The sequence below is a fragment of the Lepidochelys kempii genome, chromosome 2, assembly GCF_965140285.1.
Source record: "Lepidochelys kempii isolate rLepKem1 chromosome 2, rLepKem1.hap1, whole genome shotgun sequence".
In the NCBI taxonomy this organism is placed as follows: domain Eukaryota; kingdom Metazoa; phylum Chordata; order Testudines; family Cheloniidae; genus Lepidochelys; species Lepidochelys kempii.
The window spans coordinates 1,076,816-1,209,124 of NC_136381.1; the positions used below are offsets into that span (position 1 = coordinate 1,076,816).

Genomic DNA, 132,309 nt, shown 5'->3' on the forward strand with positions numbered 1-132,309 from the left:
GCCCTGCAGAAGGGACTCCTTGAACTTACAGAGGGAGTTCCATAAATTAAAGTTGTAACAGCCCAAGAGGGCCTGGTGATTTGCCACCTGTCACGGCGTGAGGGGGAGTCAGGACCCTGCACCCCCCCCCACTTTCTGCGATTCCCCATGACTCTCAGCCAGCCAGTAAAATGGAAGATTTATTAGGGACGACAGGAACATAGTCCAGACCAGAGCTTGCAGGTACAAACGGGACCCCTCAGTCAGGTCCTTCTGGGGGGCAGGGAGATTAAACCCCAGACTTGGGGGCTCCCTCCTCTTCCCCAGCCAACTCCAAACTGGACAAAACCCTCCAGCCATTTCACCCAGCCTCCCCTGAGCTCCTCCTCCAGCCTTTGTCCACTTTCCCTGGCAGAAGGTGTCACCAGGACCCAACTCTCCTCCCGGCTCAGGTGACAGGCTCAGGTATCATCCCAGCCAGTGAAGCCACCCCCTGCTACCCCATCACTGATCAGACAGTCCCAGTAAACTCCCCTGCCACATTCCTAGGTCAATCCGCCCCACTCAGTCCCTGCTCCATCCCAGCTCTCCCCCCTTCGAGACTGAACTGAGCGGGGTCACTCTGACCAGTGACCTGGGGAAGTTCGGGGCCCCCTCTCCGGGACAGCGCATCCGCTATCAGGTTGGCACTTCCCTTCACGTGGACCACGTCCATGTCGTAATCCTGCAGGAGCAGGCTCCATCTCAGGAGCTTGGCGTTGGCTCCTTTCATCTGGTGCAGCCAGGTCAGGGGAGAGTGGTCGGTGTAGACGGTGAAGTGTCGCCCGAAGAGATAGGGCTCTAGTTTCTTGAGGGCCCACACCATGGCCAGGCACTCCTTCTCGATGGCCACGTAGTGTTGCTCCCGGGGTAGCAACTTCTAGCTCAGGTACACGATGGGGTGTCTCTCCCCTTTTTCAACCTCCTGCATTAACACCGCCCCGCGTCCCGTGTCTGAGGCGTCGGTGAACACCACAAAGGGCTTGTCAAAGTCTGGGTTTCCAGGACTGGGCCACTGACCAGAGCCTCCTTCAGCGCCCAGAAAGCCTCCTGGCACTGTTCGGTCCAGACCACCTTGTCTGGCTTCCCCTTCTTGCATAGCTCGGCGATGGAGGCGGCTAGGGTGCTAAAACGGGGCACAAACCTTCGGTAGTATCCTGCCATCCCAATAAAGGCTTGGACCTGCTTTTTGGTGTGGGGAGCGGGCCAGTCTCTAATCACCTCCACCTTGGCTGGTTCCGGCTTTAGGCGGCCGCTCCCCACCCGATGGCCCAGGTAAGATACTTCCGCCATCCCCACCTTGCACTTCTCCGCTTTTACAGTCAGCCCAGCCCCCTGGAGTCGGTCCAGCACTTGTCTAACCTGGGACACGTGGTCCTCCCAGGTCTGGCTAAAGACACAGATGTCATCAATATACGCCACGGCAAAACTCTCCATCCCCCTCAGGAGCTGGTCCACTAGGCGCTGGAAGGTGGCCGGCGCTCCCTTGAGGCCGAAAGGCAGGGTCAGGAACTCATAGAGCCCCAGAGGGGTGATAAAGGCTGATTTCAGCCGGGCATCTGCATCCAGCAGCACTTGCCAGTAGCCCTTTGTAAGGTCCATGGTGGTAAGGTACCGAGCTCCTCCCAGCTTGTCTAGGAGCTCGTCCGGCCTGGGCATGGGGTAGGCATCAGATACAGTGATGGCATTGAGCTTCCGATAGTCCACACAGAACCGGACCGACCCGTCCTTTTTGGCGACCAGCACCACCGGCGAGGCCCAAGGGCTGGCAGAGGGCTGGATCACCCCCAAAGCCAGCATGTCCCGGACCTCTCTTTCCAGGTCCTGAGCAGTTTTCCCTGTGACTCGGAAGGGGGAGCATCTTATTGGCGGGTGCGACCCTGTCTGCACCCGGTGGACAGTCAGATTAGTGCGTCCAGGCTGGTTGGAAAACAGCTGTCGGTACGGATGCAGCACCCCCCGATCTCAGCTTGCTGGGCAGCGGTTAGCTGATCCGAGAGGGGAATTGTTTCCAGCGGGGAACCAGCTCTGGTCCCAGGGAATAGATCTACTAAAGGGTCATCTCCCTGCTCCTCCCACTGTCCACACACGGCCAACACCACATTCCCCCTGGCATAATATGGCTTCATCATATTCACATGGTACACCCGGCGGTGGTGCGCCCGGTTCGACAGCTCCACCACATAGTTTACCTCATTGAGCTGCTTGACAACCTTGAAAGGGCCCTCCCAGGTGGCCTGTAGTTTGTTCATCCTCATGGAAATGAGAACCATCACCTGATCCCCGGTGGCGTAGGCACGGGCCCGTGCCGTGCGGTCATACCAGACCTTCTGCTTCCTCTGGGCTCTGGCCAGATTCTCCCTGGCCAGGCCCATGAGTTCAGCCAGTCTCTCTCGGAAGATCAGGACATACTCCACCACTGTCTCTCCATCGGGAGTGGCCTTCCCCTCCAACTCGTCTCTCATCAGGTCCAGGGGGCCCCTCACCCTCCTGCCATATAACAGTTCAACAGGCGAAAATCCGGTCGACTCCTGGGGCACCTCCCTGTACGCGAACAGCAGGTGAGGTAAGTACTTGTCCCAATCCTGCGGGTGCTGGTCCATAAAGGTTTTCAGCATCATCTTTAGCGTCCCATTGAACCTCTCCACCAGCCCATTAGACTGGGGGTGATAAGCGGAGGCCCAGTCGTGCCGGACCCCACATTTCTCCCACAAGCACCGGAGCAGGGCCGACATGAAGTTGGAGCCTTGGTCTGTCAAGACTTCCTTGGGGAGCCCCACTCGGCTGAAAATGGTCAGGAGCGCATCGGCCACGGTGTCTGCTTCAATGGAAGCTAAGGGCACTGCCTCGGGGTAGCGGGTGGCAAAATCTACCACCACCAGAATGTATTTCTTCCCCGACCAGGTCGTCCTGCTGAGAGGCCCCACGATGTCCATGGCCACCTTCTGGAAAGGCTCCTCTATGATGGGCAAAGGTCTCAAATGCGCTTTCCCCTTGTCCCGGGCCTTCCCCACCCTCTGACAGGGGTCACAGGATCAGCAATACTGCCGGACCGTGGTAAAGACCCCGGGCCAGTAAAAGTTCTGTAGCAACCTCTGCCGGGTGCGCCGGATTCCCTGGTGCCCTGCGAGGGGGATGTCATGGGCCAGGGACAGGAGCCTGCGGCGATACTTCTGGGGGACCACCAGCTGCCTCCTGATCCCACAGGACTCTACTTCCCTTGTGGGAGCCCATTCTCGGTACAGGAACCCCTTCTCCCACAGGAACCTCTCCTGGCAGCCTCTCCTCATGGTCCGTACCACCCTGAGGTCGGCCAGGTCCCTGAGCTTCCGCAAGGAGGGATCTTTCCTCAACTCGGCCTGGAACTCAGCGGCTGGGGCAGGGACGGGGCCCGGTTCCCTCTCGCTGGCCAGGTCTGAGGCCTCCGCCTCTCTGAGCCGTGCCCCTCGGCCCTCCCTCCCCACCAGGGTAGGGTCCTGCGCCTCCGGTGTGGTACCCTCCCCGAGGTCAGGGCGCAGTGCCCCTCGCCGGCTCTGGCTACGCGTCACAACCAGGGCGGTCTGGGGCTTGCTTGGCCAGTCCTCTAGGTCTCCCCCCATCAAAACTTCAGTGGGCAAATGGTGGTGTACCCCCACATCCTTGGGGCCCTCCTTGGCCCCCCATTTCAGGTGTACCCTTGCCACGGGCACCTTAAATGGGGTCCCGCTCACCCCCGTCAGGGTCAGGTAGGTGTTGGGCACCATCCGATCTGGGGCCACCACCTCGGGCCGGGCCAGCGTCACCTCTGCGCCCGTATCCCAGTATCCATTGACCTTCCTCCCATCCACCTCCAGGGGAACAAGGCACTCTCTCCGGAGGGACAGCCCCGCGCCCACCCTGTAAACCGAGCACCCTGAGTCCAGAGCCTCCAGCCCTCTGGCGGAGCTGGCCTGGGGTACTCTTCCCTCCTGAGCAGGTGGTAAACTGGTAGGCCCCCTTTCCTGGGTCGTCTGCCCCTCGTCCAGCTGGGTCCCTACCCAGTTAACCCTGGGTAGGTTGGGTCTGCTCAGTTTGTCCCTGAGCCCGGTGCACTGGGACCGTACGTGGCCTCTCTGGCCACAGTGATAGCAGCTCAGGTCACGTTGGTCCCCTCGAGCAGGTCGGAGGGGCCCGACGCCAGGCGTTCCCCGTGGGAGGGGGTTCTCCCCATTTCCCCACTGGGAGGCCCCCTGGTGACTCTCTCTCTGCATCGGGGGGGGCCTGTCCTTTTGGGACTCCTCCCGGCTACCCCCGAATAACTGTTCACAAACTCGTCGGCCAGCTGCCCTGCGTGCTGGGGGTTCTCGAGCTTTTTGTCCACCAGCCACAGCCTCAGGTCGGAAGGGCACTGATCATACAGTTGCTCCAGTACGATTAGGTCAAGCAGGTCCTCTTTAGCTCGGGCCCCAGCTGTCCACTTGCGGGCATACCCCTGCATCCGGTTGACCAGTTGTAGGTAGGTGACCTCAGGCATTTTACGCTGACTCCGGAACCTTCTCCGGTACATCTCAGGGGTCAGCCCAAACTCACGGAGCAGGGCCTGTTTGAACAGTTCGTAGTCCCCTGTCATTTGGCTGTACACCTCCACGGCTTTGGGGTCCAGTAAGGGGGTGAGAAACTGGAGCCTGTCTGCAGGGTCAACCCTGTGCATCTCGCAGGCATTCTCAAAGGCCGTCAGGAAGCTATCTATGTCCTCCCCCTCCTTCCTCTGGGCCAGGAAGCACTTATCAAAGCTCCTTGCAGTCTTGGGTACCCCCTCACTCCCCGCAGCCGGAGCCCCACTGCTCCTCAGCCTGGACAGCTCCAGTTCATGCTGCCTCTGCTTTTCATGATCCTCCAGCTCTCTCAATTTATCTCTTTCTCCCATTCCAGCCGCCTCCGCTCCACGGATGGGGAGCTCTGCCGGGAGGATCCCCTGCTGGCTGCCGGGATCAGGGTGCCCTCAGTATTCGCTGGGCTTCCCCCAACCCCTCCCTCAGACATAGTAGGAAGGGTCTCGGGATGCCCTCGGCAGCAGTCTGGTCCCTCCCAGCCCGGTCAGGCACCAGGGCCCATGCTGCATCTGCCGGGCTGCTCCCCTCAGGGACAGGGATTGGTGCATCCGAGTGATCCTCCTCCTCCAGCTGGGCAATCAGCTGTTCCTTGGTGAGCCTCCCAGTGCGCAGCCCCCTCTGCCTGCACAGCTCCACCAGGTCGCTCTTCAGGCGCTTCGCATACGTCTTCCTGCTGGCCACTCGCAGGCCTGTGCGCTCTCAGCTCCCCACGGTTTCCAGGAGGACCCCTAGTGTACTAGCCCTTCTCCAGGTCACCACCTCTCTCCCAGGGTCGAGCCACAGACTCCTCCGCCCCTGAGCCTGCTCACCACAGTCCCCAGGGGGGTCCCCATTATTGCAACAGTCCTTCTCGCTGGTCTCACACACTCCCAAGGGTTAAGCATAGCTCCTCTGCCCCCCGAAACTGCTCCTCTCTGAATCTTCAACACACCTGGTCCTTGTCAATCCCCCTTCGTTTACTGCTCCCCCTGTAACTTACTGCAAGAAGCCCCGTCCACGGGGTGCAGTAGATCCCACCTCTGCCACCAGTTGTCCTGGAGTATGGGGGAGTCTGGGCCCTGCACCCCCACTTCCTGCGATTCCCCATGACTGTCAGCCAGACAGTAAAATGGAAGATTTATTAGGGATGACAGGAACACAGTCCAGACCAGAACTTGCAGGTACAAACAGGACCCCTCAGTCAGGTCCTTCTGGGGGGCAGGGAGATTAAACCCCAGACTTGGGGGCTCCCTCCTCTTCCCCAGCCAACTCCAAACTGGACAAACCCCTCCAGCCGTCTCACCCAGCCTCCCCCTGGCTCCTCCTCCAGCCTTTGTCCAGTTTCCTGGGCAGAAGGTGTCACCTGGATCCAACCCCCTCCTGGGCTCAGGTATCGTCCCAGCCAGTGAAGTCACCCCCTGCTATCTCATCACCGATCAGACAGTCCCAGTAAACTCCCCTGCCACAGTCCTAGGTCAATCTGCCCCACTCAGTCCCTGCTGTGTCACACCACCCAGAACTGTAGACTGGCAGTGGAATAAATTTTCCTCCCAAACAAGTCCAGTCATTTGGCCTCTTTATTTTTTGGGGTTGAGCTGGACTGACCCTGCTTTTCCTTTTTGTTGGCTGCCGGGACCACCAGTGAGCCGGGGGGAGGGTGGGTATATAGTGTGACAAAGTTCCTCCTCTACCTTGGTGGGTCCTGTGCTTATTGGCAGATTTGCTCGCCTCAGAGATTCACGGCAGCCCTCAGTTTGGCCACTTTCGTGGCTCAAATCTGCTGTTCTACTCAGATAACCTCATCACCGGCCAGCATGGGGAAAAGGAAGGAGAACAATCCCCACAGTCTCTGCTGATCCACCATGTGGGTCGGGGAACAGCTCAGAGACCTTCCCTTCTGGTGGAGCCCACAGTCCAGGTCAACTCCTCCTCTGTCTGACCAGGAGTTGGGAGGTTTGGGAGGAACCTGGGCCCGCCCTTTACTCCGGGTTCCAGCCCAGGGCCCTGTGGAATGCAGCTGTCTAGAGTGCCTCCTGGAACAGCTGTGTGACAGCTACAACTCCCTGGGCTACTTCCCCATGGCCTCCTCCCAACCCCTTCTTTATCCTCACCACAGGACCTTCCTTCTGGTGTCTGATAATGCTTGTACCCCTCAGTCCTCCAACAGTCCACATTCTCACTCTCAGCTCCTAGTGCCTCTTGCTCCCAGCTCTTCACACACACACCACAAACTGAAGGGAGCTCCTTTTTAAACCCAGGTGCCCTGATTAGCCAGCCTGTTCTAATTGATTCTAGCAGCTTCTTGATTGGCTCCAGGTGTCCTAATTAGCCTGCCTGCCTTAATTGGTTCCAGCAAGTTCCTGCTTGTTCTGGAACTGTCCCTGTTACCTTACCCAGGGAAAAGGGATCTACTTAATCTGGGACTAATGTATCTGCCTTCTAACACTCTCTCCTGTAGCCATCTGGCCCGACCCTGTCACATATCCCCCTCTCCCCACTCAACACCCCGGCATTGGGCAACTTGGGACATCAGGCAGTGTACCCTTGACAAGCCATCTGCATTGCCATGGTGGCTTCCAGCCCAGTGTTGTATAGTGAATTGAAAAGGTTGTAGGGACAGGAACCATCTGGTTACTCTTGCATTCTTCTCTTTATTTCGCTGCATCCACTGGAGGGGTGCATGGTCAGTCACAAGGATAAACCGTCGTCCCAGGAGGTAATAACGTAGTGTTTCCATGGCCCATTTCACAGCAAGGCACTCTCTCTCAGCCCCGGCATACTTCTGCTCTCAGGAGGAGTTTCCTGCTGAGGTAGAGGATTGGGTGTTCTTCATCTCCGACCATCTGCGATAGGACAGCTCCCAATCCTACTTCAGATGCACCTGTTTGTAAAATGAATTCTTTGTTGAAGTCTGGGGCTATAAGCACGGGGTTACTGCAGAGGGCTGTCTGTAGATCCAGGAATGCTTTCTCTGCGGCATCTGTCCACTTCACCATGTCTGGACCCCGGGCTTTTATCAGGTCTGTCACGGGACTTGCTCTGGTAGCAAAATGGGGAATAAATCGTCAGTAGTACCCCACCACACCCAGGAATGCCAGGACTTGCTTTTTCCGATTTGGCCGGGGCCAATTTTGGATAGCCTCTAATTTGTTCGGTTGGGGCTTGACCATGCCCCTTCCTACAATGTAGCCAAGGTCTTTAGCCTCGGCCAGCCCTATAGCACACTTGGCTGGGTTGGTTCTGAGGCCAGCCTGTCTTAGCGTGTCCAGAACCGCTTCCACCTTTCCTAATTGAGTTTCCCAGTCGGGGGTGTGACTAATCACATCATCCAGGTATGCCGCTGCATAACTGGTATGGGGCCGTAGGAGCTTGTCCATAAGACGCTGGAAGGTGGCAGGTGCCCCATGCAGTCCAAAAGGAAGAACAGTATATTGGAACAGACCCTCTGGGGTAGAGAATGCTGTCTTTTCTTTCCCATCTTTGGCAAGGGGAATCTGCCAGTATCCCTTCGTTAAATCAAGGGTGGTCAAAAATCAGGCATTGCCCAGGCGGTCAACTAACTCATCGATACGAGGTATGGGGTATGCATCAAATTTGGATCTCTCATTCAGGCGGCTAAAGTTATTACAAAACCTAGTGGTGCCATCGGGTTTGGGCACCAACACAATCGGGCTTGACCACTGACTGTGGGACTCTTCGATGACTCCCAGCTCCAACTTCCTTTTTACCTCTGCCTTGATCTCCTCCCTTTTTGCCGCTGGAACCCGGCAGGGCCTTAAAGCCACCTTTGCCCCAGGGTCTGTGATAATATGGTGATATGCGTCAGTGGTCCAGCCTGGTTTGGTTGAAAACATGTCCTGGTACCGGTTGATGATCTCAGTTAACTCCTCCTTCCGGTTTGGTGTTAGATCAGTGGATATCCTGATCTGCTCCTGCAGGTTATTTCCCTGGATTGGGGCTTCTTGGGTGCCAAGGCTTTAAGAGGTTAATGTGATAAATCTGTTCTTGTTTCCGGTGTCCTGGCTGCCACACCTTGTAGGTTACTTCCCCCACGGGTTCAACCACCTCATAGGGCCCCTGCCATTGGGCCAAAAGCTTGCTTTCTGCCATGGGTACCAACACCATCACCCGATCCCCTGGTTGGAACTGTCGGACTTTTGCCTGGCGATTGTAATGGGTTCGCTGGGCCTCCTGTGCCTTTTCCAAATGTTCTGTACAATAGGGGTGACCCGGGCTATCTGTTCTCGCATCTGCAACACATGGTCAGTTATATTTCTCCCCTCATTGGGTTCCTCTTCCCTTTTGTGATATCTAGTGTGCCACGGGGGGTGAAGTCCGTATAATAATTCAAAGGGGGGAAAACCCAGTTAAGTCCTGAGGTACCTCCAGGATGGCAAACATAAGGTAGGGTAGTAGGATGTCACAATCCTTCCCGTCCCGACTTACCACTTTCCTTATCATTGCCTTGAGGGTTTGGTTAAAACTTTCTACCAGCCCATCGGTCTGCGGATGTTAGACTGAAGTTCTCAGGGTATGTATATGGAGCAGCGTACCAAGGTCCTTCATTAGCTTTGACATAAATGGGGTACCTTGGTCTGTTAATATCTCCTTTGGTAGCCCCACTCAGGCAAAGATCCCCACCAGCTCTTTAGCTGTCGTTTTAAAGGCCGTGTTCCACAGGGGGACGGCTTCTGGGTAGCGAGTAGCATAGTCCAAAACAACAAGTATGTATTGGTGGCCTTGGGCTGTCTTCTCCAGGGGTCCCACCAGGTCCATGGCTGTTCGCTCGAAGGGCACCTCTATGATGGGACGGGGTGCTAAAGGTGTCCTCAAGTGGGGACGGGGACTGTGCAGCTGACACTCCGGGCAGGACGCACAGTACCTCCGCACTTCTCCGTGTACTCCGGGCCAGAAAAATAGTCGCAGGACCCATGCCAGGGTCTTCTCTACCCCTAAATGCCCCCCAAATAGATGACTATGGGCCAGACTTAATACAGCATTGTGACGCAGCAGGGAGGGGGGAGTGGTGACCTGGGAATGTGCCCTGGGGATGGGAGACCTGAGAGCCTGTCACCTGAGCCAGGAGGGGGAGGGGGAGGTGACACCTCTGCCCAGGAATGTGAACAGAGGCTGCAGGAGGGAGCCTGCTGGAGGGGGTTTAGGTTCAGTTTGGGGCTGGGTGTAGGAACACAGGGAACCCCAGGGCTGGGGTCTAAGCTCCCTGCTCCCCCAGAACGACTTGACTGAGGGGTCCTGGTTGTACCCACAAGCTCTGTTTTAGACTGTGTTCCTGTTGTCCAATAAGAAAAGGAGGACTTGTGGCACCTTAGAGACTAGCCAATTTATTTGAGCAGAAGCTGTAGCTCACGAAAGCTTCTGCTCAAATAAATTGGTTAGTCTCTAAGGTGCCTCAAGTCCTCCTGTTCTTTTTGCGAATACAGGCTAACACGGCTGTTACTCTGAAACCTGTTGTCCAATAAACCTTCTGTTTTACTGGCTGACTGAGAGTCACGGTGAATCCCAGGAAGAGGGGTGCAGGGCCTGGACTCCCCCACACTCCGGGACAAGCTTTCTGGTGTTTTTGAGGTACTAGGATCTGCTGTACCTTCTGCCCCTGTACTGCTGCAACCCAGTATAAGAGATTCTTCTTATTATGAAGTAGGGTCCTGGTCCCTGGGTTTTCCCTTCCCATCTATTTCGGTCACCTCTTTCCTAATGATGTCGTACCTTGGGTCTTCAGCCTGGTCCCATCCAAAATTTCCTCTCCCGGGGCTACTCTGCCCGAGATCTAGCGGGCCAGTCTCTGTTGCCTCTACTGGTTCAGAAGCGTTAGGGTGTGGGTCAGACTCGGGTGCTTCTCCCTCCTGGGCGGCCTCCTGTTCAGCGACCACCTCGTCCAGGGTCGAAGACGAGGACTGTACCGCAGGCGGGGGCCCTGGTCCTCCATCTCTGTGGGGGAGGGTGGCTAAGGAGTGAGCACAACCTCTTCAGCCTGGCTGGGAGGAACGGGGGCGGGACAGAGAACGCTCCCACAGTGTAGGCGACCTGGATCGGCGTCAAGACGGCAACCGGCAGGGAGGTGATTGGTACTGGTAATCAGGGGAACTACGTCTCCCTCTCGGTGATCCACGTCGAGACGACAGGGATCGTGATTGCGGTGCCGGTGACTGATGGCGAGCCCCGGAGGATCTCGGGGGCGGCTCCGGAGACTGGCAGCGTGGAGGTGGAGAGAGTGTCATTGTCTCAGGGGATCGGCGGTGCTCCACGGCTCCCTGAGGAGTCTGATAGGCTGGCTTGCTCTCTTGGGGAGCCTTTGCCAAAGCCTGCAGCCCCTGGCGGAGGCCTGTGCTCCCTCGGCGCTGGGGACCAAGTGAGGGCGTCGGTGCTGGCAGGGGAGCTGGTCGGAGACCGCTCCCCAGAGTCAGAGGAGGATCTTTCACAGGGCTAATGGCTCTGACCAGAGAAGGCCGACTGCGGGGCTCCGGGGTGGACGGGCGGCCCAAGGCAGGTCCTTTGTCTGATCCCACCTGGCCCTTCTTTCCCAGCGCCGGGGAGCCGTGCTTCTTGGCCTTCTTCTTAGGCCCTGGCGACGGGGAACGGTGCCAGGCAGAGCTTGGTGCCTGGGGTGCACTTTGCACTGGTGTGGAGGTGCTTGGCGAATCCCGTCAACACGTCTCGGAGCTCAGACTCCATCAGGAGGGCCCGAAGTGGAATGTCCCGCTCCTTCTGCATGTGGGGCCAAAGATTTTGACAGATACGGCACTTGTCTTTTACGTGAGTCTCCCCCAAGCTCTTCAGACAGCTGTCGTAGGGGTCACTAACCGGCATAGGCCTGTTACTGTCTGCGCAGGGCTTGAACCCCAGAGACTGGGGCCAAAGTCCCCGCTGGGACTCTACGAATAACTAAACACTTAACAGGTACTTCACACTAACTACTGAAGCATCAACTGTATACAAGGCCTTAAGGCACGAAGTCCAAAGATGAAAAACCACTAGCCCTTGCCAAGCAAGGAAGGTGCTCCAACTAACCGTGACCACGGGCGGTAAGAAGGAACTGAAAGCGCACAGGGCCAGCGGTGCCTGATATACCAGCGCATAGGCACGACACTCCAGGGGGCGCCACGGCTGGCCCTATGGATAGCGCCAAGGCAGAAGTCTCTGATGACCGTGCACCTGGGCTCACGCACACCTAGAATGGAATCGACATGAGCAAGCACTCGAAGAAGAATAGCCATTGATGGACCTATCCGCCATGAATGTATCTAGTTCTTTTTTGAACCCTGCCTTCACAACATCCTCTGGCAAGGAGTTCCACAGGTTGACTGTGTGTTGTGTGAAGAAATGCGTCCTTTTGTTTGTTTTAAACCTGCTGCCTGTTCATTTCATTGGGTGACCCCTAGTTCTTGTGTTATGAGAAGGAGTAAATAATACTTCCTTATTCACTTTCTCCACAGCAGTCCTGATTTTATAGACCTCTATCATATCCCCCCTTAGTCGTCTCTTTTCCAGGCTGAATAGTCCCAGTCTTATTAATCTCTCCTTATACGGAAGCTGTTCCAGACCCCGAATCATTTTTGTTGCCCTTTTCCAATTCCAATAGATCTTTTTTGAGATGGGGCGACCCCATCCGCAGGCAGTATTCAAGCTGTGGGTGTACCATGGATTTATATAGAGGCAATAGGATATTTTCTGTCTTATTCTCTACCCCTTTCCTTATGATTCCCAGCATTCTGTTTGCTTTTTTGACTGCCACTGCCCATTGAATGGATGTTTTCAGAGAACTCTCCACAGTGACTCCGAGATCTCTTTCTTGAGTGGTAACAGCTAATTTAGACCCTATCATTGTACATATGTAGTGGGGATGATGTTTTCCAATGTGCATTATTTTGCATTTATCAACACTGAATTTCATCTGCCATTTGGTTGCCCAGTCACCCAGTTTTGTGAGATGTTTTTGATGAGATCACAAGTTTGGGCGGTAAAGATAACTATGATGTAATAAGAACAGGAGGACTTGTGGCACCTTAGAGACTAACCCATTTATTAGAGCATAAGCTTTCGTGAGCTCCAGCTCACTGCCTCGGATGCATGCAGTGGAAACTGCAGCAGGCTTTATATATACACAGAGAATATGAACCAATACCTCCTCGCCGTTCTGATAAAACCAGCACTACTCACAAACGATGTAGCTCTTACTGCATGAATTTAACAATGGTTAATTGCTAGACTGCAAAAAGTAATTGTTAATGGTGAATCATCATCCCATGAGGGTGTTTCCCGTGACCTTTCAGAGGGAACTTTTCGTGGCCCAACGCTATTCAATAGCTTTATCAGTGAACTAGAAGAAAATATAAAATAATTCCTGGTAAAGTTTGCTGAAATTGGTGAGTGGTAAATAACAGTGGGAATGGGTGGGATATGCAGACTGAGCTGCATGGCTTGGTAAGGTGGGTTCTTTAAATGCAAAGTCATGCATCTAAGAACAAAGACTATAGGCCACACTTATAAGATTGGGCCCTGTATCCTAGCTAGCAGGGACGTTGGCAAAGCGATGGCAGACACAGGTTGAACATGAGCTCCCAGGGTGATGCTGTAGCTAAGAGAGTGAGCACAATCCTTGGCTGTGTAGGATGCTGAGAAGGAGAAGGGAAGTGATTCCCTCTGCATAGAACCTGTGTGAGCCCACCACTGAACACTGGGTCCAGGTCTGGTGTCTACACTTCACAGAGGGTTGGATGAATAGGAATGGGTCCAGAAACCCTGCCTTATGGTGTGAGAGAAAAGAAACTCAGTCGATTTACTGCAGGAAGAGACTTGGCCAGGACCACCACAGGGAGGAGATATGCAAGTATAGTGCTCTGTGGCTAACCGATCCTGGTTCTCAGGTAACATGCAGAGATGAGACGTTCTGACACAGCCATTTCTTCACTGCCAGTTACAGTCTCCACGGGCTCTGGAACATGCCCCGGCACGGGGGGGGGGGGGGGGCAGGTATAATAGGCCGGGGAGGCCCTAGCGCAGCGGCTGCCGCAGGACCCCAGTTGCACGTCTGGCGGGGGAAGTGTTTGATTTATCACGCCCCATGCAGCTCCGGGGCGGCCGAGGAGGCTGTATGTGCTGCTCAGCTTCCCGACGCTCTGGACTCCCAGGAGATGACCGAGGAACCCAGGAAGCTGAGTAGCAGAATCTGCCTCCGCAACCTGCCCGCAACCTGCATGGGGCAGAGCAAAAGTTCAGGTTCCTCTTCAGGAAGAGAGAAGAAGAGAAGAGCTTCTGAATTTTCGCGAGGCAGCTTTGGGTCTGTGGAGGGAAGGCACGGCTGTGGGGGGCTCTGGCCAGCCCGGGGCTCCTCCAAGTAGGTGCGGAGCGGGGCCGGGGAGGGTGCGCTCAGGGGTCCAACTGGCCCGGGGCTCCTCTGGCTGCAAGGGGAGGCAGGGGGTCTTGGGGGGCCGTCTACGAAGGGGGCTCAGGGGGGCTCGGGCCTCCAATCGCGGAGGGGGGGTCAGGGGGCTTGGGCCATGGAGGGGGCCAGGGGTTCTCGGGGCTCAGGCTGCAAGGGGGCAGGGGGGCTCGGGGCTCCGGCAGTGGATGGAGGCCAGGGGGGCTCGGGGCTCTGGCCGGGGGTGGGGCCAGAAGGGGTGGAACTGGGGGTATGTTAGCAACAAGAAGAAAGCCAAGGAAAGTGTGGGCCCCTTACTGAATGAGGGAGGCAACCTAGTGACAGAGGATGTGGAAAAAGCTAATGTACTCAATGCTTTTTTTGCCCCTGTCTTCACGAACAAGGTCAGCTCCCAGACTGCTGCACTGGGCAGCACAGCATGGGGAGGAGGTGACCAGCCCTCTGTGGAGAAAGAAGTGGTTCGGGACTATTTAGAAAAGCTGGACGAGCACAAGTCCATGGGGCTGGATGCGCTGCATCCGAGAGTGCTAAAGGAGTTGGCGGCTGTGATTGCAGAGCCATTGGCCATTATCTTTGAAAACTCATGGCAATCCGGGGAAGTCCCGGACGACTGGAAAAAGGCTAATGTAGTGCCCATCTTTAAAAAAGGGAGGAAGGAGGATCCTGGGAACTACAGGCCAGTCAGCCTCACCTCAGTCCCTGGAAAAATCATGGAGCAGGTCCTCAAAGAATCAATCCTGAAGCACATAGAGGAGAGGAAAGTGATCAGCAACAGTCAGCATGGATTCACCAAGGGCAAGTCATGCCTGACTAATCTAATTGCCTTCTATGAGATAACTGGCTCTGTGGATGAAGGGAAAGCAGTGGACGTGTTGTTCCTTGACTTTAGCAAAGCTTTTGACACGGTCTCCCACAGTATTCTTGCCGGCAAGTTAAAGAAGTATGGGCTGGATGAATGGACAATAAGGTGGAGAGAAAGTTGGCTAGATTGTCGGGCTCAACGGATAGAGATCAATGACTCCATGTCTAGTTGGCAGCCGGTATCAAGTGGAGTGCCCCAAGGGTCGGTCCTGGAGCCGGTTTTGTTCAATATCTTCATAAATGATCTGGAGGATGGTGTGGATTTTATCCTCAGCAAGTTTGCAGAGGACACTAATCTGGGAGGAGAGGTAGATACGCTGGAGGGCAGGGATAGGATACAGAGGGACCTAGACAAATTAGAGGATTGGGCCAAAAGAAATCTGATGAGGTTCAACAAGGACAAGTGCAGAGTCCTGCACTTAGGAAGGAAGAATCCAATGCACCGCTACAGACTAGGGACCGAATGGCTAGGCAGCAGTTCTGAAGAAAAGGACCTAGGGGTGACAGTGGACGAGAAGCTGGATATGAGTCAGCAGTGTGCCCTTGTTGCCAAGAAGGCCAATGGCATTTTGGGATGTATAAGTAGGGGCATTGCCAGCAGATCGAGGGACGTGATCGTTCCCCTCTATTCGACATTGGTGAGGCCTCATCTGGAGTACTGTGTCCAGTTTTGGGCCCCACACTACAAGAAGGATGTGGAAAAATTGGAGAGAGTCCAGCGGAGGGCAACAAAAATGATAAGGGGGATGGGGCACATGATTTATGAGGAGAGGCTGAGGGAACTGGGATTATTTCGTATGTGGAAGAGAAGAATGAGGGGGGATTTGATAGCTGCTTTCAACTACCTGAAAGGGGGTTCCAAAGAGGATGGCTCTAGACTGTTCTCAGTGGTAGCGGATGACAGAATAAGGAGTAATGGTCTCAAGTTGCCGTGGCGGAGGTTTAGGTTGGATATTAGGAAAAACTTTTTCACTAGGAAGGTGGTGAAGCACTGGAATGGGTTACCTAGGGAGGTGATGGAATCTCCTTCCCTAGAGGTTTTTAAGGTTGCGCTTGACAAAGCCCTGGCTGGGATGATTTAACTGGGAATTGGTCCTGCTTTGAGCAGGGGGTTGGACTAGATACCTCCTGAGGTGCCTTCCAACCTGATAGTCTATGACTCTATGTGCCCCAGCTTTCAAACAGTCTCTTGGCAGAACCCCTTTAGCATGCCAGACCCCCAGTGGGGCTCACTCTTCTCTCAGGGTAGGTCACACAGCCCCACCGCCTCCCAGACTGAGCTTCCGGGCTCTAGCCCCCCCGCCTCACCCCTTGTGCTCTGCTCAGCCCGTCCCACTGAGCCAGACGCCTGGTGGAGACCGGGAGACGGCAGGGACCCATGGGCCCAGCCAGTATTTGCAGTGACACTGCAAGCAGACCTGGAGTTGGAGTTATTCGCCCCGTGGAACACGGCCCTGGCAGGCCAGAGGGTAACACAGAGCCAGAAAGGTCGCAGCACAGTCCAGCCTGGTCCCGCCAAGCTGCCGTGAACTCCATGGTCAGGCTCTGTCTGGCTCTGACTTCCTTCCTCTCTTAGTCCCCAGGTGAGAGCCCCAAGCCTCTTCCGCAGCCCACAGCTCCCACCTCCCAGTGCTTCCTTCTCCCGCTGGGCTTCCTCCTCTGCCCCGCTGAGAGGTGGGGGATCCTCGGTGGCTGGGGGTCCAGCTCCCGGAAACCGGGCTGTCCATCCTCTCGGATTGCCCATCAAGAGAGCTTGGCCTCGGCCAGTCTTTTTAACGACCCATTCAGGCCACTCAGAGAGCTGGGCAGCACACGGTCGCACACACACAGACACACACAGACACACAGAGCCACAGAGACACAGCCACAGGCGCACACACACACACACACACAGACACACACACAACACACACAGACACACACACACAGACACAGAGACACAGCCACAGGCGCGCAGACGCACACACACAGACACACACACACACACAGACACACACACACAGACACAGAGACACAGCCACAGGCGCACACACACACACACACAGACACACACACAACACACACAGACACACACACACAGACACAGAGACACAGCCACAGGCGCGCACACGCACACACACAGACATAGACACACACACAGACACACACACACACATTGTCTTGGTCTGCCCCGAGCACAAACTTAATCCTTTCTCCCCCACTGGGTAGCAATACCAAGTATGGGGGAAACTGAGGCACACATAAGATTGATAAACCATATTACCAAAAATTGCCACTTCCTCACAGTGATTCCTCCAGCCTGAGGGGCCTGGTGCTCAAATGAAGGGTACGTACCCTAGAGACACACATCCCAGAGGCCATTTGTAGGCCCCCCAGGAAACATGAAAGCCTAATTCTCATTTCTCCAGCTCAGTGGCTGACCCAGCCGGTTTCAGGTCTCGTTGACGCTAACGTGCTGCCTAATGCCGACTCTCTGCGCGACTGGGCCCCAGGTCTGTGAAGGAGGCCGACACGTCCGACCTGCAGCAAGAGGCTGGCGTTGGAGCTTGGCTGTTGTCTATTCCTACCACCATCTGCTGAGGAAACTATTGGCACGCCCAGAGCAGGGAGCGCTCGAGGCCAGTCCCGCAGATTTGCAGACTGCGTCCTTGGCTTTGCTGCTGTTCTAGAGACCCAGGTGTAACGATGCTGCCTTTGGCAGGACACAACTGAGAGGATCAATTCAGGACAAACTGCTCAGAGCAGGACAGTCACAGTGCAAGGCTGGGGTCCTTTGCACACCAAACCAGCCAGCCAGAGAGGACTTCAGTCTCACCCCACTGGCTAACCACACGTCACACAAGCAATTCCCTTAGACACACCAGTTTCCAAGATCACCACCAGTGCCCCTCGTTATGGGGACAGATGGTTATGAAACCCAGTACCCCAGTAAAAGAAAAAAGGTTCCCTCGATCTCAAAGGACCAAGCCCCAGGCCCAAACTCTCTCTGTGACCTGGTTACCACATTAACGTGGCCAGGCATCTCCAGTAGGTTATTTCCTACCAAAACATCAGCTGCAATTTAATCCAGGACAGCTGCCTTCACATCCCTTCAGAGCCATCCCACTCCAGGTGGATTCTAGCTATCGGCAGGTCCGCAGAGTATTCAGATAGAGCCACTACCGTCACATACTCCCCTGGCAACAGGTCCTCTGGCTTCACCAGATGTGCCTTAGCTAGAGTCACATCAGAGCCAGAATCTCGCCATCCCGTGCATTCAACACCATTGACCTTTGCCTCCATAATAAACCTCTCACTCCCCTGCCATGCCTCAGTCCCGACATAACTGGTGAGCTCGTCACCTCCTCCCATGCTACTGGAGACTGGGGCTGGCGTTAGCCACTGCCGGGCTTGCCCCGGGACTCAAGGTGGTGCTGTTGTGGCTTGGGTCAGCCTGGGGGCTCAGAGTAATGGAGCTGGCATTCACCGTGGCTTTTGGGGTTGCTGGCTTTGGGCTGCTCTTCAGGGTCAGGCAATCTGGTCTCATGTGGCCAAGCACACCACAGTGATAAGGTCAGGCTTGACAAAGCCCTGGCTGGGATGATTTAGTTGGGGTGGGTGGGGGTTGCACTAGATGACCTCCTGAGGTCCCTTCCAAACCTGATATTCTATGATTCTATGATAGCATGTAACCGGTTTATTCTTGAGGTCAGAGCTCCTACCCTCTGGGCCCCCTTGGGCTCCTCTATAAGAATAAGGGCCAGGTTTACTTTTAAATCCTTCCCTCCTCTTGAACTGGGGAGGATGGTGATTAATTTTCCCCTGGGGTTTACACCCTTCCCGAGACCTGTTTTGAGTACGTTCCGCAATTTCCACAGCCCGTAGGACTGACTCAGGGTCCTAATCACACACAGCTGCTCTCACATGGTCAGGCAGGATGTCTAAGAACTGCTCCAAAGTTATTAACTCCAGCAGGTTTTCAAAACTCCCCTGCGCCTTTGCTCCCACAACCCATTTTTTAACAAAACCCATCAGCTTATGAGCACATTCTACAACAGTACCCTCATTGGAAATCTTAAACTTTCTAAACTTAACCCTGTAAGACTCAGGGGTGACCCTGAATCGCCTCAACACAGAATCTTTAAACAGCACATAATCTAAGGCTTCTTGTTCCCTTAATTCACTGAATACTTCCCTGGCTTTTCCAGTCAGCCTGGTCAGCAGGACAGGCATTTGCTGCTCATCTGGGATCCTGTGCAGAGCGCACAGACGTTGGAAGGTAGACAAAGCCTCCTCTAGGTCTTCAGTATCTTTGTCAAGGGGACAGATCCTTTCCCAGTTCCTTTCGTTATGGCGGTGAAGCGGAGCACCGGGTGGCGAGGACTTTCTCTGCTCTTCCAATACCTGGAGCTGAAGCTGGCAAGCCCTCTCCTCAGCAGCTAAACGCTCCGCGTGTCTTTCAGGAGCCCCTTCCTCTCTTTCAGCCACTCCTCTTTCTAATTCAGCCATTCTTTCTTTGGCTTCTTTCTCTGATTCAGCCGTTCTTTTGCTTTCCTGGCAATCGACCATCTGCTAGTTTCTGTTCATGCTCAAGCTGCAGTTTACTTGCTGCCTTTTGCACTCTAATTGCTTCTGCAGCTTCTGCAGCCTCAGCTAAGGGCTGTGCTCCTGCCTCCTGAGCACCGGCCACGAACAGATCTCTCAGTGCTTGACTTGTAGCTTTCTTTCTAACGCTTATCCCCTTTTCTGAACACAGATCTTCCAGGGCTTTTTTGCCAAGGCCCTCATATGTTCTTTGCTCACCCATTGCAACTGCTCTTTAACCAACCAAGCTCTCACTCCCAAAATTCAAATTTGGATAGCGTGGGGTTCTGACCCAAAGCTTAATTGACGCGGGTTCTGTGGATCCTAGCACGACTACGCCACTATGACAGTGCTGCCTTTGGTAGGACAAACCTGAGATATTAATTCAGGGCAAATTGATGAGAGCAGGGCACTCACAGCCCAAGGCTGAGTTTGCTTTATGATTAAGGCAAACCAGACCAGCCAGACAGGGAGGACTTTGGTTTCATCCCACTGGCTAACCACAAGTCACACAAGCGATTCCCTTCGACACTCCAGTTTCCCAGTATCCCCACCAGTGCCCCTCGTTATGGGGATGACTGGTTATGAAAACCCAGTAATAGAGAAAAGGTTCTCCTGACCCCAAAGGACCAAGCCCCGGACCCAGGTCAAATGATAACTCAGATCTTACCCAGAATACACGCTTATAGCCAATGCTTATTCACTAAACTAAAATTTATTGAAAAAGAAAAGAGAAAAAGTTGGTTGAAAGATCAATATACAGACAGATTGGAGTTCAATTTCTTGAGGTCCAGATACAGAGCAGAGATGGCGAGTTTGGAGCTGCCAAAAGTTATTTTAGAAATAGTCCAGAGGTTATAGTCCAATGTCCATCTTCAGGGTGACTCCAGTCAGTGACTGGGGATCTCAATCCTTATGGCTTAGGGTTTTCCCTTCTTGAAACCCAAAGCAGATCTGAGATGAAGAAGGATGGTGTCCCAGGGTTTTATACATTTCCAGCAGCCTTATGGCCTGAGAAAACAATCGGCTTGACTTTCCTTCTCCCAAACATCCTGGCAATTAGCCCAGGGTCATTTATCCATTAAACAGTTCAGAAACATATAGACAATAACACTATGTCACTCACATGTCTTCCTAAATGTTAATATTCCCTTTTTGATCTTTGAACCAAAGCCATAGCCATAGACAAGGCTTGTTTGCTGACATCACAAGACCTGAGCAAACATCTCCCCTTCTCTCTCTAACAAGCCGGCTGCAGTTCAAAGCTCTGTTCATTTACATCTCTTCCTAACCAGTCTCTACAGTTCGGCCATGGGTCAGGTCAGTCTGGGAGTTAATTAACTCTCTCTGGCCCTGTGTCACCTGTCAACGCCACATAAGGCTCCCGGGTGACAGTTGCTTGTTGTACAGCCGTGCCTGCAGAGGGTCCCAGGGCTTTGCGCACCGTCGCTCTGAGCGGTAACTCTGCAGAATATTGGTTTTTAGTCTGGAAAAGCGTGACCTCTGGCCTGGCTTCAGCAGCGAGTTAAGCTGTGCAGGAGGAAACGGATTTAATAGAGTTATCCATAAGAGTACCTCAGACTTATTAACAGGTTTCAGAGGAGCAGCCGTGTTAGTCTGTATCCGCAAAAAGAACAGGAGGACTTGTGGCACCTTAGAGACTAACACATTTATTTGAGCATGAGCTTTCGTGAGCTACAGCTCACTTCATCGGATGCATCAGACTTATTAGGAACTGGGGAAACTTTGGGGATAGGGGGAACCTATACAGGAAGGATGGGCTCCACCTAAACCAAAGTGGATCCAGACTGCTGACACTTCACATTAAAAAGGTTGCAGAGCAGTTTTTAAACTAAGAGATGGGGGAAAGCTGATTGCTGCGGAGGAGCACGTGAATCAGACAGAGACTTCTCTTAGAGGAGAGTCTATGGATAGAGATTCTCCAGGTTTTAGTCAGGAGGGGGGGATGGAAGAGGATGAAGTATTGGCCAGATCAGATGAGAAACATTCACATAAAAAAGAATCTGACATATCAGAAAAGGACAAATAAGCAGTGACAAGTTTTTAAAGTGCTTGTACACAAATGCTAGAAGTCTAAATAATAAGAGGGGTGAACTAGAGTGCCTCGTGGTAAAGGAGGATATTGATATAATAGACATCACAGAAATCTGGTGGAGTGAGGACAATCAATGGGACAAAATATATTGGAAGGACAGAACAGGTCCTGTGGGAGGGAGGGGGCGGGGGGGGGGAGTGGCACTATATGTGAAAGAAAATGTAGAATCAAATGAAGTAAAAATCTTAAATGAATCCACATGTTCTATAGAATCTCTATGGATAGTAATTCCATGCTCTAATAAGAATACAACAGTAGGGATCTATTATCGACCACCTGACCAGGACAGTGATAGTGACGATGAAATGCTCAGGGAGATCAGAGAGGCTATCAAAATAAAAAACTCAATAATAGTGGGGGATTTCAATTATCCCCATACCGACTGGGCACAGGTCACCTCAGGACGAAATGCAGAGACAAAATGTCTCGATACTTTAAATGACTGCTTCTTGGAGCAGCTGGTACGGGAACCCACAAGGGGAGAGGCAACTCTCGATCTAGTCCTGAGTGGGGCGCAGGATCTGGTCCAAGAGGTAACTGTAACAGGACTGCTTGGAAATAGTGACCATAATATAACAACATTTAACATTCCTGTGGTGGGAAGAACACTTCAACAGCCCGACACTGTGGTATTTAATTTCAGAAAGGGGAACTATGCAAAAATGAGGAGGTTAGTTAAACAGAAATTAAAAGGTACAGTGACTAGAGAGAAATCCCTGCAAGCTGCATGGACACTTTTCAAAGACACCATAATAGAGGCCCAACTTAAATGTATACCCCAAATTAAAAACCACAGTAAACGAACTAAAAAAGAGCCACCGTGGCTTAACAACCATGTAAAAGAAGCAGTGAGAGATAAAAGGCATCTTTTAAAAAGTGGAAGTCAAATCCTAGTGAGGTAAATAGAAAGGAGCATAAACACTGCCAAATTAAATGTAAAAATGTAGTAAGAAAAGCCAAAAAGGAGTTTGAAGAACAGCTAGCCAAAAACTCAAAAGGAAATAACAAAATGTTATTTAAGTATATCAGAAGCAGGAAGCCTGCTAACCAACCAGTGGGGCCCCTGGACGATCGAGATATAAAAGGAGCACTTCAAGACAATAAAGTCATTGCAGAGAAACTAAATGAATTCTTTGCTTCAGTCTTCATGGCTGAGGATGTGAGGGAGATTCCCAAACCTGAGCCGTCTTTTGTAGGTGACAGATCTGAGGAATTGTCACAGATTGAAGTGTCGTTAGAGGAGGTTTTGGAATTAATTGATAATCTTAACAGTAACAAGTCACCGGGACCAGATGGCATTCACCCACGAGTTCTGAAAGAACTCAAATGGGAAATTGCAGAACTATTAACTATGGTTTGTAAACTGTCCTTTAAATCAGCTTCTGTACCCAATGACTGGAAGATAGCAATGTCACGCCAATATTTAAGAAGGGCTCTAGAAGTGATCCTGGCAATTACAGACCGGTAAGTCTAACATCAGTACTGGGCAAATTAGTTGAAATAATAGTAAAGAATAAAATGGTCAGACACAGAGAAGAACATAAATTGTTGAGCAAAAGTCAACATGGTTTTTGTAAAGGGAGATCATGTCTTACTAATCTATTAGAGTTCTTTGAGGGGTCAACAAACATGTGGACAAGGGGAATCCAGTGGACACAGTGTACTTAGATTTCCAGAAAGCCTTTGACAAGGTCCCTCACCAAAGGCTCTTACGTAAATTAAGTTGTCATGGGATAAGAGGGAAGAACCTTTCATAGATTGAGAACTGGTTAAAAGACAGGGAACAAAGGGTAGGAATAAATGGTAAATTTTCAGAATGGAGAGGGGTAACTAGTGGTCCTAGGACCAATCCTATTCAACCTATTCATAAGTGATCTGGAGAAAGGGGTAACCAGTGAGGTGGCAAAGTTTGCAGATGATACTAAACTGCTCAAAATAGTTAAGACCAAAGCAGACTGTGAAGAACTTCAAAAAGATCTCACAAAACTAAGTGATTGGGCAACAAAATGGCAAATGAAATTTAATGTGGATAAATGTAAAGCAATGCACACTGGAGAAAATAACCCCAACTGTACGTACAATAGGATGGGGGCTAATTTAGCGACAACTGATCAGGAGAAAGATCTTGGAGTCATCGTGGACAGTTCTCTGAAGACATCTACGCAGTGTGCAGTCAAAAAAGCGAACAGGATGTTAGGAATCATTAAGAAAGCGATAGAGAATAAGATGGAGAATATCTTATTGCCCTTATATAAATCCATGGTGCGCCCACATCTTGAATACTGTGTACAGATGTGGTCCCCTCGTCTCAAACAAGATATACTGGCATTAGAAAAGGTTCAGAGAAGGGCAACTAAAATGATGAGGGGTTTGGAACAGGTCCCATATGAGGAGAGATTAAAGAGGCCAGGACTTTTCCGCTTGGAAAAGAGAAGACAAAGGGGGGATATGATCGAGGTCTATAAAATCATGAGTGGGGTGGAGAAAGCGAACAAGGAAAAAGAACAGGAGGACTTGTGGCTCCTTAGAAACGAACAAATTTATTTGAGCATTAGTCTCTAAGGTACCACAAGTCCTCCTTTTCTTTTTGCGGATACAGACTAACACGGCTGCTCCTCTGAAACCTGAATAAGGAAAAGTTATTTACTTGTTCCCATAATATAAGAACTAGGGGCTACCAAATGAAATTAATGGGTAGCAGGTTTAAAACAAATAAAAGGAAGTTCTTCACTCAGCACACAGTCAACCTGTGGAACTCCTTGCCTGAGGAGGTTGTGAAGGCTAGGACTATAACAGGGTTTAAAAGAGAACTGGATAAATTCATGGAGGTTAAGTCCATTAATGGCTATTGGCCAGGATGGGGAAGGAATGGTGTCCCTAGCCTCTGTTTGTCAGAGGGTGGAGATGGATGGCAGGAGAGAGATCACTAGATCATTACCCTTTAGGATCACTCCCTCTGGGGCACCTGGCATTGGCCACTGTCGGTAGACAGGACACTGGGCTGGATGGACCTTTGGTCTGACCCAGTAGGGCTGTTCTTATGTTCTTCTGATTCCACTCTCTGTAACCCAATTCTCAAGCCTGGCCCCCCGAGGGCGATGTGGGGACCCCGCAGCTCCAAGCCTGGCCCCCCGAGGGCGATGTGGGGACCCCGCAGCTCCAAGCCTGGCCCCCCGAGGGCGATGTGGGGACCCCCACAGTTCCAGGCTGGGCCCCCGAGCATGGTATGGGGATGCCACAGCTCCACGGCTGGCCCCCTGAAGGCAGTGTGGGGACCCCACATGGCCCCATTTCGACAAGCATATATTCAGTAAAAATCACAGACAGGTCACAGGTTTCCATGAATTTTTCTTTATTGCCCGTGACCTGGCTGTGACTTTTACTAAAAATATCTGTGACAAATCTTAGCCTTACCCATCACCCGTCCAGGGGAAAACAGAGACCGCCAGGCTCAGGGGAGGCCTAACAGTGTATGTGTGTGTGTGTGGCCTGATGAGACCAGCCTGCCCCAAGCCATGAGAACAGACTGGAGGCTGCCAGTGCCAGTCTGGAGGGTGCTGCCTAGCACCAGGGAACGTGGGGGAGGTTGCTGAGCTGTGACACCCTGTCCTCTGCCGTGCTAGCCATCCTGGGGGAGGTCTAATGGCACCTGGATGCCACCAGTGTCCAGCGGGTGCCATGGGTAACCTGGACATAGGGAACCCCGGAACTGCAGCTTGCTCCTCGCCAAGCCTACAGTAGGGGCTTGGTGCCACATGACATGCTAATTAACCCACTAAAATACTTTCGACGTCACCTGGCAGCAGTGACTGGCCAGGTCTCCGAATGTACCGGAAAATGGGGAGTCATCACTGAGTCGGCCTGTTTCTAGTGGGGCCCTGCAGGGAGCACGGCTTGGCCCTACACTAGTTGGCATCTTTAACAATGACCGTGAAGACAACATAAAATCATCACTGACAACGTATGTAGATGACACACAAATGGGCGGGGTGGCAAATAATGAAGAGGGCAGGTCACTGATCTCGCTCTGTAAGCATGAGGCCACTTCCTCCAGCCACATTGTGACGCCTGAGGCCTTTGTCTGCAGCCACCCTTGGGGCTGCAGCAGCCAGGAGCCAAGAAGCAGGAAGTCACAGCCCCACATCCCTTGTACATTACCTTAAACACTGTCCTATCCGGCTGTTCAGAAGGCTCCTGTCCCAGTGGCACCCACCACCAGATAAAGATGGTTAAAGAAAACTTAGTGTGACAGCATTCTGTCTGGCAAGCAATCATTTACCAATGGATGTGGGTGTGAAACCTTCATTTCTTTATTGTTTTATCTTGATGGTCCCCATTGCCCGATTGTTTGTCTGTATGCTCCCTGTCTGGTTCTTTGATTGTTTCCGTCTGTTACATAACTAATTTTGCTAAATGTAAATCAATTAAGGTGGTGGGGTATGATTGGTTAAAGAATTTTGTTACAATATGTTAGGATTGGTTAGTAAAATGACTGGTTACGGCACAGCTAAGCAAGACTCAAGTTTCACTATATAAACTGGGGTCCAATAAGGAGTCCAGCAGAAAGAACACAAGAAACAGAAGAAGGAAAGACTGGGAAGAAGGAAAGACTAGCACCAGCAGGAGAGTGAATTTGTGTGGGGGGGTGGAGGGTGAGAAAACCTGGATTTGTGCTGGAAATGGCCCACCTGTTGATCACTTTAGATAAGCTATTACCAGCAGGACAGTGGGGTGGGAGGAGGTATTGTTTCATGATTTCTGTGTGTATATAAAGTCTGCTGCAGTTTCCACGGTAAACATCTGATGAAGTGAGCTGTAGCTCACGAAAGCTCATGCTCAAATAAATTGGTTAGTCTCTAAGGTGCCACAAGTACTCCTTTTCTTTTTGCGAATACAGACTAACACGGCTGTTCCTCTGAAACCTGGGAAGAAGAAGAACTCACCTCTGAGACACAGCCTAAGATCAGAGCTGCTAAGAATCCTCTGCACGACTGTGACGGGCAGCAGCCGACCTTGCCTGGCCAACTGGGAAAGGCCGCCTGCCTGGCCAGGATTGCTGAGCAGAGCACTGTATGCTTAGGGTGTGTATTCTGCTTGGTGAGTGTTAATAAATAGAGGACAAGAATATTACTGGGTAAGGCTCTTTCACTGGGAAAAAGTCCTGCAAACCCAGAGAAGGTTACACCCTGAGCCCTAGGAATGGGGTAAGGGCGGGTGCCCTAGATTGTGCGGGTACCAGCTCTGGGTCGCTTGGTAAGCTGGGGCCATGCTTAGTGGCTGGGGGCTCTCTCCAGGGAAGCAGTGACTTTGAGAAGGGTTAAGGGGTCGTGGTGGATTATCATCAACACTGACCATGAACTATCTGACCATCAACTATCATCAAGCCCTGACCATGAGCTCCTTGTGCGACGCTGAGGCCAAAGGATCCTGATGCTGATGCGATCCTGGGGTGTATAAACTGGGGAACCAGGAGCGGGAGCAGAGAGGTTATCATACCTTTGTATTGGGCACCAGTGTGACCCCTGCTGGAATCCTGGGTCCAGTTCTGGAGCCCAAGTTCAGGAAGGATGTTCATGAAGGGTCAGGGATGACCCTCAAGAATGATTAAAGGGTTAGAAAACCTGCCATAGAGCGATAGACTCAAGGAGCTCAGTCCACTTAGCTTAACAAAGAGAAGGTTCGGGGTGGCTGAGAACCAGAGAGTTGGGGTCACCTAGTCTACCCCCCCTGCCAAGATGCAGAATTACATAGAGACCTGCAGTCTATAAGCACCTACATGGGGAAGAAATATTTGACAGTGGACTATCCGGTCTAGCAGAGGAAGGTCTAACACTAGCCAATGGCTGGAAGTTGAATCTAGACACCTTCAGACTGGAAATAAGGCCTAGGTTTGTACCAGCGAGGGTCACTAATCCATGGAACAATTTACGAGGGTGATGGTGGATTCTCCGTCACTGCCAAATCAGGATGGGCTTTTTTTCCTAAAGCTCTGGCCTAGGACTGATTTGGAGCAGTTCTCTGGCCTTTGTCACACAGGGGGTCAGACTGCATGATCACAATGGTCCCTTCTGGTCTCTAAATCTGTGACCACCCAGAGCCCTCTCTCCTCCCCCGGTCCATTCTCTGCCCTGTTGCACGCGCCTCCTTTCACTGAGGATGGAGCATGTTGACCCCCCACCTCCATTCCCTATTTTCTAACATCTCCTCCTCTGAATCCCAAAGCCCCCCTGCACTGTCACGTGCCTCATCTGAGCACCCCACCCACCTCGCCCCTCAGGGTATTGTCCAGTGACTGAGCCCTTGAGCACCTTGGCCCATGACTCTCAGCCCCTTGTCCAACCCTGGCCGCCCCCTCCAAAAGCTACATGTGAGCACAGGGCCTCATCCTGCCCAGTGTACTGACCAGCCAGGGGCCTGCAGGGAGGCCTCAACGGTCCACTGTGCGCACCACACTCCGATCCAGAACGCACTGGGGGTTGGCGTTCATTCCTCATCCCCTCGTCCCTCTGCCTGCCCGTCCAGTCTCACCTCTGCTCCAGCTCTCCTCTCGCCTCTGCCATTCCTGCAGCTTCCTTCTGCCCCAGTCTGGGATAGTATCTGTCTGACCACGTCACCTTATTGACTTGAATTGGGACCATATAGAACATGGTTGCAACCAAGATCCTGTTGTGGCACCAAATCTTGTATAAAGGGGGTCAAAGGAGGTGTCCCAGACAAGGTGATGGTTTGCTGGTTAGGATTATGCTGTCTGTGTGTGTGTATCATTTTTGTAGTTGAAGTTATGAATATTTGCTCTATACTGTCTGTAGTTCAAACTTCTGCTCTGCTTCTGGGTGACACCCCAGACAAGTTGGTGTCAGCTCTGCCTAGCCTGCTGGGTGGCCCATTAAGGACCATCAGTGACACAACTGACCCATTGAGAGAAGGGAGACAAGCCTGGGGACTCAGCCAGGTGTGCAGGGACCTGCCTATGGACAGAACTCTGAGGTTTTTCCAGGCCATGGGATGGGCAGCTTGTCTTTGGGACACAGAAAGCAGAGACCACATGGCATGAGACTGTAAAACGCTGCTGCAGCTCCTCCATCTGGTCTTCAATCCTGCTTCTTATCTCTGGAGGGACTTGGCTACAGACTGAAGCTTTGAACCAAGGACTGAAGGACCCATCCCAGCTGGGGATGTTCTCCAGAGACTGGATTTGAACCTGTCATTTATTCCCTCACTGCTACAAGCCTGAACCAAGAACTTGGCCATCACTGTCTGTCATTGATTCCATTGAACCCGTTCTAGCTCTCATCTCTATCCTTTTCCTTTTCTGGATAAACCTTTAGATTTTAGATTTGAAAAGATTGGCAACAGCGTGATTTGTGGGTAAGATCTGATTTGTACATTGACCTGGGTCTGGGGCTTGGTCCTTTGGGATCGAGGGAACCTTTGTTCTTTTGCTGGGGTATTGGTTTTCACAACCATCTGCCCCTATAACGAGGGGCAGTGGTGGGGATACTGGGAAACTGGGGTGTCTAAGGGAATTGCTTGTGTGACTTGTGGTTAGCCAGTGGGGTGAGACCGAAGTCCTCTGTCTGTCTGGTTCGGTTTGCCTTGGTGTGCACAGAAACCCCAGCCTGGGGCTGTGACTGCCCTGCTTGAAGCAGTTTGTCCTGAATTGGCACTCTCCGTTGGGCCCCGCCAGAACCAGCCTCGTTACACCCCAGCACCTCCCGCTGCCTTACCTCCCTGCCCCCAGCCGTCCTGACTCAGCCAGGCCCACAGGAATGCAGCAGTGCCTCCTCCTAGGACCTCTTCCCCTCCCCTTGCTCTTCCAGCTGGGCTCAGCTACTGGCCCTGTGGGCCGCCCCCTGCCCCTGGGTTGGGTCCCCCTGCTCCTTCACAAACTCTGCCTTGACCCTGCCCTCCCGCCCCGTCTGAGCAAAGTGCCTGAGAAAGTGGCCGCCTCTCAGCCCCCAAAGCCCCGTGCTCGGCCCAGCCTCGTCTGGCCCGTGAGCCCCTCACTTTCCTGCAGTTAATGGCTCCTCCCAGTGCCAGCTCAGTGCCCTGGGGCCAGGCCTGTCCCATGTTCCAGGCCAGAGCTGTCCACCCCTTCCCTTAGGCAAGCACCGACCATGCGAGTCCCTCGGAGTGGGCACATGCTCATCCCTCTCCCGCTGTGCTGGACTTGGAGCGTGCGGGGCGGCATTGCATGGGCAGCCAGACACGGCCCGGGGCGTCAGCTCAGCACCCTGTCAGCCGACTGGGCTCCTTGGTCCAGCAGGGAGCGTGGGCTAGCGAAGCCAGGCCTTTGGGGCTCACAGCCCTCTGACCGCTGCGGCTTGCTCTCTCCTCGCTGGGCCATGCGAAACATGCCCGTAACGCAGCCCCCTCCAGCCTCCGAGTCGTCCCCCTCCTGGTAATGTGGGGCCCCAAAACATCCCCCGACACCCCAGCTCCCAGAGGAGAAGGGCTGCCCAGCTCTGCTCCAGGAGGGCGGGCCAGAGCGGAGCACGCTTTTGGGGCGGGGGGTTTCCAGCGGCACCTTGCCCCGGCAGGAGGAGCCCCGCTCTGAGGCCAGAGACTGCCGTACATGCGGCTGCAACAATCACACCTAGTTCCCCGGCTAAATAGCGCTGGGAGCATAGCTCTCGCTGACCGTGAGTCAGGGCAGAGGCCGGGAGCCTCCCAGCGTCCTGCCTCCCAGCCCGCTGCCATCGCCCTCGTGTCCAGGGGCCCACAGGCTTTGCAACCGCGTCGTGCTGGATTGAAGCGTCAGGCCATTCCACGGCAGCGCGAGGCCTGGGTCTTGTGTCTCCACGCCAAGGTGGACGCGATGGCGCCTCCCACCGCCCACAGCCCCACTCTCTCACCCCGTCTCCACTGCCAGCTCCCTGACCTTACCCAGCACCCATCCCGCCCACACGCCATACCGCCCCGGGACACCCCCCGCAGCTGGGCTCTGGCCCTTGGCCCCGCCGCGCCTCAGGTCAGAACCGGGGCCAGCCACGCTTGTGGGGAGACGCAGAACAGAGTTGCCCGTGGTCCTGCTGTGGGGAGGGGGCTGCATGCCAGCGGCTTGTGGGTGGCTGTAAGTGCAGTCCCTGGGTTGGCCCTTGGCTAGCCCTTTACTGGCAGCAGCTTGCCCACCGACGGGGAACCGGCCCTGAGCCAGGCTGGGGGGGAAGGTGAAACCCTGGGGACGCGGCCCGAGGCGGGAGTTCTGGGACCCGACTCCCCAGCAAGGGGCAGGGTGGCCAGTGCTGCAGAACTGGGCTTGCTTGGACTGGCTCCTGCTGCCCGCTGGGGCCCCTCAGCCTGGCGTTTCTGGCACACGCTTGGCACCGAGCGGGCATGGGGCCATCGCACTTGGCCCTCGAGCCGGGCGGGTGTGGCTCCTGCTCTCCATAGCCCTGAGGGCCCAAGGCCGGGCTGCTGCAGCGTTTCCCTGGCCTGGCCACTGCAGTAGCCCCCGTGCCGCTGGCCACGGCCCTGCCCCGGGCTTCGCTGGCTGGGGGGAGCTCAGGGGAGCACAGACCCTCCCAGCAGCCGAGAGGAACCCCGGGTAAAGAGCCAGGCGCCAGCCTGGGGAGGGCCCTGGCCTGGCACCCCCAGCTGCAGGGGTTCAGCACCGGAGCCCTCCTGTGGGCTAACGTCTGGGGGTGGGGGAGTGGGGGCCGGCTGTGCTTGCGGGGAGGTTGGTTGAAGGGGTTCTCGGTGTCTGGGGGGAGTTTGGCCCTGAGGGGGTTTTCAGGGGGAAGCGTTTGGCCCGGAGGTGTCTGTGCGAGGGGGAAATGGCGCTGGGGCGGGTCTGGGCTGTAGGGGTTTCTCTGCATGGGGAGGCAGCGTTTGACCTGGAGGGGAATCAGGTGGGGACTGACCCTGAGGGGATGTGCGGGGAGGAGAGGTGGGCAGGACAAGGGGAGGAGTGTGGCCCTCAGAGATTTGTGGGGTGTGGGAAAAGGGGCTTGGCCCAGAGGGGTGTCTTGCAGGGCGGGGGGCTGATGCTGAGGGGAGCTCTGAGAGGGGCCTTGGAGTTGGGGGAACTGTGGGCCAAATGCCCCCTCCCCAGGCCCAGGCCCAAACCCATTCCCCAGAGGGGATTCTCAGGTGGGGCTGGGGGGCAGACGAGGGAGGGTACAATAGGGGCCAGAGAGGCCATGGAGGTTTCTCGGCGGCTGGGTGGATTAAGGCCCGAGGAGAAGATACAGCGCCGCGTGGTTTCCCCATGGGGGAGCCTGGGGGCTGGCTGGGGGGCTGCAGCGGGGCAGACCCACCCCGGGGAGCTCTGCTCCCCAGCTTGGCGGTTCCTGGAGCAGCCCTGCTCCCATCTCCCTCACCCCCTGCCCTTCGCGAAGAGGCCCAGCTGCTCCCTAGGGGACAGGCCTGAGGCAACCCCAGGCCCAAGCTCCTGCCCCCAGCACCCTGCCCCATAGTGTCGCAGGCTGGGGCTCCTGCAGGCCCAGGAACAGCACCAGCGACCCCCCGCCGCGAGGTCAGAGCAGCAGCCTTGGTTCACCTTGTTGCAGGAAGGGACTCCGCTTTGAACTGACGACCTGTAACATACAAGGGGCATCCAGGTGGATGCCCCCTGTCCAGGCTCCAGCTCAAGCCGGGCGGGATGCAGAAAAGAAGCTGGTCTTTCCTTGGGCCCGAGGGCTGAGCGGAGACAGGCCTGCTCGTGCTGGCCAGGCAGGGAAGAGGTGAGGCTGCAGGAATTGGTTCTTGCAGACACTCTTCAAAACATCCCTCTGCTGCTGAAGGGGGTGGCCCCATGTTTCAGGCCCCATGGGCATCTCACACAGCTGAGAGCTTTGCTTGGCCGTTCCCCGGCTGGCCATCCCCTTCTTACCCTAGGTGCTACCTCGGCGGCAGGTGGGTGCACGGCCCGCAGAGAAGGATTTAGTGAGGGCAGAGTGCCTGCCGCGTCCTCCCTCCCTTTGGGAAGATTCAGGGACTGACAAGGTGCGACTGATGCCTGAATTCTCTGCCGTTGCTCCTGCTGCAGCCTCCATGTTAGCTCCTTCCTGGGTCCCTTCTAAACAGCACGCAGTATTCCTGTCCCTCTCCGCGCTCCTCTTCCCACGGCTACTGCCCAGAACCCGGCGCCTCCAGGGCTGTCACTGCCGGCCCAGACCCAGCTCTTTCCACACTCGCTTGTTCCGCTCAGCCTAGCGAAGTGCGACCGTTCCTGTGCGCAGGCTGCAGAGCGCCCAGGAGGGACCAGCCCACGCGCCAGCAACGGAGGAAAGGAGCAGCCCCTCAGGGCACCAGCGTTATTATCATAGAATATCAGGGTTGGAAGGGACCCCAGAAGGTCATCTAGTCCAACCCCCTGCTCGAAGCAGGACCAATTCCCAGTTAAATCATCCCAGCCAGGGCTTTGTCAAGCCTGACCTTAAAAACCTCTAAGGAAGGAGATTCTACCACCTCCCTAGGTAACGCATTCCAGTGTTTCACCACCCTCCTAGTGAAAAAGTTTTTCCTAATATCCAACCTAAACCTCCCCCACTGCAACTTGAGACCATTACTCCTCGTTCTGTCATCTGCTACCACTGAGAACAGTCTAGAGCCATCCTCTTTGGAACCCCCTTTCAGGTAGTTGAAAGCAGCTATCAAATCCCCCCTCATTCTTCTCTTCTGCAGGCTAAACAATCCCAGCTCCCTCAGCCTCTCCTCATAACTCATGTGTTCCAGTCCCCTAATCATTTTTGCTGCCCTCCGCTGGACTCTTTCCAATTTATCCACATCCTTCTTGTAGTGTGGGGCCCAAAACTGGACACAGTACTCCAGATGAGGCCTCACCAATGTCGAATAGAGGGGAACGATCACGTCCCTCGATCTGCTCGCTATGCCCCTACTTATACATCCCAAAATGCCATTGGCCTTCTTGGCAACAAGGGCACACTGCTGACTCATATCCAGCTTCTCGTCCACTGTCACCCCTAGGTCCTTTTCCGCAGAAAATTGCTTGCTTTCTGCACCTCCGCCATGTCCCAGGAAACCGGGCCGCGGCCCCAGAATCCAATACGCACAAGGGCCTGTGGCCAGAGCAAGGCAGGTAGTAGGAAACATTGCAGCAGGGGCAACATCTGGGTTTCTCCCCACTGGAGAAATCACCCCCCTCTGTAGAAGAACCTATATGCCTCAGGGAATACAGGCCAGCTGAGCAGCAGGCCCAGAGGCTGGGATTCTAGCCGAGGCCTTGGGAGACCTGGGTTCAAGAGGGAAATCTGGGTTCACTCTGCCACAGACTTTGTGCGCGCTCTTGGCCCAGGTACTTAGCCTCCGTGGTGCGGTTCCCAGCTGTCCCATAAAAGAACAGCTCTGTCCTGCCTCTGTGGGTGGGTGAGAATTGGGAGGGGCTCAGCTACTGCAGGGCTGGGAGCCATGTGAGAATCAGAGTTGGAGGGCTTGGGGGGAGTTCTTTGGGACGAACACAGCTCACAACTCGGGCTGTACCTGGCAGCGGTGCCGGTATAACCATGTTTCGGAGGCCAGGGGAGTGGAAGCAGACTGAGCTGGCTGGGGGCTCTGCCTTGGCAGGGTTCCGGCGAGGCCAGGGCTGTGGAATCCCTGGGCACGAGAGTGAGAACACTGTGAACAGAGCACGCAGAGCTGCCGGCCAGTTTCCGATAATCTCCTTTACTGCCCTCCCTGTGGAGAGAGCCTGGGTCCATACTGCATGTTTTACAAACACTTCACGGTATATACAAGTCAGGTTTTAGTGTTTTGCCCCCCAAAAAGAGAGATGCATTTGGCTTGTTAATCAGCCCTTGCTGCCCTGAACAGAAACAAGCGGGAGCCAGGGGAGCCCAGCGTCCCAAGGGGAGGGAGCTGGGACCGGGCGCCCCGGCTCAGGCTGGAATATGTTACACAATCGCCCATGTTAGTACATCATGCAAAAGCAAAAACTGGATAATGAGAATAATATAGTGACAAATGCTGAGGGATAACATGACTTGATTTACATGTAGCCAATGAGAGCGGGCGGCGGAGGGGGGGAGGAGGAGGAGGCGAAATGGGTTTGGATGCACACGCGTGAGGGGTTGCTGCTGGAACATGACACATGCCGTTCTTTGCCCATTGCTGGTGATGGGGGAGGGGAAAGGCCGTACTAGTGCAAGGAGTCCGGAGGTGTCTGTGCCCTTGTCTGGGGAGCTGGGAAGGCCCTAGAAGCCAGGGCTCGCCCGAAGGGGGAGCCCCGCATGTACAATTACATCACAAGCCAGGGCTGAGCCCCAGGGTGCCTTCACGGCTCTTATTGCTGCAGACAGAGGGCGGAGCCCCTTCCGCCCCGGGGGCTGCTGAGAATGGGAGCGGGCGAGACAGGCTGGGGGTCACCGTGCAGGTCCTGCATCAGGCACACATGCGTGTGTGAGAGCAGGCAGCAACGCTCGCCCCGGCTCTGCACGGACGCCTCCCCCCAAGCACTCTGCTGCCATCTTCGCTGGGCTGCAGTTCTCCAGAGCAGCCCCCAGGCACGCCCCAGTCTTCAGGACCGGGGACAGAGGATCAGCTCTCAGTGCTGGCGGGGAAGGACAGCTCCAGCAGCTCCAAGTGGCTTTCCACGGGCTGCCTGGAGGGGTGCTGCCTCTCAGAGTCTCAGACTGGGCCCGCTGGACCAGTGCAAAGGGAGGGGGAGTCCTCAGTGCTGTCCCACTTCCCCCCAGCACGGGGGTACGGGCTCCACGGCAGCGGGGAGGACAGTTGGGATGGACATCCAGCAACGCTACAACAAAGTAAACAAAATAAAGAAAAGGGTGGGATGAGATCGGAGGGTTTGTTCATGAGATGACACCATCAAACAGAGCCGAGGACGCTGCACGGATACGTTCACCCCACCCCATCTGTCCCCATCTCTCGCCCTCCCCCCAGCAAGCTAGCACCCTCTAGCTGTTAGCCCCTTCGGAAGGTCACGCCGAAGATAGATGATATAAGACATCCCTGACGCTGTGGGCCACTGACTGGTACCACGACCGGAGAGCTCACGTCACTGCAGACAGCGGGAGCTGCAGGTGCTCAGAACCAATTCAGTGCGTAACTGTAAGTTATTTTACCCCAAGCCCACCTGAGAGCAAAGCAATGGCCACAAACTAGTCCATGTGGAACCAGCGCACCTTCAAACTGCTCCAAGGCATGTCGGCGCCCCAGTACTCCGACGTCTGGGGAACACAACTTCCAGGTGAGTGCAGCCAGAACTAGATTTGCAGAAAGCCCGGTCTCCAAACACAGAGACTCAAAAGCGGTTGGAGTTACCTGTGTGGAGGAGTGCAGCCGAGGAGCTGCTGAGTCCGGGGCTCCCCGGGAACTGATCCAGGACTTGCTAACGTCAGAGACCCAGCTAAGGAATTCTCCCAGTGGCAAGGGGACTTCTTTGGTGGGACTGGAAAAAGATGTCTGACAGAGAGAGAGAGCATCATTACAGGTGGGAAAACATGGCAGACAAATGAAGAGGGAAAGAAATCAAGGTGAGAAAGGAAAGTAAGAATCGGAGTTTTAACAAAGTCAGCACCTCCACGCTGCTGTGCTGGACTACGACCCCCTCCGAGCCAGGCAGACCTTGAAACGTACAGCTGCTACAAAGCCTCGCGCTTTGCATCCAAGGTAAGACATTCTGCAAGAACCCCATTTAGCAAAGGGTATGGGGGGGTGTCTGGCAGGCTTCCACCACAGCTGGCATGGGACCTGGGCACAGAAACCTTGCGTGCGTACAGGTGTGCGTGCAGGGACTGGGGCTGGTTTGTCAAGGTTCTGGTCAGCCGTGCTGCCAGGCTGGCAGAGGGGTTCTGATAAATACCTCTCAATTCATTAGTCTCATGATTCAGTCTAAACAATCAACCTTGTACAGGGCACTTCCCAGATACACAGAGAGAGACAGAGACAGACAGACAGACACACACATGCAGACATAGCCACTGGCCAACAGCAGCACACGGCAATGTAAGATTCCCCCGGGAACTTGGGCCGGAAAAGCAAAGCATGATGGAATGCGTCAGAGTGAACAAGCAGGCTGGAGGAGGAGGTGCAGATGCAACGTAAAACCTCTTGGGGGGGTGAAGCTGTGGAGCAGAGAGGCAGGCAGATCCATCCCCATGGCAGCAGGCTCTGTGAAAGCACAGAGGCAGCCCCAGCATGCACTTACAGTCTGAGTGCCGAGGCCACAGCGGCTGTGGGGAGTTCTGGGAGGCAGGCTGAGGAGCTCTTGGGAGGGGGCAGGTAGCAGACAGCAGCCTCCTCCTCTGCCCCACCGAAGGCCAGCAGAAAGGATCCAGGCAACGGCTCCAGAGCTGGTGTGCAGAGGTCGCTGTCCTGGGCCAAAGCGCTGAGGGACAGTGTGGTCAGTCCAGGGTCCAAGGTCACAGTCTCTTTTCCCGGGAAGGGGGAGGGCAGCTGGCATGAGCAGCAGGTCTGAGAGCTGGGGACAGTGCCCTCTCCTCCTCTGGGGATGGTAGGGGATGAAGCTGGCAGAGTTAGTAAAAAAAGTCACTAGCTGGTTAGGATCAAAAATGCAAACCTGTTGGCAGGTTCTGCCGGGCTGTGGGAGCGGCTTGGTGGTGGCTGGGTTAGTTGACTCTGCAGATGGTACGAACCGAAGCAAGCTCCTGGGTTACTGAGCTGGAGGGTAGTGTGTTTTCTCTCACCGCTAAATATACAAATACTGTCCCAACAATCATACATATTAATATATATTAGTCTCCTCTTTTTGGTTAAACTTTAGGCACTGCTTTGGAAGAAAATTGGGGTTTAAAAATAATAGTCGGATGATTAGCCAGTAGCTTCACCACATGCAGAGCAGGATAAATGGGAAGGTTCCTCAGTGTTTTGGGGGGCTGGGGCAGGCAGGGAGAGGACTTTATGCCACTGTCAGCTGAGGCCTCTGCAGGTCGGGGAGCTTCCTGTTTGCTTCCCATCCGCAGCTCCCATTTAGGCTGCACAAGGCGAGAGTGAGTTCAGCAGCATCCACGTTGCTCTGGGGACCAGATGTGTATCTGCGTCCGTAGCTTGAGGAAGAGTAGGAGGAGGAAGAGAAGGTCATGGAGAAGCCGGAGCCGGTGGCATCAACGCTCCCTCGCCTGGAGCCTGATCTAGATCCTGTTCGGGAGCCCGATCTAGAGCCAGAGGTGGAGCCCGAGCCACTGACGTTGTAGGGGCTGAAGTATCCTTTGCTGGACTGGGAGGAAGCTTCCAGCAGGCGCAGGCCTGTTCCCTCCTCAACCATGCTTCTGTCCATTGCATCCTTGTAGGAGATCTTGAGTTTCGTTTTGGGGCAGGTGAGATACTTGGAGTAGGTGTTCACGTCCCGCAGCTTTTGGGCTGTGCGCGTGTCGATTGTGCCTTTCTGCAGCGCATCATCAAGCGAGACCCGGCCTGGCACGTCGGGCTCAATCAGCCCACCCGTCAGGTACTGTACCTCCAGGAACCGCTGGCCAGCTTCGTAGTACAGCCAGCCCTTCTTTAAGGCTTGGGCGGCTGACATTTTCGTCTTGGTTCTCGGATCCTCAAAGCCATAGAACGCCTTCTGAGCGAGGTTGATCCTGTCCACCATGATTTTGTCAACCAGGCCCTTGTTGACTGCATCAGCAACAGAGAATTTCTCCCCAGTGCTGGGGTCGATGATGCCTCCGGTGCAGGCCTGGGACTCCAGCAGCCGCTGTCCAGTGATGTTGTCTACAAGATTGCGGTGCATGGCCTCCGTGATGGACACTTTCTCCAGGGTGTCCGTGTCCAGGATCCCAGCAATTGGACCGGTCTCTTCAGCAGGGTCGCTCCAGGATGTCAGCTGAGCTCTCGCAGGGGCTGGGCTTATGGGGTAGGAGGAAGAGGACCCAACAGAAGAAGATCTTGATCGGAAGCCGCTCACGTTTCCAGAGAGCATGTCTGCAAACTCGGTGATGGACAGGGTGCCGGAGCGATACTGGTCCAGGGCAGACTGATCAATCAGGCCCTTTGCAATCGCGTCGTCGATGTCGTACTGTCGCCCGGACCTCCTGTCGATGATCATGGACTTGACCACCCCGTCCGAGGAGGAGATGGTGATCTCTTCCCACTCACACTCTTGCTCAGAGAGCTCCAGGTAGGTTTGGTGGTCGATGAGGCCTTTGCGGTAGGCTTCATAAACCGACATCTCCTTCCCTGTCTCTGGGTCGACAATCACCACCCTGCGCTTGCGGACAGACGACTTGGACGAGGTCTTTCTCTCCCGCTTTTTCTCCTTCAGAGGGAGTAGGCACAGCCCAGTCTCCGCGTCAGTGATGCACCGCTCCATGAGCTGCAGGTAGGTCAGGTTCTCCTCGGTGTTGGGATCAAAGAAGCCCTTGGTGTCGTCGCTGGGGTCCAGGAGGATCTCGTTCATTTCCTCGTCGAACAGGCCCCGCTTGTAGGCCATCTCCACGGGCAGGCGATGGCTTTCCTCTGGATCGATAATGCCTCCCGTGGCGATCTGGGCCTCTAGCAAACGGATCCCGTGATCTTTCAGGATCAGGCCCTTCTTCATGGCCTGGAAGAGGGAGATCAGTTTGCCCGAGTAGGGGTCTTTGTAACCGGTCACTGCCCTCTCCGCCGAAAGGAGCTTGTCCTTGAACTCTGGGCCCACAATGCCCATCCGCACTGCCTCCTGCACCGTCAGCTTGAAGCCCTTGATGGGGTCGATCACGTACCCAGTGGCTGCCTGGGCCTCCAGGAGCTCGAAAGCTGTGCCAGGCCGGATGATGCCTTTCTTCATGGCTTGGTACACGGAGAGCCGCTCCTTGGTGGAGTCCACGAAGACACCAGCGATGCAGCTGGTGCCCTCCAGGAACTTCTGCAGGTTTTTGGAGACTTCTTCGATGGAGGTTAAGCCATCCTGGAGGCGCTGGGCTGTCGCTTCGTCCATGACCTGGGACCGCACCAGCTCCTCCACGCTGATCTGCTTCCTCAGGCCCCGGAAGGTCAGCTTCCTCGTGTCACACAAGGGCAGCAGCAGCTGGCCGTTGTTCTCGTCCTTCCGGCATCGCTTGAGGAGCTGCACGTAGCTGAGCTTCTCGTCCGTGGAGGGGTCCACGTAGCTCCGGACCTCGCTGGGCTCCGACAGCCTGTCGCAAGTCTCCTTGCTGAAGAAGCCACGCTGATAGGCGACCTCCAGAGGCAAGTGGAACCCCAGGAACGGGTCGATGATGCCACCAGTGGCTAGCTGAGCATCCAGCAGCCGGAGGGCTTCCTCAGTGGGGATCAGATCCTTCTTCATGGCCTGGAAGAGTGAGATCTTCTGCTCGCTGTACGGGTCCCTGTAGCCGGTCACAGCTCTCTCTGCGGACAGCAGCCGGTCATGGATTTCCGGCCCCACCACTCCTTTCCTGACAGCTTCGTCTACCGTCAGCATCTCATTCTTTATGGGGTCGATCATGAAGCCAGTGGCAGCCTGGGCCTCCAGCAGGCAGCGGGCTACCTCAGGGCTGATCAGCCCTTTCTTCAGGGCCTGATAGACACTGAGCTTCTGCTTGGTGGAGGGGATGTAGATGCCAGCTATGCAGCCGGTTCCGTACAGGTATTTCCAGACGGTCTCTATCTCCAGGATCTCTCGGATGGTCTTGGAGCCCTGCTTCAGCACGTTGTATATCTCCAGGGAGATGATCCTGGCCTCATAGAGGTCGTCAGCCGTGATCCGGCGCCGGACAAAGTCGTAGGAGGTCAGGTCCTGCTGCCGGATGATCTCTGTCTTCTCGATGATCTCGATGATGATGATGATCATGCGCTCCTTGGTCACATTGCCGGAGCGGAACTCCTCCATCAGCCGCTTCCGCTGCTCCTCGGGGATGAGGTCTGACTGCATGATCTCCCACAGGGACATGGAGGAGCCGGCCATGCTGCCCACGGGGATGCTGACCTGCGTTTCCTCAAATGCTTTCCGGGTCTCTGCCTCCGTGTACACATGGGTCGTCTCCACCATCGTGGGCTTCTCCGGCTGCTTCAGAGGCAGGAGGTACAGGCCGGTCTCGGGGTCCTCGATGCACCTCTCCTTCAGCTGCAGGTAGGTCAGGTTCTCCTGCGTGTTGGGGTCAAGGAAGCCCTTGGTGTCGTCGCTGGGGTCAGAGAGGATCCGGTTCATCTCCTGGTCGAAGTAGCCCCGCTTGTAAGCCACCTCCACGGGGAGGCGGTGACTGTGCACGGGGTCGATGATGCCGCCAGTGGCGACCTGGGCCTCCAGCAGGCGGATGCCGTGCTCCTTGAGGATCAGCCCCTTCTTCATGGCTTCAAAGAGGGAGATGGTGTTCCCAGAGTAGGGGTCCTTATACCCAGTGACGGCCTTCTCTGCAGAGAGCAGCTTCTCGTGGAGCTCCGGCCCAACGAGGCCAGCTTTCACAGCCTCGTTGACACACAGCTTTTGGTTCCTTTCGGGGTCGACCAGGAACCCACTGGCTGCCTGAGCTTCCATCAGGGTGACAGCGGTGCTTGGCCTCAGGAGGTTTCTCTTCATGGCCTCGTAGAGGTTCAGTTTCTCCTTCGTGTCTTCCACGTAGATGCCAGCGACACAGTCGCTGCCCCGCAGGAACCTCTTCACAGAGTCCGTCTCGGAGAGGTCTTTCACCGACTTCTTGCCTTCCCTGAGCTGCTCGTACTGGGCTTTGCTAAGGACCCTCGACTCCAGCAGCTCACTAGCAGGAACAGGTGCTCGGAGGCCGCTGAACGTCAGCTTCTCCTGCTTCTTGGTCTCTGTTTCCTCAATGATGGTGATCATTATCTTGATGATCTTCTCAATGGTGACCTTGCCGGTCTTGTACTGCCGCAGCAGCTCCCTCCTTTGCTCCTCGGTGAAATACTCAGAGTGGATCAGCTCCCAGATCGTCACTGTCTTGCCCTTCAAGCTGCCAGCTGGCACCTCCAGGGTCGCCTTGTCTAAGGACTCCTTCGCCTGGCTGTCCGTGTAGACCTCCTCTTGCTGTGACCGGATGGCCTGGTCTGAGAGGGGCAGCAGGTAGAGGCCGGTCTGCTTGTCTGGTCGGCATTTCTTCTGCAGCTGGGTGTAGGTGAGGTTCTCCTGAGTGTTGGGGTCATAGAAGGCCTTGGTGTCGTCGCTGGGAGTGGACAGGGCCTTGTTTGTCTCCTCGTCGAAGTAGCCCCGCTTACAGGCAACATCGAGTGGCAGGCGGTGGCTGTTCACAGGGTCAACTATGCCACCGGTGGCCAGCTGGACGTCCAGCAGGCGGATCCCAGTATCGCTGGGGATCAGGCCTTTCCTTAGCGCTTGGAACAGGGAGACCGTCTGTCCGGTGTACGGGTCTTTGTAGCCAGTCACAGCCTTCTCTGCAGACAGCAGCTTCTCATGGAACTCTGGCCCGACAATCCCAGCTCTCACTGCCTCGTCCACCGAGAGCTTCTCGTTTCTAACGGGATCGATGATGTACCCCGTGCCTGCCTGGGCCTCCAGCAACGGCAGGGCAGCCTCTGGCTTCAGCAGGTTTTTCTTCAGGGCGTCATAGAGCGTGAACTTCTGCCCAGTCGACTCCACCAGGATGCCAGCAATGGTGTCGGTGCCCTTCAGATACCTCTTTATGGCGCCTGCCTCAGCCACGTCCTTCACAGACTTCTTGCCCTGGTGCAGCTGGTTGTAGAGATCTTTGTCAATGATTTTGCTCTCCAGCAGCTCAGCGGCAGGGACAGCAGCACGGAGCCCTTCAAAGCACAGCTGGCTCTTCTTCTCACTCTCTTCCACTACGGTGATGACAATCTTGATGATCTTCTCCACGGTGATCTTGCCAGTCTTGTACTGCCGCAACAGGTCTCGCCTCTGCTCCTCGGTAAAGTACTCCGAGTTGATGATCTCCCAGATGGTCACCGTCTTTCCTTTGAATGTGCCGAAGGGGGCAGACACCGTGGCCTTCTTGAAAACATCTTTGGCCTCTTGATCAGTGTAGGCCAGGTCCCCTCCTTTGGCTGCTCTGTCGGTGAGCGGCAAGAGGCAGAGCCCAGTCTCAGGGTCAGTCATGCATCTCTCCATCAGCTGCAGGTAGGTCAGGTTCTCCTGAGTGTTGGGGTCAAAGAAGCCCTTGGTGTCGTCCGTGGGGTCTGACAGGGTCTGGTTCATCTCTTCGTCGAAGTAGCCCCGCTTGTAGGCCGCTTCCACTGGCAGGCGGTGGCTGTTCACGGGGTCGATGATGCCGCCGGTGGCGATCTGGGCCTCCAGCAGGCGGATGCCGTGGTCTTGGACAATGAGGTCTTTTGTCATGGCCTGGAAGAGGGAGATCTTGTCTCCGGTGTAGGGGTCTCTGTAACCGGTTACTGCCCTCTCGGCAGACAGCATTTTATTGTGCAGCTCTGGTCCAATTACTCCTTCTTTCACAGCCTCGTTTACAGAGAGCCTCTTGTTTCTCACTGGGTCAATTATGAAGCCGGAGGCAGCTTGTGCTTCCAGGAGGATGAGTGCCGTGCCTGGGCTCAGCAGCTGTTTCTTCATGGCCTTGTAGATACTCATCTTCTCGTTGGTGGGTTTAATAAGCAAGCCGGCGATGCTGCTCTGGCCCTGCAGGTATTTCCTGAGGTCATCCCTCTGCGCAAGTTCAGCCACGGTCACCGTCCCTTTCACCAACTTGTCCAAGATCTCTCTGCCCAGGATGCCGGCCTCAACCAGCTTCTCCGCAGGCACCTTCTGCCGGATGCCATGAAACGCAAACTCCGGCTCCCCATTCTGAGCCAGGCCATCCACGGCGTCTCTGCCATTGGGCACCGCTTTGGTTGGAGTCAGCTGGGTAGGCAAAATCGCAGCATCCACAGGAATGTCGTCAGTTTGGATCATGATCTCTCGAGTCTGGGCCAGCGCGGCCCTGTGCTCCTCTTGCAGCTGTTCCAGTTTCTCCCTTAGCTTCTGGTTCTCCTCTGCGAGGAGTTTCTCTTGCTGCTGTCGCTGCTTTTCCAGCTGCTGAAGCTCTTCCTGCTTACGCTGGACATTTTTCTCCGCCTCTTTCTGCTTCTTCTTTGCATCGTCCAAGGTGGCCTCCAGCTGCTGCTTCTCCTGCTCCATCTGCTTCCGCTGCCGGTCCTGCTCTGCCTTCAGGGTCTGAGCTTTGTTCATCTCGTCTTCGAAGAGTTTCTCCAGCTTGACTTTCTCTTCCTCAATGAACCTCTCTTTCTGAAGCAGGCTATCCTTCTCTGTTAAGAAGCTCTGCTGGAGTATGTGAGTCTCCTGACGGAGCTGTTCCTGCTGAGCCGTCTGCATCTGGAGCAGGGAAACAAAGAAACGTCTCTTAGACCCAACCCCACTTAACCCCAAATAGAGCCCACAAAAACCTGGTGCAGACAGGGATAACCATTAGTGGGAGGGCGCTAGCCGGAAAACGCTTGGGGTATAGTAGCAAGTCATATTACAGGCTAGTACCTTGGGCTTATGTTTGCAGGTACACGGGCCAGCCCCCTGCTGCGGTGCATTAGTGTTAATGGGGTGGGGTGGGAAGATGAGGAGGAGTTTGGGCATTACTGCATGCTAGATTGGATTAAAGAAGCAGGAGAGGGACACTGTTCTTCTGTTGGGGTAAACAAAGCTAATCATGCCCCATTATGCATCCCAAGGAGCAGGGTGAATGTCCATACGGCCAAGGACCTTAGAGTCACCACCGTCTGTGCCTGGCGCTCAGGGAGTGGACACCCTGTGCCTGCAGGAGAACGGCACACCATGTGCAGGGAGGATGGACTCTGCCAATACCAGTTAGAGATGAGCAACCTCCGATGGGGCCGTGGGGCAAAGCTGCTCAGATACACTCCTGGGTCAATTACAGGTCACTCTGCAGCTGGAGCCTTAGCACTGCACACACATGCGAGCTGTGTGCGTGTGCTCACGGGAGCTGCAGGAGCAAGGCTAAGAGTCTGGGTCCGTGGAGCAGGGACTTGGTGCATTAGGTGAGGTTTTCCAGAGCACTCCAGTGACCTGGGAGCACAAGTCCCCCGAGAGTCGATGGCACTTGGGCTGCTAAACCGTGGAGGTGCTTTTGAAAATCCTCCCCTTGTCTTTGCCCATGTTCCCTCGGGCACGTCACCCGTAACAACCCTGGGGCCTGTGAGACGAGTCTGCGGACAGCCCATGTGGGTTATGGAGGATTGTCGGTTGCTAAGGGAACTGTGGACCCTGGCTGGCATTTTGGGGGCACAGTCAGCTCTCTGAAGGCTGCCATTCTACATGGTCAGCTCAGTTAGGACACTAAGCAGAGGGTGTCCCCCAGCAATAATATGACAGCAAGGGGGAACAGGAAAATCAGTACCTCTTCTGATCTCTGCTGCAGCAGCTCTGCCTCCCGCTTCAGCTTCTCCTTCTCCCTCTCCAGCTCAGCGATCGCTCTCTTCAGATTCTCCGCGTCCCTGTCGCTCTGCTGCCTCTGGATCTCCAGCGTGTGGACCAGCGTCATCTTCTCCTGGGTGGTCAGCTCCGTCTTGTGCAGCTTCTCACTGATCTCTTCCGCCTGCTTCTTGAACCGCTTCGCGTCCTCCTCTGCCTTGGCCTGCGCCATACTCATCTCGGTCACGTGCAGCTTGAGGCGCTCGGCCTCGGCCATGATCTCCAGCTGCCGCTTGCGCTCGGCCTCCAAGAGTTTCTGGAAGCCCTCGGTCTCCTCAGTGAGGCGCTGCTGCATCTGCTCTTTGTCCTCCTGGAGCTTCTTGGCGTGCTCCTGAGCTAGGTCCTTCTGCCTCTGCAGCATCTCTGCCTCCGCCTTCAGCCGCGTGGCCTCCTGCACTGCCTGCATCTTCTCCTTCAGCATCTTCTCCGCCAGTGCCCGCTGCTGCGCCAGGTCGTCCTCCGCCAGCTTCCGCATGCGGGCGGCCTCCTGCGCCTCCACACTCAGGCGAGCAGCCTCCTCCGCCACGAGCTTCATCTTCTCTGCCTCCTCCACCAGGAACTTCTGGGTGTTGTCCTTGTCCTTCAGGATCAGCACCTTGTTCTCCTGCTCGATCCGGGTCTTCAGTTTGATCAGCTCCTCCATCTGGATCTTCACCTTGAAGAGCTCTTCCTCCACCTGGGCCTTCTGCCTCATGGCGTCCGTCACCTCCTCCTTCAGCCGCTGCAGCTCCTCATCCAGGATGCTTTTCTGGTGGTCCGTCTCCTCCAGCTGCAGCTTGACCTTGGTCAGCTCCTGCTCCACCTGGGCCTTCTGCCTCAGCGTCTGCTCTGCAAACTTCTTGTGCTTTTCCATGTCGGCGTCAGCCAGCTGCTTTTGCTTCAGAGCCGCCTGCTCGGCTTGGGCCCGCTTAGCCGCCTCCAGCTCAGCCTCCTTCCTGAGCTTCTCAGCATCCTCCTGGGCTCTGGCTTTGGCCTGCACCTCCTGCTCGGCTCGCTGCTTCAGGCGCTCTGCCTCCTCCACCTGCTGCCGGGACAGGGTCGCATCCTGCTCAGCCTTGACGCGTGCAAACTCTGCTTCCTCCGCTGCTTTCTTGGCCTTCTCGGCCTCTTCCCTCAGCTTGTCCAGGATGTTCTGTTCCTGGCGCCTCGTCTGCAGCAGCTCCTGCTCCTTCTGCTGCACTGTAGCCAGGTGGGCCTTCTCCTCAGCCTGAATTCTCTTCTGAGCCGCTTCCTGGGCCAGCTGGATCTGCCTTTCCGACTCCTTCTCCGCCAGCTCCTTCTGCCTCTTGGCCTCCTCCACCTTGGCTTTCAGGCGCTCCACCTCGTCCAGGGCCACCTTGCGCTGCCGGGCAGCTTCCTGCTCTGCAGCCAAGATCTTCTTCACCTTCTCCTCAGCCTCCCTGCGGCGGTTCTCCTCCTCCAGGGCCAACTGCCGCTGCTTCTCAGCCTCCTGCTCGGCCCTCTCCTTGCTGCGCTGGATCTCCTCCGCGCTGCTCTTGATCTTGCTCAGCTCCAGCTCCAGGTCTGTCTTGCCCGCCGATGCCTTCTCAAAGTTGATCTTGAGAATGCGGATCTCCTCCTCGATGATGCGCCGCTGCTTCAGCGTATCATCCACAATGCTCTTCTGCCGCTCCAGCTCGGTGTCAGAGGACTTCTTCAGCAGGGTGATCTTCTCCTCAATGTCCTGCTTGTGCTGGGCTGCCTGCTCCTCCAGCAGCTTGCGCTGGTAGGCCTCGTCCTCCGCCAGCCGCCTCAGCCGCTCGTTCTCTGCCTCTTTCTCCTTCAGGGCGATCTCAGCCTCCGTCTTCAGCCGGGAGGCTTCGCTGATGGCGGCCAGTTTCTCCTTCAGGATCCTCTCGGCCTCGGCTCGCTGCCGGGCTGCTTCCTCCTCAGCCAGCTGCCGCTGCCGCTTGGCCTCCTCCGACAGGGCGCGCAGCCGAGCCGCCTCCTCGGCCAGCTCCCGTAGCTTGCTGGCCTCGGCTTCCAGCTTCTGCTTGGACTTCTCGCTGGTGGAACGGGAATCCTCCTCGGCCTTGGCCTTGCTCTGCAAGAGGATCTCCATCTCGGTACGCAGCTTGGCCAGCTCCTCCTCCACCTCCTTCCTCTTATGAATGGCCTCACTGATCTCATTCTTCAGGCGGAAGAGCTCCTCCTCCAGCAGCAGGCGTTGCTGCTCCCGGTTCTCCATCTCCGCCTTCAGCCGGATCAGCTCCTGCTCAGCTGAGAACTTCTGCTGGGCGGTGCCCTCTGCCAGCTTCCTCTGCTTCTCCAGCTCCTCCTCAGCCAGCTCCTTCTGCCGCAGGGCAGACTCCTCCATCTTCGCCCTCTTCCTGGCCTCCCTCTCCGCATCCTCCTTCTGCTTCTCAGCTTCCTCCTGAGCCAGGGTCTTCTTGTGAGCCACCTCCTCTGCCTGCAGCCGGAGGCGCAGGGCCTCATTCGCCTTCTGCCGCCATTTCTCCAGCTCCCTCTCTGCCTCCTCCCTGGATTTCTCTGCCTCCAGCTGCTGCTTCTTCAGGCGCTCGGCCTCCTCCCGCAGGTGGGTGACTGTGACGTGCTCCTGCTTCAGGGACATCTCCAGCTGGGCCGTCTTCTCCGCAAAGGACAGGCGCTTGCTCTGCAGCTCAGTCTCCGCGCTCTTCTGCGCCGCTTCCTGAGCCACTTGGATCTGCCGCTCCTTCTCCAGCTCAGCCTGCTTCATCCTCCTCTCCGCCTCCTCCGCCTGCCTGCGCAGCGTCTCCAGGTCCTGCAGGGCCGCCTGCTTCTCCCGGGCCGCGTCCTTCTCCGCCTGCACCTTGCGCTGCAGCTCCTCCTCTGCCTCCCGCTTCCTCTGCGCCTCGTCCTTCACCTGCGTGCGCAGCCGCTCGGCCTCCTCCTGGGCCAGCTTCTTCTGCCGCTCGGCCTCCTCGGCCCGGGCCCGCAGCTCCCGCAGCTCCGCCTCCGCGCTGGCCTTCTGCTGCTCGGAGGTCTCGAGCTGCAGGCGGATGATGTGGATCTCCTCCTCCACCCTCTTGCGGCTGTACTCCACCTGCTCGATCAGCTTGTCCTTGGATTTGATCTGGGTGTCGGAGATCTGCTTCAGCTGCATCAGCTCCTGCTGGATGTTCTGCTTCTGCTGCTGGGCGTCCACAGCCACCACCTCCCTCCTGGAGACCTCCTCGCGCATGCGGCGCTGCAAGGCCTGCGCCTCCTCCTCGGCCTGCGCTTTGGCTTTGGCGTGCGCCTCGGCCAGCTGCCTCTGCTTCTCCAGCTGGGCCTCCACCTCCGCCAGCCGCTTCCTCTCCTGCTCCTTCATCTTCTCCGCGGCCCTCTGGAAGGGGAAGAGTGCAGGGAAAACAAAGGGAGAAGACGGAATCACAACGAAAACCACAGAACCAGCAGCACACACATGCCCGACGAGAGAGGGGCTGGGGCTGGGGTGGAGGATGTGGCATGGGGATGGCCTGGAGCCCCCGGCTGGCTTCTGGAAGATGCATGGCAGACAGAGGGGACACGGCACTGCTCTATCTCACTTAGTACAGCTCAGGGAGGCGGGTGACGGACCCTGACACAGCAAGCGGGACGGCTGTGCAGGAAGCAGGGTGACCAACGGAGCAAGAGCAAACAATGGAGCACGAGCAAAGCCCATGGCAAATGAAGACAGGAAGCTAGCAGCTTGCACACCTTCACCGTGCCCACTGCAGGCCTCTCCCCTGGCAGCCACAAGGGGAGCCTTCTCCCTCTGCAGGCCCCAGCACAAAAGCAACAGCTGCAGAAAAGTACGGTCATCTTGGGGCCAGTGAGGAACCCAGTCAGGCTGCAGAGCCGGGAGAAAGCGTGGGAGATACGGGCAGCAGAGAGAGAAGGGAGACCAGGCAGAGGGCAACAGAGGGACAGGGTAACCCTTTCCTCACCAGGACAGAACAGAGTCCGTGGAGAGAGCTTTGAGTTCTGCCCTGGGCTGCCGAGCTGGCTCTACAGTGCCTCACTGCCCCACTCCACAGCCCAGGCAAGCCAGCCCTGTGGAGCGGGAAGGAGACCCGCCAGGGCGCATGCAAACGCTGCCCTTTCCAGCAGTAGGGACATCTGGGAGCGGATTTACAGCTGCCAGTTCTCTCGGGGGGAGGGAAAGGGAAGCAGCAACCTCGCAGGGCTCCACACTGCAGCAGTGCTGATCCGGAGGGCTGAGGGCTCCTGTTTCTCTTAGACAGTGAGCAGGGTGATATCTGCGCAGCCATGACCAAGGGCCTGGTGCTTCCAGAGCCAGAGGGCCCCTGCTGAGCTCAGGCCCCCTCCCTCATCTTGAGGAAGGGCTGGGCTCCCTGTTTGCCTAGGCTGAGTGAGGTCTCCGTTAGTTCCCCCATTTTCCCCGCCCCGATGGCCCTGTGGGTTGGGAGAAGGGCCCGGGGGCAGTTCCTGCAGGAGGTGAAGGAGAAGCAGGAGGTGCAGTGAGCAGGTGCTGGGAGCAGGTTGCTTGTGGCCATGGGGTGAGGCGGAGAGAGGGAGGCTGAGGAGGGGCATGCGCAGAGGGGAGTACCTGGTGCAGAAATCCCAGAGTCATCCTGGTTTTTTACCCTCCATTAGATCCCAACCAACACAAACATCCCCCAAGACAAAGTACCGGCCAAGTGGCTCCTCTTCCAAGGGCGGAAATGAAGAATTAGAGAGGTTACAGCAGAGAACAAACGAGGAGTCAGAGATCCCGCGGCAGGATGGGTCCATGCTGACACAGACGCTGACTGTACTAAGTGTATCTGGGAAGTGCCCTCCTAACCGCCGACCGAGCAGAGCTCTGGCAGACCCTGGCCAGCGCCGGGGGCAGGGCTGACACAGCGGAGCCCTTGGTGAGTATCAATTTGCTGTACCCAGAGCCAGCCGCCAGATCAGAACAGGGTTAGAGGCCTGGGCTGGGCGTTAGTGATGCGGGACGGGCAGTAAACATGGACCATGTTCCTTGTTGTTACGGAAGGAGCGAGATCAACACAGCTAGATGCATGCCAGGCCCTGGGCCACCCCCACCCTCCGCTCTCCTACCTCCTCCTCCTCCAGCCGCCGCAGGGTCTCGCTGATGAACTTAATGTACTGGCTGGTGAGAGTGGTCAGCTCGCTGTACTGCGTCCGCAGGTCCACGTACTGCAGCCAGGAAACACAGGTCAGCGGGCGCATCCAAGGCAGGGTGGGAGATGAGTCCGCAGTGCAACCCCCTCCCATGGGCTCCTTGGTGCCAGACACCAGGGACTGACCCAGGCTCGGCCCACTTGTGCACCACCCACACCAGTCCCCAGGCCCATACGCAGAGGAGGGCTGCAGCCCTCAGCTTGGGTCCAGAGGCAGCTCCTCCAGGCTGCCACAGCACCACAGCCCCAGCTGCCCACGATTTGCCCTGCACTGGCCCTGGCTGCTCCAGAGAGCCCCCCAAGCCGGGCTTGCCCCCCTCACCTCCTGGATCACGCTGTCAGACGCAGACTGCACTTTGGGTTTCTTGGCTGGGGAAGCCACGGGTTCCACCTGGGCCTTGTATGTCACCAACTGCAGCTCATAATCCTGGGGGAGAAGAGCCCGTGTCAGAGACTGGCAGAGACCCAGACTCCGCAGCCTGGGGCTCTGCTAGAGAGAAACCTCATCTCCTGGGACACCCGAGTACCCTGGCTCCCGCTCAGCCACCGGGCCCTGATGGGAGTGAACTCCGCCCAGGCCAGCTCTGCTGCCATGTTAAACACTAACCCAGCCCAGCCCTAGCCGCCTGCTCCAGCTCCCCTGCTGCAGAGCCTGCGGGCAGAGGGCTCCGCCTGGCAGGCCAGGAAGCAGCGTGGGATTGTGGGAGGAGCCTCAGGCCCGCACCTTGATAGCGTCGATGTACTGCTTGGCGTATCTCTGGCACTCATCCACTTTCTCCCGGTTCCGGTCGCACTCCTCCAAGAGTTTCTGGGGAGAGACAACTTGTGAACGTCGCAGCCCCTACTCCGGAGCATCCTCGCCCCTCGGCTCCAGGCAACCCACCCAGCAAAGCCACCCAGGCCGATGGGCAGGCAGAGAGAAAAGCAGCCAGCGGAACAGAACCCTGCCACAGTTGGCTTTCATTGTCCCATGCCAGCAAGCCACCAGCTCCCCTGCCCCATGCGCCCCTAGGGGGCGTCCCCGCTGGGTGCCCTGTCATAGGTGTCCCTGGGGGGCGTCCCTGCTGGGTGCCCTGTCGCACCCTGTGACGTTATGAGTGTAATATAAATTTCGCACCCCTTGATAATCTGTACCTTATTCCCTGGTAACCAGAAACTTCCATGCTTAAACTCTGTACCGTTTTCTTTTTACTTCGACATTATCTTAATAAAATGAATTAAATCTCATTGAAAGGTGACAGGGCCAGAAAGAGTTAATTAACTCACAGACTGACCTGACCCACAGCCCTCCGGGACTTTAGAGACAGGTTAGGAAGAGATGTAAATGAATAGAGCTTTGAACAGAGCTTTGAAATGCAAGTCTGCATTGTTAGAGAGAGAAGGGGAGATGTTTGCTCACGTCTTGTGATGTCAGCAAACAAGCCTTGTCTATGGCTACGGCTTTGATTCAAAGATCAAAAAGGGAATATTAACATTTAGGAAGACACTTGAGTGGCAGAGTATAATTGTCTATGTCTCTTTGAAGGCTGTGGGAACCTGTGTCTGAACGGTTTAATGGATAAATGACTCTGTGCTAATTGCCAGGATGTTTGGGAGAAGGAAAGTCAAGCCAATTGTTTTCTCAGGCCATAAGGCTGCAGGAAATGTATAAAAACCCGGGACACGATCCTTCTTCATCTCAGATCTGCTTTGGGTTTCAAGAGGGGGAAACCTTAAGCCATCAGGATTGAGATCCCCAGTCACTGACTGGAGTCACCCTGAACATAGCCATTGGACTATAACCCCTGGACTATTTCTAAAAGGACTTTTGGCAACTACAAGCTCATCTCTGCTCTGTATCTGGACCTCAAGAATTGAACTCAAGTCTGTCTGTACACTGATCTTTTAACCAACGCTCTCTCTCTTTTCTTTTTAAATAAATTTTAGCTTAGATAACAAGGATTGACTGTAAGCATGTGTTTGGGGTAAGACCTGAGTTATCATTCGACCGGGGTTCACCCTAATTCAGTGACCTCAGCTGGCTCCCACGGGTAGCACCGTCACACAGGTGTCCCTGGGGGCGGCCCCGCCGGGTGCCCTCTCACGGGCGTTACCTTCTCCTGCAGGAGCTGCTCCCGCACACTCTTGCTGTCCGTGACGGGCACTGACTGGATCTGCTCCTGCCTTTCCCTGGCGTCCTGGATCCACTGGATGAGCCACCCATAGCTCTCCTGATAGTAGCGCTGCTGGCGGCCCAGTTGCTGCAGCTCGCGATGGCGCAGGTCCGTCTGGGTCAGTATGGCCTGCCAGCGCTCCAGGAGCTGCTGGATCCGCTCCCGGTACCGGTCCAGGTCCACGTCCCGCTCGCTGTGGCCCCTCACCATCCGCTCATTGACGTCCTTGGCCTTGCTCAGGTCTGACTGCAGGGTGCTGAAGAGGGGCTGGTGCCCTTCCACCTGCCCACGCAGCCTCTGTGGCACACAGGGGCCAGGTCAGCGATGGGCAGCTCCCTGCCCCCGCAGCCTGGCCATCCCGCCCCTGGCTGGATGCGATCAATGCTCTTGGCGAATGCAGCCCTTGCTGGAGCTCCACCGCTTTGCTGGACCTGGGTCCTGCCCAGCTGCTGGGCACTGCTCCCCTCCCCTCCAGCCAGGGCCCCGCCTTCCTCCTAACAGTGCCCCCCCTGCCCCGTGTCTGCATGTGCCCTCATGCTCTCTTGGCTCTGGGGCAGGGCCCCTGCCCCCGTGTGATCCAGGTCTGTGTAAGAGGCCGATCTGGGCCTGGGGAACACCAGCGCTGCACCCAAAGGAACTGATCCTGTCCAGGCAAGCCAGGGGCCTCCCTGGCCATTACCTTCAGCTCTGCCTTGTTAGCCTCCAGTTCCTTGAGGTCAGAGGGCACAGCCTGCACCTCCTTCAGCTGCTCCTCGTAGCTCTGGACCAGCTCCTCCGCCCCCTGTGTGCTGCGGATCACGAGGTTGATGGTCTTCAGCCTGTAGGGGGAGCAGATTAGCTCGCAGAGGGCAGGGAATGGAAGAGACCTGTGCGGGGGGCAGGAGGGCGACCCCTAGGCCCTCTCACCCCGTGTCCTGTGGTGAGCACTCCCACAGATCTGACCAGCCCCTAGGGATGGGGGCCAGCCTGGGCTGGTAGCATCGCCTTGTCCCAGACATGCCCACTGCAACATGAGCCCCGCTGGCCTGTCCCTGATACTGGCCAGGGGGGCGGCTGCAGGCAGCGAGGAGCTGCCGTGCCATGGTGGTGCCTGCCTCCCTGCGGTGAAAGGGGCTGGCTCCTGCCCTGGAGAAGGGGGGTTGGAGCCTCCCAAATGGTCTCATTCTCCCTCTCTGAACGCGCCTCAGAATTTAGACTCCCCGCCCCGTGTGCCAGGGAGCTCTCCCGGCTAATCACGAGAGGAAACACCTCCCTGGCACTGGGTTCAGAGGTGCTGCAAGCAAAGGGTCCCTGGGGCCCGTGCACGAGATGGGAAACACCCCAAGCCTCTCCCCCTGCCAGGGCCGCAGACCAGATGGGCAAACACTAGCCCCTGCGCCAGGCCCGGGTGTGAGATGGCCAAACCCCAACCCTCCCCCCAGAACTGTGTGTGAGGCAGGCAAACTCCAACCACTGCCCCCCAGTCACTATTCCGTATGTCGTTACTGACATGAACTGTGACCGTATAAATTATTGTTGCAACCAAGGTCCTATAGTGGCACCAAATCATGTACAAAGGAGGTTAAGTGAGGGGTTTATGAAAAGGTTATGGTTGGCTGGTTAGGATTATGCCATCTGTATTTAGTATCATTTTTGTATTTAACGTTATAAGCATTGGCACCGTACTGTCTGCATTTCAAACTTCTGCTCTGCTTCTGGGTGACACCCCAGACAAGTTGGTGTCAGCTCTGCCCAGCCTGCTGGGTGGCCCATTAAGGACCATCAGCGACACAACTGACCCATTGAGAGAAGGGAGACACACCTGGGGACTTGCTATGGACAGAACTCTAAGGCTTTCAGGCCATGTGCTGGGCAGCTTGTTTTTGGAACAAAGGAAGCACAGGCCGCATGGCAAGAGACTGTAAAAGGCAGCTGCATCATCTCCGTTTTGTCTTCAATCCTGCTTCTTATCTCTGGAGGAATCTTGCTACGAACTGAAGCTCTGAACAATGGACTGAAGGACCCATCCCAGCTGGGGATGTTCTCCAGAGACTGGATTCGAACCTGCCATTTATTCCCTCACTGCTACAAGAACCAAGAACTTGGCCATCATTGTCTGTCATTGATTCCATTTAACCCATTCTAGCTCTCATCTCTATCCTTTTCCTTTTCTGGATAAACCTTTAGATTCTAAAGGATCGGCAACAGCATGATTTGTGGGTAAGATCTGATTTGTACATTGACCTGGGTCTGGGGCTTGGTCCTTCGGGATCGAGGGAACCTTTGTTCTTTTACTGGGGTATTGGTTTTCATAACCATCTGTCCCTATAACGAGGGGCACTGGTGGGGATACTGGGAAACTGGGGTGTCTAAGGGAATTGCTTGTGTGACTTGTGGTTAGTGGGGTGAGACCAAAGTCTTCTCTGTCTGGCTGGTTTGGTTTGCCTTGGTGTGCACAGAAACCCCAGCCTGGGGCTGTGACTGCCCTGCTCTCTGCTAGTGGTCCTGAATTGACACACTCAGTTGTGTCCCGCTAGAGGCCGCTTTGTTACACCCCCATCACAGTCCCAGGCTCCTGGCTTGCCCGACCAGGGGTCTCTTGGGCCCCAGTCACCCATTGCCCATCTCTGCCTTTCTGAGCTGGGGTGCCCAGCGTCCCACCCACGTACAGAACAGCACTAGGACATCCCCCCACAGCTGTGCACTGAGCGGGGACTGCCCAGGCCCCTCTCCAGAGCGGGTGCTGCGAGCGCAGGGCCCAGACCAGGAGAGGAGGTCAGAGCGGCTCAAGTGCTGGCTGGCACCACGCTGCCCGTTCTCAGCTGGGACCCTTGGAGCTCCTCACAGCCCTCACCCACATAACCGCCACTGCCTGGCACCCGGAGCAGCTTCTCTTCCAGACAGACAGCAAAGAAATGATGACGGGGGCGGGGGGGAACAGCATATACAGCGTCCCTGCCATCGGGGGGAGCCTGGAGGAAAACTGTCCGGGGGAGGGGGAGACGGGGGCTGCAGGGAGTCCCTGAAACAGAGGGAGCCGAGGGGGGAGGCCTGGGGGCTGGAAGGAGCCCCCAGGTTGCACAGTGAAGCTATTCAGCCCAGGCCCCACACTCACTTCTCCAGGTAGATGGTGGAGAGGCTGTACACCTGGTCCATCTTCTGGAGAGTGATCTCCAGCTCCGAGCGCAGGACGGGGGCCGAGCTCGAGTGCTCCGGCTGGGCCAGCACCTTCTCCGTCTTCTCGGTCACCTTTTCCAGGTTCTTTCGGATGCCCTCCAGCTCCACGTGGATTTGCTGCAGGAACGGGATGGTGCTGTCACTCCAGGCAACCCCGCCTGCTGCTCACCGGTGGAAGGCAGCAATGCCCCAGGCTCGCGCCTGGACTGGCACTAGCTGGGTTTCCCAAAACCCTACCCAGAGTAGGCCAGTTCTGGTGCCAAGCCATGCCATGCTGCGCCCCAGCTCCAGAAACACGGCAGAGCGTCTCACTATCCCACGGGGGGGCCCTGTCACCAACGTTTTTGTAATGGTTTTAGGAAGCTTGCATGTGCCTCAGTTTCCCCGCACATGGCACTGGTCCCTCGGGGGAGGAAAGGGCTGGTTGCTCTCAGGCACGCTCAGCCCCAGATGTGAATGGTGCCCGGCTGGCTGGGGCTAAGTGGTCACTGGAAAGGGGCTGGCTGAGGCCATGAAGACAATGGCAAATCCAACGACCTGGCAACCTTTGGGGAGGTGGGGACCTATGCCTACAGGAGAGCCCCAGCATAGGCGGTGTCCACGCTGCAGCTGTACCCCGCCGGTGGCTCCTGTGTAGACGTACCCCGGGAGGGACAGGACGGGCTGAGCCCAGCCCAGCCCGTGGGCCTGAAGCAGGATGCGGCAGGGATCCCTTCTGGGGTCAGCCTGGGAGGGGATAACTCTGGTGTTGCTGTGGGGATGGAGGTGGCTTCTTGCGGACTGGAGCACAGCAGGGGGCCAGTGTCCTGTGGTAGGTGGGTTCTGATGTCTGAGTAGAGAGCTGACTGGGTGCAGGGTCCTCACGGGGGGCTGAGGGGGCATATCTGCTGCTCGCTGATGTGCTGGGCACAGGATCCTCATGGGGGTGGGGAGGGGTGGGCGTACCTGCTGCTCGCTGATGCGCTGGGCACACTCCTTGACGGGGTCCTTGTCGAGGGGTGCCCGGATCTTGTGGACAGTGCGGGACTCGCAGCCCTCCAGCTGCAGCCGGATATCCTTCAGCTGGGAGATGTAGCTCTTGCACATGGACTCGTCCTGCTCCCCTGCGCAGGGTCAGTGGCTTTGTTAGCGACGGCTAGGGAGAGATCTCCTGGGCATGGCCCTATGGGCCAAGAGGGGCCACCCACACAGGGGAGGGGCCGTAGGATGAGAGGTCTCCCGGGCATGCCCTATGGACCCAGTGGGGACACCTCACACAGGGGAGGGGCCGTAGGATGAGAGGTCTCCCGGGCATGCCCTATGGACCCAGTGGGGACACCTCACACAGGGGAGGGGCCGTAGGATGAGAGGTCTCCTGGGCTTGGCCCTGTGAGCCCAAAGGTGTCGGGGGCATACCCTACACAGGGGAGGGGTTGGGACGGGAGGTCTCCTGGGAAGGGTTCTGCTGGGGGGAGGGGCACGTCACAGACACAGCCTGGGCTGGGGGTGGGGGAGAGACGGCCACAGTCCTATTGCAGACATGGCCCTGTGGGGGTATGGCCTTGTCGCAGACGTGGTCCCCAGTGTGTGTATGTGGAGGGGTATCCTGGCTTTGTGGCAGGCCTGGTTGTAGCAGTAGGATTTTATGTTGGTACTTTGTGAAACTTAGAATGAAGGATAAAGGATAATCATGTCGTATGCATTCAATGTATTGATGTATGATATGATTTGATTGTATTCTGCCGGCCACCCTGACTGGACAGCAGGAAGGAACGACCCTGGGTCGTCGGGAAAAACGCATCAGACAGGCTGCCTGTGTCTGAAGTGATGTTAAGGCAGGAACAGACCAGACAGTCCTTATGGCTGATTATGGTCACCTTTTGTTTTAGGATAAGTTTTCATTACAGTAATCCTCATCACTGTATCCACTCATTATACTCCACACCTGAACATAGCCAGTATATGGACATCATACCCCCATATCTCCATGTCTGGACTTTGACCCCTCAACCTTTTACCCCCAATCGGGGATACTGCAGATGATGTATTCCTTACGCCACCCGCACCCCTGAAAACTTGATAATCTGTATGTTACTCCCTGATAACCAGACACTTCTAAGCTTAAACTCTGTACTGTTCACTTCTTTTAAACATCATCTTAATAAAAAATTTTCATTTGCTATAAGGGCTTGTTTCTTATCTGCATGGCAAACGAAGCTGTATAAGGTTATTTTGTAATCCCTTTAGTAACCATATCACCCTTTCTAAAATGTAATCCTGTCTGAAATTCTCTGTAAAATTGCTTGGTGTGAGTAAAGGATGTGTGCATGGTGAAGGATGAGTGTGAAAGCCTCAAAAATGTCCAGATGGTCAAGAAGTGAGAGACTTGGAGAGACAGCACGAAACAATCATTGTATCTGATGCTAAACAAGTTAGCAGCATTGACGACCTCAGAGATGAGGCAAACACCACCGAAGGCAAGACAACAAATAAGAGAGAACAGCAGAAAACCCCAAGATTAACCAAAAGACTCTGGGTTCAGTGATCGCGACCGACAGAGCCCAGCTCCTCACTAGCGCTCTGCAGGACACGTGTGTGTGTGGGGGGGGGGGGCGGGTGTGTCCCCAGTTACCTTTCTCCAGGCTGTGCAGCAGGTGCTCGTATTTCTGGGTGCAGGCCCTGTACTCGCGCTCCATCTGCAGCCGGTCGTCTGGCAGGAAGCTCTGCGAGTCCTGGCTGTCGCGCATGAATTCCTGGAAATGGGTCTCCAGGCTGCGCAGCGTCTGCCGGTATTCCTCGGGCTGCAGCGTCCGGAACTGGGGGGCCAGGCACACGGCCTCAGACGGGTGCTGGCCCCCCTTCGCCAGCACCCCCACGCCCAGCAAGGACAGGGGAGAGGTCCCACCAGCAGGTGGGGGCGAGAAAGCCCCCAGACCAACTTCCGCCCCAGGCCAGCCGTGGGGGACACCCTGTTCCCAGTACCCCAGCGCCAGGTGGGTGTTGGGGGGCCAGGGGACCCTTCTCCAGCCACGGGGCTCTCTCTTGAGATTGAGCCTGAATTTCCCAGCGCCCAGCCTGGCCCCACCCTCCTAGCTCCTCCCCGGGATCTCCAGCCCCCCTCCGCGAACAGGGCTGGGGCCGCAACGCACCACGAGCAGGGACCAGGACTGGATCTGCTGGATGTCCCGGACCAGGTACTGCCAGGACAGGAGGCTCTTCATATCCACGTGCAGCTGGTGCCACAATGTCACCACGTGCTGGTGGCTGACGTCCAGCCTGGGGAGAGCGAGAACCAGTGAGCCCAGCCCACATGGGCTGGGCAGAAGGCAGGGCTCCCCGGCACGGACTCGGGGCCCAGCCCCCAGCAGCACCACGAGACCGGGGGGGACCCATGGAGCTTCAGGGGAGAAAGGCTGCTGCCCCTGTGGCTGGCATGGGGGATGGAGACAGGCCCCCGACATGCACTGCCCCAGGCCATGAGAGGAGAGCAGCCCAGGTGGGAGCAAGGGGAGGGGGCAGCAGAGAGGGCCAGAGAGAGGTGTGGGGAGGGGAGCAGGGAGACCCAGACAAAGGGGGGAAGGGGAGGGGGCAGCAGAGGAGCTTGGACAGGAAGCAGGGGGATCCAGAGGAGGGGAAAGGGGAGCCATGGGACCCCCCCAGAACAGATGGGCCAAGTTGGAGGGGGAGGAGAGGGGTTCGCAATGGATGGGGGAGGGGTCCCGCCGGATGGGGGAGGGGAGCCGAGAGATCCCACCAGATGGGGAGTGCCCCCGAGGCCCGGCCCCGCAGCGTCCCCGCTCGCACCTGCTGACGGCGTCCAGCGCCTCCCTGTTGGGCGGGGGCACGAGGAAGCAGACGGACGGCACGATGGACTCGCTCCCCGAGCCACTGAGCACCTTCCACTTGGAGGGCTGAGCGTTGCTCATCAGGACACACTCATCTCCCTTGTGCACCGTGATCTAGGGCAGTCGGGGGGGCAGCGTCAGCCCCAGAGGCCAGTGCCCGTCCGGCCAGCCTGAGCACTGGCCTCTGCACCCACCCCCGGGGCCAGTGCCCACGCCAGGCTCACCCTCTGCACCCCCAGCCTCTGCTGCTGGCCTTGCTGGGTAGGGCAGCTGGGCCCCGCCCCCAGGTCCCACCCCCAGGCCCCCAACCCCAGGGCCGCTGCCCCTCACACCTGCCCCCCACCTCCGGGTCCCCGCACCCAGCCGCTGGACCACACCCCCTAGACCCTCGCTCCCAGCCCCGGGCCCCCAGCCCCACACCTGTCCCCCACCCCGGGTCCCCGCGCCCAGACCCCAACCCCCACCCCCTGCCCTGCTCCCCACCCCCGGGTCCCCGTGCCCAGATCCTCCCCCCGCCCCGCCCCGCCCCCAGGCCCTCTCACCTCCATCTGCTTGTAGTCACAGACGGCCTGCACTGGCAGCCGGCCCTTGAGCGGGGTGGCCGGGTTGCGTGGCCTGAGCTGCACGATGGCTTTGGCCCGCTTGGCCAGCCCCGTCAGGTGCCCTTTGTACTCTGTGATCTGCTCCTTCTCCTCCTGCGGAGAGCACAGAGTGATGGGGGGCGGGGTGACGGGGGGCAGTGCAGGGCGATGGGGGGCAGAGTGATGGGGGCAGGGTGATGGGGGCAGGGGCAGTGCAGGGCGATGGGGGGTGGGGTGACGGGGGGCAGGGGCAGTGCAGGGTGATGGGGGCGGAGTGATGGGGGCGGGGTGATGGGGGTAGAGGCAATGTGGGGCGATGGGGGTGGGGTGACGGGAGGCGGGGTGATGGGGGGCAGAGGCAGTGCGGGGTGATGGGGGGTGGGGTGATGGGGGCAGGGTGATGGGGCGGGGTGACGGGGGGCAGGGGCAGTGCAGGGCGATGGGGGGCGGGGTGATGGGAGTGGGGTGATGGGAGGCGGGGTGATGGGGGGGCAGAGGCAGTGCAGGGTGATGGGGGCGGGGTGACGGGGGTAGAGGCAGTGTGGGGCGATGGGGGGCGGGTTGATGGGGGCAGGGTGATGGGGCGGGGGCAGTGCAGGGCGATGGGGGCAGGGTGATGGGGGCGGGGTGACGGGAGGCGGGGTGATGGGGGGCAGAGGCAGTGCGGGGTGATGGGGGCGGGGTGACGGGGGTAGAGGCAATGTGGGGTGACGGGAGGCAGGGTGACGGGGGGCAGAGGCAGTGCGGGGCAAAAGGGGCGGGATGACGGGCTCAGGGGGTGTGTGCAGGGGGGCTCCCCTTGTTGAGAACCCCTAGACGAGGCTCCCCTCCGGCCGGCCTGTGCCGTGTGCCAGACACAGAACAAACCGGCTCCTTTAGCTATGCGGCGTGCGCGGCACTGGGGCCAGGCGCATGGGTCCCTGCGGGGGACGAGCCTCCCTCGGGCTCAGCGGGACACGCTGGAGCTCACAGGGCGGAGCGGGGGGCTGCAGACCCAGAGCCCCAGCCTAGGGGGCGGCAGGGCCAGGTGGCTGCCCCAAGGCAGAGCGAGGCCCCCGGGGGTCAGGCCCACTGAAGGGTTCGTCCTAGAGACCGTTCCAAAGCCGGGGCCAGGCACCGCTCCTGGGGGTCCGGGATGGGGGGTGATAGGGGAGGTGGGGAGGGGTACCTTTGAGTGCCCCCTGCAGGGGAAGGGGGAAGGGCACTCCCAAGGGTGGGGCGAGAGGAAAGGAGGGAAGCAGTGGGTGCTCCCGAGGGTGCCCTGCAGCACGGCGGGGGGGCCCCGGAAGGGGGACGGGATGGGAAATGGGGACTGACTCTCATGAGGGCCCCCAGCAGCCCGGGGCGGGGGGTTGGGGGGGGGGGGGGGGAAGAGGTCACTTACAAGGGCGTCCTGCAGCAGGTCCTCAAGGCGTGTCACGGTGATGGTGCGGTCGCACGAGAACTTCTTCTTCATGCTCTCCTGTGTCTTTCTCAGGAACTCCTCTGCCTCCTTCACGTCTGAGAAGAACTGCGGGGGCAAGGGGGTCAGCACCTGCCAGCCCCATGCGGGGGCCCCTCTGCCCGGCCCCAGCCAGCCGCCAGGGGAGGGCTCCTCAGCTCCCGCCCGGCAGACCGCCGGGCCCCCGTCGGCGCAGAGAGCTGCGGGTATTTACGGATCTGCGCCTGCCTGGCGGGGGAGCAGGGGCAGACGCCCAGGACAGAGGCTGCTCAATGCGTGACCCCCGCCTGCCAGTGGGGGTGCCCCGCCCCCACGCCAGGTGCTCCGCCCACTGGCAGGTGCCCACCTCCCCCCGACACCCCGCCCCCCACCAGGCACCTCTCCTCCCTGGCCCCCTGCCCCCTCCCCACTAGGGGCTCTGCCCTCCGGTAGGTGCCCACCTCTCCTCTGGCATCCTGCCTCCCCGCCAGGCGCCTCGCCTCCCTGGCCCCCTGCCCCCCCCAGCCAGGTGCCCCCTGGCACCCCTCCCCCAGGCGCTCCTTTCCCCCGCCCCCAGCCAGGCCCCCCTCCCTGTTACCTGGAAGTAGGCCGTGTTCTCCTTCAGATGGGCCTCGATGCAGCAGCATACCTGCAGCATCCAGCTCCACTGGGTCTGCAGAGCAGCCTGGAAGGCCTGGAACAGAACCAGCGTCACTCCGGGCTGAGCCCCGCAGCCGCCCACGGGCACCCGGAGCCCAGGGCAGGGAGGAGCACCCGGGGCGGGCCCCCAGACACCAGCAGCCCGGGCCCTCCACTGGGACTGTCGGGCTCTGGGAGCAGGGGCCGTTCGCTGCCACCCCAGCCTCTCGGCAGGCGAGAAGGGCAGGGCCAGGGCCCTTCCTGGGCTGGGAGGGGGAACCTCGTGGGGCTGGGCCAGACTCACCTGCTCCCTGGCGGCCATTTACCACGCACTAGCCTCGCGCCAGTGGCCGGCTGGCTCTGACTCCCCCATGACCAGGCTGGCACCTGCATGTTTTGTGACTTCCCGCAGTCACAGGCTGAATCCATCCTCGGGGGGCTGGTGCCACCCAGAACTGCCCATGCATGGTCTGCCCAGCGCCCAACGAGAACGGGCCCTGCCCCTGGCCTCATCTCCACTGCCCACTCGGTGCCCAGCGAGAACAGGCCCTGCCCCCGGCCTCACCTCCACTGCCCGCCTGCCCGGTGCCCAGCGAGAACGGGCTCTGCCCCTGGCCTCTCCTCCACCGCCCACCCACCCAGTGCACAGTGAGAATGGGCCCTGCCCCTGGCCTCATCTCCACCGTCCGCCTGCCCGGTGCCCAGCGAGAACGGGCCCTGCCCCTGGCCTCATCTCCACCGTCCGCCTGCCCGGTGCCCAGCGAGAACGGGCCCTGCCCCTGGCCTCATCTCCACCGTCCGCCTGCCCGGTGCCCAGCGAGAACGGGCTCTGCCCCTGGCCTCATCTCCACCGTCCGCCTGCCCGGTGCCCAGCGAGAACGGGCCCTGCCCCTGGCCTCATCTCCACCGTCCGCCTGCCCGGTGCCCAGCGAGAACGGGCCCTGCCCCTGGCCTCATCTCCACCGTCCGCCTGCCCGGTGCCCAGCGAGAACGGGCCCTGCCCCTGGCCTCATCTCCACCGTCCGCCTGCCCGCTCGGTGCCCAGCGAGAACGGGCCCTGCCCCTGGCCTCACCTCCACAGTCTGCCCGCCCGGGTGGTCCTCGTGCAGCAGCCTGTCCCCCGTGCTCTGGATCTCCTTTATCTTACGCTCCCGCAGCTCCAGCTCCCGCATCAGCCCCTGGTGCGCAGCAGAGACAGGGAGCAGCAGGTGAGCGGGATCCCCCGAGGGGCAGGGACCCCCCGAGGGGCAGGGACCCCCCGAGGGGCAGGCCCCTCCCCGGGGACATGGGGCACATGCACAGAGTGCTCAGGGCAGAGCAGCCCTGCAGTCAGGGCTGGGCCCATCTTTCTTGGGGGTCAGGAAAAACGGCTGCAGGCGCAGTAGGGGGGATGGGGGACGGGGGCTTGCTCCCTGGCAGGGCAGTGGATCCGGCTGGGGTCCTGCCTGCCCCAGCGGGCAGCAGCCCCGTCACTGGGACACTCGCAGTGAGCCCGGGAAGAGCCCCAGAGGACACCCGCAGGCCACGGCCCCCTGGACTAGCTGTGCCCCACGGGAGCGTGGGTCCCTGCTTCCCCTTGGCGCTGAGCACATCCTCCCCAAGGCCAGCCCTGCCCACAGCTGCCAGCGCCCGGCTTCCCCTTCCGCCGGGAATGCCAACCAGCGCCAGGCAAGTCTCTGCCAGGGCAGCAGGGAGCCAGCACCCATGCGGGCACTGCAGGCCTGGGACGCAGGCTGCACGCGGGGCGGGGGGCAGGAGTAAGTCCCGGGGGCCAGAGGGGGCAGCCCCAGGGCAGGGCAGTACCGAGTAATTCTCCTTCTTGGCCGCCATGTTGGGGTTGCGGTCGCTCCAGTCGTAGTCCACCTCCTCCTCCTCCTTCTCGTTCAGCCACATCAGCTCCCGGGTGGCAGCCGCCACGAAGGCCTGCAGGCTCTCCAGGTGCCGCAGCCGCGCCTTGGACGAGTTCTGGGGGCACACACGGGGCGCATGATGGCACCCCCTCCCCTCACACAGCCCCCCACAGGCCCCTCCCTTCACACAGCCCCCCACAGGCCCCCAAACCCCCCTCCCCTCACACAGCCCCCCTCCCCTCACACAGCCCCCACAGCCCCCTCCCCTCACACAGCCCCCACAGGCCCCCAAACCCCCCTCCCCTCACAGCCCCCACAGCCCTCTCCCTTCACACAGCCTCCACAGCCCCCTCCCCTCACACAGCCCCCCACAGGCCCCCAAGCCCCCCTCCCCTCACACAGCCCCCCACAGGGCCCCAAACCCCCACCCATCCCACCCTGGCTCCCTCGGAGCCCCCCCCGCCCCTGCACCCCTCCTGCCCGCTCACCAGCAGCTGGGCGTACTGCAGGTCCAGCTTGCCCAGGCAGTCTCGGTAGGCGCTGCGTGGGGCGGGCGAGAGCTGGGCCTGTGGGGAGAGAGCGGTGAGCCCCCGCCCGGCACAGAGCTGTGACCCCCGGCCCTCCTCCGGGCGCAGGCCTGGCGCCACGAGCCCCATCGCCAGCCCTGTGCAGCAGGGGGCGCTCTCCTCGCGGGCACCGCAGGCCCCAGGACAGCGCCGTGGGGTGGGGGCTCTCCCCAGCGGGCACCGCAGGCCCCAGGACAGCGCCGTGGGGTGGGGCTCGGCAGGGGGCACCGCAGGCCCCAGGACAGCGCCGTGGGGTGGGGCTCGGCAGGGGGCACAGCAGGCCCCAGGACAGCGCCGTGGGGTGGGGGCTCTCCCCAGCAGGCACCGCAGGCCCCAGGACAGCGCCGTGGGGTGGGGGCTCTCCCCAGCGGGCACCGCAGGCCCCAGGACAGCGCCGTGGGGTGGGGCTCAGCAGGGGGCACCGCAGGCCCCAGGACAGCGCCGTGGGGTGGGGCTCGGCAGGGGGCACAGCAGGCCACAGGACAGCGCCGTGGGGTGGGGGCTCTCCCCAGCGGGCACCGCAGGCCCCAGGACAGCGCCGTGGGGTGGGGACCCTCCCCAGCGGGCACCGCAGGCCCCAGGACAGCGCCGTGGGGTGGGGGCTCGGCAGGGGGCACCGCAGGCCCCAGGACAGCGCCGTGGGGTGGGGGCTCTCCCCAGCGGGCACCGCAGGCCCCAGGACAGCGCCGTGGGGTGGGGGCTCTCCCCAGCGGGCACCGCAGGCCCCAGGACAGCGCCGTGGGGTGGGGGCTCTCCCCAGCGGGCACCGCAGGCCCCAGGACAGCGCCGTGGGGTGGGGGCTCTCCCCAGCGGGCACCGCAGGCCCCAGGACAGCGCCGTGGGGTGGGGGCTCTCCCCAGCGGGCACCGCAGGGCCCAGGACAGTGCCGTGGGGTGGGGACTCTCCCCAGCGGGCACCGCAGGCCCCAGGACAGCGCCGTGGGGTGGGGGCTCGGCAGGGGGTGCTCTCTTTTGGAGGAGGCTGTCCCACAGGTCTCTGCAGAGAATTCCATGTGCTCCAAGGCACCATGGCTGGTGTCCCTCACTCACCCCGGCGAGATGGGTAAGTTCCCCCCATCTTAGACTCCCTGATCCTGGCCTGCCCAGCCCACCCCAGGGTGCTGCCCGCAGCGCCCACTGGCCGTTCCAGTCGCTCAGGAAGCGAAAGCCTCTCAGATCTGCGTCCACACGGCACCCCAGACCCGCCTGCCCTGTGCCCCTGCAGGGACTGCGGCTGGCTGGGGGGCGTGAGCAGATGCCGAGGCCATGGAGGATCACGCGCTGGGCACGAGCCCCCGTCAGGTGGGCTAGCACAGCGGGGCCACACCGGCCACTGTCCCTGCCAGGCACCCAGAGTTCCCCTGACTGGGGCAGACAGCAGGAGAGGCGGGCGCCCTCAGACTCCCTGGGGTGGGGTTGCTTTCAGGAACACGTGTTAACTCCACCGGCTGCCCCGCTCTGCTGCAAACAGCCCGAGACTTGCTAGGCCTGAGGGGGGGATCAAAACCTCTCTGTGGGAAGAGGGGCCCTGGGCTGCGGCAGGACGTCTGCCCCTCTGCAGGTGACTGGGAACCCCGGCATCCTGGGGTAACGTCCGCTCAGGGGCCCACGCTGCGCCCTGGGTAACTGGCCAACGCAAGCTGTGGGCAGCTCATGCGTCCCCCCAGAGGGGGCTGCACTGCCTTGGCGGGCGTGGGACCCCATGAACACAGCCCGTGGCAGGGCTTGGGGAGGGCACGACCCCAGCATGTGGAGGGCAGGGTCTGAAAAGCCACGTCCCACCCGGGGTGCGGGCCGGGCTGCCTGTCCTGCCCATCCCCCTCCCGCCTCACCTCGTCGGCTCGCGCCCGCTCGATCTTGGCCCGGAACTCGTCAATGGACTGGTGCAGGCCCCGGTGACTGCCGAGCTGTGACTCCACCGTGGGCAGGTCCACACCCCACTCGGCGCCGTTGAGCCGTCTCTGGTTCTCCTCCACCCAGGCCAGCAGGTCCTGCAGGTAGCGCAGCGTGACGTCCTCCAGGTCCTGCCGGGGCCGCTGGCCAAGGGGCAGGGCCACCTGGGCCGGCTGCAAGGAGCCCGACTTCAGGCGCAGGTTGTACTCGGTGCGGATGGCGACCAGACGCTCGTGGAGGCGGTACACCCTGCGGGCAGAGCAGAGGGGCGCTGTTTGGGGGCACTCGTGCCATGCTTGGGGCACAGATGCTGCCAAACCAGGGGGACGGGGGGCCAGTACAGAGCGACAAGGGCAGCTGAGGTGGTAGTAGGCCCAGAGTGCCCCCGGGAGGGGGGGTTTCCAGCTGGCCTGTGACTGAGTGGGAATTATGCATAATATTGTGTGTGAATAGAGTGTGTGCCTCAGTTTCCCCTATGGGGGCCAGGGTTAACTGGGAGGGGGGAAAGGTTGTTTACTTTGCAGAGAGCCAGGTGTGACTGAGGCCCGGCTGTCATAGAATCATAGACTTTAAGGTCAGAAGGGACCATTATGATCATCTAGTCTGACCTCCTGCACGACGCAGGCCACAGAATCCCACCCACTCCTCTAACAAACCCCTCACCTGTGTCTGAGCCACTGAAGTCCTCAAATCATGGTTTAAAGACTTCAAGGAGCAGAGAATCCTCCAGCAAGTGACCCGTGCCCCATGCTACAAAGGAAGGTGAAAAACCCCCAGGGCCTCCACCAATCTGCCCTGGGGGAAAATTCCTTCCTGACCCCAAATATGGTGATCAGCTGAACCCTGAGCACGTGGGCAAGACTCACCAGCCAGACACCCAGGAAAGAATTCTCTGTAGTAACTCGGATCCCACCCCATCTAACATCCCATCACAGGCCACCGGGCATATTTACTACTGTGACATTATTGACTTGAACTGGGACCATACAGCAACATTGTTGCAACCAAGGTCCTGTCGTGGCACCAAATCTTGTATAAAGGGGGTCAAATGAGGTGTCTCAGACAAGGTGATGGTTTGCTGGTTAGGATGATGCTGTCTGTGTGTGTGTATCATTTTTGTAGTTGAAGTTATGAATATTGGCTCTATACTGTCTGTAGTTCAAACTTCTGCTCTGCTTCTGGGTGACACCCCAGACAAGTTGGTGTCAGCTCTGCCTAGCCTGCTGGGTGGCCCATTAAGGACCATCCGCTACACAACTGACCCATTGTGAGAAGGCAGACACGCCTTGCGACTCAGCAAGGTATGCTGGGACTTGCCATGTGACTCCAAACTCCATTTTGCTGTAATTTTCCACGGTAAGAACAAAGAGGGGTTCTTACACCTGGAGGAGACTATAAAAGGCTGATGCCTCATCTCCATCTGGTCTTCAGTCCTGCTTCTTACCTCTGGAGGGACTTTGCTACAAACAGAAGCTCTACACAACGGACTGAAGGACCCATCCCAGCTGGGGATGTTCTCCAGAGACTGGATTTGAACCTGCCGTTTATTCCCTCACTGCTGCAAGCCTGAACCAAGAACTTGGCCGTCACTGTCTGTCATTGATTCCATTGAACCCATTCTAGCTCTCATCTCTATCCTTTTCCTTTTCTGAATAAACCTTTAGATTTTAGATTTGAAAGGATTGGCAACAGCGTGATTTGTGGGTAAGATCTGATTTGTACATTGACCCGGGTCTGGGGCTTGGTCCTTTGGGATCGAGAGAACCTCTTTTCTTTTGCTGGGGTATTGGTTTTCATAACCATCTGTCCCCATAATGAGGGGTACTGGTGGGGATACTGGGAAACTGGAGCGTCTAAGGGAATTGCTTGTGTGACTTGTGGTTAGCCAGTGGGGTAAAACCAAAGTCCTCTGATGGTTAGAAACCTTCGTCTAATTTCAAGTCTAAACTTCCTGATGGCCAGTTTATATCCATTTGTTCTTGTGTCCACATTGGTACTGAGCTTAAATAATTCCTCTCCCTCCGTAGTATTTATCCCTCTGATATATTTATAGAGAGGAATCATATCTCCCTTCAACCTTCTTTTGGTTAGGCTAAACAAGCCAAGCTCCTTGAGTCTCCTTTCATAAGACAAGTTTTCCATTCCTTGATCATCCTAGTAGCCCTTCTCTGCACCTGTTCCAGTTTGAATTCATCCTTCTTAAACATGGGAGACCAGAACTGCACACAGTATTCCAGGTGAGGTCTCACCAGTGCCTTGTATAATGGTACTAACACCTCCTTATCTCTATTGGAAATACCTCGCCTGATGCATCCCAAGACTGCATTAGCTTTTTTCATGGCCATATTACATTGGCGGCTCATAGTCATGCTGTGATCAACCAATACTCCGAGGTCCTTCTCCTCCTCCGTTACTTCTAATTGATGCGTCTCCAGTTTATAACAGAAATTCTTGTTATTAATCACTAAATGCATGACCTTACACTTCTCACTATTAAATTTCATCCTATTACTATTACTCCAGTTTACAAGGTCATCCAGATCTTCCTGTATGATATCCCGGTCCTTCTCTGCATTGGCAATACCTCCCAGCTTCGTGTCATCCACAAACTTTATTAGCACATTCCCGCTTTTTGTGCCAAGGTCAGTAATAAAAAGTTTAAATAAGACTGGTCCCAAAACCGATCCCTGAGGAACTCCGCTAGTAACCTCCTTCCAGCCTGACAGTTCACCTTTCAGTGTGACCCACTGTAGTCTGCCCTTTAACCAGTTCCTTATTTTTTCATCCACCCTTTCAATTTTCATGTTGATCCCCATCTTTTCCAATTTAGCTAATAATTCCCCGTGTGGAACCGTATCAAATGCCTTACTGAAATCGAGGTAAATTAGATCCACTGCGTTCCCTTTGTCTAAAAAATCTGTTACCTTCTCAAAGAAGAAAAGGAGTACTTGTGGCACCTTAGAGACTAACAAATTTATTTGACCATAAGCTTTCGTGAGCTACAGAGGAGATCAGGTTGGTTTGACACGATCTACCTTTTGTAAAGCCATGTTGTATTTTGTCCCAATTACCATTGGCCTCAATGTCCTTCACTTTCTCCTTCAAAATGTTTTCCAAAACCTTGCATACTATAGATGTCAAACTAACAGGCCTATAGTTACTCGGATCACTTTTTTTTCCTTTCTTAAAAATAGGAACTATGTTAGCAATTCTCCAGTCATACGGTACAACCCCTGAGTTTACAGATTCATTAAAACTTCTTGCTAGTGGGCTTGCAATTTCATGTGCCAGTTCCTTTAATATTCTTGGATGAAGATTATCTGGGTCCCCAGATTTAGTCCATTTAAGCTGTTCGAGTTTCGCTTCTACCTCGAATGTGGTGATATCTATCTCCATAGCCTCATTCCCATTTGTCGTCCTCCCATTATCCCTATGCTCCTCATTAGCCTCGTTAAAGACTGAGGCAAAGTATTTGTTTAGATATTGGGCCATGCCTAGATTATCCTTAACCTCCACTCCATCCTCAGTGTTAAGCGGTCCCACTTCTTCTTTCCTTGTTTTATTTTTATATATGTAGCTATAAGCCCTTTTACTATTGGTTTTAATTCCCTTTGCAAGGTCCAACTCTACATGGCTTTTTGGCCTTTCTCATGGAGAGCCCGGCAGAGACAATGCCCACTCCAATTACCCAGACACTTGGTACCTAGTAACTAAGGATTTGTCTACACTGGCAAGTTTTGTTCCCAAAAACTGCCTTTTGGTGACAAAACAACAAGAGCATACACACTACAATGGGACTTATATCGCAAAAAATGCCCAATTTTGGTGACCAAAAACTTCCACCCCCATGAAAGACTTTGGTCTTTTCCCCTCCCTTTATTGTCGACAAAGACCCAGTGTATACACTGCTGATGGTTTTGTCCACAGAACTGGCTTCCTGATTGCTCTGCTCAGTGTCATGATCTCCGCTGCCCTGCAGGCATGCGCCCCTCCCCGTTCAAAACTCAGGGAAGTATCTGTTTGGTGCTGCTCCCTTTGGGGAAGAAACGAAGAGCAAATCATTGGACTGCTGCTTTTCTGCCAGGCACTAGGAACACAGATGTCTGCTGCAGCCGGACGGGGACAGACGGCTGAGCGGCTTTGCCGTTCCTCAGCACAGAGCGCTCCCAGAGCTGCTCACGATACTGCTCTCGGCAGCGCTCAGCTCTTTCTTCCCACAACGCTGCCCTGTGGGATACATACCCACGGTGCAGTGCTCGCCCTGTCGATGATGATGTCCCCAATGTGGACATGATCTGTCGACAGAGGGAGCAAGTGTGAACACCCTTTGGCGATTTTTGTTTTGTCGACTTACAAGCCCTAACTGACTCTCGGCAGGATGCCAGCCCGGTGTGACAAGCTGGAGAACAAAGGGCTGAGGAGGAGGCCAAGTGACCAGGTTTCCCGAGGAACAAGGACAAAGGACAGAGCAGTGGTCAGGTGGGGTTGTTAAGTGGGGGGCTGCTGGACTGGGACTAGAGAAGGCTCGGAGAGCTCTGGGCTCTGGACTGACCCGGCTGGACTTTGCTGTAACTTTCCCGTCTGTGTTAGCGAAGGACTCCCTACACTGAGTTCCAGACACCTAATAACTCCCCAGGCTGAGAGTCACTCCAGATAAAGGAAACTGGGGGTGCTTTGCTCCGTTTGGGTGTGTAAGGTTCCCCGTGGTGTTCAGTCCAGGTGGACTCTCTGCAGGGAGCTCACGGCGCGCCCCAGGGGAGCTGAAGGTTCCAAGGGTCAGTCCCCGCAGATGGTGAAGCCGGGGGGCTGACCCCAGTGACAGAGTGTGACCCGCAGGGGGCTGACACACTGAAGGGGTCCTCCCAGGGGCTGTGCGAGAGCACCAGGCCTGTGGACCTGTCACAGCCCCGCCCCCCCGGGCAGGGGCTGGGCTCTGGCTAGGCCCCACCCCCCCAGGCAGGGGCGGGGCTCTGGCTGGGCCCCACCCCCCAGGCAGGGGCGGGGCTCTGGCTGGGCCCCACCCCCAGGCAGGGGCGGGGCTCTGGCTGGGCCCCACCCCCCAGGCAGGGGCGGGGCTCTGGCTGGGCCCCACCCCCCCAGGCAGGGGCAGGGCTCTGGCTGGGCCCCACCCCCCCAGGCAGGGGCAGGGCTCTGGCTGGGCCTGTTACCTGCGGTACATCTGCTCGCCCTGCGGGTGGCGCCCATCCTTCAGGGCCTGCACATCATTGAAGAGCAGGCGGATCATGGCATCCGCCTTGTCCAGGTCCTGCTCGATCTCGGCCGCCTTCTGCGGCTGCTTCCCGGCGTTCAGCAGCCGGATGTCCTGCCGGAGGGAGGTGTGTTAAACCGGGGGGGGCCGTCTGAGACATCCCCCCATTGCATGCAGGGCCCGTCCCCCCATTGCATGCACTGCTCCGTCCCCTTGCCCCCACGCTCTATGCACTGCCCTACCCCCGCAGAGTATCTCGGGGCTGCCCCTGGCCCTCAGGTGTTGGCCAGCGCCGTGGCAGGCCCGTCCCGGGGGTCCCTGGGCAGCCCCCCGCCCCCCCGGGCTTTGCTCTCACCGACTGCAGCAGGGTGTCGGCCTGGTTCAGCTGCTCCTCGCACACCCCCGACTCCATCTGCAGCTTGCTGACGATGCGCTGCAGCCGCTCCAGCCTGCGCGGGGTGGGGAGGGGATCATGGTGAACAACTGCGCCCTGCCCCCCCCGCTGTGGGCACCCCAGCCCCCCGCCCAGCCCCCCGCCCCTGCTGTGGGCACCCCAGCCCCTGCCCAGCTCCGCGCCCCTGCTGTGGGCACCCCAGCCCCTGCCCAGCTCTGCGCCCCTCCTGTGGGCACCCCAGCCCCTGCCCAGCCCCCCACCCCTCCTGTGTGCACCCCAGCCCGTGCCCAGCCCCCCGCCCCTGCTGTGGGCACCCCAGCCCCCCGCCCAGCTCTGCGCCCCTGCTGTGGGCACCCCAGGCCCCCGCCCAGCCCCCCGCCCCTGCTGTGGGCACCCCAGCCCCTGCCCAGCTCTGCGCCCCTCCTGTGGGCACCCCAGCCCCTGCCCAGCCCCCCACCCCTCCTGTGTGCACCCCAGCCCGTGCCCAGCCCCCCGCCCCTGCTGTGGGCACCCCAGCCCCCCGCCCAGCTCTGCGCCCCTGCTGTGGGCACCCCAGGCCCCCGCCCAGCCCCCCGCCCCTGCTGTGGGCACCCCAGCCCCTGCCCAGCCCCCCGCCCCTGCTGTGGGCACCCCAGCCCCCGCCTTCCTCCGCCTCACCCCAACCCAGCCCCACCCGTGTGCACCCCAGTTCTGGTGGCTAGGGCAACCCCAGGCCCCCCAGGATGCCACCCCTGCTCTGCCACGTGCCTATGGGAAAGGCAGAGCCCCCCCTTCGTCCCGGCTGGAGCCGGCGAGCTCAGGGCAAGCCGGGAGCCCCAGCGGCACTGCCGGTGGCCAGCCTGCGCTCGGCTCTGTTTGCTCGGCGGCAGGCGGGGCTGGGCTTCCTGAGGGAGGCACCCGGCGGGCGGTGACTCACCAGCCGTATGGTTCCCATTACGGGCTGCGAGGCCAGGGCGGGAACACCCCGGCCCGGAGCCGCTGCCAGCAGGAGCCTGGCCTGGAGAGCGTCCTGGGCCAGCCAGCCCCCCCAACACCCCCGCACCTCAGCCCCCGACCCCCTTCAGCCAGCCCTTCTCCCCTACCCACGGCCCCTCCACTGCCAGCCAGCCCTTCCCCACTCCCCAGCTCCCGCCCCGCCCCAGATCTCCCCCCGGCCCCCCAGCCCAGCCCCCCCATCTCCCTCCCAGCCCAGCCCCACATTCCCTCCCAGGCCCCTCGGCTCCCCCCCCGGCCCCTTCCCCCGCGAGCACTGACCTCTCAAACTCAGCCCGCAGCAGCTTCTCGCGCTCCAGGATGGCGACATGCAGCTTGCCCCACTCCTTCTCCACGTCCAGCGGGTGGTAGCCGGGGGACACTTGCAGCTGCCCGGCCTGCACCGTGCCCTGCGCCGGCGAGAGGGAGTGTTACACGGACGAGGAGGGCCCCCCTGAGGCAGGTCGGGGGCCAGCTCCTGATACACACAGAAATGGGGCCTTTGCAGCCACGGGGCCATGGGATGGGGGGCACGTGAGGACCAACCCGCACCCAGCCTGAGGGGTCCATGGGGCAGCACAGCAGTGGGGGGCACAAACACTGGTTGGCCCCACTCGGGAGGGCTTTGCTCTGGGCACCCCCAGGGTCTGCAGGGGTTGGGGCTAGGTCCCAGGCTGGCGCCGGGCCGGTGGGGAGCTGGGGATGCCCAGCTGCTGGCCCCACACCGTGTGACATAGTCACAGGACAGCTCCCCTGGTCACATGCCCGGTTACAGCCGGGCGCAGCCCCCTCTGCTCAGGGATGAGGGGCTCGGCACAGCCCCCGCGGAGGGGACGGGAGGGGAGGGGAGGGGCTCGGCACAGCCCCCGGGGAGGGGAACAGGAGGGGAGGGGCTCGGCACAGCCCCCGGGGAGGGGACGGGAGGGGAGGGGCTCGGCACAGCCCCCGGGGAGGGGACGGGAGGGGAGGGGAGGGGCTCGGCACAGCCCCCGGGGAGGGGAACAGGAGGGGAGGGGCTCGGCACAGCCCCCGGGGAGGGGAACAGGAGGGGAGGGGCTCGGCACAGCCCCCGGGGAGGGGAACAGGAGGGGAGGGGCTCGGCACTGCCCCCGGGGAGGGGAACAGGAGGGGAGGGGCTCGGCACAGCCCCCGGGGAGGGGAACAGGAGGGGAGGGGCTCGGCACAGCCCCCGGGGAGGGGAACAGGAGGGGAGGGGCTCGGCACTGCCCCCGGGGAGGGGACGGGAGGGGAGGGGAGGGGCTCGGCACAGCCCCCGGGGAGGGGACGGGAGGGGAGGGGCTCGGCACAGCCCCCGGGGAGGGGACGGGACGGGAGGGGAGGGGAGGGGCTCGGCACTGCCCCCGGGGAGGGGACGGGAGGGGAGGGGCTCGGCACAGCCCCCGGGGAGGGGAACAGGAGGGGAGGGGCTCGGCACTGCCCCCGGGGAGGGGACGGGAGGGGAGGGGAGGGGCTCGGCACTGCCCCCGTGGAGGGGACGGGAGGGGAGGGGAGGGGCTCGGCACAGCCCCCGGGGAGGGGACGGGAGGGGAGGGGCTCGGCACTGCCCCCGGGGAGGGACGGGAGGGGAGGGGCTCGGCCTTGTCAGCTGTATGTAGGACTCGGGGTGGCTCTCTGCCAGGGGGTCCCTGGGGCGTCACCCCGCTCACCTCCAACGACTGGTAAATGACCTTGGAGCGGTTCTTGTCGGCCTCCTTGGCCGGGAGCTCGGTTTCCTTGAACTTCAGGAACTGGTGCCACAGGATCTGGGGGGAGCTGGGGTTAGGGCACGGGGGAGGCAGGGCAGGCCCCGGGGTAGGGGAGGGGCCCCGTGCGACCTGCCTGTGGCCAGCTGCCCGGGGGCTCTGTGCCAGGCGCGGGGTCACCATCAGTAGGGCCCATGCCTGGCCAGCCTCTCCCTAGCCCAGCATGCAGGGCTTGCCCTCACTAGCCCCCGCCCCCCCACCGAGGAGATGACATCCCCTCTCCGGGCTGGGCAAAGGCCCCCCAACCAGGGGTTGGGACCCAGAGCTGAGCCAGGCCTGGGGACTGGGCCCCACCCCGCAGTGCGGGCTGGGCGGGCGGGTTCTTCTTGGCCGCTGTTGACTCACGAGGGGCTGGCATGGAAGGAATGAGTCAGACGCCCTCCCCCTGCCTGGGGAGCCCCTTGACCCCCCGCCCGCTGCGCTGCCCTCTCCTCCCTCCCTCTCTCCTGCCCGCCCGGGGTGAGGAGCTGAGTCCTGCCAGGCCCCCCTGACTCAGCCTGGCCCTCACAGGGCCGGCTGCCCCCTACGCTGGGCTCAGACCCCCCAAGGGATGGCAGCTGCCAGCGCAGAGTTGGGCTGGGCACCCCAGGAGCCAGATGCCAGGTCCCCTACGGCCCCAGGGAACCACAGACTCTGCCTCCCCCTCGCTGCCATCAGGACGCACCCACTCCCTAGGGAGCTCTGTGGGCCCCTCCTTCTGGGGGCGTCCAGGCGGCTCCTGTGTGTGGGTGGGGCCTGGGCACCTGGGCACACTGCCCAGCCAGATCCCTCCTGGGCAACACCGGCAGAGCTCCCCCACCCAGCACTGGGGCCTTTCATCCCCTGCCAGCAGCAGCCGCATCGGGACAGGACTAGAAGGGAGCCAGGGGACAGAACACGTGGCTCAAAGACCACGGCCCCCCCCGCCAGCTCAGGCTCTGAGCACACCCCCAGCCCACCCCAGGAGCCCACTCAGTGCGCAGCCCCCCTGCCCGGATCGCACGCCCCCACCGGGAGGGGCACTCCTGCAGGGCAAGGCACGGGCTCCCTCTCCATGCCTGGGCGGCGGGAGGCGGGCGGCAGCTGAAGAGGCCACGTGGGCTGCTCCTGCCCCAGCGAGAAGGGGCAGCGAAGGAACCAGGGGGCCCCAAAGGGCACCTGTAGCTGGGGAGATGGGGCTGTGCAGCCCGGGGACGAGAGGTCCCCAGAGCCCCATCCCCGGGAATCCCCCCGCGTGGCCCAGACAGCCAGGCCCCTCACCTCGATCTCCTCATAGCTGGCCGGCACCTTGCGCTCCTCGAAGAGGATGGTGTGATTGCGAATCCACTGCAGCAGAGCCGTCACCACCTCGCGGTACTCCTGCCACCGCAGCTGCAGCTCCTAGGGGACAGGCGAGAGCATGGCCCCGGGTCCCCGCAGCTGCCGGGCTGGCCAGCCTCCCCTCCCCGGCCCCCAGGAGTTGAGAGAGAGCACAGAAACGGATGGGTGGGATTCGGGGCCGAGCTCCTTGGCGGGCAGGAACCGCTGGTCTCCCTGGACCATCTCGGCTGGAGTCACCCCTGGATGGGAACCTCAGTGACTGGCCAACCACCCCCATCACCGGAATTTTCAGTACTGTTTTTATAACCCCATGTGTGCCTCAGTTTCCCCTACATGCTGCACTGTTACCCAGTGCGAGAGGAGGGGACAAGACTGTTTGCTTTCAGGGCATGGCTAAGGGACATGGTTATGAATGTCGACCAGCTGACCCCATATCAATGGAGAACCCAAGAAGACAATGGCAAAGCCAATCACCGGGACATTGACCTCTGGCACCCAAGGTGCGGGGTGTGGAGGGGTTTCCCCACCTCTCTGCAAGGAGGCTGAGCAAAGACCCCCCAGCTCGAGAACAAAGGACTGTGAGGAGTGAGGTGAGGGGGTAGGTGTTGGCTGCTGGAAGAAGCCTGGGGTCACCTGGGAACTGCCCAAGGAGGTCAGACGGACAGAGCTGGAACAACGGGGCTCTTACAGCTGGGCTCTGGGCTCCGGGCTGACCCCACCAGTCGGGGCTTTAACCCGCGTTTCCCTGGGCCACCCTGAGCACATCCCGTGCTGTGAGCAGCTAGCTAACAACCCGTGTGACCGCGCGGAGAGTGTCCCTGCGAACGCCGGGCGAGGGGCACTAGCCCCTGCTGTGTGGCCGGGTCTCCCCAGGGGTCTGGCCCAGTTGGACTCGCTGGGCAGAGCTGAGGGTGTGGGGCAGGAGGGCTGGAGCCCCCGGGGTTCAGCTGAGGAGGCCAAGAGGCCGCGTGGCTGCCCATGAGCCGGGAGAGAGGCCCTGGGGGTCTGGCCCACTGAGGGGTTCCTCTCAGACCATTCCCTAGCCGGGGCCTAGCACTGATCCCGGGGCTCCGTGACACAGGGGACCCCCCCACCCCTCTGCAGGGAAGCGCGGCTGAGCAGGAGACCAAAGGCCAGAGGCGTCAGGCAAGGGGAGGGAGAGGGAGCTCTCTGCTTAGCCTGCTTCTCTAGCGCCAGCCCACAGCCTCAGGCCCCCTCCTCTTCCCTGGCGTCTGCAGATTGCCAGGGCTCCCATGGCCTGTGGCTCATCGGGCCCCACTGCAGGGAGCGTGGAGAGAGGGACTGCCGGTGTCTCATGGCCTGTCCCTGTGGCACAGCGAGGCTCCCGGGCCCCGGCGGGCTGGGCACAGGCCAGCCCAGAGACGCAGCGGCCCCGAAGTCCCGTGGCCTCCACAGCCCCATACTCACATTGGCCTTGATGCCGACCGACACCTCGGGCACACGGGGCATGACATCATACAGCGACGAGACATAGGTGATGATGGACTTCTCATCCGGCTGGGGCACGTCCACATCTGGGGGGAGGGCAGAGCGTGAGCAGCTGTGGGGGAGCCCCAGCCCAGGGGTCTCCACCTGCAGGGGGCTGCCCCCCGTGCTCATGGGATGCACCCATTCACCACCAGGCCGAGCGGCTGCTGCACCCAAGGGTTCCCTGCAGGGAGCAGAGCCACTGGGTGGCTGCCCCAGGCCAGGAAGGGGCTGTGTGCATGGCACAGGGACCCTTCCCCACCTCGTACCTTCAGGGTCCAGCAGGCGCGTCACCCCCAGGTCCCGCTCGGCCACGGTGAAGGCCTGGTCCAGGTTCTCCAGGTTGGTCTGGCGATACACCTTGTTCATGTCGATGAGCATGGGCCTGTGTCAGAGACGGAGCGTGTGAGGGGCCGGGCATCCCCAGAGCTGTAAACCCCAGGCCCAGCTTGGAGCCTGCTCTGGGGCCCCACTGACGGCTCGGCCCCACCCCCTATGCCATGCCCGGCCTGCAGCAGCTGGGACGCCTGGGGGCACCGTCTGGTGGAGCTGAGGGCTGGGCCAGGTCTGTGCCCCGCCATGAGCACATCACCAGCGTCCTCCACTGCAGGGGCTAGGAGAACCCCTCGCAGGCCGGGCGAGCCGCAGCACCGGGACCCCTCGCGGGCGGGGCGAGCCGCAGCACCGGGACCCCTCGCGGGCGGGGCGAGCCGCAGCACCGGGACCCCTCGCGGGCGGGGCGAGCCGCAGCACCGGGACCCCTCGCGGGCGGGGCGAGCCGCAGCACCGGGACCCCTCGCGGGCGGGGCGAGCCGCAGCACCGGGACCCCTCGCGGGCCGGGCGAGCCGCAGCACCGGGACCCCTCGCGGGCCGGGCGAGCCGCAGCACCGGGACCCCTCGCGGGCCGGGCGAGCCGCAGCACCGGGACCCCTCGCGGGCCGGGCGAGCCGCAGCACCGGGACCCCTCGCGGGCCGGGCGAGACACAGCACTTAACCCTTGCACAGCTGGGGGAAACACGAGACGCTGACTCATACCACGGGCCCCCTCCCTGCAGCATGTTGGCTGTGGGGCCAGGAGAGCTCTGACCAGTCCCACAGCTCAGCACAGCAGCTCCCCCCATCCAACGCTGTCCCCGCCCGGCAGTCAGGCTGGCTCCTGCCAGCTCCCCGTCCCGTCCCAGGCAGGGCACCTCAGTACCACACCGTGGGTCATTCCCCCCAGCCCTGCCGCTGGTGCCGCGCCCCTCACAGCAATGGGGCAGCTCCCCCGGCTCAGGGCCTTGGGCAGCCCGCCGAGCCCCACACCGGCAGCAGGAGCCACGGCCCGGCAGGGAGCGGGAGCTGACCTCCCTGAGGCCTTGCCTGGGGAAGCCAGGTAACGCCGCCCCAAGATGGCAGATCTGCTCCGGCTCTGCAGAGCCGACTCCCCCCCCCACCCCGCCACTGCGCCAGATGCCTGGGGGCCCTGTTCCGGTGGGGGCCAGCCCAGGTTTCTGTCCCCCCCAACTCCGCTCAGCAGCTGTAAACGTGGGTACTTTTAACTGAATGCCGCACTCCAGGGGGGATGAGTTGAGGCAGAACAAGCTCTGCCCGTCACCCCCACAAGATCAGCTGCAGCCCCCCAGCCAGTGCAGCCTGGGGGGAGAGGGCAGCTGCGGCCAGTCAAGGCTTTGCCCTGGCTCCCCTAGCCCACCCGCTGCACCGGTGCCTACAGTTCCTGAAGCCGCAGGGTGGAGTGCAGGGAGTACAGCGAGCTGCTGACGTTGGGGGTCTCCAGCGCAGCGGGGTCGGCGATCTCCTCGCACAGCATCACCACCTGCTCCTCTGCCCCCGCCCGGGACCCCGCTGAGCCGCCTGGCCCCTGCCGGTGCAGCTTCTTCTTCACCCGCTGGCGCGAGCTCCTCTCCATGCTGGGGCCCGAGCCTTCCTCTGCTCACTGTGCTGGGGAGCCGGGAGCCCTGGCCGAGCCGCCCGCCCTGGTGCCGCGATGCCGGGGAGCCCTGGCCGAGCCGCCCGCCCTGGTGCCGGGGAGCCGGGACCCCTGGCCGAGCCGCCCGCCCTGGTGCCGGGGAGCCGGGAGCCCTGGCTGAGCCGCCCGCCCTGGTGCCGCGATGCCGGGGAGCCCTGGCCGAGCCGCCCGCCCTGGTGCCGCGATGCCGGGGAGCCCTGGCCGAGCCGCCCGCCCTGGTGCCGCGATGCCGGGGAGCCACCCTCTCCCTGCAGAGTGGAGGCTGTACTGTGCTGCCAGCCCCACGTCCTCCCCCTGCCTCTCCCGGGGCGGGGCGGCTCCTGCACGTACTTGTTACACTTACAGAGGAAAGCGGGAGCTGACGTAGCCTCCAGCAGGCCCCCGCCCCCCACTCCCAGCCGAGGGCAGCGCTGTGTGCCGGGGAAGGGCAGCGCGGCCCTGGCGGTCCAGGCAGGCGAGGCACACGGGGCTCAGAGGGGGTCCGCCTGCCCAGCCCGGCTCTCCCTGACGCTGGCACGACAAGCTGAGGGGCTGGAACTTGTCTGGAGATTTTGCATTTTACGCAGGCCCCAAGCGCCAGGCCCAGCTGTGGGGGCTCCACAGAGCCAACAGCCGCCTCTCCATGGGGAGGCAAGTGCGATGGGCCCGATCCCGCTGAGACGGGCCCATTGTGATCTGCCTGCACGGGCTGCCCCTACTCTGCTTGGAGAGCCCCCCTCCTGAGAGCCCCGCATGGGGACTGCAGGGTGGCAAGGGGCCGAGAGGCTCGGGGACCCGGGCAGCAGCTGCTGTGTGTCAGCTAAGTCACTCCCCGGGGAGCCCAGGTGGCTAGGAGAGGGGCTAGCTGGGGGGCTGTGCCAGCCCCAGCAGTCTGGGAAGGGAAAACAGTTCCCGGCTCTGGGGCTGGTGCAGGGCGCGGCCCGGCTCCACCTCTCTGAACTATCCAGCTGGCTGTCCCGACATGCTCCCGCAGAACTCGAGGCCTGGAGCAACAGGCGCCTGCCAGAGCCGAGTGGGGCAGGGCAGGGCAGGGCACCCTTGCCACCCTGTCCCGCAGTCTTTGCCAGCACGGGGATGCAGCCCCCGGGCCCAGATCGCACAGAGCAGTCGCTGCCCCCCAACCCTCCAGTGCAAGGGCCCCCCCAGAGCGAGGGAGCCCAGCACCCCTGGGCTCGCAGAGCTGCGTGTGGGGCAGCCCCTCGTGGCTGTGCACTGACCACTGGGCACGCACTTACCAGCCAGCTAGTGTGAGCCCCTGCTCCCCCCGGCTCCCACCCCCAGTGCAGGCCGCGCCCAGCCCCCGCCCATCTCTCACTTGTGATGGTGGATGATGGCGTTGAAGAGACGCCCGTCCCGCCAGCTCGCGGTGAAGTTGTCGCAGCGCAGGCCCTGGTAGCCCTCCACCATGCGCTGCGACCACAGCAGCAGCTTCTCCTTGGCCGTCATGTCCTCGGACTGCCCGCTCACCTGAATGTCCGAGATCTGGAAGGGACGGGTATGCGTCAGCCAGCCACCCTGGCCCTGCGGAGCCCCTGCCCAGCGCTCCGCTGGGGGCCTCCTCCACCCCCTGGCCCAGGGACACCCTGGGACAAAGCGGGAATGTTCTTGATGTTTTCTCTGAATATTGTGCGCGCCTCAGTTTCCCCTCGGTGTTATTCAAGTCTCTTGGTGGCGGGATAAGGGGGTGTGACCGTCCCAGAGAGGGCAGGCGCGACTGCGACTGGCTGCAGAGAACAGTGGACACCCTGTAGCCTGGCAACTGACGGCCGGTCCCCATGGTCCCCATCCAGCGAGAGGTGTTGGTGCAGAGCAGGTGACCTGCTGGCCTGGGAAAGAAACAAAGGAGGGAGGAGGGGCAATGGGCGTGAGGGAGGCCAGGCAGTTGGAAGGGGTCGTCTCCTGGAGCGGGAGACCGGGGCACCAGGCCCTGGATCCCCCCAAGATGGACGTTGCTGATTCCTGTGCTAACACGCTCTGTTCTACGCTGAGTTCCTGCCGACTAAAAAACCTTCGGTTACACGCGGGCTGAGAGTCGCTGCTGCCTGCGGCGTTGGGGGGGCAGGGCCCTTTGGGGGTGTGCAAGGCTTCCCCAGGGGCGAACAGGGGGCTGAACGCGCCAAAGCACCGAAGCTGAGCAGGCTCCTGGCCCGGGCGTGAGGGTGCCCTGCGGGAGTCACGCTGCATCAGAGTCCTGCCTGGCTTCACTCGGGGCGGCTCCCGAGCAGCCTGGGACTCTGTGACACCCCACCCCAGGGTGCAGCTGTCTCCGGTGGCGAGGCTCCAGGCAGCCTCCTTCCTGTTTCACTGGGGACCGCAGCCTGCGGGGGGGGGGGCGGTTAGGGGCTGCCGGTCGCCGGCGCTCACCGCAAGCGCCCACGCTCGGCACAAACCCCCAACCCAGCGGAAATGGCGCCTGAATCACCGCCCGGCTCTGCATGTCTCCCCCCGCCGCAGGGGGGCTCGCTGGCCCCCAGCCAGGGACACGTCCTACGGCACACGCTCCCCCCCCCCGACAGCGGCTGCAGGCTGGGCCACGACAGTAGGCAGGACGGAAACACCTGCTCCGCCAGCTGCCTGGCATCTCTCCACTCCCAGTGCTCTCCCCAGAGCACACGGCAGGTCCCGATGCCCTGGGCGCTCCATGAGCAGCCAGCCCCCGCTGCTCCCGCACTGCTGCAGCAGGGATACTGCCCAGACCCCAGCCTGCTGCCGCTCTCCTGCTCTGGGCAGGGAAAGGAGCCCACGGGCAGCCTCCAGGAACACCAGGACTCCTGGATCCAGAGCCCTTTGGTTGGGCTCTGCAAGCTGAGCTGCCCCTCCTCCCCAGTGCAGCCTGTGGGGAAGGGGGGCCCTGCCCCACCCCGTTCCCACCCCTGGGGGCTGCGCTCTACTGGGCCTATGAGCAGAGGAGCTGCAGAGCCTGGCCAGGAAGAGCAGCGTGTGTGCCGGGCTGACAGCCATGCCCAGCTCCAGGCCAGTCACGGCACGAGGCGGGCAGCACAGGGGTGCCCAGCAGGAGCCAGCCCCAAGGAGCAGCGTGGTGACGGGTGTGCAGCCGCAGGGGGGACCCGCGTGCAATGGAGCAGGGGCGGCCAGGCCAGGAAGCCCGTGGCTGGGGCCAGCTCCGCCGGTTCCTGCCGTTCCTAGGTGGTCGGTGAGAAGTGGGCAGCTCCAGCTTCACCAGGGCTCCGCCGGCCCCCGGTTCAGCACCCGCAAGGCCAGGAAACGACTGTGGCTAGCTCGCGGGGAGCAGGCACGGATGCCAGCCAGGGCCCGTGTGTCTGAGTCACCCCGGCGGCCAGGCTCCGCCCTGGGGCTAAGCCGCGCTTCGGCAGCCTGGCACAGGGAGCGGGTGACTCAGCCTCCAAAAGGCTGCCCCTGCGGCTGCCACGTTCCCGCCCAGGCAGCCGGCGTCTCCCCTCCCCCGCCGTGCCGGGGCTGGCAGAGCCCAGCATCCCGCGCAGAGGCCAAGGGCCACGCCCCAGCGGGAGGGTGGGAGGCTCCCCCGGCAGGGAGCGGCTGAGGCCAGGCCAGGGGGAGGGAGAAGCAAGGAGCCCCAAGGTCTCACCTCACTCCAGAGCAGCTCCCCCCTCTGCCCTGCCCCACGGCCCACCCAGCCCAACCCCCGGGAGAAGGGAGCAGGTCCCCGCCCTACCCAATGCCCGGCCCCACAGGACCCAGTGAAAGAGAGCGAGCGCTCTAGCCCTGGCCTTTCCCAGCAGAGGGCGCTGGGGGGGGGGGGGGGGGCAGGTGGAGCCAGGCTCACCTGGAAGTGGAGGATGATGGTCCAGATGAGGCCCAGCGTGAGCTTGGGGTTGCCGTCGGCGATGTCATCATTGCGGATGTTCACCAGCTTCACCTGCCGACACCAGAGCCGCGGTTACGTCATGGGGCCCAATGGGCTCGTCTCGCCTGGGGCCTGCCCCTCCTCCCCGGCGAGACCCCTCCATCACAGCAGGGGCAGAGCCTGCCCCTCCCCCGGTCCCTGGCGAGACCCTCCCCCATCACAGCAGGGGTGGAACCTGCCCCTCCCCTGCTCCCCGGCCCCGGCCTGCCCCCCCTGCAGCTCACCTGCCGGTGTTTCAGGTAATCCAGGGCAATCTGCACATTCTGCAGCTTATGGAAGCGCATTCGCCCCTTCTCGCGGGGCTGCAAAGACAGAAGGAGCAGGAGGGTGAGTGGCCAAGCCGGGGCACCAGGGCCCCCCTAGTGCCCTGAGCACTCCTCCCTCCATGCAGGGCAGGGCCAGCAGCCTTGGTACAGGTCAGGTCCCCACTGCCAAACTGCGGAGCTAGGGCTCCGGCGAGAAGTGAGAGCAAGAGGAACCCAACAGCTGGTGCCCCCAGTCAGTAGGTGCCAGGACCCCTCCCTCCATGGGTGTAGCTCATGGCGGGGCAGGAGCTGAGTGGTCCTCCCTGGCCAGGCCTAGCTGCCCTAACTGGCTCCTCTCCCAGGTGCCCATTCCATTGCCCCATGCCACAGCAGGCCAGGGGCTGCGCAGTTGTGACAAAGTGGGACTGTTCTTAATGTTTCCTCTGAATATTGTGGGGATGCCTCAGTTTCCCCTAGGCAGTTCTTAAGTATCTAGGGGGCGGGGTAAGGGTGTATGATCATTGCAGAGCCCTAGAGGGCAGGTGTGTGCAGGGGTCTGGACACAGAGAATGGTCCTGTTTCCTGGCAACGGATGGCCTGGGCCCTTCCCCTCTGCGAGGTGAGAGCTAAAGGGTTGGAGAACAAAGGAATCAGGTGACCTCCTGGCCCGGGAAAGGGACAAAGCCCAGAGCAGGGCGGGGCTGGAGAGAGTTTCAGTTTGGGGCTGGCTGGAATATGGAGTGAAGGGCAGACGTGGTTGTCTGGCTCACTGCCCCCCAAAATGGACCTGACTGAGGGGTCCTGTTCTCTGAACCTACAAGCTCTGTGTTAGACCATGTTCCTGTCGTCTAATAAACCTTCTGTGTTACTGGCTGGCTGAGAGTCCCGTCTGACTATGAAGTTGCAGGGCAGGACACTCTGGCTTCCCCAGGACCCCGCCTGAGCAGACTCGCTCTGGGAAGCGCACGGAGGGGCAGAGGAGGCTGAATGCTCCGAGGTCAGACTCAGGAAGGGGGAAGCCGGGTGAGCTGTGTGTCCTGCAGACAGGCTGCTCACAGAGAGGAGACTTCCCCAGAGTCCTGCCTGGCTTCATGGGGAGCAGTTCCAGAGCATCGCCCGGGGACGCCAGGACAGGAGTCACCCTGAGGGGCTGCAACAGGAGCAAGCTCAGCCGTTGGGGGTGACAGAGCTCCCCAGGGACTGACGGACAGTGTCAATGGGGCAGCCCCTTTCTCTGTACTACCCCCCAGCCCGAGGGCCCTGCCCTACAGCTGCTGGGCCTCAGGAGCCCATTGCTAGAGGGGAAGCCAGGACGCTGCTCTCTGGGGGCAGAGAAGAATTGCACCCAGGGCATCTCCTACTGCCTCCAGGTCTCCCCTGCCCCGGGCCCTGAGGCTACAGGGTGCCATGGCCGAGGTGCTCAGGACGGGACCAGGGCTCACGGCGCAAGCAGGGTTAGCACAGGGCTTGCAAACCATGCGGACAGAGGACGGGCTGGAGAGGAAGGGCTGCTGGCCTTGGCACCTCTGGAGGCTGGGAACCAGGCTGGTGCTCAGGGCCGGGGTCCCACCAGGCCACAGAGCCAGCTGCCTGCAGCTCAGCCCGCCTGGTCACTGCCTCTCCAGGTCCCTTGGCAGCAGCACTCCCCACGCTGCAGAGCCCGAGGGCAGTGCCCAGGAGAGGGGGCACATCCCAGCCAGACTGCCGGGCAGGGGCCCCCCTTCGCTAGCTGGAACAGGAGGCTCCCGGCAGCGGGCCGGAGCTGTGGGGCGCGAAGCCTGAAGGAAGGGGCAGAGCAGGGGGCATGGGGCTGGGCCCGGAAATCCTCAGCCACTAGTTGTTCCCACGGGAGGCTGGAAGGAAATGTGCCGAACGAAACAATAGCAAGGAAAGTGCTGAGCACGGATGGGCTGCGGCTCCGAGCTTCCTCCAGGGCACCTGGATACAGCCGGCCAGCCCTGCCCCACGGCCAGCACCCACCAGCCCCAGGGCAGGCCAGGGCCCGGCTCTGCCTTCCTGTGCCCTCCTCCCCACACGGCCTGAGGGCAGCGAGAGCTCCGGAGCCTGAGATGGTGCCCCTGTGTGGGGAGCACAGCAAGGTGCCACGCTGCACACAGCACGTGGAGCCCCAAGATGCCTGCCCCTCTCGGCGCCTGCAAGGGGCGCCAAGCACAGCCCAGGGGACATGGGCATGACGCAGCGCAAGTCTCCGGACCTGCAAAAAGGGACCTGCCGCTCGCCTGGCCAGGAGGGACCGGGACCCCCGTGTCAGACTGCGCACGGATGCTGGGGCACTGCGGCCACGCCAACAGAGGGGAGAGCCCCCCCCACGCGCCAAGCTGGGGCACTGGGGCCAGCCCTGCCTGCCGGGGAGAGCGCCCCCTGCTGAGCCCCCGCCCCGCTCCCTGCAGCACAGCGCCCCCCAGCACCCCCTGGGGCCAGCCCTGCCTGCTGGGGAGAGCACCCCCTGCTGAGCCCCCGCCCCGCTCCCTGCCCCACAGCACCCCCTAGGGCCAGCCCTGCCTGCTGAGGAGAGCACCCCCTGCTGAGCCCCCACCTCGCTCCCTGCCCCCTAGCGCCCCCCAGCACCCCCTGGGGCCAGCCCTGCCTGCCGGGGAGAGCGCCCCCTGCTGAGCCCCCGCCCCGCTCCCTGCAGCACAGCGCCCCCCAGCACCCCCTGGGGCCAGCCCTGCCTGCTGGGGAGAGCGCCCCCTGCTGAGCCCCCGCCCCGCTCCCTGCCCCACAGCACCCCCTAGGGCCAGCCCTGCCTGCTGAGGAGAGCACCCCCTGCTGAGCCCCCACCTCGCTCCCTGCCCCCTAGCGCCCCCCAGCACCCCCTGGGGCCAGCCCTGCCTGCCGGGGAGAGCGCCCCCTGCTGAGCCCCCGCCCCGCTCCCTGCAGCACAGCGCCCCCCAGCACCCCCTGGGGCCAGCCCTGCCTGCCGGGGAGAGCACCCCCTGCTGAGCCCCCGCCTCGCTCCCTGCAGCACAGCGGCCCCTAGGGCCAGCCCTGCCTGCCGGGGACAGCGCCCCCTGCTGAGCCCCCACCCCGCTCCCTGCCCCCTAGCGCCCCCCAGGGCCAGCCCTGCCTGCCGCGGACAGCGCCCCCTGCTGAGCCCCCACCCCGCTCCCTGCCCCCTAGCGCCCCCCAGCACCCCCTGGGGCCAGCCCTGCCTGCCGCGGACAGCGCCCCCTGCTGAGCCCCCACCCCGCTCCCTGCCCCCTAGCGCCCCCCAGGGCCAGCCCTGCCTGCCGGGGACAGCGCCCCCTGCTGAGCCCCCACCCCGCTCCCTGCCCCCTAGCGCCCCCCAGGGCCAGCCCTGCCTGCCGGGGAGAGCGCCCCCTGCTGAGCCCCCACCCCGCTCCCTGCCCCCTAGCGCCCCCCGGGGCCAGCCCTGCCTGCCGGGGAGAGCGCCCCCTGCTGAGCCCCCACCCCGCTCCCTGCCCCCTAGCGCCCCCCGGGGCCAGCCCTGCCTGCCGGGGAGAGCGCCCCCTGCTGAGCCCCCGCCCCGCTCCCTGCCCCCTAGCGCCCCCCGGGGCCAGCCCTGCCTGCCGGGGAGAGCGCCCCCTGCTGAGCCCCCGCCCCGCTCCCTGCCCCCTAGCGCCCCCCGGGGCCAGCCCTGCCTGCCGGGGACAGCGCCCCCTGCTGAGCCCCCGCCCCGCTCCCTGCCCCACAGCACCCCCTAGGGCCAGCCCTGCCTGCCGGGGACAGCGCCCCCTGCTGAGCCCCCCCCGCGGCAGGCCCCAGCCGGCGGCGCGAGCGGCCGGGGGGCGCGGGGGGCTCGGAGGGGTTTCTGCCCCGGCAGGCGCGGCCCGCGGGAGCGCGGCCGGCCCCAGAGCGGGGCCCCGGGGCCTCCCCCGGCCGTGCCTGCCCCCCAGCCCGCCCCCGCAGCCCAGCCAATGGCAGGCGAGCGGCGGGTGGAGCCGAGCGGCGAGTGGCTGGGCTCGCCGTGACCTCGTGGCTCCCCAGCCAATCGGGCGGGCCGGGCGGGGCGGGGCCGGGAGCGAAGGCGGAACCACTCACCGGCCGCACGCTCCTGATCAGGTCGCGCTCCCTCGGCTAGCCAGCAGGAGCAGCACGGACAGGAGGCAAAGGCCAGAGGGCAGAGGTCAGGGGTCAGAGGTCAGCAGACAAGTACAAAGAAGCAGAAAGTTCAGTGTCGCAAAGTAACGTTAACGTGTTAAAAGCCCACGATGCACCGGGGGGCCCGGGGGGCCCGGGGACCAGGCTGATTTCCCGAGCAGGCCCGGCGAGAGGTCAGGGGTCACAGAGCATGCGGGGTCAGCGGGCAGGGGTGCCGGGGAAGCAGGGGTCACGGCCCTCCCCCAAGGGGACCGGGCCCGAGTCTGCAGGGGCCTGAGGGTTTGGGGGAGGTGGTGCTGGGCCGGGCAGGGGCCCAGCCTATGGGTCAGCGGGCGAGGACGTGCCCTGGCAGGGGTGGGGGGGATGTGACGCGGGGGGGGGGGAGGGGAGAGGAGGGCGTGGCATGCGGGGGGAGCAGCGCAGAGCAGACACTCGCCCTGAGAACCTCTCCCCTCCCCACCCCCGGCACCGGACCAGAACCTGCTCCTTGCCCCGACCGGGCCGGGACAGGCCCCTGCGCTGGCAGGACGGGCCCCGGAGCGGGGAGGCGGCTGTGCACAAGCTGCAGTCCGGGAGCCAGCAGTGCCACCTACCAGGGTATCCCCCGAGAGCACCTCCAGCAGCGAGATGAGGTTGTGGCCATCCCGCAGGTCCTCGTACATGTCGCTGACATGGCGCTGAGCCTGCGGAGACGGAAAGGAACCGTTAACGGGGGCAAAGCTGACCGCAGCCATGGAGCCACCGGCCAGCCCTCGGCCGAGCCCTGAGCCCGGCGGGCTGCCCTCACCCGGCACCTCGGCCGCCCGCTGACAAGGGGTGCAGGTGTCTGACTCGTTCGCCAAAGAACATCATGGAAGGGCTCAAACGAAAGCCATGGTCACACGGGTCATCACGGTCACTGCAAAACGCAGGTGCGTGCCATGCAAGGCGGCGTGGATCCGAACCAGAGCACTGCGTTCCCAAAGGCGACATGCCTCCACCCGAGTCCTCCCGACAGAGACAAGGCAGCACTGTGCATCAGTGTGGTAAGCTAGACAATGGACGCCCATTTCCACACAAAGTCAAATGTTAGCCGAGAGCGGTGACGTCACCAGGAAAGGAGCACACAGGAACAAACAAGCCCCGGGGGTTATCCTGTCTAGGAGTAAAACCAATGGACTCTGGGGGTGTTTCTAGAAAGCAGAGACACCCCCCCGCCCCGCCGGAGCCCTACTCTAGGAAGTAAATGGACAGCGCGTCGGCAGTCAGGAAAGCGGGGTCTCAGCCAGCCTGGGGTGAAAACACTGGCGAGAACTTGGGGTGAGAAAGCTCTTGAGCCGGAAGGGGAACCGGTTAGCTACGTGCGGTCTCCAGAAAGCGTGCTACGATTTGGTTTTGCATCCACCATTTGTTTTCAATATCCTTCCCCTGTCACCTGGATATTACCTGGATGATCCTTCCCCCTGTCACCTGGACGTCTGGTCTTTCCTGATAAACGCACAATGCAGGGGGCCAGCCAGGCGCTGGCCCTGGGAGAAGTCTTACAGCGGGTGCGTTCTGTTCCTCGGGGCCAGCGGGCCTGGGCATTCTGCGAGTGTCCTGGATGCAGGGGCTGGGCGTGTGCCTAGCGCTAACCTGTCTGGAGCTAGCGGGGTCTGTGGGGCCTGGCGGGCAGCCTTTACACTGCCAGAGGCTGGCTGTTTCAGGGCCTGACCCACTCCGAGGGCTGGGCTAGGCTGGGCTGGCCTCCTTCCCCACTGCACTGACGCTGGCAGGGCCAGGCTGGGGCCGGAGCCCAGGAGCTCTGATGCCTGCGCCTGGCTCCGGGCGCTGTGGTGCGCTGCCCCTGAGCCCTGCCAGCCCATGGCCTCCGCCCCCCACAGCCCCAAGCCCATAGCCCTGCCTGGGGAGCAGGGAGGGCAGACAGGAGCCATGCGTGGTGCCGTCGGTCACGCCGTGCATAGGACGGGATGCCACCTACCTCTGCTCGCCAATGCTGCCGCAGGAGGGGAGGGCAGGGAGAGAGAGAGAGGGGGGTTAGGGGCAGAGAGGAGGTGCAGACCCTGTGTTCAGCTCCCCAGCCCCCGCCCGGCCTGCTGCCCATGCCCCGGGGCCGCGAGCACAGCAGGGATCCTGGGCCCCCCACATTGGATGCTCCACTCCGGGCAGTGCCCCTGGAGCCCCTCGGCTTGGGAGATCCCGGCCCAGCACTCACCCCCTGGGCGGAGCAGGCCCCAGGGAGCGATGGGGAGCCAACCAAAGCAGAGAGATTCCCCTCCCCACACAGGGGGCCTCCCCATGGCGGAACTGCAGAGCTACACTGTGCCTGCCCCCTGCACAGAGCCGGAGCTCCCTGTGCCAGCCTCACGGCCCACATGGGTCAGGCCAGCGAGCTCCCACCCACCCAGGCCCACAGCCTGGCCAGCCCCGGCATCTCCCCTGCCTGGCCCCATGTGCTGCCCCCCATGGGCCACCCTGCGCTCTGCCTGTGCAGGTAGCCCAGGGCCCTGGCCATGGGCGCCAGGGTTGGCTGTCTGCCCTGGTTTGGGGTGTGCCGGATGCGTCCCAGCCAGGCCAGGCCCTGCCCCCGGGAGCTGAGTGCACAGAGCGTGGGGCAGGGATTACAGGCCTGGTACAGGGCTGGTGCAGGCAGGCACACCAGAATATGCGTGGCCAGACACGCGTGTGGGGGCAGGGCAGGCGGGCTCCAGCGCGTGCTGCTCTCTGGAGCCGGGCTTGGCTCGTGGTGCCAGGGCAAAGGCCGGTGCTAGGAGGCGGCATGTCCTGCGTGGTGCAGGGCCGTGGCCATGTCCACGTGCTCAGCCAGGCGTTACTGGTTAGACGCGGGGCCGTGGCCACATCCCCATGCTCCGCCGGACACTAGTGGTTAGACGAGGGTCCATGTCCGTGTCCCCATGCTCAGTCGGGCATTACTGGTTAGATGTGGGGCCGGGGCCGTGTCCCCATGCTCAGCTGGGCACCAGTGGTTAGACACGAGGCCGTGGCCCCATGCTCAGTCGGGCACTAGTGGTTATACACAGGGCTGTGGCTGTGTCTCCGTGCTCAGCCGGGCGCTAGTGGTTGGATGCAGGGCAGTGGCACCGTCCCCGTGCTCAGTCGGGCGTTACTGGTTAGACGCAGGACCGTGGCCACGTCCCCGTGCTCAGTCGGGTGTTATTGGTTAGACGCAGGGCCGTGGCCACGTCCCCGTGCTCAGTCGGGCGTTACTGGTTAGATTCGGGGCCCTGGCTGTGTCCCCATGCTCAGCTGGGCACCAGTGGTTAGACGAGGGGCTGTGGCCATGTCCCCGTGCTCAGCCGGGCACTAGTGCTTAGATGCGGGGCCGTGGCCATGTCCCTGCACTCAGCCAGGCTGGGCATTACTGTTTAGACACAGGGCCAGGGCCGTGTCCCTGCACTCAGCCATACCGGGCGTTACTGGTTAGACATGGGGCCAGTGCCGTTTCCCTGCACTCAGCCGTACCGGGCGTTACTGGTTAGATGCGGGTCAGGGCCGTGTCCCTGCACTCAGCCGCGCCGGGCGTTACTGGTTAGACGCGGGGCCAGGGCCGTGTCCCTGCACTCAGCCGCACCGGGCGTTACTGGTTAGATGCGGGTCAGGGCCGTGTCCCTGCCCTCAGCCGGGCCGGGCGTTACTGGTTAGACGCGGGGCCGGGGCCACGTCCCTGCACTCAGCTGCGCCAGGCGTTACTGATTAGACGCGGGTCAGGGCCGTGTCCCTGCACTCAGCCGCGCCGGGCGTTACTGGTTAGACGCGGGGCCAGGGCCGTGTCCCTGCACTCAGCCGCACCGGGCGTTACTGGTTAGACGCGGGGCCAGGGCCGTGTCCCTGCACTCAGCCGCACCGGGCGTTACTGGTTAGACGCGGGGCCAGGGCCGTGTCCCTGCCCTCAGCCGGGCCGGGCGTTACTGGTTAGACGCGGGGCCGGGGCCACGTCCCTGCATTCGGCCGGGCCAGGCATTACGGGTTAGACGCGGGGCCGGGGCTGTGTCCCTGCATTCGGCTGGGCCAGGCATTACTGGTTAGATGCGGGGCCAGGGCTGTGTCCCTGCACTGCAGCAACCTGGGGAACTCCCTGCTGCAAGATGCCAGCAAGGCTGAGAGCTCAGCAATTTCCAGGGCAGAGCAGACAGTGACGTGACTCATGAGAAGAGCTGAGGTTACAACAGAAAGAGCTCCAGTCCCTCCTATCCAGGGCGAGGGAGCTGTCCCGTCAGCCCCGCACTCCCTGCTGCAGGGTTCCTGCCCCTCCCTCTGGTGCCAGCCCTGTCGGGCAGGAGGCAGGGCCCATGCGGATCCAGCCAGGCACTTCCCATCTCCCCAGGCCCATCGGAAGGGCCTGGCTGATCTGCTGGGAGGCCAGCGCCGCCTTTCCACAGTGGAAGACACAGCAGAGCCAAGTTTTCGCAAGTGCCCGGCTGCAGCGGGGGTGGGGGAGCAGGTGCTGCGTTACAGGACGCTGGCCGCGCAGCTCTGAAATCCTGCTTCATCAGCGCCCCCCGGGACATCCCCTTCTCCTCGGGGCTGGAGCACAATCGCCCATTGAGAGCCGGGCCGCAGGCTGCTGTGTGCTCAGCGCGGCCGTGGGAGGAGAGGCAGCCAGCCAGCTCGGCCGGGCATGGGGCTGCCTGCAGGCACGAGGCAAAGCGGCTCCTTCCAGGCCAGGGAGGCTCCGGAGGCTTGCTCCCCGGCCCGCCTGAACTGCCCCTGCCTGGTCAGAGCACACAGCTTCCCACTGCTCCGGCGCCCAGCCCTTGTCTCCTTGTCGCCAGGCACCCCTTCTCCCACCCCGCCAAGCTCTCCGGCTGGGGCTCACACCAGGAGGCAGAGCGGAGCCAGGTGCCAGATGGGGATGCTCCTCCCAGCAGGAGCTGGGCACCGCCCTCACATACTGTGGCACGGCTGGCCCTCGCCTCCCCTCGCCGTGGGCAGGGACTGCTCCCCGCGCCCCTGCCCAGGCATTACCAACCAGTGCTGGGCAGCGCCCAGCAGCCCCAGCCAGCCCCGTGCTGCACTGTCTGCTCTGGTGCCCACCACAGCCCGCGAGTTCCAGGCACGTGCCCCGGGGGGCTGGGGACAGACGCGATCTAGGGCAGCCCAGACACCGCCACCCCCTGCCCAGTCCAGGCGCCCGGTGCTCCGACCCAGCGCAGACAGCGCCTCCCCGTCACTTACTCTGTGGCTGCCGCTCGGCGGAGCCTGGTCTTCCAGCCCCAAGTCACACACGGGGAGGTGTGGGATGCCCTCCATGTGCCCCTCTCCATCCCGGTTCTGGCATCCCGCCCACCCCAGGGCGGCCATGGGGGTGGGGCACAGCGGGTAGCGTGGCAGTATGCAGGACTGCACCTCGCAGCCAGACAGGAGTGGTCACACACGGGGCACTCAGGTAGCCACCAGCTGAAGGAGGCTAGGGCCCCCCAGGGGCTGGGTCCCCTCCAAAGGGGTCTCCCCTCCTGAGAGCCACCCCTGGGAAAGGGATTGGGGTGTGCTGGCCCTTCCATAACTGGGCCCCCCAAGGGGAGAGTCCCAGCTCCAGTGACAGGGGGTTAATTGCCACCAGGGCTGCTGGGCCTGAAAGCAATGCAGTGACCTTCCCCCAAGCCGGCACTTTGCCCCCTGCAGTAGGAGCCGCCTATTGTCAGCTGTTCACTCCACCCATCCTGCAGCAGTGAGTTCCACAGGCTAACCAGTCACTGCTGGTTAACAGTGAGGCACCTGCCCAGCCCTGGGCTGTCACCCCTGCTGCCCTGCCCTCCGCCGAGAGGTCCCACCCCCTACCCATGGGGGGGGAGGCGGGCACCCTTACCTTGATGAGGTGCTTGTTGACCCATTTGGTGAAGGTTTTCTTCTGGACCCGGTCTCGCTCATCTGCAAGAGAGGAGACGAGGGGTGTTAGTGCATGTGGGGGGGCACAGGGGGCTTACGGAGTCTGGGGGGGGAAGAGCGGCGGCAGCCCCCCCCGGCAAGCAGAGCCAGAACTCAGAAGAGGGATGAGCAAGACCCCGCAGGCTCCCAGAGCTCAGCACAGGCAGGAAGGGGCCTGACTCATCGGTGCCAATGGGAAGGAAATGGTTGCAATGACTCACACGCCGCGCCGTGCCCCCCTGCTGTGCCCCATGCCCAGCCCCAGGGCACAAGGAGCCGATGGCCGATGCCCCAGAGCAGCCCCCTGCACCCACTCCCACGTGGGTCACAGCAGCCGGGCACCCCTCCGAGCGCAGCAACCTGGGTCGGTCCCAGCCGGCCGGGCCCCAGGGCACCCCCTCCAGTGCCCCCCAGCACTCACCCCACTGCAGGAGCCTGCTGCCCCTGGGGCTGGTGCCTCCTGAGCCCCACACGCTCTAGGGGCCCAGGGCAGAGGCGAGAGCCCCCCAAAGGCACCAGCAAACAGGCCACAGCAGGGACCCAAAGGCAGCAGGGGGACAGGCGAGCCAAGGGGAGCGGCTCTTCGGCAGCAACGGGCGGGGGTCCCTGTGTGGGGGCGGGGGTCTCAGTCACTACTGGGAGAGCCATGGGGAGTAGGGGTGCTGGCACACGGCAGGGAGCAGCCGTCTGCACGCCCAGCAGGCCAGGGCCCCCCGGAGAACAGCCCAGACGCCCTGCCCCGCAGACACTGGGGTGGGCCCCACAGCTGGCTCAGGGGTTGGGACCCGTCTCCAGCAGGACAGGCCGTGCTGCTCCGGTGGGGACTGGCTCAGCCCCATCCGGCCCCAGCTCAGCAGCAGCTGGGAACATCGAGCCATGGGCAGGCAGTGCCAGGAACGATGCCCAGGTGCCCCCCTGCTCTCTGCCTGAGCCAGGGGGCCCATCTCTCACCCCACAGACACCCTCATCTCTGAGGGCTGCAGGAGCAAGGCCCAGCCCCATGGCAGGCAGGGAGCAGAGGAGCCATTCCAAACGCCCCTCCCTCCCCAAGGCATTTCTGGAGCCAGGGCTCCAGCCCCACGGTCCTTCATGCTGAACCCCTCCAGAGCTCTGTGGGGACCCCGAGTCCTCCCCGAGGGGCAGCTCAGCTCCATCACCCCCAGCACATGGCCCCAGAAGCAACAGGCTCCGCCCAGCTCTGCACTGGCCTCGGGGGCTCGGAGGCCTGCGTTCCAGTCCCGGCCCCACACTAGCCGCCAGAGCCCTGGGCCAGTGGGGAGGGTGGGGGGAGCACTGACCTGCCCGGGACAGGGAGGAGTCTCCCCATGGCCCCTGTGTAACACCCCCCGTGAGCAGCTCACAGCCCAGCGGGGACAGGCGAGCTGTGGGTCGTGAGGAGGCTGGGAACACCCGGGAGGTGCTAGGGCCCCCCACACGGCAGCTAGCCAGGGATAACATCCCCCCTTGCCCAGGTGTAAATGGCCACACTCCCCTCCCCAGAGCCCACCCCTCCTCCAAGCCTGAACTGCCCGAATGAAGAGGGGACCCCCCCGCCCCAACAGGCTCGCTGCCCCGGGGGTGGGCTGGCACAGCTGCCCTCCCCACGTGGGTTTCACGTGTCGTGTCTTGTCCGGCCAGGAGAGCGTGGAGATCTGCCCGTGCAGCTCCCAGGCGCCCCGGGCCAGACACTCGCTGGGACGGGTGCCCAGCAGGGGTGTGCCTCCGGGGGCAGGGCCGACTTCCCCCACGGGACCCAGGGGCGGGGGCTGCACCCGAGGGGCAGAGCAGCTCTCAGCAGACATGAGGGGGAGGCACAGACACTCCCCTGGGGCTCAGCTCCAGCGGGGCACCACCCCCAAGGCAGGAGCACGGCGGCAATCGAGCCCCTGGGACGCTTCTCCTAGCCCCCCCCAGCTCATTCCAGCGTGGGCAGGCTGGGCGGGGCAGGAAGTGCCACTCCCGCAGGCAGGCAGGGTTCCCAGCGTCTGCCAGCCACTGCACCTACCGGGGGGGGGGGGTGCCGTGGAGGGGCTCGGAGATGGGGCTGGGAGCAGGGGGCAGAGCCGGCAGGAGCCCCCCACAGGACCCCATTGACCTCTCCTCTCCCCCCAGCCCCAGTGACGCCCAAACACACCCCAGCCAGGGCAGAGGCCCTGGGCCCCCTATAGCTATGGCTGGACAGCCAGGGGCCCTGGGGGTTGCTCAGAGTGCCCTGGGGGCCACAGTGCCACGGGTGGGGTTGCCCCCAGCATGGAATACCCAGGGGGTGGGCAGTGTGTGGGGCAGAGCTCACAGCAGCTGGGGTGCCAGGGCACAGACCCCCCACACACACACAGAGCACAGCACCAGGGCCAGGGACTGGCACCACAAAGAGGGTCACTGCTGAGGTCAGCCCCCCCCCAACAAACACGCCACGCACAGAGCAGCCCCCCAGTCAGCATGGTCTCCCCACAGCTGCCTCCCCATGCACAGCCCTAGGACAGAGACCCCAACACCGGCAACCCCCACACCCCATTCCCTAGGCACAGCATAGCCCCCTACATCCCAGAGCAGGCAATCCCCCACACCGCCCAGGTACAGCCCCCCCATCCCCCATAGCCCCCTACATCCCAGTGCAGCAGAGCCCCCTCCAAGCCCATCACAGTCCGCCCCGTCCTGCAGGTACAGCCCCCCAAATCCTCCATCCCCCAGGTCCATCACTGGCCCCCCCATCCTGCAGGTACAGCCCCCCAAATCCCCCATCCCCCAGGTCCATCACAGGCCCCCCCATCCTGCAGGTACAGCCCCCCATGTCCTCAATCCCCCAGGTCCATCACTGGCCCCCCCATCCTGCAGGTACAGCCCCCCATGTCTCCATCCCCCGTCACAGTCCAGCCCCCCCGCCCCCCCCCGTGTTCAGCCCCCTCCACAGAAAGCCCAGGATGGGGGGCAGGCTGGGCAGGGGCTCGGTACCTTTCTTGCCCTCCGTGGCCCTCAGCACGGCCAGGTAGAGGTTCTCCTCGGGGCCCTCCGGCTCCGGGCTCCGCAGCCGCTGCCTGGACATGGTCCCCGGTACCCCCCAGCGATCTCCGCCCTGCCCTGCCCTGCCCTGCCCTGCCGCCTGGCCGGTGACTGGAGAGGCAGCGCTGAGCAGCTCTCCCCACCCGGGCTCCAGCTCCTCTGCCCCGGGGGGCAGGCCTGCCCCTCCGCTCCCCAGACTCCTCCCCCAGAGAGCGGCTGGCCGGGGCGGGGGCTCCCCGCCCTTGCCCGCCGGAGAGAGTCAGGAAACCTCCGAGCCCACAGCCACCGGCCTCCTGCTCGTAACCCTTTCCTGCCCGCAGCCAGCCTGCCCTGCCGCAGCCGGGCGCGGGGTCAGAGGGCTGCACCCGGGAGCAGGGGGGCCAGGCTGGACTCTCCCCCAGGAGGGGATCTGGGCCCTGGTGCCCATTCGGGTGCCCCCGACGGGACAGCTGCCCCAGGCCCAGGGATCTCCTGCTGTCATGGGGGGCATGGCTCCAGTGCCCCACAGCCCTTGGGGAGACTCCCCCTGGGAGGCTGGGCGGTGGGCACAGGAGAATACACCTCCCCGCCCTGTGCCGCTCCCCCTCGGCTTCAGCCCACCTCAGCCAGGCCTGGGGGGACAAGGCTCAGCGCAGGCCAGAGAGACCCCAGGAGCCCCAGGGTGCCCCCGGGACAGGGCCAGCTGCAGAAAGCCCCGGAGCCGCCATGGGGAAGGGAGAGGGCCAGCACCCCTCCCCCAGCCCTGTGCACGGCGCGGGGGGAGGAGCTGCAGAGGGAACCCCAGCCGCTCCCCAGGGTATAAGGCGCTCCGCACAGGAAGCTGGCAGCTGGGTGCAGCATGGACCTTGCACGCACCCCCAGGGCAAGGGGGCTGCGACACATGGCTGCACCCTGACTCATGCAGCCTCAGGGACACGCCCTGCTCCTAGCACAGCGCCCTCCGGGGACAGAGCCAGAAGCTCTCCCCAGCCCCGTGGGCGCAAGGAGCCAACGGAGCTCAGCCGAGGGCCTGCCTGGGGCCAGGGGCCACGTCCCACACGCCCCTGGCCCCCCAGAACAGCCCCTCCCCCCTGGGCAGGGCTGAGTGCACCGGGGACACCCAGGCCTCCGGCATACTGGCTTCGCTAGCCCCAGAGCAGCCCCGCCTGGGGACAGAGGCAGCCCCTGCTCGCTGGCCAGCCCCCCGCGAAGGTCAGGGCCAGAGGGAAGGGCCCCACTAGTGGCCAGGCCAGGAGCTGACAGGGCCTCCCCATCCTGTTTGCTGCCTGGGTGTGCCCCGCTCAGAAATCCCAGCCTGGCCCCGCTGCTGCCGGAGCATTTCCCCAGCTGCAGGCTAGGGCTGGGGGTCAGACCCCCCCGGCAGGGCCCTGCAGGGGCCGGGGCTGCCCTGGGACAAGCCTGGACCAGCGCCGGCTCCGAGCAGCCCCGGGCGAGGCAGCGGGGCAAAGGCAGGGAAAGCGGAGGTGCTAGATCCAGCTGCCCCCCTCGCTTCCCAGCCCGGGCTCCCCCCAGCCGCCGCCCCCTCGGTTTCCAAGGAGCAGAGCTGGGCCGGGGCCAGCGCGGGGAGGAATGTGCCCGACAACGGTTTCTAAACCACAAGTATTTTCCAGCCACTGACACATATGGAGCAATGAGCTGCCGGGGCCCGGCTGACGCCAGCGCACGTCACAGAGCTGGGCGCTCGCTCATAAGCTGCCGCAGCCCACCCAGCCAAGACAGTCACTCCCCAGCAGGGGGCGCTGTGGGGGCGGGGCAGGGCGGGGAGCTGCCAGCAGGGGGCGCTGTGGGGGCGGGACAGGGCGGGGAGCTCCCAGCAGGGGCGCTGTGGGGGCAGGGCGCTGGCTGGGCGGGGAGCTGCCAGCAGGGGCGCTGGGGGGGCAGGGCGGGGAGCTGCCAGCAGGGGCGCTGTGGGGGCAGGGCGCTGGCTGGGCGGGGAGCTCCCAGCAGGGGCGCTGGGGGGGCAGGGCGGGGAGCTGCCAGCAGGGGGCGCTGTGGGGGCGGGACAGGGCGGGGAGCTCCCAGCAGGGGCGCTGTGGGGGCAGGGCGCTGGCTGGGCGGGGAGCTGCCAGCAGGGGCGCTGGGGGGGCAGGGCGGGGAGCTGCCAGCAGGGGAGCTGTGGGGGCAGGGCAGGGCGCTGGCTGGGCGGGGAGCTCCCAGTAGGGGGCGCTGTGGGGGCAGGGCAGGGCGCTGGCTGGGCGGGGAGCTCCCAGCAGGGGGCGCTGTAGGGGCAGGGCAGGGCGCTGGCTGGGCGGGGAGCTGCCAGCAGGGGGCGCTGTGGGGGCGGGGCAGGGCGCTGGGGGGGCAGGGCAGGGCGCTGGCTGGGCCGGGAGCTGCCAGCAGGGGGCGCTGTGGGGGCGGGGCAGGGCGCTGGCTGGGCGGGGAGCTGCCAGCAGGGGGCGCTGTGGGGGCGGGGCAGGGCGGGGAGCTGCCAGCAGGGGGCGCTGTGGGGGCAGGGCAGGGCGGGGAGCTCCCAGCAGGGGGCGCTGTGGGGGCAGGGCAGGGCGGGGAGCTCCCAGCAGGGGGCGCTGTGGGGGCAGGGCAGGGCGCTGGCTGGGCGGGGAGCTCCCAGCAGGGGGTGCTGTAGGGGCAGGGCAGGGCGCTGGCTGGGCAGGGCGCTGGCTGGGCGGGGAGCTGCCAGCAGGGGGCGCTGTGGGGGCGGGGCAGGGCGCTGGCTGGGCGGGGAGCTCCCAGCAGGGGGTGCTGTGGGGGCAGGGCAGGGCGCTGGCTGGGCGGGGAGCTCCCAGCAGGGGGCACTGTGGGGAGCGGGGCAGGGCGCTGGCTGGGCGGGGAGCTCCCAGCAGGGGGCGCTGTAGGACCAGGGCAGGGCGCTGGCTGGGCGGGGAGCTGCCAGCAGGGGGCGCTGTGGGGGCGGGGCAGGGCAGGGAGCTGCCAGCAGGGGGCGCTGTGGGGGCGTGGCAGGGCGCTGGCTGGGCGGGGAGCTCCCAGCAGGGGCGCTGGGGGGGCAGGGCAGGGAGCTCCCAGCAGGGGGTGCTGTGGGGGCAGGGCAGGGCGCTGGCTGGGAGCTCCCAGCAGGGGGCACTGTGGGGAGCAGGGCAGGGCGCTGGCTGGGCGGGGAGCTCCCAGCAGGGGGCGCTGTGGGGGCAGGGCAGGGCGGGGAGCTCCCAGCAGGGGGCGCTGTGGGGAGCGGGGCAGGGCGCTGGCTGGGCGGGGAGCTCCCAGCAGGGGGCGCTGTGGGGAGCGGGGCAGGGCGCTGGCTGGGCGGGGAGCTCCCAGCAGGGGGCGCTGTGGGGAGCGGGGCAGGGCGCTGGCTGGGCGGGGAGCTCCCAGCAGGGGGTGCTGTGGGGTCGGCGTAGCGGTGGCTGCATTTGCTCCTATCTCTCCCTGTTGCTGCGTCTGGCCCTCTGTGTAACTGGCAGGGGCAGGGCAGGCCCCAAGGGCTGCCCCCCTCAGACCCCAGGGCGCCCCGCCGTCAGCCGGGCAGGGTGCAGCACCGGTCTGGCCCAGCCACAGACTGAGACAGCTTAGCCGCCCACCCACCAGCCCAGGCCTAGGAGACTAAGGGGGTTACAGAGTCTAAGGCCAGGGGGGATCTGCTGATCACTGAGCACCCCTCATCTCGCCAGAGCCCCCCTCTCTGCCCCCCAACTCTAGTACACACACCCCCTTCAGGCCCCCTACACACCCACACCGCGGAGCCAGAGCAGAGCCCCCAGGCTGGATTCACAGACTCCAAGTGGCCGAATCACAATCTCGGCTCCGGCCCATTCGAGTCTCCCAGCCCCCACACTGCCTGTGACCCCCTGCAGCCGGTCTCAATGTCAGGTCCTGCCCGCCACCTCTCCCGCGATGGCGCCCCCGCCCACAAGGCCAACCCCCATTTCTCACACCTTCCAACAAGCTCCTTTGGGTTCTCCCAGGCTGCCCCTCATGCCAGGAAAGCGCCTGCCGGACACATCTGCAAAAGGCCCTCGCTGTCCCCCTTCGGCCCCCAACAGCCCTCTGCACCAGGCCCGGCACAGCTTGACCCAGACGAGGGAGCTGGGGTGCTCCTGCTGCCCCTGGCTCACCCCATGCCTGTACAGTGCCTGGCACAGAGGGTCCTGCCCCGAGGAGGTCTCTGCCCCCATCACAGGAGCTGGCCAGGCCCCTGCGAACCCTGGATCTGGCCGCGAGGGGGGAATTTCTAGGGCACCCCCTGCTGGATCCCACGTGAATCGCACAGCATGGGCCCAGCCCTGCGCCCAGAGCCTCTGGGAAGGTCGGGAGAACTCGCACTGCAGCCGGCCGTGAGGGCAGAGTCCAGGCTGCCCAGGGCTACAGCAAACCAGACTGAGAACCACCGAGAGCCGGGCACCTACCCGGGGGTGGGGTCTGAGCCTACTGCTTCTATGTCAACCCAGCACCTGGCCCGGCAGCCACCCCCCTGCAGTCAAGTCACAGGCCCCCACACTGCCTGCTACAGCCAGCCACCCCCTGCTACGGCCAGCCAGCCCGCAGACCCATCACCCCTGCTACAGCCGGACACCCCTTGCTCCAGCCACAGAGCCCTGCAGACCAGACACCCTTGCTACACATAGACGGCCCCTGCTACAGCCAGAGAGCCCCTCCTAGAGCCAGAGAGTCCCACAAAAGAATCACCCCCACTACAGCCAGAGAGGCCTGCAGACCAGTCACCCCCGCTACAGCCAGACACCCCTTGTTACAGCCGCAGAGCCCTGAAGACCAGTCACCCCCGCTACAGCCAGACACCCCTTGTTACAGCCACAGAGCCCTGAAGACCAGTCACCCCCCCTACAGCCAGACACCCCTTGTTACAGCCGCAGAGCCCTGAAGACCAGTCACCCCCCCTACAGCCAGACACCCCTTGTTACAGCCGCAGAGCCCTGAAGACCAGTCACCCCCGCTACAGCCAGACACCCCTTGTTACAGCCGCAGAGCCCTGAAGACCAGTCACCCCCGCTACAGCCAGACACCCCGCTACAGCCTGAGAGACCCACAAATCAATCACTCCCCTGCGTCCAGCCAGCCCCAGAACTGCAGGCTTCCCAGTGCCGTGCAGCTTGAGGGACCAGCAGCGTCCCGTCACTGCCAGCCGCCACGTATGCTCAACGCCAGCCGGGGGGTGGGGCGGCCTGAGCTTCACCGCCATGGGCCCCCAGCTGGACGCACCTGCCTGCCACTCCCCTCCCTCGCCTGTGGCCACCCAGCCCGGGTCACCCGGGGCGAGGCCCATGCAGGGGGCCGGGGTGTTGCCATGCACGGCCCGCGGCTCCGCACCCAGCAGCGCAGAACGGGGCGAGGCAGGCAGGGCAGTAGGAGAACTGGGGTCACCCACCGGGCGCCTGCCCCAGACGGCTGGGGAGCAGGGCCCATTTGGGGCAGTGCTCTGGGGCTGGCAGCTTTGCTAGAGGGGCTGGGGAAGCACAAGCCCGTCTCAGCTCCAGGGGGGGACCCCGTCCTCTGCCAGCAGACGAGGGCTGCCCCAGCCGGGCTCCCCAAGGCCTCAGGGGTCCATGGGGGGGTGGGCCACCAAGGTGTGCCTGTGATCCCTCCTGCACCTGTCCCTGCGGGGGGGGGGGGGGGGGGGGCTGCCCCGCCTCCCGGGGAGCTGGGAGGGGCGGGGAGCTGCACATTGCTCAGTCGCTTGGCTCAAGGGTCACTGCTACCCTGGCAGGCCCCTCCCACTGCCCGACGGGAGGAGGCGGGGCGAGGGCAAGCCCCGCCCCCAAACCATTAACCCCTCGCTGCCCTGAAAGCGGGAGCGGGGTCGGCTGAGCTCAGGCAGAACAAACACACCCGGGGCAGCCGAGTCTAGTGGCAGGAGTGAGGGCCTGGGGTGCCCTTGTACCCCTCCCTCACTACCTCGTCACTGCACCCAGCACTGCACCCCCTCCCTCAGCACCCCAACACTGCACCCATCGCCAAACCCCCCCGCCCTGTCACTGCACCTCCCGGACACTGCATCCGTCACTGCAACCAACCGCCCCCCACACACACACTGCACCCATCGCTGCACCCCCCCACCCTGTCACTGCACCCTCCCGGACACTGCATCCGTCACTGCAACCAACCCCCCCCCCACACACACACTGCACCCTCCCGGACACTGCATCCGTCACTCCAACCAACCCCCCCCCACACTGCACCCATCGCTGCACCCCCCCCCCGTCACTGCAACCCCCCCCCCGCACCCAGCACTGCACTCCCCCCCATCACCCGGACCCTGCACCCCCCGCCCCCCGGCCGGACCCACCGACGCAGCAGAGCCGCCGGCTCAGGTCGCTCCTCCGCTCCGGCTCCGAGCGGCCGCTCAGCAGCCCCTCGGCGCCCCGCAGCACCGCCCGCTTGTAGGCGAAGTAGGCGGCCACGGAGGGCGCGGGGTCCGGGCTGCCGGCCATGCCGCTGCGCTGCCTCCTCGGCCCGGCCCGGCTGGGACAGGAGCCGCCCAGCCCAGCCCCGCCCCGAGCGGCCGGGGCCCCGCCAGCGCCGAGCCGGCCCCGCCGTGCCCGGGACCGACCCCCCGGCACCCCCCCGGGCCGGGACCGACCCCCCCAGCTCGGAACCGACCCCCCCCGGCATCCCCTCCAGCCCGGGACCGACCCCCCGGCATCCCCCCCGGGCCGGGACCGACCCCCCCCAGCTCGGAACCGACCCCCCCCGGCCCGGGACCGACCCCCGGCACCCCCCCGGCCCGGGACCGACCCCCCCCAGCTCGGAACCGACCCCCCCCGGAACCCCCCCCGACCCGGGACCGACCCCCCCAGCTCGGAACCGACCCCCCCCCGCTCGGAACCGACCCCCCCGGCACCCCCCCGGACCGGGACCGACCCCCCGGCATGTCCCCAGGCCCAACCCCCCAGCATCCCCCCCAGCCTGGGACCATCCCCCCCAGCATCTCCCCCAGCATGGGACTGATCCCCCCACAGCATCCCTCCCAGCCCAGGATTGACCCCCCACAGCCCAGGACCAACCCCCCAGCATCCCCCCAGCCCGGGCCTAAGCCCCCCCCCACCAGCAGCCCAGGACAGAGCCCCCATCAGGCCTTCTAGCTTTGCACTGAGCCCCTACCCCCAGGGTCCCCCGCCAGCTCTGGACCCACACCCCCAGCACCCTCAGCCCAGGACCAAGCCACCCTAGCCAAAGCCTGAGCCCCCTCAGCAGCCCCGCCACCCGCACAGCCCGGGACCAAGCCTCCTGCGCAGCCCACCCTGGGGGAGCAATCCCCAGCCACCCCAACATCTGGTGCACAACCCCCCCTCCCCCGGGAAGCGCCCAGGGCAGCCCCCATGGGCCCAGTCTCCCTGGTTCCCCGCATGCCGGGCTCTGGCACCCTCTCCCCATTTCCTAGCCAGCATCCAGCTGGCAGGGCCGGGAGGCTGAACTGGCTGCAGGGGCCGAGACCTGTCAGAGCCGTCAAGGACGTGCAGGCTGCGGCCATGTGCGTGGGGAGCCCAGGGTGCAGAGCAGTGGCCCCGGCCTGAGGCCAGCCGCACAGGACCCGCGCCAGGGCCCAGCGCAGAGGGGAGCCTTCCGCACGTTCCTTGTTGGCTCCCTTTCCCGTTACCTCATCAGAGGAGAGCCCATGGCTCCGACAACAGGGCCAGAGCCGCCCGGGACTCCCCCTGCGCCAGAGCTCACAGGACAGCTGTGACAACAGCCCCTGGCCGCCAGCCACAGCATGGCCAGCTCTCAGCAAGGCCCCGGGACGGCCGCAGCCCCAGGCCTGGCCACGCCGGGGGTTGAACCCGGGGCCTGTGGCAGGGGAACTGACACGACCCCCCTGCAGAGGCGGCCCCGGCTCGCCTGGGGTGGGGCCCACGCCACGCTGGGAGGCTGCACCTTTCCCTGCTAGAACCGTGCCCGCACCACCAGATTGGCACCCCTCCCCAGAACTGCTCTGAGGGGCAGCGCCTCCCCGGAGCGAACAGCCACAGCAGGGGATCCCCTCCTGCCCCGGAGCACCCAGCACCGCACGTCCTGGGCCAAGCATGGGGCTCCTGGCAAGAGCGGCGCCCTGCCTGACCAAATGCCCACTAGCGGTCAGTCTTCCCTTGCAGCCCCAGGCGCTGTTCAGAGCAGCGGAGAGCTTGCTGTCTGCCCCACGGCCCTGCATGGGGCCAGGCAGCCCCCTAGCAGCAGGGCAGTGAGTACAGCCGCATGCCATTGGGACAGCCACAGGCCCACCCTTGCAAACGTTTTCAGGGCCACGCTTGGCCCGCCCAAGGCAGTCACAATGCACCTTGGTGGGTCACTGCTATGCCCCCTCCAGAGGGGCAGTGAGTCACCAAGATCTGCCAACCTGCAGAGCATCTCCAGGGCGGGGGGCGGACTAGAGAGAACAGCGCAGGCAAGCCAGCCCCCCAGGGCAGCGCAGGGGATGCGCTGGGTGGGACCCGTGGGAGGCTGCAGCTGGAGCAGCGCTGAGTCCAGGAGCCCCTGTCCTGCAGCGGGGAGGGAACATCCTCGAGGCTGGCTCACTCGGAGCCTTTGGTAGTTTCCCCGGGTGCCTGGGGCCCTCGTCACCACAACTTAGCACAGAGAACAGCTGCCAGCTGCTAGCCAAGGGAGCAACGTGCCTGGGTTCTGTTCCTAGCCCTGGGAGTGGGGTGTAGGGGTTGGGGGGGCAGGACTCCTGGGTTCTATTCCCAGCTCTGCATGTGACCTGGGCCCAGCCCCGTCCCATCTGTGGAGCGGAGATAAGGCAGGAGCTCCGGGTGGGCTGGGCTGCGGTTCTTACCGCTTGTGGGAGGCAGGAAACGGAGGGCTCTGGACCTTACAGGCTGCAGTGTCCTATGGGGGGGTTGATCCTTGTACATGCCTCAGCCAGTCTGTCCCGTGGTGGAGCAGGGGAAGGGAGCCCCAGGGCCTCTGGCAAAGGGCCTTGAGCACATGCTAAAACCAACAGGCACCCTGGCCCACAGCCTCTCCCGACGGGATGCCCCAGGCTTTCCCCGGGGCAGCAGGAGACACTGCCCAGAGTCGCTCCCCTGCAGAGCCGTTCCCAGGGAGCGGGGGCAGCTGAGCGGAGGTCCCTTGGTCCCCGCTCAGCACAGGGGCTGTTTCTCTTGGCAGGACCTGCCAGCCCAGGCCCAAACCGCAGCCTTTGCCATTTCCTTTCCTTTCCTCGCAGCTGATGAGTCACTTGGCAAGAACAGCCCCAGCCAGCTCCCCCTTCCCAGCCCCAGCCACGGGAGGGCTAGTGGAAAAGCTGACAGGGGAGGGAGAGGGGTTCCCAAGAGTCCCATGGGGCCCTCCCCGCCCACAACGGCCACTCCTTCCTTCGTTGTCGCATGCGGCTCCAGCCAGCCTTAGAGACGGGAGCAGAGCCCAAACAAACAACAGCCGCCGCGCGCTGTTAGCTACGGCATTTCCCTCCCCCACCCATCAACAAACCCTCCAGCCTTCTGCCCCCCGCCAGCTCATCAACACATCCTCCCCACCACTCCCACGGGCACAATTCGTCTGCGGAACTCCCTGCCGCAGTGCACCAGCGAGGTGGGGAGCGTAGCAGGCCTCAGCAAAGAATAGACAGTTCTATGGCGAATGAGCCTCAGCGAAGGGTCTGACAGAGATCCCCCCCGCAGGGCATGGGCCAGCCACTGCCAGTGCACGACGCTGCCCATGGGCCAGAAGTCCCAGGACTGCCCGCTGCGGGGAGCCTTGCATCCTCCCCTGACGCAGCCAATGCTGGTGCTGTCGGACATAGGGCTCGATGGGGCTGAGGGCTGCTCCGGCTACCCTTCCCCCTCCACACTCCCCAGCCGCGGGCAGACGGAGAGGGGCCCTCCGGGCACAGCATTCTGGCCTGTGCCGAAGTGAGCAGGAGGCTCCAGGTGTGGGCAGCGCATTGACGGAGCCCCTGCCCCAGGCCGGCGGCACAAGCCCTGGGGCCAGACGACAGCAGCGCCTGGGAATTAGGCTACTGCACAGCTCCCCCCAGGACAGCCCCCTGGCGCCAAGCCCAGCCCTTTCTGGTCAGCCATGTCCAGGCAGGCGGGGACCGGGGCCACGCCCAGCCGCCACTGGGGCGAGCTGGGGCACCCCTGGAGCTGCCCCTGCTGCTGGGCGTGGGGCTTAGTGGCCAGAGGCGCCAAGGAGACTCGGACACAGCGCCAGGAGCAGCTCAGGCACTGTGGGGCGGGCAGAGCTCCTGAGCCACAGCCCCCAGCCCTGCGCCCCACGGCAGGGAGGGCGGGCTACAGACACCGTGCCCAGGGCTGGTATTTGGTATCCAGGACAAACAGCCTCCCCCCGTGGGATGCAAACAGAGGCTGGTGCTAAAAATACCCCCACGTGGGGTGGGGCTCTGCAGACCTGGCAGGGCAGCTCCCTCATGGCTCCAAGGACATATACTGCAAGAGGCTGGGCTCACCCCACCCAGCCCCCCATGCTCCCAGACACACCCAGGCTGTGGCAGCTGGGGGGGTGTGGGGGGGTGATTAACCCTGACTGAGCCAGGCGGGAGCCCAGGCAGTGTCGGGAGCAGGGCTGAGCAGAGAACCCAGGAGTCCTGAGCGCAGACCAGGATGCCTGAGAGGAGGCCGTCACAGGCCAAGGCTGGAGGCCCAGCCCCTTCTGCTGTGGGGTCCGTCCCAGGCGGCCTGCAGTCCCCATGAGGGCCGGGGCCGGGGGGCACAGACATGAGCCCCGTCCCGCTCCAGGACTCTGCCAAAGCCCCTCTGAGATGACAGGCCCTGGCAGGTGCGACCTTGGCCCGGAGGGTGGAGCGAGATGCCCTCTGAGCAGGCGTGGCCCTGTGCCCGGGACGTCGACCCCTGTTCTGCCCAGGAACAGGCCCCCGCCCGCCGTCACGGTGCCCGGGGGGATTCCTGGGGAGGCAGAGCCCCTCGTGGTGCTGCCGGGGGACGGATCCCTCACCCCGCTCCCCCCACCAGCGCAGCGGCAGCTGCCCCCCCCAGCCCCCCTGTGCAGGGGGGCAGCACCAGCCTGTGGTTTCCGGAGCGCTGGTGCGTGGGCCCTCAGAGCGGCTGCTGCCATGGCAACGTGGGCCAGCGCCCGCCACCAGATGAGGCAGCGTGACATCCCGGAACGCCCTGCACGGATTCCACGGAAACCGCAGCCAGCGCCCTGGAAACGGCGGGTGGGGGGGGGGTCCGGCTCCAGCTAGTTCCCTTGCTGGCTAATGCAGCCCCCCAGGGCCGCCAGCAGGCACCCGGGGCAGGGCACGCGCCACCACAGGGCGGCTCAGCACTCCCAGCACCCAGCGGCAGCCCAAGGTGCCTGGCTCCGAGGCTGCATCCTGCCCCCATCCCCAGTGCCTGCAACCATTCAGAGGGAGAACTATGGGGAGGGCGGGGGCCCACTCTAAGTGCACAAGGGCTCAGCTACAGGGAAGGGAAGCCAGGAACCCTCAACTCCCGTCCAGCGTCGTCCCCCCAAGCTACCCCCGAGGGACCCACTACCCAGGGGGTCTGGAGGAAGAGGGGGCGCAATGGGGATCCCACCATTTCTGCCAGGAGGAAGCAGGCTCCAGCCTCTAGGGTGGTGTTTGTACGACTCACAGCGACCCCGCCCAGTCCAAGCTCTGCCCAGTGTACTGTAAACACCAGGACACTGGCACAAAGGTGCAGGGGAAAAAGGGAGACGCCATGGGGGGGCAGCCCTAGAGTAACCAGGGGGGCTTGGCAGGATGGCCCCCCATGCCGGAGCTGCCAGGGCAGTGGACAGAAAAGACAATAGCTGCAGGGGGGAGGGGAACTGTTCTGAGAACCAGCATCAGTTTCACATAAAAATAACCTCGGCAGTGCAGCCCTCCTGCCAGCCTCAACAGCTGGGACTTGGGAACCCCCGCGGAGACGCCAGGGGCTGCTTGTGAACACCTACACCCCACGCCCTCCCGCGGGCAGGCCGGAGCCAGGGAGCTGCAGCTCGCAGGGTCCCAGAGAGAGTCCCCAGAGCCTGCAGCCCGTCCCCCAGCCAGCCTCACCCTGAGCGCCCTGCCAGCAAGCCACCCCCCCGCATCTCCTCCCCTATTGACACAGCTGCCCCAGAAACGCAGCCCTCAACCCTGTCTGTCACCAAAGGCCTCCAGCCCTGCAGCAAGTGGGCCCTGGGCAGCCGCCAAAGCCAGCCCAGCAATGAGGGGGCAGCGAGGCAGGCCAGCCCGACACCAGTCCAGCAGTGCCCAGCCCCACAGACATCCAGCCGGGGAAGCACCTGCCAACAAGACCCCCAAGCTCAGCCGGACACCCCGCCTGGTCCCCCCTCAGGGCAGCATCCCCCTGCTCGCCCGCACCCCACAGGCTCAGCTGAAGGGAGAACTCCCCAGGGAGTCCCCCCTTCTGAGTGGAGGAGGCAGAGCCACTCTAGGGACAGGGGCCTCTTGCTGCCTTTGAGCCGGAGCCACCTGATCCCCAGCTCACCCAGGCCGAAACGGGCCCTGGACAGGGCCCAGAGCGATGGGGGGGAGGAGAAGGAGGACAGGGCCCAGAGCGATGGTGGGGACGAGGAGGAGGACAGGGCCCAGAGCGATGGGGGGAGTCCTGGGCCCAGCCACCCCCATCACATCACACACTCTGTACACCCAGCAGCTGCCACGGAGTGACCTCTGGGGAGGACAGCAGGCAGGGCAGAGCCCCAGACCCCCGGCCCTGAGCACAGCCCCCCGGCCCTTGGCTTGGCCCTGAGCACAGTCCCCTGCCCCGGCCCTGGGCTTGGCCCTGAGCACAGACCGTGTTCCCTCCCCCCGCAGAAAAGCCCTGGCATTTAAGAGCTCCGTGGGAAAGCCCGTCTGGCTGGGGCAGCGGGACCGGGCGTGCGGACCGGGGGTCTCCAAGGTGATGCCGCAGATCCCGAGCCAGCTGCTCCCCACCCGGTTTACTCCCAAAGCCCAACAACACCAGGACAACGGTCCCCAGCCGGCTCCCGGCTTGGCACCAGCCTCTCCCGGGACCACAGCCTCCCCGGGGCTCTGCAGCCTCTTCCCTTCCTGGGGTGCCCTGCACTGCCCTGGCACCAGCTCCCCGCACACCCAGCCAGCACCGCCGCCTGCGCCCCAGCCCCACGCTGCCGGCGGCACAGATCCAGACAGGGCCGGTCCGCCGCCCGCACCCCAGAAGGAGTCAGCACCGGGACTGCCTCTGCCCGCTCAGCCTGGCACCACACAGCTGCGGAGAAGCCTTTCGAAATGAGATCCCAGCCCTCGCACGGCAAAGGCAAGAGCCCCCGCCGCTCTGGGGAAACTGAGGCCTAGGGAAGGAAATGACCCGCCGTGGTCACAGAACAAGCCGGGACAGAGCCGGGAGAGAACCCAGGAGTCCCAGGGCCCCGGCCCCAGCCGCGAGAGAACCCAGGAGTCCCGGTCCCAGGGCCCCGGCCCCAGCCGCGAGAGAACCCAGGAGTCCGGCGGTGACGCAGGGGTTAAGCCGGCGCACACGTGCCCGTGTTTGGCGGGGAGGGGGCGGGCGGGGGAAGCGGCCGCCCACAGCCCGGCCCGGCTCGGCTCGGCTCGGCCCGGCCCGGCCGCTCTCACCTGGGGCGCGGCGCCGCCAGCGCCAGGCCAGCAGCAGCGCCAGCCCGTGGGCCGCGGCCACCAGCCAGGGGAAGGGGCCGGCGGGGGCGTCCATGGCCGCGGGGCGAGCTCCGGCTGCGGCTCCCTGCGCCCGCCCGCGGACCCTGCCCGGCCTCCTCCCGGCCCGGCCCGGCCCGGCCCGGCCCCCTGCGCCGGCCCGCCCCGCACTGCGGCTCGGCCCGCCCCGCGGCGCCCGGGTCCGCCCCACGGGACCCCCCGCCCGCCCGCCCGCCCCCCTGGACCCGCCGCCGAGACCCCCAGCGCCCCCCCCGTCCCGCCAGGACCCTCACAGAGACCAGCGCCCCCCACGGGACCCCCCGCCCGCCGGGGGACCAGCGCCGCCCCCCTGGACCCGCCGCCGAGACCCCCAGCGCCCCCCCCGTCCCGCCAGGACCCTCACAGAGACCAGCGCCCCCCACGGGACCCCCCGCCCGCCGGGGGACCAGCGCCGCCCCCCTGGACCCGCCGCCGAGACCCCCAGCGCCCCCCCCCGTCCCGCCAGGACCCTCACAGAGACCAGCGCCCCCCACGGGACCCCCCGCCCGCCGGGGGACCAGCGCCGCCCCCCTGGACCCGCCGCCGAGACCCCCAGCGCCCCCCCCGTCCCGCCAGGACCCTCACAGAGACCAGCGCCCCCCACGGGACCCCCCGCCCGCCCGCCCGCCGCCGAGACCCCCAGCGCCCCCCCCCGTCCCGCCAGGACCCTCACAGAGACCAGCGCCCCCCACGGGACCCCCCGCCCGCCGGGGGACCAGCGCCGCCCCCCTGGACCCGCCGCCGAGACCCCCAGCGCCCCCCCCCGTCCCGCCAGGACCCTCACAGAGACCAGCGCCCCCCACGGGACCGCCCGCCGGGGGACCAGCGCCGCCCCCCTGGACCCGCCGCCGAGACCCCCAGCGCCCCCCCCGTCCCGCCAGGACCCTCACAGAGACCAGCGCCCCCCACGGGGACCCCTCTGGGGCACCTGCACCCACCCTCCCCAGCCAGAACCCCCTGCCCTAAAGGGAGCCAGCACCCCGCACCCTCCGGTGGGAGCCCCCCACCCCACTGGGACCCTCTCTGTGCCCTCATGGGGACCAGGACCCCACCCTGTCTGGGACCACTCAGCCCGGAGCGCAGCACCCCCCACCCTAACGGGGCACTGCCTCTTACGGGGCACCGAGCCCCCTGCGCCCCACAGCTCACCCCCCATGGGCCCATCCCCTTCACTGCGCACGCTGGCCCACACCAGACCCAGCTGAACCGGCCCCCCAGCCCCGGACGGTGCAGGGCCCTGCCAGAGCTAGGAACAAAGATTGCCCCCCCCTTCCCCGCCACCAGCACCAGCTCCCCCCAGGGGCAGGTATGGGCACCCTGCTGCCCCTCCGCCAGCCCCAGCTGCCCCACGGCTCAGCACCCATCACTCACAGCAGGCATCAGCAGGGGGCTTTTTATAGCCCAAACTGCTGGGGTGGAAATAGCCCAGCCGGCGCCTAGGAGCCGGGCACACGCGTTGGCAAGGCACTGGGCCCCTACCTGGCACGATCTTCATGGGGGGCAGCGTCTCCACGGCCCGGGACGGGGCAGAGGGGGCAGGAGCCGGCCGCACAGAGCCCACACGCAGGCTGCAGAGCCCCCACTGCAGTGCCCACGGGGAACGGGAGGGAGCAGCCGGGATATAAATATCTCCGCACAACCTGTCATGCCTCCCGAGTTAGAACATGACATGGCAGGCTGGAGGAGGGGCCGGCTGCAGCCCCCCGGAGCCCCCTGGCTGGAGATCTCCCGCCCCGCAGGCCCAGGCTGCGCCGCCCATGAGACGGGCAACGGGGGCTCTGCCAGGGCCTGCGGCAGGCCTGCCCCACCTAGGCCCCTCCCTGGGGGTCTGTCCCACCCCGCGTTTGTCCTGTCACAGCGCTCGCCCGGCTGGCCTGTGCCCGTACCCACCAGGCAGCCGCATCAGACAAGCTCTTGGCAGGCCAAAGGGGTCCCAGTGCAGCATTACCTGGCAAAGCCAGCAACTAGGGGCCTTGGGGCCAGCACCATCCCGACCTGGGCTGGTACCTGCCTGGGGCAGAACAGTCACGGGCATGGCCTGCTCCACCCCCTGCACACAGGTAGCCCCTTGGCACAGGGCTCTGGGTCCTGTCTAAAGTGCCCTCCCCACGGCGGGTACTTAACACCGGCGTCCCACCCCCTTCCCAGTGCTGCCAGCCCCACACGGCACGGGCGGGTCCGGCCAGGCCTGCAGTCCGGGTCGCTGGGGTTGGAGTGTAAGTGCTAGGGGCGGGCAGGGCAGAACCCCAGGGGAAGGCCGACCTTGCAGGGTTCACCGCTTTGTTACCTCCCCACAGCAAACAGCCCCAAGGCCCCAGGCCTAGCGCTCGAGCGGGGGAGCGGCTAGCCTCTGGGCAGTGGGGATCTCGGGAGGATGCTGGCCCAGCAGGTGCAAGGCCAATGCCTGCCCAGTCCAGGCATGGGGATGGCAGCTCTAGGGCTCATCCCACAGCAGCATCTCCCTGGCAGGCCATCCTGCCTGACCCCACCCTGGGGCACTCATCAGCGCATGGCGTCAGCAGATGCCTCCACCCCGCAGAGCCCTGAGCCCACCCACACCCTCCGGGTCCACGGCCACGGCCCCAGGCACGGCTCAGCCGATCCCAGCGGCTGCGCTCCGGCCAGGGGCCCAACAGCTCGGAGCAGCGCCTGCTTTGACCTTCCTTCCCGCGAGGCTCGGCCAAGACAGGACCTCTGACCCCCTCCTGGTACCTCGCCTGCTGCCCCTCAGGCCCAGCCGCCACTGGGTGACCAGAGCCACCTGGATGGGCAGGCCCCCCAGGAACACACCGGCCTCCAGCTGGGGGACCCAGCACACGCAGAGGCAGGGCATTAGCTGCTGTGCCCGCCCAGCATCACACCGCCGCCCAGTGCCACCCGCGGCCCCTGCCCCCCAGCCGCTGGGCTTGGACCCCGCAGGGCCCCCCCCAGCCGGCTGCGCCATGGGCCCAGGGCATGACGCCGCAACAGCCCCCCTCTGAGCCCTTCTCCCTGCGGAAACGGCGCAGACTGCGCTCGACACCACCTGCCTCCTGCACAGGGGCTGGACGCGCAGGGCCAGGCGGGGGCTGCCAGCAAGCCCTGCACCAGGCGACCGGAGCAGGGGCAGGACCCCAATGCCCTAGAGTCCAATCCAGCTGAGCACCAAACTCCAGCCCAGGGTTTCACTGCAACTGACTCACCGGAGGACAAGAGAAGAACCGGAACTGGATCCCTCGGTCCCCGGAACGGGCTCTGGGAAGAGCCTCAAGTTGCAGAGCCAGATCCTGACAGTCAGAGTCACAGGGTCAGGGCTGCTGCAGAGCCTGAGCTGGGGGGAGGAGGTGGGGGGGTGCTGCCCCGCCCCCGCCCCCTGCCCATCCCGGGTCAGAGCAATTCCTCCCACCCAGCCCAAAGCCACAGGCAGGTCAGGCCCATCACTGGGAGCCCAGCCAGACGGGGGGAGCGGGGGCAGGGCCCATCACCATTCACAGCCCCCCACCAGGCACTTGTACTGTGCCGCTCGGCAGCAGGGGCTCTGCCAGCCCCACTCCCTTCACACCTGGGCCCCCCACGGGGCGCAGGGCTGTGGCATCGGCCCACCCCAGCCCCAGCCCTTTGCAAGGCGGGGGGGGGGGGGGTCTGCTGGGACAGGCAGGGAGAGACCAACGCAGCCAGGATGAGCTTGGACTGAGGCCCAGGGGGCGTAGGCTGGGGGTGCGGCAGGGCCCCCTCTCCCCAGGCTCCTACCTTGGCCCTGCTGGATGAGGTCTTCCATGAAATACCTGCCATCCTCCCAGTCCATGGCTCTGGCTGCGACCAGGCAGACCCCGGTGCAGCTGCTCGGGCTCCCGCTCAGCTCGGAAGCGGGAGCAGCTCCTCACACCCCCTCCTGCCAGAGCGAGTCCCAGCAGCGCCAGGAGCTCAGCGCCTGTCTCGCAGGATGCACCAGGGGCTCGGCCTCCCCTCCTCTTCCTCTTGCCAAAGCCTGGCAGCCGGGAGCCCACCCGCAGTCTCCCGCCCCAGCCTTCCAAATCTACTCCAGCTGCTGCGAGAGGAGCGGCCAGGATTCCTGTGGCAATCGGCAATTCAGACCCTCTGCTCCGGCCCAGCCGCCTGAGGAACGCAGGCTCCGGGCCGCAGGGGGCTTTCCACATGCCCAGCACCGGCGCCTGTGTGGGGCTGGGGGGCCTCGGCCTGCTGCGGCTCCAGCCAGGGCAGCGCGTGGGAATTACAGCACCTGGAGCAACCCGCTGAGGACCCAGCTCCTACGGGCCCTGGGGCAGCTGGGCACAGCGGGCGCTCACCCCCCCAGCGCTGGGCAGAGGTGTTGATGAGGGCTGGAGCTGGTGGTTTGGCCCCCTTCCAGCAGACTCCACCCTGGGGCAGTGCCTGTCCGAGCTGTCCTGGAGCACTCAGTGCCAAGCCTGGCGCTTTGCCCTCTCCCCACCTGACCCCGGAGCCCTCTGGCCCTGGACCCACCCCGGGGATCTCAGCAAGGAGCAGACCCTGGGGCCCTGGCTCTCGCGCTGAACCCCCTCCTCTCTATGAAAACAGGGCTGGAGGGTCCCAGATGCCGGAGACCCCCTCCCACACCTGCAAAAGGCCGGGCTATGGGAGAGCATGAAGGAGCCCCCTGCCCTGCGTGGCCCCCGGAGAAGGCCAGCTCTTGCCCCGCTTTCACCCCTCCCCCTGCGGGTAGAGACCCAGCTGCCCTCCCCATGGCAACCTTCCGACCCAGCGCGCCCGCCTGCACAGTGCCAGGCTAACAGCACAGCCATAAGCAAGCTGGGGGTGGGCACAGCCATGGGGGGGCAGGGCCATGGGTCAGCATTGAGGGCCGTGGACAGAGCCGTGGGGTGAGGGGTGGAGCCCAGGGCCGTGGGGCAGGACAGAGAGCTGGGGGCGAGGGGTGGAGCCCTGGGCCGTGGGCAGAGCCGTGGGGCGGAGCCCAGGCCCGTGGGGCAGGACAGCGCATGGGGGGGTGACTCAGCCCCGCCTGGGGAGCGGCTTAGCATGGCAGGGAAGACGCCTGCGCCGGCAGCTGTTGGACAATGAGCCCATTGTCCCTGCAGAGCAGCTGCGGGCAGGGCGGGGCGCTACCTGCCAGAGCCGGGGCAGGGCCGGGTGGGGAGCAGCAGGCCCAGCTGACCCACCCAGCCCCCCCCCCCCCCCGCAGGACATGGGGGCCAGGCTGGCTTGGCAGGGAGCCGGGAGCCCCAGGCCACAGCCCAGGAGCTGCAGCTGACTCAGGCCCCAGGAACAGGCCAGCGCCGCGCGTTTCCTGGTGGAAACTTGGAGCCGAGGTGCTCGGCCAGCAGCAAGGCTGAGTCACCCCACATGCAGCAGGGCCGGGGCCTCGGGGAGGGCAAGAGGGGGATGGGGCAGCAGGACACCAGCCCCCTCCTCCAGCGACCTGCTGCCACGTCTCCACGGGTCCCCCTGGGCTCCGCAGCGTGGCCAGGGGATCGCGGGCGGGCACGGAGCAGAGCAGCAGGTGGCTGGGAGCAGGCTGAAGGGGGTGGGGGGCGACTGGGAAGGGATCACCCCCCCACACACACACCCCCACCCCTTCGGGCACAGGGCCATAGCCCAGCCCCTCCCGCCGCACAGGCTGTCCGGCCATCGGGGCCCGTCCAGAGAGCTGGGGGCCTGCCCTGGGCCCCGCACTCGGACGTGGGCTCTGGTCTCCAGCGCCCGAAGCGGCCACACCAGCCTGGTCAGGGTGCCGCAGGCGAGGCTCCGGACGGGCAGGGACGAGCCCCAGGTGGTGCAAACGTGCCGCTCACCCCCCTGGCTGCAGCCCCCGGCTGGCAGATGCCCACCCTGAGAAGCGAACACCCTTCTCCTGCCCCTCCTCCGTCCCCTGAAGGCCCTTGTCCCCCATGGCCTCTGCCTGGCTCCCCACAGTTCTGTGCCACCCACGGGCCGAGGGCGCAGTCTCAGGGAGCAGTCCCTGGGCAGGGACCCACTGCTGGGATGGGCACAACCCGCAGCCCATGCTGCGTGACCCCACGCTGCCCAAACGCCTGACGGGACGGAGGGCCCCGCACCCAGAGCGCCAGCAGGCTCCCCCACCCCCCGTGCAGCCCAGTTGGGCTGCGTGCGGCCATCCCCCAGCCCTGCAGGGCCTGCGGCAGGCCGGACAAAGCCTCTGACCCACAACCGCCATGGGACCTGGGCCTGGCAGCATCCCCAGGGGTCTCTCCAAACGCTGCCTGCAGCGGGCCCCATAGGCGGAGAGTCGGGGTCCCTCTCCCTGGGGCTGCCTCTGACCTCGGCAGCAGACCGCAACAGCCGGAGGACAACGGGGAGACGATGGCCAAGGACAGCACGGGGCCCTGCACCTGTTGGCAAGCCAGGCCCGACTAGGGGGGCTGGGCGCGTGGGAGGCCTGCCTGCTGTCCATCGGGGCAAGCCAGAGCTCCCGTCTCGCACGGACTGGCTGGGAAACGGTTAAGGGCAGCCCCGGGTCTGACCAAGGCAGGCACCATGCCCAACGCTCTGCCAAGCCCCGCCCCCCCCCAGCATTCAGACACCCCACAGGCCCCAGCGGAGGGTGACCCCCCCTCCCCAGGAGAGGCCACGGCCATGCCCCCTCCCACCCAGCATCACTGGCTCGAACAAAGCCGGCTCCAGCTCTCCAGCTGCCGGCTCCCCCCACCCGAATGAATGAACACAGCTGCCCCGGCCGCCCAGCGCTGCTCCCTCTATGGGGCAGGACCCAGCCCCACACGCCCCCCTCCCCCCCCAGAGCACGCTGCCCCCTCCGGCGAGGGGCGGGTCGCTAACCTGGGGCAGGGCTGGGTCCCGGGGCCGGCCTGGACACTCCCCCCGCCGAGGCGGCCTCCACGTGCTGCTCCCGGGTCTCCTCTCTCCTGCGGTACGCCTGGCGCGAGCCCCCGCCCTCCTCGCCGCGCGCCTGGCGTTTGGGGGGGCAGCTGGCCAGGCCCGGCACCGTCTGCGCCCGGGGGGCCGTGTCCGGGAGGCGCCGGGCGCGCTGCAGGGAGGCGGGCACGATCTCGGGCGGCAGGTGCAGGTACCGGCGCAGGTGGCCGATGCCCTCGTCGGTCAGGTACCAGTAACAGTGGCGCCAGGCGAAGGTCTCGCGCACCAGGCCCCGCGACCGGAGCGAGCCCATGGCCCGCGTCACCTGCAGGTGGGTGACGCCGGGCAGCTGCGGGTGGAAGCTCTGCGGCCGCTTGTCCTTCTTGGCCACCATCACGCCCTCGCGGAAGAGCAGCTCATAGATGGCCTGCAGCCGCTCCAGCGGCATCAGCATCCCTGCCACCATGGCGGGCGGGGCGCGGGGCACGGCGCGGGGCACGGCGCGGGCAGCCCTCTCGGCAGAGGCAGCCGGAGCAGCCTCCCTCCCTCCCGGCCTGGCTCAGACCGAGCAGCCGGAGTGCGCTGGCGAGTGACAGCAGCTCCACCCCCGCTCAGGCACGGGGGGGGGCATGCCCGCTCACTCCCTGGCTGTGACACACACACGCGGATATGGGCATGGGGGGGGGGGCGCGGACCCAGCAGCCCCTCCCGGGCACCACACGCCCTCCTGACCACAGGGCGGGGGGAGAAGAGAAGAGAAGAGAGGAAGCCGCCAGATTTGCCGGCTCTGCTCTGGCCAGGAGTTTCATCATAGTTTCCCCTCCAGTTTCCCACAAGTGGGGCGGGGTGAGGGGAGCGTGGGGCTGGGGGAGAGGGGGCGGGCAGGCACCCAGCGCTTTGCTTTCCACTGCACACAACTGCAAAGGCAAACGGGTCCGGCCGGGAACGTGGGGATCCGGCCAGGGGCCAGTGCTCCACGCGGCGAGGGGCCGAGCCTGGGCACAAGGGCATGGGGCCAGCCGGGCTGGACGTGAGAGGCCAGGCTGCATTTCCATGCCCAGGGCAGCCTGCCTGGTTCTGGGCCCCGTGGGCTCCAGCCGGCTGGCCCCGGCCCTGCCCCCCAGCAGGCACATCCCAGTCATTCCTGGCCCCCTGCCCGGGAGGCCAGGGAAGGAGGGCGTTGGCCGGCTTTAACCATTTCCATTCCAGCCCGTTTCGTGTGGGAGAGGAGTTGCTCTCTTGGGCTGACAGGCCAGGAAACAGCACCTGGGCTGTGGGGCCCAGACTGACCAAGTCCCCCAGCCAGTGCTCACAGCACCCCACTAGCCACGCAGCCCCCTGGAGGAGTCACCACTGCACTGAGGGGAAACTGAGGCACCGGGCGGGGACAGGACCTGCCCAGCAGCACACAGCAGGCCAGAGCCAGAAACAGAATCCTGGTGCCCAGCCCCTGCTCTAGCTGCTAGGCCCCGCTCCCCGCCTGCAGCCGAGCACACACCCGGCCGCCCTGGAGCAAAGGGGGCAAAGCGCCCCAAGCCCGGCTCAGCACCCTGGGGAGACACCTCGCGAGCAGCCAGCCGGTCACCGGGGTGGTTACGTGGCGCAGCCCTAGAGCCAGCACCCAGGGCCTCCTGCCCCACAAGGCAAAGGTTCTGCACCCCCATCTCCCCGGCCTCGCCCCAGTCTATGCCTGGGGGACACGGGAAGCGCCAAGCTCTGCACAGAGCAGCTCGGACGCCCCTTTGTGGAGGCCCCACTTGCAGCACCAGACCCCCTCCCACTGCAATGCTGGGCCGGACCCCATGGCGGGGGGGTGGGGGGGAAGAGGTCAGCTGCCAGGGCCCCAGCCCTCCCGGGGCACCACACCGGGACCAGCCCCTGACGGAGAGCACTGCCCCCCACCCTCAGGCTCCAGCCCCATCAGCCGGGCAGCCGAGACACAGGGTCTACACCGGCCCTGGCCCCACAGAGCGGAGGAATCGCCTACCCCCCCAGACCCAGTAACTGCCCCCCCCAGACAGCTGGTCACACCGATCCCCCCCACCTACCCCCACAGACCCAGTAACTTCCGCCCCGGACAGCTGGTCACACCGATCCCCCCCCACCTACTCCTACAGACCCAGTAACCGCCCCCCCCCGACAGCTGTACACACCGATCCCCCCCACCTACCCCCACAGACCCAGTAACCGCCCCCCCCAGACAGCTGGTCACACCGATCCCCCCCACCTACTCCTACAGACCCAGTAACCGCCCCCCCCCGACAGCTGTACACACCAATCCCCCCCACCTACCCCCACAGACCCAGTAACCGCCCCCCCCCAACAGCTGGTCACACCGATCCCCCCCACCTACTCCTACAGACCCAGTAACCGCCCCCCCCGACAGCTGTACACACCGATCCCCCCCACCTACTCCTACAGACCCAGTAACCGCCCCCCCCCGACAGCTGGTCACACCGATCCCCCCCACCTACCCCCACAGACCCAGTAACCGCCCCCCCCAGACAGCTGGTCACACCGATCCCCCCCACCTACCCCCACAGACCCAGTAACCGCCCCCCCCAGACAGCTGGTCACACCGATCCCCCCCACCTACCCCCACAGACCCAGTAACTTCCGCCCCCGACAGCTGGTCACACCGATCCCCCCCACCTACCCCCACAGACCCAGTAACCGCCCCCCCCAGACAGCTGGTCACACCGATCCCCCCCACCTACTCCTACAGACCCAGTAACCGCCCCCCCCCGACAGCTGGTCACACCGATCCCCCCCACCTACCCCCACAGACCCAGTAACCGCCCCCCCAGACAGCTGGTCACACCGATCCCCCCCACCTACCCCCACAGACCCAGTAACCGCCCCCCCCAGACAGCTGGTCACACCGATCCCCCCCACCTACCCCCACAGACCCAGTAACCGCCCCCCCCAGACAGCTGGTCACACCGATCCCCCCCACCTACCCCCACAGACCCAGTAACCGCCCCCCCCCAGACAGCTGGTCACACCGATCCCCCCCACCTACCCCCACAGACCCAGTAACGTCCGCCCCCGACAGCTGGTCACACCGATCCCCCCCACCTACCCCCACAGACCCAGTAACCGCCCCCCCAGACAGCTGGTCACACCGATCCCCCCCACCTACTCCTACAGACCCAGTAACCGCCCCCCCCCGACAGCTGGTCACACCGATCCCCCCCACCTACCCCCACAGACCCAGTAACCGCCCCCCCCAGACAGCTGGTCACACCGATCCCCCCCACCTACCCCCACAGACCCAGTAACCGCCCCCCCCAGACAGCTGGTCACACCGATCCCCCCCACCTACCCCCACAGACCCAGTAACCGCCCCCCCCAACAGCTGGTCACACCGATCCCCCCCACCTACCCCCACAGACCCAGTAACCGCCCCCCCCAGACAGCTGGTCACACCGATCCCCCCCACCTACTCCTACAGACCCAGTAACCGCCCCCCCCCGACAGCTGGTCACACCGATCCCCCCCACCTACCCCCACAGACCCAGTAACCGCCCCCCCCAGACAGCTGGTCACACCGATCCCCCCCACCTACCCCCACAGACCCAGTAACTTCCGCCCCCGACAGCTGGTCACACCGATCCCCCCCACCTACCCCCACAGACCCAGTAACTTCCGCCCCCCGACAGCTGGTCACACCGATCCCCCCCCACCTACTCCTACAGACCCAGTAACCGCCCCCCCCCGACAGCTGGTCACACCCATCCCCCCCACCTACCTCCACAGACCCAGTAACCGCCCCCCCCCGACAGCTGGTCACACCCATCCCCCCCACCTACCTCCACAGACCCAGTAACCCCCCCAACAGCTGTACACACCAATCTCCCCACACCTACCCCCATAGACCCAGTAACCCCCCCCCGACAGCTGTACACACCGATCCCCCCACACTGATCCCCCACAAACCCAAGTAACCCAACAGCTGTACATACTGTGATGAAGTGGGGATTCTCCCTTGTTATGTTGTTTGTGAGTCTTACAGTTTTACATGAATGCTGTGTGTGCCTCAGTTTCCCTGTGTATTGTACCAATGTCTAGGTGGTGGGAATAAGTGTGAGAGACTTTTGCGGAGGCTGCTCCAGCTGCAGGCCACCCCTTCCTCACCTGAGACTCAGGAGGGGGATGTAACCAAGTGACTCTTGGCCCGGGAAGGAGACAAAGGGCAGGGCAGGGGTCAGGCAGCTGGAAGGGAGTCAGTCTTGGCTGGCTTGGGACTCAGGGGGAGAACCAAAGCCCCGTCTCTGCCCCCCGCCCCTGATGAACTTGGCTGAAAGTCACTGATTTCTGTGCTAACAAGTTCTGTCCCTATGCTGTGTTCCTGTTGCCTAATAAACCTTCTGTTTTACCGGCTGGCTGAGAGTCCCGTCTGACTGCGGAGTTGGGGGCAGGACCCTCTGGCTTCCCCAGGACCCCGCCTGGGCAGACTCGCTGTGGGAAGCGCATGGAGGGGCAGGGGATGCAGGGGCAGGGTAAAGCAGCCTTGGGACACCTGCCTTTCATAGAGGAGCCTTTTCAGAAGGTGGCCCTGGGCTTGGTGTGGGACGGATGGGAGGGGAAGGTATCCCCGATGGAGAATCAGTGCTGGAGCATGGACTGACTTTCTGGGAAAAGCTCGGGGAGCTCATGGGTCCGGCCAGGGAGAACCTAGCCAGGGCCCAAGGGAGGCAGAAGGTCTGGTACGACCGCTCGGCCTATGGAACCGGGACCAGGTGAGGGGTCTCGTCCCGGTGAGGAAGAATAAGCTCCCAGCTGCCTAGGACGGACCCTTCAAGGTCATCCAGCAGCTGAATGAGGAGAACAATGTGGTGGAACTGCCCAGTCGGGCTCACAGCCACCAAGGGGACCAGGTCAACATGGTGGAGCTGTACTGTGATAGGGAGAGGCTGGTCCTGGCCATGTGTGGCCAGGGGAAAAAGGGAGAGGATCCCCTGGTGGTGGACAGACTTCCCTGGTGGGTCTCTTCCCTGAGAAAGGAGCCGGCCCCTTGCTGGAATCAGTTCCCCTCTCTGACCAGCTCACCCCTGCCTGCTGAGAGATGCTGCGTTCGCACCCACAGCTGTTCTCCAGCCGGCCTGGGCTCACTAACCCGGCTGTCCACTGGGTGGAGATGGGAGCCGGCCCTTCAATCAGGTGTTCCCCATTCAGAACACAGACCAGGCCCTGGAGGGGGAGGTGAGAGACATGCTGGCTTTAGGGGTGGGCCAGCCACCCACCAGCCCCAGAGGCCTCTCCCAGGAAAGACGGGTCAATCCGATTCTGTGAGGCCTATCAGAAGCTCAGTGCTATTACCATGTCTAGTACCTGCCCGTGTCTAGGCCTGATGAGATCCTAGACAAGTTGGGGGGGGGGGGAAGGGGACGACTCGTTACCCCATGACCAGAGATCTCACCAAAGGGTACTGGCAGGAGCCTTTGGATCCAGATGCCAGGTTGAAACCTGCTTTTGTCACCCCTTGGGGCTGTACAAGTCCCTGGTCCTACCTTTCGGCCTCAAGGAAGCACCGGTCACCTACCAGCACCAGATGGATCAGTTACTGAGGGGGATGGAGAATTTTACCCCAATGTACATTGATGATATTTGTGTCGTAAGCCAGACCTGGGAGGACCAGGTGTCCCAGGTGAAGAGGGGTCTGGGTCACCTCCAGGATGCATGGCTGACTGTAAAAGCTGGGACGTGCAAGGTGGGGATGGCAGAGGTGTCGTACCCAGGCCACAAGATGGGGAGAGGCTGCCTAAAGCCACAGCCAGCCAAGGTGGGGGCGATCAGAAACTGGCCTGCTCCCCAGAGTACGAAACAGGCCCAGGCCTTTATTGGAATGGCGGGGCACTACCAGAGGGTCGTGCCCCACTTTAGCTCTGTGTCAGCTCCCATCATTGAGCTGTGCAAGAAGGGGAAGCCAGACAAGCTGGTCTGGACCAGGCAGTGCCAGAGGGCTCTCTGCTCACTGAAGGAGGATCTGGACAAAGGCCCAGTGCTGGGAAACCCAGACTTTGACAAGCCCTTTATGGCGTTCACCAGTGCCCCACACATGGGGCTGAGCACGGTGCCGAGGCAGGCCAATGCAAAGGGGGAGAGAAACCCCATCATGTACCTGAGCAGGAAGCTGCTGCCCCGGGAGCAGTGCTATGCGGCCATAGAGAGGGAATGCCCGGCGCTGGGGTGGGCTCCTAAAAGGCTGCAGCCGGATCTATTTGGGCGGCACTTCACTGTGTACCCAGACCACTCGCCCTGCCATGGCTGCACCAGATGAGAGGGGCCAATCGCAGAGCTCCTGAGGTGAAGCCTGTCCTGCCAGGATTATGAGCGGGAGGTGGTCCACGTTAAGGGGAGCGCAAATGTTCTAGCTGATGCTTTGTCCCGGAGAGGGGGGCCTGAACTTCCCCAGGTCACTGGTGATACCAGTCAGCTCTGTGTTCTTGGAGAACCAGGGTGCAGTATCCAGCCTTTCTGACTCATGAAGGACCCTCCCCACCCCAGCCTGAACCAAAACCGATCAGAGAAAAGACTTGTAGAGAGCAGTGAAGGGCAGTGGGAGACACACCTAGACCCCTCCTGACAAGGGTGACAGGATTAAGGAAACTCCCCTAGGCTCATTTGCATCGAAGATGGGACAGGGAGGCATCTCCATTAGCATACAGATTGGAGAACAGAGACTCCGGGGAACTCTGGGACCAGGGAAGCACCGCATGATGGGGGATCTCTGCTCCAGATGTTAACGAACCCACGCCTGCACAGACCCAGCTCAGCAGTTATCAGACCAATTCTAGTAATAAATCCTTGATTGGTATCCAAAATACTGAAGCTGCCTAACTGCATTGGGAGCTCCCTGGAAGAAAACACCACCCATAGCCAGGAACGATCAGCCCCTATTGTCTAGCCTAAAGAAAACCCTTGAGTCATCAAAGAGTCCTGTTCCGTGGGTGAATACGAAAGTGGAGATTCACCCACGAAAGCTCCTGCTCCAATTTGTCTGTTAGTCTATAAGGTGCCACAGGACACTCTGCCGCTTTTACAGAGCCAGACTAACCCGGCTACCCCTCAGATACTTGAGCCATCAGTTTACCCATAAACAAATCTAGTGTGCTCCCTTGAACCCTTGTTCTTTCCCTACACAAACCCCGACCCATGCTCAAGTCCATTTTCTGATGCCTGGATCCAAAGTGTGCATCCGTTCCATTGGGACCTCATCTTCTCCTGACTGATTGTGTGGGGGGCTCTGCCTGTCTCCGGACCCTGAGCTACCCCCACCTGGGACCCCCTGTGACGAAGTGGGACTCTTCTTAATGTTTCCTCTGAATAGTATGGGGGTGCCTCAGTTTCCCCTAGGCAGTTCTTAAGTATCTAGGTGGTGGGGTAAGGGTGTATGATCATTGCAGAGCCCTAGAGGGCATGTGTGTGCAGGAGTCTGGACACAGAGAATGGCCGACACCCTGTTTCCTGGCCACTGATGGCCTGGGCCCTTCCCCCCTGGGAGGTGAGAGCTAAAGGGTTAGAGAACAAAGGAATCAGGTGACCACCTGGCCCGGGAAAGGAACAAAGCCCAGAGGAGGAGGGGCTGGAGGGAGTTTCAGTTTGGGGCTGGCTGGGACATGGAGTGAAGTGCAGACGTGGTTGTCTGGCTCACTGCCCCCCAAAATGGACCCAGCTGAGGGGTCCCGTTCTCTGCACCTGCAAGCTCTGTTTTAGACCATGTTCCTGTCGTCTAATAAACCTTCTGTTTTACTGGCTGGCTGAGAGTCACGTCTGACTGCGGAGTTGGGGTGCAGGACCCTCTGGCTTCCCCAGGAGCCCCACCTGAGTGGACTCGCTGGGGGGAAGCGCACGGAGGGGCAGAGGATGCTGAATGCTCCGAGGTCAGACCCAGGAAGGTGGAAGCTGTGTGAGCTGTGTGTCCTGAAGACAGGCTGCTCACAGAAAGGCGACTACCCCAGAGTCCTGACTGTCTTCATGGGGAGCAGTTCCAGAGCATCGCCCAGGGACTCTGTGACAACTGGTGGCAGCGGTGGGATGTACTGCACCCCGTGGATGGCACTTCCTGCACTAAGTGACTGGGGAGCAGTAACACGAAGGGGGATTGCCGAGGACCAGGCCTGCTGAAGGCTCGGAGAGGAGCGGTTTCGGGGGGCGGTTAACCCCTGGGAGTGTGTGACCAGTGAGAAGGACTGTGCAGTAATGGGGTCCCCCTGGGGACTGCAGTGAGCAGTCTCAGGGGCGGAGGAGCCTGCAGCTTGGCCCGGGGAGAGAGAAGGACTGTGCAGTAACAGGGTTCCCCTGGGGATTGCAGCGAGCGGTCCAAGGGGCGGAGGAGTCTGCAGCTCGACCCTGGCAAAGAGGTGGTGACCTCGAGAAGGGCTGGCACACTAGGGGTTCTCCCTGGAAACCGTGGGGAGCTGAGAACACACGGGCCTGTGAGTCCACAACAACTTGGGAGGAGAGGAGTGATGGTCTGTCACCGTCTCCTTAAGAAGGACATTGTAACCCTGTGCAGAAAGAGAGGGTTGAGCGTTGGAAAGTTCACCAAGGCACAGTTAATCGTGCAGCTGGAGGAGGATGACCGCTCGAAGGAACAGATTCCTGACCCCCAATGGGGCTATCGCAGGATCTGGGAGGAGCTGGAGTGGCAGCCAGGCATCCCCAAGACTCCTGTCCCCGACCAGACGAGGGTCTTCACGATTGGGTGCCCCATCCGGGGATCGTAGACGGACGGGATTGGAGCTGAGTCCTAGAGAGCCAGAGGACTGTGAGAGACAGCGAGAGCCCGAGAAAGAGCTGCAGAAGCAGCAGCAGCATGAACTGGCGGTGGGGGAGCGGAGAGGCCTAGGGGACCTCCCCGGGGTGAGTGGGGATAGACCCCGGGGGGCCAGTTCCGCAGGGAACCTCGAGACTAAATTGCTGCCCCTGGTTAAGGATGGGGGGGAGGTGGATGCCACCTCACTGCCTTTGAGCAGGCTGGCGATTTGAACCAAGGGGACCCTGTGGAAAAGCCCCGGTGTCTAGCTCCCTTGCTGGGTCCCAAGGCCACAGACTCCATCATCCAGATGGTTGGGGATGTGGACAGGCTCCCACTCCTGGTCCCAACCTATATGTCTGTGTGGAGTTTCCTGGGGCCAGGCCCCTCGGACCCCCAGTGGGAGTGGAAGGTGATGGTCAATGGGGAGACATTCTTGGGGTGGCCAAAGGGCATGGGCTGCATAAACCTTCCCACATGCGGCCTGCGAGTGCTATCGACCACCCCCGACCTAAGGGAGGGCGTGAAACTGGAAGGGCCTGGTGTAACTCCTACCAAGGAAGGCTGGGGCATCCATGGGAACGTTGGTGGCTTCGAACTTCCCCAGGTCACCGGCTAAAGTGACCCCGCTCAGTTCGATCTCGAAGGGGGGAGAGATGTGACGAAGTGGGACTCTTCTTAATGTTTCCTCTGAATAGTATGGGGGTGCCTCAGTTTCCCCTAGGCAGTTCTTAAGTATCTAGGTGGTGGGGTAAGGGTGTATGATCATTGCAGAGCCCTAGAGGGCATGTGTGTGCAGGAGTCTGGACACAGAGAATGGCCGACACCCTGTTTCCTGGCAACTGATGGCCTGGGCCCTTCCCCCCTGGGAGGTGAGAGCTAAAGGGTTAGAGAACAAAGGAATCAGGTGACCACCTGGCCCAGGAAAGGAACAAAGCCCAGAGGAGGAGGGGCTGGAGGGAGTTTCAGTTTGGGGCTGGCTGGGACATGGAGTGAAGTGCAGACGTGGTTGTCTGGCTCACTGCCCCCCAAAATGGACCCAGCTGAGGGGTCCTGTTCTCTGCAGCTACAAGCTCTGTTTTAGACCATGTTCCTGTCGTCTAATAAACCTTCTGTTTTACTGGCTGGCTGAGAGTCCCGTCTGACTGCGAAGTTGGGGTGCAGGACCCTCTGGCTTCCCCAGGAGCCCCACCTGAGTGGACTCACTGGGGGGAAGCGCACGGAGGGGCAGAGGATGCTGAATGCTCCGAGGTCAGACCCAGGAAGGTGGAAGCTGTGTGAGCTGTGTGTCCTGCAGACAGGCTGCTCACAGAAAGGCGACTACCCCAGAGTCCTGACTGGCTTCATGGGGAGCAGTTCCAGAGCATCGCCCAGGGACTCCGTGACACCCCCGACCCGTTCAAGCTTCATGAAAGTTGGTGAGATCCCAGCTCTCTCTGTTTTCTTTTCTACCTCAGGCAGGTATAGTTTTCTATATGTGACTTTTGTAACCTTTAATAATGTAACTGTAATGTTTGTTTAGGCTCTCCTTGTGTGGTTATCACTATTATTCAACAAACAACTTTTATGGTTAAGCTGGTTGCTTCTCTGTCTCTGAACTTTACTCTTTTGTGTTTCTGGCTTCCCCATTTACTCTGCAGCAACGCTCCTCTTACCTAAGATCCCTGCAGCGCCCCAAAATCCTGTGGGGTTTGCTCATCCGGTGGGTTACGACCAGAACAACGGTAATGTGAAAGTGGGGATAGGGACGTGCTGAACCTGGGACATATGAGGGTGGCAGCTTGGAAGTGTTGCTCGACCCAGTCCACTCAGACTCTGTGTGCATGCGCGCATATCTGATTCTGGGGCTGGAAGAACCTGGCCCTGGGGAACCTAGGTCCTGCAGGATAGCTCCATTGGGAGGGGACTTGCAGCAGCGAGAAGCAGAGCGCCGTATCAGAACGTTGATAGAATTACAGAACCCCCCACTCCAAAGAATAATCCTAATAAATGAGCATACCCCAAAGTAATGGGCAAATCTGGTAACACTGGCTACAGTGACCCCGCTCAGTTTGATCTTGAAGGGGGGAGAGATGTGACAAAGTGGGAACCTTCCCTTCTTATGTTGTATGTGAGTCTTACTGTTTTGCATGAATGCCGTGTCTGCCTCAGTTTCCCTGTGTATTGCACCAGTGTCTAGGTGGTGCGAACAACCATGTGTGACTTTTATGGGAGTTGCTCCAGCTGCCTGCTCGGATGCTGTGGCCACCCCTTCGTACCCTGAGACCCAGGAAGGGGATGCGACCAGGTGACTCTGGGCCTGGAGGTGGAGCAAGGGGCTGGGCAGGGGCCAGGGGCTGCTCCTGGGGCTCAGAGGGAGGACCAGAGCCCTGGCTCTGGGCTCCCCTCCCCCCCAAAATGGACTTGGCTGAAAATCACTGATTTCTGTGCTAACAAGCTCTGTTCTATGCTGTGTTCCTGTCGACTAATAAACCTGTTTTCCCGGCTGGCTGAGAGTCACATCTGACTGCGGAGTTGGGATGCAGGGCCCTCTGGCTGCCCCAGGAGCCCACCCGGTGGGGCAGAGGATGCTGAATGCTCCGAGGTCAGACCCAGGAAGATGGAAGCTTCTTGCCCTAGAGGCAGTCTGCTCAGAGAGAGGAGGCTCCCCAGAGTCCTGCCTAGCTTCGTATGGAGCAGTTCCAGAGCATCGCCCAGGGACCCCGTGACACATACTGATGCCCCTCACCTACCCCCACAGACCCAGTAACCCCCCGACACCTGTACACACCAATCCCCCCACCTACCCCCACAGACCCAGTAACCCCGACATCTGTACATACCAACCCCCCCTCACTGACCCCCACAGACCCAGTAACCCCCAGTACAACCAGTCTCTCATTTCCCACAGAAGGGCTGGAGGAGAAAGTCCACCGTCACTTTTTATAGCACTTGAAGAAAAGGAGGACTTGTGGCACCTTAGAGACTAACCAATTTGTTTGAGCATGAGCTTTCGTGAGCTACAGCTCACTGCATGCATCCGATGAAGTGAGCTGTAGCTCAGGAAAGCTTATGTTCAAATAAATTGGTTAGTCTCTAAGGTGCCACAAGTTCTCCTTTTCTTTTTGCGGATACAGACTAACACGGCTGCTACTCTGAAACCTGTCAATACAGCACTTGAATGTGCCTTCCCCGAAGCAGAAAACTCCAGCCCAGCAGGAAATCGGATGGAGAAATCCCGTTTCAAAACAGGACAACAAAGAGCCCTCCAACCGCACACCCCTAGGTGTCACCTGCCCCCCACAGTGGAACCCATAGAGGGTATCCTTCCACCATGACAACCCCGACATAGTGGGGACCACACGCGGACCACCACCTCCTCTGTCCTTCAACGCTCCCCGCAGACCAAGACGCACCAACTCAGTATCAGCAGGCCCAGCTAGACCAGCCACGCGAAACTTTCCGACCGCGTATCTCCACTGCTCTGATGATCAACCTCCCCACAACACACCTCTTGAGATCCAGGGGTCCTACACGGCCTGTCACAACGCGTGCGTACCTTATCCCGGGCACCGAGGGCCCCAACAGCAGTTGTGCGGGTGAACCCAGACAATCACTAAGCTCCCCAACGAACTCGCACAGGAAATGATCAAGAGCCGCAAAACACCGTGTCCCTCATGGGCCAACCCTTCACAACGCGATCCCACCAGGTCTGACCTCTCAGACCTTGTCCTCAATGGGACCTGCACACCGTCCAAAGACGAGCCTGGAGCGTCAACTCCTACCTCGGCTAGATACTAGAACCCCTGGCTTGAGCAGAGACGCTGCATTTCTGGCTCATCACATCCTGTGACCCACGAACCCCCGTTTGCCCGGCTACAGGGGGTTAACGGGCCGCTGCACCCGGAACGTGCTCCCTGCCTGGACTGCACTATCTCCCGTCTGTGGCGCCGCGGGGTCCTTCCCCAGGCCGGAGAGAGCTCGGCGGCCAGAGGAAGGAGCCGGGCCCTGGCCACCCACGGCGGAGCCCATGAGAGGCACTGCAGCCCTGCCCATGTGCAGTGCCCGCTGGGGCACGGGGCTCCAGGAGCAGCCTCGGCCCTGCTGCCCTGAGCTGGGCACGTGGCTGCCCGGGAAGGCTATGGGGATGGAGCCCAGCCCTCTGCCCACACTGCCGCCCCCAGGCGCACGTCCACAAGCGCCCGTGGGTCCCAGGCTCCGAGCCCAGCACCCTGCCAATGCCACAGGGAGCACTGTGGCCAGCCAAAGCCATTTACTGTCCCCAGAGCCTGTCAGCTGAACCCCATCAAGATCCTGAGAACAGCTGGCTCGCCCCCGTCACCACGGCACTTGCAGCCCCCCGAGCACCTGCCCTGGCCCAGGGGCCAAGCCCCATTCGGCCCAGCCCAGGAAAGCCAGACAGAGCCACACTGCAGGGAGCTGGGCCCGGGGGGACGGGCAAAGCAGCTTTCAGGGTCTCTGCTCACGCCAGGATAACGGGACTGGGTCCTGCACTCTGAGGAGCCCAGATGGGCAGGCTGCCAGCCCCATAGCACTGAGCCCCCCCACATACTCCCCCCACCTCCCAGCTCCACAGGAACCAGGCCTGCCAGGGTCAATATTTGTTTCACCACCAACAGGCCTCATTCCTGGTCCTGTTTGTGCAAGAGGAGGGAACAGCGGGCGGGGGGGAAGAGCAGGCCAAGACGGGAGGGCCGAGCGCAGGTCGGGACGGGGGGCAGACTCGGAAGCTGAAGTGGGGAGTGGGTCTCTGCAGGCCATGCATTGTCCGGAGTGTCACTGCAGGGGGCGGTTCCCATTGGCCCAGGCAGGGCAGGGGGCCGAGGCCTCACAACTCCCCCATGCACTGGCAGCTCCAGCCTCCTGCCCTAGTGTTTATGGGGCTTGAGGCTACGTGCCTGCAGTGCTGGCAACCGACAGCAGAGGGCAGCAGCGCCCTGGGACGCTGCACCTGGGAGCAGGTAACTGCTGCCTGACCCCTGCCCGGGAGGGGGCGACCCGGAGCCCAGGGGCACCCGGGACCAGCTGGGGGCTGAGCAGCTCCTGATGCTGCAAACCGCCCCCCTTCGAAAAGGCCTTTCCACTGCCCGAATGACAGACACCCCCCCATGCCTCCCTGACAGACCCCTCCACACTCACTACCTCTGACAGATGTACCCCCCAACACCCCCTACCCCCCAACAGGCCCCCCATGCCTCCCTGACAGATCCCCTCAAAACCCCAACAGACCCCCCCGCCTCCCCAGCGGACCCCCTACCCTCCGAAAAATGCTTCCTCCCCTAGCACTGACGGACACATGCACACCACGAGCCCCGCACAGTCAGGAAATCTGAACCCCTCTCCCCACCCCGTGGCTGAGCAACCGGAGCCCCCCATAGCTGCTGCGCAGTTTGCTCAGACACCGGGGTGATGGGCAACTGCAGGACACCCTAGAAGAGAGGGCGAGGCCCAGGGGGCGCAGCCCCAGGTCCCATTCAGACTTCGCCCCACTGCCCCTTGCCGGGGCGGGGTTGGTTATACCTTTTCCGAAGGCTCCCAGCCCCATGGCACCCACAGGCCTGGGCTTTGGGACCCACGGCACGCACATGGCCCTGCACTGCGATGGCCCCCCCTGGGCTGCTCTGCTGGCTCGGGGGCTCCCTCCCTGCCACTGCCGGCAGGCGGCCAGTGCCCAGGACTGAGCTGGGATCCGAGCAGAAGCAGGGAGGGGACGTTACCTCTGGGGCGAAGTGCTGGCCCTGGCCCAGCTCAGGGGTCTGCGCGGCACGGGGGCTGCTGGGAAGGGTCATGGGCTACAGAATCTGCCTGGTAGTGACGGACCCCGGGAGCTGAGCAAGGGGTGACTGCGTCAGTCTGGAAGGGCCTGCGTGGGGCAGACGGTGAGCGGGCTCGCCCGGCCAGGAAGGGAAGGGCCCACGCGAGCCGAGGCTGCAGCTGGAGCCAGGCAGAGCCAGCCTGGGAGAACTGCGGTAGCATAGCCGGGGGGAGCAGCCGCTCCCCCCGAGTGCAACTGGTGTCTCTTTAATCTTTACCCACCCGGCGGCGCCCCGGGTCTTCGCCAGCCGGGGCCTTCACGCGCTCCGGCTCCTTGGCGGCGTTTCGGGGGCAGGGGCCTTCAGCGCTGCCGAGGACCCGGAGCGCCGCCCGGTGAGTACAAGCGGGGGGCACCCGTCTTTATGTCCGGTCCCCCGCTCGCTCCACCTGGCCACGCCACCAGTTATACCAACCGCGAGGGGACCCTGCCCGCACAATCCCCAGGCCGCCCCGGCTTCTCCAGCGCGGGGCCACGTTTCAATCCAAGGCGGGACGTTTCTCTATGGCCCGGGACAGGCAGGAGCCCAGCCGGGAGGGTCACCACGGGCACCGGGAACTGGAGATCTGGTAATTGCCTCCCGCCCGGGCCCCCTGCCCCGACTCCGCACGGCCCTTCCCCCGCCACAATCCTGCCGGTGCCCCTCACCTCCCGACCCCAACCCCAGGGTTGGGCTGCCCACACACACAGATCTGCCAACGGCCCCTCCCGCCCTCATTTATACAGTTCAAGCCGAGCAGGACCATTATGATCAGCTCGTCGGAGCTGCTGCGTCCCGCAGGCAGAGACCCGGGCGCCCCCCCAACCCCACCAGTGACCTTTCACCAGCCCCTAGCTGAGCTAGTGGGTCTTGTGACAAACCTCCATCGTTACAGACGCTGACCTGGCCGGTCTCATAGAAGATCAGGGCTGGAAGGGACCTCAGAAGGTATCTAGTCCAACCCCCTGCTCAAACAGGACCAAACCCCAACTAAATCATCCCAGCTAGGGCTTTGTCAAGCCTGACCTTAAAAACCTCTAAGGAAGGAGATTCCACCACCTCCCTAGGTAACCCAGTCCAGTGTTTCACCACCCTCTTAGTGAAAAAGTTTTTCCTAATATCCAACCTAAACCTCCCCCACTGCAACTTGAGACCATTACTCCTCGTTCTGTCATCTGCTACCACTGAGAACAGTCTAGAGCCATCCTCTTTGAAACCCCCTTTCAGGTAGTTGAAAGCAGCTATCAAATCCCCCCTCATTCTTCTCTTCTGCAGGCTAAACAATCCCAGCTCCCTCAGCCTCACTCTGAGATAGCGCGT

The 132,309-nt window shown here is 62.3% G+C and overlaps 1 protein-coding gene across 14 annotated transcripts; it reads right to left on the reverse strand.

Moving 5' to 3' along the window:
• Window positions 1–37,206: 37,206 nt before the first annotated feature.
• On the reverse strand, window positions 37,207–116,917 carry PLEC (plectin). 14 transcript variants are annotated; one of them, XM_073329767.2, is made up of 34 exons: window positions 116,401–116,917; window positions 93,043–93,104; window positions 89,197–89,211; window positions 87,830–87,919; window positions 87,177–87,212; window positions 83,133–83,210; window positions 82,828–82,920; window positions 80,377–80,543; window positions 77,361–77,476; window positions 77,032–77,138; window positions 75,544–75,663; window positions 74,209–74,304; window positions 72,824–72,951; window positions 71,531–71,624; window positions 71,135–71,289; window positions 65,906–66,215; window positions 63,997–64,074; window positions 63,462–63,623; window positions 62,732–62,836; window positions 61,618–61,713; window positions 60,984–61,109; window positions 59,561–59,713; window positions 58,978–59,132; window positions 58,323–58,449; window positions 57,806–57,989; window positions 56,140–56,297; window positions 55,133–55,311; window positions 52,718–52,856; window positions 51,979–52,335; window positions 50,610–50,693; window positions 50,208–50,312; window positions 49,803–49,901; window positions 44,719–48,099; window positions 37,207–43,682 (listed from the first exon to the last, which is right to left on the reverse strand). In XM_073329767.2, exons 1-34 carry the CDS (start codon window positions 116,900–116,902, stop codon window positions 37,347–37,349), a joined length of 14,193 nt encoding a protein of 4,730 aa, XP_073185868.2. In that variant the 5' UTR covers window positions 116,903–116,917; the 3' UTR covers window positions 37,207–37,346. The 14 variants fall into 14 exon arrangements, with proteins under 14 accessions (XP_073185868.2, XP_073185887.2, XP_073185880.2 ...); XM_073329786.2 differs by lacking the exon at window positions 116,401–116,917 and adding an exon at window positions 111,109–111,209; XM_073329779.2 differs by lacking the exon at window positions 116,401–116,917 and adding an exon at window positions 109,555–109,702.
• Between the last annotated feature and the right edge of the window lie 15,392 nt (window positions 116,918–132,309).

What these genes read in the sequence shown, in the direction of transcription:
- PLEC (XM_073329767.2), bottom strand. Translation starts at nt 116,902, where the DNA reads ATGGTGGCAGGGATGCTGATGCCGCTGGAGCGGCTGCAGGCCATCTAT. An exon ending in TGATCAGGAGCGTGCGGCCG is followed by an intron (nt 83,211 to 87,176) that starts GTGAGTGGTTCC and finishes CTGTCTTTGCAG; the next exon opens with CCCCGCGAGAAGGGGCGAAT. An exon ending in AGCGGGCGCGAGCCGACGAG is followed by an intron (nt 64,075 to 65,905) that starts GTGAGGCGGGAG and finishes CTCTCCCCACAG; the next exon opens with GCCCAGCTCTCGCCCGCCCC.